Source organism: Bufo bufo, chromosome 2 (assembly GCF_905171765.1).
Source record: "Bufo bufo chromosome 2, aBufBuf1.1, whole genome shotgun sequence".
Taxonomy (NCBI): Eukaryota; Metazoa; Chordata; class Amphibia; order Anura; family Bufonidae; genus Bufo; species Bufo bufo.
Window position 1 is genome coordinate 515,176,766 of NC_053390.1, and position 144,179 is coordinate 515,320,944.

Genomic DNA, 144,179 nt, shown 5'->3' on the forward strand with positions numbered 1-144,179 from the left:
CTCAGTTAACTTGCTGTAAATCTTCATCTTAGATGTCAGTCCTATACCCCCAACATTCATGTAATTAGTGTAAATTTCCTCCTGCACTGGGGAGTAGGAAAGTCTTCAGCAATAAAAATCCAATGTAGTAGTCTACATGGAATGTAGAATTATTAATGACCGGTAATTGTGAAATTCTGTGCAGTGTAATTAAAAACTTAAAGGTGTTCTCCAGGCTTAGGCTACATGCACACGACCGTATGTATTTTGCAGTCCGCAAATTGCAGATCCGTAAAAAGAAAAAGGATGACATCGGTATGCAATCCGTTCTTTTTGCGGATCCATTGTAACAATGCCTAAAACGGACAAGAATAGGACATGTTCTATTTTTTTTGCGTGGCTACAGAACATACATACAGATGCGGACAGCATACAGTGTACTGTCTCCATTTTTTGCGGACCCATTGAAATTAATTGGTCCGCATCCTATCCTCAAAAAAAACGGAACGGACATGGAAACCAACAACATTCGTATGAAGCCTTAACCTTTTTTTTGCTATTACATGCTAACCTGGGGAGGAAAGTTTACACCGCGCAATAATGATTTTGCTACTGAGAGAAAAACATGTGATTTTATTTATTTATTTCATGCAGTTATATAGCGCCACTATATTCCGCAGCACTTTACAGACACCAGCAACCAACTGTCCCCAATGGGGCTCACAATCTAAGGTCCCTATCAGTATGTCTTTGGAGTGTGGGAGGAAACCGGAGTACCTGGAGGAAAACCCACGCAAACACGGGGAGAACATACAAACTCCATGCAGATGTTGTCCTTGGTCGTATTCGAACCTAGGACCCCAGTGCTGCAAGGCACCAGTGCTAACCACTGAGCCACCATGCTGCCCCTACTAAAATTTGTGTGCTGATTCCAAATATAAACTCGGAATTTGCCTGACACATCTAGATTTTAAATTATACATGCAAAGCCTATTCAGTTATAAAATGAATACACTATATTGGAAATATTCCAATGGACATGTCCAGACCTGTCCGGACGCACTCAGGCTGATGTCAGCAGTAAGTATATAAGGCAAGCTGGACAGATTTTGATAAAGTGATCTGTTATACTGCTATCAGTTTTGAAACTTAAGATGGATAAACGCAAATGTGTTAACGAAACAGACAATTTCTGCTACATATGTGGCAAATAAACTACTTATGATCAGCGCAAGAATCTGACAAAGCGAGTGGGTCTTGCTTACAAGTATTACTTTGACTGTAAAATTGGAGATCAAGATAAAAGCTGGGCACTGTGTGTTACTCTGGGCTAACGCAGTGGTTGAATGGTAAAAAGAAAGGAATGGCTTTTGCAGTGCCTATGGTTTGGAGTAAGCAGAAAAATCACCAGACTGTTACTTTTGCATGACTAAAATTGTGGGATATTTAAAGAGAAACAAGTCACAAATTATGTATCCTGTGAGTCTACTCTTAAACCAGTATCAAACGATGTCGAGAATCCATCAGGCACGCCAATTGAAACAGACGGTTCTGATCCTGATGAAGAAGAGGTTGATTGTCACAATGTATTTCCTGATCCAGAACAACTGGAGGGTCAGCCGCACTTGCTGAGCCAATCATATTTAGATGATCTGGTAAGAGATCTGTCAATATCTAAAGAAAAGTCAGAACTGCTAGCTTCTAGACTTCAGGAATGGAATTTGCTACAACGAGGCACCACAACTTCACACTTTTGTCACCGACACACCAAGTTAGCTTCAAACTATGCAATGGAAAGCGATGTCTGTTTCTTGTACTGATGTAAATGGTCTTATGATGGAGTTAGATGATACACATGTTCCCGACGAATGGAGGCTATTCATAGACTCTAGCAAAACAAGTTTGAAAGTTGCCTTGTTGCACAATGCTAACGAAAAACCATCTGTTCCACTGGCTCATGCGGTTGGAATGAAAGAGACCCATGCTTCTATGGAGTTAATTTTGAAAATGATTAAATACTCAGAACATAAATGTAAAATTAGTGCTGACCTGAAAGTGGTAGCACTGCTGCTTGGCCTACATTTAGGGTACACAAAGCATATGTGTTTCTTGTGCCTATGGAACAGTCGTGATGACAACAATCATTACAAAATGAGACAGTGGCCTCTCAGAGTCGAGCACACAGTTGGTCAGTACAATGTACAACACAAATCACTGGTCGATCCACTTCAAGTTTTTTCTTCCAGCACTTCCCATTAAACTTGGTTTAAATGAAAAATATTGTAATTGCACTTGATCATGTCGGAAATGGTTTCCAGTATTTGAAGGAGAAGTTTAGCACACTGAAAACTGATGCTAAAATAAAGGCCGGAATTTTTATTGGTCTCGAAATCCACAAACTAATGCATAATGACACATTAAGAACAAAACTCAACCCTCTGGAACTTGCAGCCTGGGATGCATTTGTGTTAGTAGTGCAGAACTTCCTTGGGAACAGATGAGCTGCAAACTATGCTGAATTAGTAGACAGCATGCTTACAGCATATGAACAAATTGCCTGCCGAATGTCATTGAAAGTGCATTTCTTACATTCCCATCTTGACTTTTTCTCATCCAATTTGGGACACGTAAGTGACGAACATGGAGAGCGGTTCCATAAAGATATTTCTAATGGATAACAGGTATCAAGGCCGCTGGAATCCCAACATGATGGTTTTGCAATGGGAAAATTTGACCGTTCACAAATGCAAAAGCAGATGCCTGAAGCACTGTACTGGACCTTGCTTAAAGGGAATCTGTCACCTGCTTTTACCATTTTAAGCTGGCATCATCGCTATGTTGACTAAAGTACCTTATTTCCAGCAGTCTTCTTTTTACTTTATTTTGTTTTGTAGTTTTAATATAAAAGCTTTTTCTGTTATGCTAATTAGGGTCCAAGGTGCCCAGAGGGGCGTTTTTTTCCTCTCCGGAGCCCAGTGACGCCCCCCTGCAGTGCCCAGCCCGCCTTAATTTGAATTCCAAGAACGCCTCCTGATCATCAAATAACCTCCCACAGCCCCGGCAAACGGTTCCGCCCCCTCCCCACGTCAGTCTACCTTATAGAAATGCCCTATCCTTCTTCCTGTCTGCGGCCAGAAAACTTTGCAGGCGCAGTACTGCCAGCGGCCTGCGCCTGCGCGATCATCAACCTCCTGAGGGCAACAGCCTCAAAAGTCTCACTGGGCATGCGCCGAGCCCAGTGATGTGACCTGAGCGCTGTTGCCCTCAGGACGTTGATGATCGTGCAGGCGTAGGCCGCTGGCAGTACTGCGCCTGCAAAAGTTTTCTGGCCGCAGACAGGAAGAAGGATAGGGCATTTCTATAAGGTAGACTGACGTGGGGAGGGGGCGGAACCGTTTGCCGGGGCTGTGGGAGGTTATTTGATGATCAGGAGGCGTTCTTGGAATTCAAATTAAGGCCCTACATGAGACAATCGCCCAAAAAAAAAAAATATTATGGCTCTATGGAGACACTAAAACATGTTTTTTTTTTTTATAAAATGCTTTTATTGTGTTTAACCACCTCCGGACCGCTGTACGCACAGACGCGTCCTGGAGGTGGTTGTTTAATACCTCCTGGACGCACCGGCGCGTCCTCTCGCGAGACGCGAGATTTCGGTCACAGCCGGCCCGCGCATGCGCATCGCGGGCCGGCAAAAGTTAAAGGACTATTGCATCAGCAACCTGCCAGCCAATGATCGTCGCTGGCAGGTTGCTGATTTTTTAAAAATCGAATCACAAGCCAGATAACAGATCATATTAGTAAATATGATCTGTTATATGGCTTCTCTGCTCCTCTGCTGGTCCTTTTCGTCGGTTGGATCCAGCAGAGAAGCAGACATCACTGTGAGTACACACCAAACACTGCCCTTAGCCCCTGATCACCATCCATCACCCCCATCATCCAAATTAACCCCTTGATCGCCCCCTGTCAATCACTTAGTGAAAGACAAAAAGTGATCAGTGTAAACTGACACTTTTTTTTTTTCACTAGTATTGGCTGTTAGGTTTTAGGGATAGTTTAGGCCCCTTGGTTAGGTAGTTAGCGTCAGTTAGCGCCCACCCCACCGCACCGCAGTCACTTTTATTCGCTGTTTAGCGTATCGCTAATCAGCATTTGTACTTTTATAGTATCTGTAAGTGATCAAAACTGATCACGGTCAGATCTATAATAGTATTAGTGTCACCTTAGCTCGCCCTCCACCCAAAACGCAGTGTTTGCCCGATCAGGCCTGATCGGTCGCCCACACGTGCGTTTACCCACGCCCGCCCCACCGCAGTGACAAAAAATTATTATTTTTTGATCACTGCACATTCACTTTACACGCTCTGCGGCGATAAAAAAATCAGTTTTGATATTTTTTATCAACCGCAGCGGCCTCCGGTACTTCGCTAGCCTCCCCTTTGTAAGACAGGCTTGCTTTTTTTCTTAGGTAGTCTCAGGGAATACCCCTAAATTTAGTAGTCCAAAATGTCAAACAGGGGGTATTCTTCTGAAGAGGCCTACAGGATTCTGACCCAGTCGGATGAGGAGTGGGAACCCTCATCTGACGAATCTAGCGGGTCAGAATATGAACCTGTAGAAAGCAGTGGCTCTCTGACCCAAAGTTCGGACAAGGAGGTTGAGGTCCCTGGCAGCACCAGGCGTACCCGGCCCCGTGTCGCTAGACCACAGGTTATGCAGGATCCGCTTCAAGAGCAGCAGAGTGGGGCTGTCGCTGCCGGATCACGTGGTGAGGCATACACCAGCAGCGCAGCCCTTCCTGGACCTAGTACCAGCACTGCCGTACAACATGGTGAAGTAGCGAGCACCAGAAGGGCAGTTGAAGCTGGTACGGTGGCACGTGCACTAGTTACCCCGTCGCAGCCACCGCACAGACAGGCCCGTAGAGCCCCTAGAATCCCTGAGGTGCTGGCAAACCCTGATTGGCAGTCACCAACTTCAGCCGCACCAGTAGTTCCCCCTTTCACCGCCCAGTCTGGAGTTCGGGTTGAGACGGCTCAGATCAGTACGGCCCTGGGATTTTTTGAGCTGTTCTTGACTGCGGAGCTCTTGGACTTAGTCGTGGCAGAGACCAACCAATATGCCACACAATTTATAACCGCAAACCCGGGAAGCTTTTATGCCCAGCCTTTCCGGTGGAAACCAGTCCAAGTTTCCGAACTTAAAATTTTTCTGGGCCTTCTCCTCAACATGGGTCTAACCAAAAAGCATGAATTGCGGTCATATTGGTCCACGAACCCGATTCATCACATGCCCATGTTCTCTGCTGCTATGTCCAGGACACGATTTGAGGCCATCCTGCGTTTCCTGCACTTTAGCGACAACACCACCTCCCGTCCCAGAGGCCACCCAGCTTTTGACCGGCTCCACAAAATTCGGCCCCTCATAGACCATTTCAACCAGAAATTTGCAGATTTGTATACCCCTGAGCAAAACATCTGCGTAGACGAGTCCCTTATACATTTTACCGGGCGCCTTGGCTTCAAACAATACATCCCAAGCAAGCGTGCCCGGTATGGGGTCAAATTGTATAAGCTCTGTGAAAGGGCCACAGGCTATACCCACAAATTTCGGATCTATGAGGGAAAAGATCAGACCCTGGAGCCGGTCGGTTGCCCTGACTACCTGGGGAGCAGTGGGAAGACAGTCTGGGACTTGGTGTCACCCTTATTCGGCAAGGGGTACCATCTTTATGTGGACAATTTTTACACAAGTGTGGCCCTCTTTAGGCATTTGTTTCTAGAACGGATTTGCGCCTGTGGCACGGCGCAAACTAGTCGCGTGGGCTTCCCCCAACGGCTTGTAATCACCCGTCTTGCAAGGGGGGAGAGGGCTGCCTTGTGTAACGAAGAACTGCTCGCGGTGAAATGGAGAGACAAGCCTGACATTTACATGCTCTCCTCCATTCACGCAGACACAACAATACAAATTCAAAGGGCAACCCGTGTCATTGAAAAGCCCCTCTCAGTCCACGACTATAATTTGCTCATGGGAGGGGTGGACTTCAATGACCAGATGTTGGCTCCCTATTTAGTTTCCCGCAGAACCAGACGCTGGTATAAGAAGGTGTCTGTATATTTAATTCAATTGGCGCTCTACAATAGTTTTGTTCTCTACAGTAAGGCTGGGGGGGAACACGAACCTTCCTCAAATTCCAGGAAGAGATCATCGAGAACCTCCTTTACCCAGGAGGTTCCGTGGCCCCATCCACCAGTGTAGTTAGCCGTCTACACGAGCGACATTTCCCCAGTGTCGTTGCTGGTACCTCAACCCAACCGCCACCCCGAAAAAAATGTTGTGTCTGTAGCAGGAGTGGAATAAGGCGTGACACCCGCTATTTCTGTCCTGACTGTCCGGACCACCCTGCCCTATGCTTAGGAGAGTGTTTCCGGAAGTACCACACACAGGTACACCTAGCATAGGGATCACATCTCACCAGGACAGGCACACAGGGCTATTAGGGCCATTTCTCTCACAGCTGCTGCAAACCTCTCCTTTCACCTGGGATAAAGTGCATAACGTACTTCGCCACATCTTTGGGCGATTTGCGCTTTGCACATTGTCCCATGGGGAAGGAGAGGTTTGTTCTATAAAGGTAAAAAAAACTAAACAAAAAAAAAATTACCGGTAAGTAAAAAAGTTAAAAAAGTTAAAAAAGTTAATATGTTCTGTTCTAAAGTTAATAAAGTTATTGCTTTGCGGCCTGGTTTTTTCTTTTTTGTTTTGTTTTTTTTACCTTCCAGGTGGACCAACCGATCGACCAGCTGCAGCACTGATGTGCATTCGGACAGAAGCATTGCGCTGCTGTCAGATTACACGCAAGTCGGTGTATGCGGCGCTGCAAGACGAGATTTCTCCTCTGCAGTAAAAGATATGTTTGCCGAGGCATATGAGCTGAGGAGGTGGCGGTGTTCATATACTTTGGCAAACACTTTGTATATATATAAAAAAAAAAATCCCCGCAATGATTTATTCATCCACATCGATTGATGTGAATGGAGAAATCTGGTTTGCCAGGGCATACGAGCTGAAGTGGGTATGGATGTTGGGCGGAGCTCCTATGTCCTGGCAGACGCCTTTCCCCTCCTTTTTCTTTTTTTGGCAGAGATTTTTTCATCCACATTGATCGATGCGAATGAAGAAATCTGTGCCGTTCATTTTTTTCTTTCAGCCCAGAGGCTGAACGGAAAAAAAAAAATCTCATTACCCGTATGCTCAATATAAGGAGAATAGCAGAAACTCCTAATGCTGGCCATACATGTAATGATTGCGGAGACCCTCAAAGGCCAGGGCAGTACAAACACCCCACAAATAACACCATTTTGGAAAGAAGACACCCCAAGGTATTCGCTGAGGGGCATATTGAGTCCATGAAAGATTGAAATTTTTGTCCCAAGTTAGCGGAAAGGGAGACTTTGTGAGAACAAAATCAAAAAAATCAATTTCCGCTAACTTGTGCCAAATTTTTTTTTTCCAATGAACTCGCCATGCCCCTCATTGAATACCTTGGCGTTTCTTCTTTCCAAAATGGGGTCACATGTGGGGTATTTATACTGCCCTGGCATTTTAGGGGCCCCAAAGCGTGAGAAGAAGTCTGGTATCCAAATGTCTAAAAATGCCCTCCTAAAAGGAATTTGGGCCCCTTTGCCCACCTAGGCTGCAAAAAAGTGTCACACATCTGGTATCTCCGAATGTGTTTTGGGGTGTCTTTTTACATATACCCATGCTGGGTGAGATAAATATCTTGGTCAAATGCCAACTTTGTATAAAAAAATGGGAAAAGTTGTCTTTTGCCAAGATATTTCTCTCACCCAGCATGGGTATATGTAAAATGACACCACAAAACACATTCCCCACCTTCTCCTGAGTACGGAGATACCAGATGTGTGACACTTTTTTGCAGCCTAGGTGGGCAAAGGGGCCCACATTCCAAAGAGCACCTTTCGGATTTCACAGGTCATTTACCTACTTACCACACATTAGGGCCCCTGGAAAATGCCAGGGCAGTATAACTACCCCACAAGTGACCCCATTTTGGAAAAAAAGACACCCCAAGGTATTCCGTGAGGGGCATGGCAAGTTCCTAGAATTTTTTATTTTTTGTCACAAGTTAGTGGAAAATGATGATTTTTGTTTTTTTTTTTTCATACAAAGTCTCATATTCCAGTATCTCCGTACTCAGGAGAAGGTGGGGAATGTGTTTTGGGGTGTCATTTTACATATACCCATGCTGGGTGAGAGAAATATCTTGGCAAAAGACAACTTTTCCCATTTTTTTATACAAAGTTGGCATTTGACCAAGATATTTATCTCACCCAGCATGGGTATATGTAAAAAGACACCCCAAACACATTCCTCAACTTCTCCTGAGTACGGAGATACCAGATGTGTGACACTTTTTTGCAGCCTAGGTGGGCAAAGGGGCCCACATTCCAAAGAGCACCTTTCGGATTTCACAGGTCATTTTTTACTGAATTTGATTTCAAACTCCTTACCACACATTTGGGCCCCTAGAATGCCAGGGCAGTATAACTACCCCACAAGTGACCCCATTTTGGAAAGAAGAGACCCCAAGGTATTCGCTGATGGGCATAGTGAGTTCATGGAAGTTTTTATTTTTTGTCACAAGTTAGTGGAATATGAGACTTTGTATGAAAAAAAAAAAAAAAAAAAAAAAATCATCATTTTCCACTAACTTGTGACAAAAAATAAAAAATTCTAGGAACTCGCCATGCCCCTCACGGAATACCTTGGGGTGTCTTCTTTCCAAAATGGGGTCACTTGTGGGGTAGTTATACTGCCCTGGCATTCTAGGGGCCCAAATGTGTGGTAAGGAGTTTGAAATCAAATTCTGTAAAAAATGACCTGTGAAATCCGAAAGGTGCTCTTTGTAATATGGGCCCCTTTGCCCACCTAGGCTGCAAAAAAGTGTCACACATCTGGTATCTCTGTATTCAGGAGAAGTTGAGGAATGTGTTTTGGGGTGTCTTTTTACATATACCCATGCTGGGTGAGATAAATATCTTGGTCAAATGCCAACTTTGTATAAAAAAAATGGGAAAAGTTGTCTTTTGCCAAGATATTTCTCTCATCCAGCATGGGTATATATAAAATGACACCCCAAAACACATTCCCCACCTTCTCCTGAGTATGGAGATACCAGATGTGTGACACTTTTTTGCAGCCTAGGTGGGCAAAGGGGCCCATATTCCAAAGAGCACCTTTCGGATTTCACAGGTCATTTTTTACAGAATTTATTTCAAACTCCTTACCACACATTTGGGCCCCTAGAATGCCAGGGCAGTATAACTACCGCACAAGTGACCCCATTTTGGAAAGAAGAGACCCCAAGGTATTCGCTGATGGGCATAGTGAGTTCATAGAACTTTTTATTTTTTGTCACAAGTTAGTGGAATATGAGACTTTGTAAGAAAAAAAAAAAATCATAATTTTCCGCTAACTTGTGACAAAAAATAAAAAGTTCTATGAACTCACTATGCCCATCAGCGAATACCTTAGGGTGTGTACTTTCCGAAATGGGGTCATTTGTGGGGTGTTTATACTGTCTGGGCATTGTAGAACCTCAGGAAACATGACAGGTGCTCAGAAAGTCAGAGCTGCTTCAAAAAGCGGAAATTCACATTTTTGTACCATAGTTTGTAAACGCTATAACTTTTACCCAAACCATTTTTTTTTTACCCAAACATTTTTTTTTTATCAGAGACATGTAGAACAATAAATTTAGAGCAAAATTTATATATGGATGTCGTTTTTTTTGCAAAATTTTACAACTGAAAGTGAAAAATGACATTTTTTTTGCAAAAAAAATCGTTAAATTTCGATTAATAACAAAAAAAGTAAAAATGTCAGCAGCAATGAAATACCACCAAATGAAAGCTCTATTAGTAAGAAGAAAAGGAGGTAAAATTCATTTGGGTGGTAAGTTGCATGACCGAGCAATAAACGGTGAAAGTAGTGTAGTGCAGAAGTGTAAAAAGTGGCCTGGTCTTTCAGGGTGCTTAAGCACTGGGGGCTGAGGTGGTTAAAGTAAAATAAATTAAAAAAAAAGTATACATATTAGGTATTGCCACGTCCGTAAGTACCTGCTCTATAAAAATATCACATGACTTAACCCTTCAGGTCAACACCGTAAAAAAAAAGTGTAAAAACATAGGCATTTTTGTCACCTTACATCACAAAAAGTGTAATACCAAGCTATCAAAAAGGTGTATGCCCTTCAAAATCATACCAATCAAACAACCATCTTAAAAATGAGACCCTACCTAAGACAATCGGTCAAAAAATAAAAAAGCTATCACTCAGACAATGGAGACACTAAAATATGTTTTTGCCATTATTGTGCTAAAGTAAAAAAAAAAAAGTTGACATATTAGGTATCGCCGCATCCGTAAGAACCTGCTCTATAAAAATATCACATGACATAACCCCTCAGGTGAACACCATAAAAAAAAAACTGTGCCAAAAAAGCCATTTTTTTTGTCACCTTGCATCACAAAAAGTCTAATACCAAGCGATCAAATAGTCATATGCACCCCAAAATAGTGCCAAACCGTCATCTCATACCAACAAAAAATTCATTAGGTTAGTACAATAAAAAGGTATCCCTGCTTACCGCAATACTCTCGTATTTTGTAATCTTATTTATATACAGTACACTGATTTCTTTTTTTTCAGTAGTATGATTAAGTGGTGAAAATTATTAATGCCCCCCCCCCCCATTTTTGACTGTGGTATCTTATGTGCCCCCCCTATATATTACTTATAAGGGACCCAATCTGGGAAGGGTTAATTTATTACTTAAACACTACTGCCTATACGGCTGCTAACCACTCTTGTCCCAGACTAATAAAACATAACTTTTACTTATTCATGTTAAAACACGAGTGAAATGATAAATTGTGAGCTACCTATAGGGTTAAAAACACTGTACCCCATGAGACTTGCTGTGTATTAAGGGTCACTGAGGTGTATGGATTGGCGGGAGTGCACTAACACCACTCAACCACACACCAGCATGCCTGCTGTATAAACAGATTTGAACTGATATCTACTTGGCCCCGTGTCTGGGGTATAAACACCAAGATTCAGCAGGCCTAATGGCAGCATGTGTTGATATATCAGGCACACAGATCACTGCAAAGACTCAATGTGGTCAGCAGATTAAAAACCTAAATTCCGCCCCCCAACATGTTTCGCCAGCTATTCTGGCTTAATCAGGGGTATTGGGTAGCTCACTATTTATTATTTCACTTGTGTTTTAACATGAATAAGTAAAAGTTATGTTTTATTAGTCTGGGACAAGAGTGGTTAGCAGCCGTATAGGCAGTAGTGTTTAAGCCCCCTATATATTGTTCATAGAGTCGCCACTGCACAGGGGGCACTGGATGGCACAAGGGGGCAATGGTTGGCACAATAGGGGAACTGGATGGCACAAGGGGGTAATGAATGGCACAATAGGGGCAATAGATGGCACAAGTGGGTCAATTGATGGCACAAGTGGGTCAATTGATGGCACAAGTGGGGCACTGGATGGCACAAGGGGGGCACTGGATGGCACAAGGGGGTAATGGTTGGCACAATAAGGGAACTGGAGGGCACAAGGGGGTCAATTGATGGCACAAGTGGGGCACTGGATGGCACAAGGGGGTAATGAATAGCACAATGGATGGCACGTGGGGGCAATGGATGGCACATGGGGCACTGGCATGGGGCACTGTGGATGTCACTGTTATGGGGGCACTGTGGACATCACTGTTATGGGGCACTTTGGACGTCACTGTTATGGGGGGCACTGTGGATGTCACTGTTATGGACGCACTGTGGATGTCACTGTTATAGGGGCACTGTGGACGTCACTGTTATGGGCGCTGAGTATAAGTGATAGGGCTCGTGCACAGAACCGTATCTGTTTTGCGGTCTGCAAGTCGTGGATCCACTAAAAAAGGTTACTGTCCATGTGCGATTCACATTTTTTTGCAGTCCCATTGAGTTCTATTGGTTTTAGATCTGCATTATGTGGACCAGACTATGACATGTTCTATCTTTCGCAAAACTGACATACGGATGTGGAAAGCACAGGGACGTCATCAGTGTGTTGTTTTTTTACATCCGTATGTCAGTTCTAGTAAAGACAGAACATGTCCTATTCTGGTCTTCATAATGAGGACCTCAAATCCATAGAACTCAATGGGACTGCCAAAAGGTATAAGGGTTTAGATACACAGCTCAGCAGGCAGGATCATACAAGCTAGGCTTGGATACACCACTCAGCAGGCTGTGTCATACAAAATGGGATTAGATACACAGCTCAGCAGGCAGTATCATACAAAATGGGATTAGATACACATTTTAGCACGCTGTATCAAAGAAGATGGGATTAGATACACACTTCAGCAGGCAGTATCATAGAAGATGGGATTAGATATACACTTCAGCAGGCAGTATCGCACACAACAGGATGTATATCAGGCACACATACAGGATAGGATTAGATACAGATGTGATTGGATACGCTTGCTGATTCAAGCTGTTTTTCACACTCTGGAGATGGTGAGGGAAGAGCCTGCAGATGATCAGTGATGGGATTAGATACACAGCTCAGCAGGCTGTATCGCACAGGATAGGATTAGATACACATGTGAGGGCAGAGGCTGTGGACAGTCAGTAATGAGATTTAGACACTGGGGGAGAAGTAGATTCATGTCTGGGTGTAGAAAGACACAGGAGTTGTCTGACTACTGCAGACAGAGCAGAGTGGGGGGCGTGGCCAGCCTGTGACTCATCACTGTGCAGTGCAGCCAGGCTTCTGCAATGTGCAGGACACTGGGCCATTGGGGCTGCTATGCAGTGGGTCAGATTTAGGTGTAAATAAGTTTGTGACGCCAGTTGCAGCTTGCGTAGGTACTGTAGAAGGGCCCTTTAAGATGGTATGAGCACACATACTAGGTGAGGAATGCCAGAGGGGGATATTGTCTCTGTATTGTGTCAACGGTGTCTCCTACCTTCGTACAGCTGGACTCCTGTATCCTAGCTCACATGCAACAAATTAAGTGTTGTAAATAGGAGTAATGGAGGAATGATGGAATTCCACACAGAGAATAGGGTCCAACTTGTCTTTACTTGAGGTTATCTTATGCAGCTCTAGATCCATACAATGTTACAGCAATAGTCTAGGGTCCCAGCAGGTATTGGCAATATGTGGCAGGAATTATATATATCTTCTGCATCTAGTACATACACCTTTAAGAATCTGGCAGGTATCTGTCTTCTGCTCTGTCTATCTTCTGCTTTGTTTGGGCCTGACTAGCTATGGAGGTACTTATCTTCTCCTTGTATTTGGAATCTGTACTTACAGGACTGCTCGCAGGGAATGGTGGTTTCTTCCTGGAGATCTAGTAGTTCTGAAGTTGCTGCTTTCTTTGTCATCCACCTGAGGTAAGAAACTCAGGCTGGGAAGGTTACTTTGGGCCTCAGCAAAGGCCTGAATTCTTGGTTGGGATCCCTGTTTTCTGGGAGCTCCTATTCACACAGCCTACCCCAACAGGGGGTAGCTGGAACACTGCCTAGAACTTTCTGTCCTCCCTCTGAAGTAGGATCTGGGAACATTCCACTTCTCCTCAGATAGAAGGAAGCTAGCCTGGAATAGTCTTTTCCAGTCTAGATATACTAACTGGCTTTATTCTGTCTACATATTGCTGCCACCTGCTGGTGTACATTTGGAATTACAGCAAATACATTCAATACAGGCATAGAAATGGCATACAATATAAATGCAATGTCAGGTTACATAGGGTGACAACACAACTACACTTTAACATCATGAAGCTGGGTGACAGAGTTTTAGTGACATACTCTGGGATGTTACACTTCTGTATCAATAAAGTTATGCATTCAACAAAACAAGAAAGGGAGAAAGTAAACAGATCTGCCAGGATAATGTGATGTCTTCCGGGGGGGGGGGAAGGAAAGCTCAGACATGAAAAACAGGCATTGGGGGCATATGTATGCATGGTGAGGCATGTTAGGAGCACAGAAAAAATGTTTGATTTTGGGACAGGACAACCTCTTTAACACTTTCTATGATTTCTATTTAATTGCAGAACACACAAAATGTCTATTGAGCATATTCTGCAGCATGAACAAGTTAAGCTATGATTTCTAGAGTGCAACAAGTTATATATTCTTACTACCATCCTAGAAACTATAACTAGACAAACTGGACATAATTATATCCCCCCTTCCCCCCTCATCTCTACACACAGACAAAGGCATTTGGATGTAGGACGTTTTCTTTGCATATCAGATAAAATGACGATATGGGAGAAGTTGCTCTTTACTCTAAACGATAGTGACATCTGGTGGCACAAATAGATATAACTAAAACAAACCTTATTAAAAAGTAATCAATTGTATGGCATCTCTGGAAAAAGTAGACAAACTTGCCAAGAAAGTGGTTTCTGGTTGAGTTACAGTACAGACCAAAAGTTTGGACACACCTTCTTCTCATTCAAAGAGTTTTCTTTATTTTCATGACTATGAAGGCATCAAAACTATAAATTAACACATATGGAATTATATACATAACAAACAAGTGTGAAACAACTGAAAATATGTCATATTCTAGGTTCTTCAAAGTAGCCACCTTTTGCTTTGATTACTGCTTTGCACACTTTTGGCATTCTCTTGAGGAGCTTCAAGAGGTAGTCCCCTGAAATGGTTTTCACTTCACAGGTGTGCCCTGTCAGGTTTAATAAGTGGGATTTCTTGCCTTATAAATGGGGTTGGGACCATCAGTTGCGTTGAGGAGAAGTCAGGTGGATACACAGCTGATAGTCCTACTGAATAGACTGTTAGAATTGGTATTATGGCAAGAAAAAAGCAGCTAAGTAAATAAAAACGAGTGGCCATCATTACTTTAAGAAATGAAGGTCAGTCAGTCAGCCGAAAAATTGGGAAAACTTTGAAAGTAAGGGCTATTTGACCATGAAGGAGAGTGATGGGGTGCTACGCCAGATGACCTGGCCTCCACAGTCACCGGACCTGAACCCAATCGAGATGGTTTGGGGTGAGCTGGACCGCAGAGTGAATGCAAAAGGGCCAACAAGTGCTAAGCATCTCTGGGAACTCCTTCAAGACTGTTGGAAGACCATTTCAGGGGACTACCTCTTGAAGCTCATCAAGAGAATGCCAAGAGTGTGCAAAGCAGTAATCAAAGCAAAAGGTGGCTACTTTGAAGAACCTAGAATATGACATATTTTCAGTTGTTTCACACTTGTTTGTTATGTATATAATTCCACATGTGTTAATTCATAGTTTTGATGCCTTCATAGTCATGAAAATAAAGAAAACTCTTTGAATGAGAAGGTGTGTCCAAACTTTTGGTCTGTACTGTATTTTATAAAAAAAATGGGCAGTGAGGTAAAATAACAAAGAATCATCATTTAACTCACCGATCCCCTGCCATTGAAATCTGGCAGCTGCTCCAGTCCCCTCCCTCTCTTCTCCATCTTCTGGTTTTGGCTTGGCATGCAAGAAATGGCACTTAGCCAATTCACTGGCTGAGGTGGGTCATCGCAGAGACTAGTGATCAGCTGAACCAACAGTCCCAACAGAGCTAAGAGAAAATCCCATTGGATTACTATTCTGATTTTTAGCAACTTTAGATGACTGTTGGCTTGACCTGTAGGATACCATCCTGACTCTGAATCGAGGTACCTCTAGAATCTTGTAGCCTGGGATCTCTGAAGCCTTGAGGCACACAGAGTGAATTGGTATCAGACTTCTCAACCTATAGTTTCTCTGTCCTCTCTTAAGAAGATATCCTTACTCTGTAGTTGTGGGAAATAAAGTCACAGACTGAACATAACCCTGTTCAAGGGAGTATAGTATAATTAGGTCAATTAGTAAACAGATATCACAGGAATACCATTAATTCTAAAATATAGCCTTTAATAATCACTATTAAAAGAATGGACCCTTTAAATATAAACAAAAAGTTAAAGAGAAATGAAATCAAAAAACTATGTATCGATTGTCTCCTTGGTAGCGAGCGGGTCAGCCAGGTACATTTTTGATAGGCTAGATGGGGCAATATCCCTGATGCTTACCCTATTGTGGTAGCCCTGCCTATAAACGGAATAGCCGCCCTGGTAAGGGCGATCCCGTATCTCGTGCCTCCTGATGATCCCTGGAGAGCCCTAGGACAGATGACAATAAAGACTGTTCCTAACTGAAGGTCCAGACTAATCTATACATGTACAAAAATCAAAAAAGCTAGTGAAACACACCCTCCGTGTGGTGATAACTAGACCACCCATTAATGAATTAGTGCAAGATTGAAGTAGAATAGAGAGTAGCTAGAGTGTCATATTGACAATTCTAGACTATCTGTCCCAACGCGTTTCGCCCGGTTGATATGGGGCTCTTCAGGGGACAAAAAACCAACAAACAGCAGAGTATCCTACACAAAGGAAGGGGGGGGGGAGAGAGACAGTTATCTCTTTCCCTCCTAGTATAGTGGTCACTACATATAGAGCCACATATAGATAATTGATATACAGTTCAATCGCTATAGATCGACTAAAGGGACTTGATATAAAACCACAATTATGATAATGTTACTAGCAACACCTTCATCAAAAACAACTGCTAAATAGCAGGACAAGCATAAATTGTTCAATTCAATTTCAGTTTAACAGATATTATCTTGGTTCATAGAGATGTCAAAGCCCAAGACAAAAAGAAAGGCAGCCTATATGGTGCAGTAAAATACAAGATGATATAGTATTGTTGCAAAGGCTAGCATCAAGAAATACACCACCAGTACCCCAATAGGTGGAGGGACCAGCAGTACTTGCGTGACCAGTGAGGAGCCCCTAAGGGTCAGTTCAGCAGCGATCTAGAGGGAGATGATGCAGTCAGGAGGAAGATGCCTATGTAGACATGCGGTGTCCCGGCGTGCCTGCTATCTGGATAGAGACAAGGCAGCCAGTTGTGGGGGCAAGTTTACTTACCTACAGATTAAACATTTCTCCATTCCTGATGATTCTCAATGAAAAGCGAGACTATCAAAACTTTATTTAATTTCTATCTACAAAGTCAGAAAACAGACTGTCTTAGATACTTTCTATTAGCATACAGGAAATACTAGATGCAACACTATATTAACCTGTGACAGTTACAAAATTATAGCATAGATGGTATTCCATAGGATATACATAACATCTTGAAAACAATCTAAGATGTCACCTGTAGCATGTTATATCTGCTCAAAATGTTCAGTCTCTAAGCCTGATACTTAGTACAGTGCCTTGAAAAAGTATTCATACCCCTTGAACATACCCCTTGATTTTTTACGCTACACCCACAAACTTAAATGTATTTTATTGGGATTTTATATGATAGACCAACACAAAGTAGAAAGTATGTGTTTATTAAAAAGAATATGATACATGATTTTCAATTTTTTTAATAAATAAAAATCTGAAAAGTGCTATGTGCATTCATATTCAGCCCCCTGTACTTCGATACCCTAAATAAAATTCAGCGTGACCAATTGCCTACAGAAGTCAGCTCATTAGTAAATACAGTCCACCTACAGTTGCAAGAAAAAGTATGTGAACCCTTTGGAATGATATGGATTTCTGCACAAATTGGTCATAAAATGTGATCTGATCTTCATCTAAGTCACAACAATAGACAATCACAGTCTGTTTAAACTAATAACACACAAAGAATTAAATGTTACCATGTTTTTATTGAACAGACCATGTAAACATTCACAGTGCAGGTGGAAAAAGTATGTGAACTGTAAGGGATCGCCTCTTATTCGGGGGTCATTCTCACAAGGATCTTCATAACCACTGGGTTTTTAGGTCCAAACAGTGCAATTTATTTTACACTCATCATAGACAACATGGCATAAAACAAAAGCCTGCCCGTCTGGGCTCTACCTAAACATAATAAACATTGTATCCCTAACTCAGCTATACGATAGCGTTCACACATGGAACCAGGTGCGGCTTACCCCAGACATACAGTCCACCAGCCCTCAGGCTGTAACAAATGCCGTACCTTTGGAGGGGGTTGTGGTCTAGCAGTCCTCCTGACTCTGACCTTTCAATGCTTGTTCCTGGGTGTCGCTAAGTCCCCCAAAGTCCAGGCTATTGCATAGCCTCGTGGCCCCTCAGCCTTGCCTAGCTGAGACCACACTGACAGAGCCTCACCAGGCCTCTGTCTGCACACTCTCCAGAGTGAGACACACCCAGGATCCAGTAGCAGGATTAAATAGGATCCCTGGACATGAGCATGTCTCAAGTCCCGGACTGGAACCTGGGGAAACAACACCTCAATGTTCACATTGCCACAGAACCCTTAGATTTATTAACTGGTGGAACCTCCTTTGGCAGCAATAACTTCAACAAAACGTTTCCTGTAGTTGCAGATCAGACGTGCACAACGGTCAGGAGTAATTCTTGACCATTCCTCTTTACAGAACTGTTTCAGTTCAGCAATATTCTTGGGATGTCTGGTGTGAATTGCTTTCTTGAGGTCACACCACAGCATCTCAATCGGGTTGAGGTCAGGACTCTGACTGGGCCACTCCAGAAGGTGTATTTTCTTCTGTTTAAGCCATTCTGTTGTTGATTTACTTCTATGCTTTGAGTCGTTGTCCTGTTACAACACCCATCTGTTGTTGAGCTTCAGTTGGTGGACAGGGGGCCTTAAGTTCTCTTGCAAAATGTCTTGATAAATTTGGGAATTCATTTTTCCTTCGATGATAGCAATCCGTCCAGGCCCTGACGCAGCAAAGCATCCCCAAACTTCACAGTTGGGATGAGGTTTTGATGTTGGTGTGCTGTGCCTCTTTTTCTCCACACATAATGTTGTGTGTTTCTTCCAAACAACTCAACTTTGGTTTCATCTGTCCACAGAATATATTGCCAGTAGTACTGTGGAACATCCAGGTGCTCTTGTGCAAACTGTAAACGTGCATTAATGTTTTTTTTGGACAGCAGTGGCTTCCTCTGTGGTATCCTCCCATGAAATCCATTCTTGTTTAGTGTTTTACGTATCGTATATTTGCTAACAGGGATGTTAGCATATGCCAGAGACTTTTTTAAGTCTTTAGGTGACACTCTAGGATTCTTCTTCACCTCATTGAGCAGTCTGCGCTGTGCTCTTGCAGTCATCTTTACAGGACAGCCACTCCTAGGGAGAGTAGCAGCAGTGCTGAACTTTCTCCATTTATAGACAATTTGTCTTACCGTGGACTGATGAACAGCAAGCTTTTTGGAGATACTTTTATAACCCTTTCCAGCTTTATGCAAGTCAACAATTCTTAATCGTAGGTCTTCTGAGAGCTCTTTTGTGCGAGGCATCATTCACATCAGGCAATGCTTCTTGTGAAAAGCAAACCCAGAACTAGTGTGTGTGTGTGTGTTTTTATAGGGCAGGGCAGCTGTAACCAACACCTCCAATCTCATCTCATTGATTGGACTCCAGTTGGCTGACACCTCACTCCAATTAGCTCTTGGAGATGTCATTAGTCTAGGGGTTCACATACTTTTTCCACCTGCACTGTGAATGTTTACATGATGTGTTCAATAAAAACATGGTAACATTTAATTCTTTGTGTTATTAGTTTAAGCAGACTGTGATTGTCTATTGTTGTGACTTAGATGACCAATTTGTGCAGAAATCCATATCATTCCAAATGGTTCACATACTTTTTCTTGCAACTGTATGTGTAATTTATTCTCAGTATAACTACGGCTGTTCTGTGAAGGCCTCAGAGGTTTGTTAATGAACATTAGTGATCAAACAGCATCATGAAAACTAAGGAACACACTAGACAGGTCAAGGATAAGGTTGTGGAGAAGCATAAAGCAGGGTTAGGTTAAAAAAAAAATATCCAAAACTCTGAATATCTCCCATGACCGCCTATCTAAACCAAGAGCCCAGGAAAAGAGAGCACTAATTATAGAAGCAACCAAAAGGCCCATGGTCACTCTAGAGGAGCTGCAGAACTCTTCAGTTCAGGTGGGAGAATCTGTTCACAGGACAACTCTTGGTCATGTATTCCACAAATCTGGCCTTAATAAAAAAGAGTGGCAAGAATGCTATTTTTGAAAGCAAGCCATAAGAAGTCCAGTTTGCAGTTTACCACAAGCAATATAGGGGACACTGCAAATATGTGGAATATGGCACGCTCGTCAAATGAGTCCAAAGTTTAACTTTTTGACCTAAATGCAAAATGTTAGTTGTGGCGGAAAATGAACACTGCACATCACCTTGAACACACCATCCCCACAGTGAAACATAGTGGTGGCAGCATCATTTACCATTTTCTACATCTGTTTCAGATGTAGAAAATGGTCTTACATTTAGAAGCGGCGGTGGATCTGGGAAAAAAACTTATGTAGAGGACGGCACCTCTACATAACTTTGGTGATCCACCGCCAGAGCAGGGCCTTATTAAGAAGAGCTTCTAAAACGCCGGTCTTAATAAATGTGCCCCATAGTGCATTGGAGTGTATAAGAGAGGCAATCTAATGATTACTTGTTATAATTCCCTATGGAAACTATAAAAAAAAAGTGTAAAAAAAATAAATAAATAATACAATATATAAAAATTCAAATCCCCCTTTCCCCAAAATAAAAATATGTAAACAAAAAATACAATCATGGGCATTGCCACATGTGAAAATGCTTGTGCTATTAAAATATAAAAATATTTATCCCATAAGGCAAATGGCGAAATGGAAAAAAGTCAAAATGACGGATTTGCAATTTTTTGGTCACTTCACCTCCCACAAAAAATTAAACAAGTGATCAAAAAGTTATACACACCCCAAAATGATATCAACGAAAAGTACAGATCACCCCACAAAAAATGAGCCCTCAAACAGCTCCATACACAGAACTGCAAAAAAAGTTATAGGGGTCAGAATATGTTGATTAAAATAAAAATAAAATTTCAAGGTTTTTTTTCCCCCCAGTATTAAAATGCAAGAAAAAAACTATACATATGTGTTATCACCGTAGTCGTATTGACCTGGAGAATGAAAGTAACAGGTCAGTTTTACCATATATGGAACAACGTAAAAACAAAACCCATTGTTGCGCAATTGAGTTGTTTTTTTTCCAATTTAACCCCATTTGGATTTTTTTTCACTGCTTGGCTCTGTCAATCAAAGTACAGAGGACAGGCAGTTGCAGAGAGAGCTCAGCTCCTAGTTGTAATGACAAAGCCCCTATTTCCCCTAGAGGTTAATTTGTATATTGTGGTAATGTGAACAGTGCTGGAAGGTGTGTTGTCCCACTTCAGGTACCTCAGATGGGTGAGACAGATAAAATCCAGAGAGTGGCAGTAGTCTCAGCAAAACATAGTTTGCGGAGACATTTTTGTATACATTTTCTGGGCTGGATTTTACTTGGACTGGTGGCTAGGCTTGGTAGAGGGAGTTGCCAGTCCACACCCTTCCAGTACGGGTTTTCCTTTCTACCTGAGGTAATCGCAGGTGAGGCCTGCTTCAATCAGGCTGGCATAAAGCGCCTCAGAGTAGGTCAGTCTGAGGAGGGAGAGCGAGACTGTTTGTGAAGCAGAGGCTCTGTGTGTGGTCTCAGTCAGGAGGACTGAGGGGCCACAAGGCTTTGAATAGCCTGAGGTTTGGAGGACCTAGCAACACCTAGAGAACGAGGGTTGTACGCCCAGCGTCTGGAGGACTACTGGGCCACACTCCCCCAAAAGGTACTGGAGTTGCCACAGCCTGGAGGCTGCAGTATTGATGTTGGCTGAGGAAAGCCGCATATAATGTCCATGTGTGAACTGTGCTCTATGAGTGAGGTAGGGACGTATTTTGTTTAGGTAGCGCCTAGACGGGCAGGAGTTTATTTGTGTTTTAAGTGTTGTCGGTGTGGGAACCTCACCCTACCCAGTGATGTATAACTGGACTATCCTTTATAAGAAGACTGTCAAAATAAATGCACAGTTTGGACATGAAAATCCGTTGTCTGATGAGATATCTGTGAGTGTGACCCCCTGAAAAGAGACTATCCCTTACAATATATCTTAAACATAATTTTCCCTGGAATGCGGGCATATATGAACATGGGACCAACACAGATGTCTTCAGCTGCCAAGCGAACATGTAACAGGTCAGCCTGTTTCATAGGTACAAATCTGCTGACAGATGCCCTTTAGGCCTCTTTCACATGAATGATACGGATTGGCTAAGGATGCGTTCAGTGAAACTCGCACTATTTCACAAGCTAGTTCAGTCAGTGTCTGCGATTGTGTTCAGTGTTTTAGTTTTTTTCCACACGAGTGCAATCAGTTTTAATGTTTTAAAACTTGCTTAGCACAGTTAGATATTGCTGCCCATCAGATTTACAGTGCTATATATATTTTTTTATTCATAACTCGGACAACCCCTTTAAGGCTTAAATAGGGGGTGAGGATGTGATGATGTGAGCGTAGCGTTGCGCTCTCCCTCCTCCCTCTCCGGCTTACCTTTGTGATGTCGGCTGTCTCCGAGATGGCTGTGGATCCTGGCGACGCTGGTGCTGACACCCTGTTCGTATTTCCCGCTATGTGACTGCAGCGGGACTGGAGGATTGCTACTCCGTTCCCCTGCCCGGGAGGTGAAAGCGCTCCCATCTCCTCTATTGCTGGTGCCTGCCGCGTCTGCCCTCCTGCAGCCCTGTAGTGATTTCGCTGCGACCCGTTTCCTTCCACACCTGCAGAGACGCCAAAGTTCCTTTGGACTCCTTATGCTGCTTTTTGATTTGGGTCGTCGGTGATCGTTCTCTTTCCCCTCTGATCTCCCTCTCTACTTCTTGTCTGCCTGTGGGACTCTCCTGGAGTTTTGCGGAGGGTGAAACCAGACTGGAAGACCCTGAGAAGATGCTTGACGGGTGGGATCCATCCCGGCTGTCCCCCCCCTGCTCGGGACCCCTTGTTTGCCTCGTTTCCCTCCTCTCCTCGTGTTTTTTCTCGGTCTTATCCTGAACTACCTGACTTCATCTAACCCTATGTGACAGTCTTATTGTTTAACCCTCATTCCCCAGTATTGTCAATTATTTACTAACCTCCTGTATTGAAGTGGGGGCGAGAAAAAAAAAAAAAGAGAAACGAAAGCTTTACTGGGTTAGGGGGAAAAAGAAAAAAAAAGAAAGGGGGTGCTGAGGAGATTTTGAGGAGAAAAGAAAAAAAAAGGGGGGAGGGGCAGAAGAGGAGAGGATAAGAAGGAGAGAAGAAATAAATAAATAAATAAATGGCCCCTAAACAGAACAGACGCTCAACAGACTTAAATGCGGTTAAGGTGGGACAGAAACAAACAGAGTCCTTTAAAATTTATAAATTTTTGAGATCTCCAAATTTTAGTACCAGGTCAGGACTAAAGGGGAAGCTAGATACTAATATAAGAAAAAATCCTTCAGAGGTCAGGATGGAGGAGACACTTGAAGTAGACTCTCATATTGGAGATGGGGAGACACCTACAGACAACTCCTCCCCATTAGAGGAAATTCTATCCATCGTTAAAAACAATGGGAAAGCGATACAAAATATTGCCGTTCAAATGGGGTCAGTACAGACGGATCTCCTTATTATAAAAGATGATTTGACAAAGATCCGGGATAGAACTAAAGAATTAGAAAACACAGTGGCCAACCTGGAGCAAGAACTGAAAGCATTAAAAGCGGAGAATAATACAGTAAAAATAGATTATAATTATCTGGAAATAAAAAACGGTGGATCTAGAAGATCGCTCAAGAAGATGTAACTTCCGAATTATAGGTTTAACAGAATCCTCTGATGAAAAAAACCTAGCTGGAATAATACAATCCATTATTTTTGATAATTACGGGAAGGAACATTTTTCATCTTTGTTTCTAATTGAAAGGGCCCATCGAATACCTCGTGGTAAACTGATTCCTGGACGGTGGCCAAGGACGGTAATAGTTAAGATGCTAGCCGCTTTTGATAGAGTTATGATTTTGAGGCGAGCACGGGATTCCCCCCCCCTCCCCCCCGATTACGTATAATGGATGTAAACTTTCCTTTTTCCCTGATTTTTCAAAAGAGGTTCAAGATAAGAGACGTACATTTTTGGATGTTAAAAAACGCCTTAAGAGCAAAAACATTAAGTACTCCTTTATATATCCGGCCAAGTTAAGGATTGTATTTAATGATAATGTCCTTTTTTTTGACTCTCCAGAAGTGCCACTGACTGGCTAGATCGGAGCAATGTTTAAAATCTGTTTTTCTTCTTTTTGGAGGTCAGGTTGAGGGGGTGGGGGAGGGATGGTCCTAGTTAAGAGGTCTGTCACCTTAGTGATGGAGCAAGGGGGAGATGTTTTTTTTTGGTTGGGGGGTGGGGCGGGACTCAGCGGGGGGGGGGGTTATGATGTGTCTCTAATGTGGAGGAGAGCGGAGCGAAGTCTGGGGAGTTTATCAATTGGATACTCTAAGATTAAATAATGGCGACTAAAATACTTACGTGGAATGTTCGGGGCCCTGGGGAGAAGATAAAAAGGCAGGCGGTCTTAGAATTGATACGAAGACATCTACCAGCTATTGTTTGCCTGATAGAAACCCATTTTTCACAGGATACGATTATTCGACTTGGGGGAGGTGGGCTACACAGGTGTATAATTCTACATATACCACTTACTCTAGAGGAATCACAGTTTTAATTCATAATCGGATTAATTTTGTATGTTTGGCATCATCTATTGATAGACAGGGGAGATATGTTTTTCTCCATGGTAGGCTAGATGGGAAGTTATGTATTCTGGCCTTCATCTATATCCCTCCACCTTTTTCCATACAAATACTGACCTGTCAGATGGCATTTGTGGATCAATGGTCAGAATGTCTGGTTATAGTCAAGGGGGATTTTAACTGTGTGTTTAATCCAGAGAGGGATAGGATTACCATGGGAGGGAATATTTATCCCCCGACCCAGGGGTCCCCCTTGGCGTGGTTCTGCCAGGAGGTTGGCCTTGTGGATGTTTGGGAATATCTATTCAAAGAAAAAAGGGCTTATTCATGCATAAGTAAATCTGGAAGATCTATGTCTATGATCGATCTGGCCTTGATAAACAAAGGGTATTTAAACTGTATCAAACTGATGAAATATGAGACCAGATCCATCTCAGACCATGTTGCTTTTGTAATTGAGTTGTTTATGCTTAGGAATAATCTTAGATATAGAGCACCATTTAGATTGAATCCCCACTGGCTATTAATAATTGATAATCATAACCAGATAGAAAATGAGATCACTTCCTTTTGGGAAAAAAATACCGCTTCAGCCAAACCCCAATTTGTTTGGGACGCTTTTAAAGCGGTTATGAGAGGAATCTTTATTAGTACAATTGCCAATGTCACTAAACGATATGCTAGGAAAGAAAAAGAATTAGAGGAAGCAGCTGCGGCTGGAATGGCTGGCTATGCCACGTTAAAGACTGAGGAAGTGAGAGAGAATATGCAGAGGACGGGTCAGGCTTTCTCCGATTTTCTTTTGGAAAAAGCCCAACAGAGGTTGTTCTTTAGAGGACAAAAATATTTTTCTGAGGCAGGGCGTCCAGGGAAGATATTGGCCAGGGTAATAGCTAGCCAGGACCCAAAGAAAGAGATTTGTAGCATTCGTGTCATGGACGGGACCATTATTGAAGATCAGGAGGGAATTCTGGAGACATTTATAAAGTATTTTGTTAAAGGATAACTGTCACATTTAGACCCTAATTTCAACTTTCATATATGTAGTTAGTAATAACATGATATTCCAGAATCGGTTACTATTAGACTGACTTACCCCATATTAAATAAGATTTAGCCCTTAGCAACCAGTCTGCATAAAACTGCAATTTCACTATTCAGTTAAGATGGCCGCCACTGCCCTCACCCTGAGGCTAATCCCGCCTGCCCTCACTAGCCAGTAACAATAGCCCCCCAAAAGTGTCAGTAACCACAGCCGTCCTCCCTAAAGGGTTAATCTCCTGCAGCACAAAGGGGTCCTCTTACCACATGTTGCTTTCATTTATACACTGAGCAGATGGCAGATCTCCCTTCCCTGTTGTGCGCTGCTTCAACTCTGCATTCTCCAAGTCTGCTGAGTGAGGGAGCATCTGCCAAGCGCAGGGACAGGGAGAAGTGCACACAGTCCTGGCACTGTTATCAGCGGCTTACAGTCCCTGGCTGTACCAAATACAGTCCCTTACAGTCCCTGTCAGTAATGTGAGCCTGCACGCAGCGTGCTCCGTCCTTCAACAGATAGACGGACCATGCCTAGCAACCCTATTTTAAGCACAGGTAAAAATAGGCTGTACAGGGAACAAAAATGTGGAATTAAGGGGTAATTGAATACACAGTGAAAAGTTGAAATAGGGCCATCAAGGTGATATTAATCCCCACAATCCAATACTCAAAATAAAAAAATAAAAAACGACAGTTATCCTTTAAACTATATGAATCAGAGAGTTCTTCCAGATGATGTAATTGACTTGTACTTGGATTCTATTTTTCTTCCAGTTCTTACAGAGAGTCAAAAAGAATATTTTGAGATGGACCTAGGCCTTCAAGAGATAGATGATGCAATTAAAGGCAGTTCAGGGAATTCCTCTCCTGGATCGGATGGACTCCCATATGGGTTTTATCATAAATATAGGGAGATTGTTCTTCCTCATCTGTGGAGAACACTCACTGATTCAATAGAGGAGGAATACCTTCCAGAAACAATGACAGAGTGTCACGGATGGTGATGCAGAAAGCTGGAACTTATAAATAAACATCCGACTGGCTTGATCACAAACTAAGGAGCATATGGGTGAGCCCTATAAAACCCCTAGAGCTCTCCCTGACTGCTATGCCCATGCAAAGGTCTTTATGGTAGACGATTGCATGCCCACGTACCTTATACTGTGTGACACCTGAAAACCCTATAATAGTGAGGGGACACGACCACCGGCTCCCTGCGCTTAATACGGACAGAGTCAGGGTCACCTAGAATCAAGCCAGTAAGGAAACACAAATAAAGGAAAAGGACGTATCTGAGGAATCAGCAGTAGGAGCCTCCAGCAGTGAACAACTCATCCAGGAATAAGTATGAACCGCAAAGTGAGGCAGTATGGGAGGGAATATAAAGGGAGACAATTAGTGTAAATAGGTGACAGCTGGGAGAAGGAAAGGAGATGACAAAGTTAAACCAAAACAAAGAAGAGATAAATATCTTGGTCAAATGCCAACTTTGTATAAAAAAAATGGGAAAAGTTGTCTTTTGCCGAGATATTTCTCTCACCCAGCATGGGTATATGTAAAATAAGAGAGAGAGAGAGAGAGAGAAAGTATGAGGGTCAAACGGATCTCTTGGAATGGCTTTCCACTAGATCTGAAAGACTTGAGGCGCCTCGGGTGGATAGGAGCGGGGTGGAAAAAAAGTTGGCTGATAGATGCTAGAGGCTGCTCCGGGTTTGGTCAGGTCGACAAGGAAGTCTGCCTGTATAGGATGAGGTAGTGAGCCAAAAAAAGGGGAACTGGTGGGTGGGGATACCCTCCAAATCTCGCCTCTTTTTTAATAAACCCTTGTGGGCGCCAATAGTGGTGGATGTTGGGAATGGTGGATTTGTGTTGGGCTGCTAGAGTGTGTGATAGCTTGTCGTTAGCGTTATGTTATAATAATATGTAAAGGGATATCAAATGTATAGGAAAAAATTGTACATACATGTATGTAAAAAAATATATGTTAACAAGCGAAATAAACAAAATCTGCATACAAAGAGCGAGTGATAGTATACACATATAAAATCTGCTGAGAGAATAAAAGGATAAAAAAATAAAAAATAGATTGTACATAAAAGTGGGATCACTGCATAAAGTCTCTATTGCCTAAGAGGCCGTGTTCTGCAGCGTCGTACACAGTATGATGTGGTACAGTAGGATAGAACAATGGATAAAAGGTTTTTTTTTTGTGTTTAAAAATACTGACATATATATTATAATATTGTGGTATCATAAGTAAGTTTACTCACTTCACGAGGGGGGCGGTTTACCAGGATAAGCATAATACACCTGTAAACCGAGTACCCCCCCCAGCCTGGATCGCTTCTAGAGTTATAACGGATGAAGGCAGCCAAACAACACGGGTGCTTCTCTTCAAAGGTCTTTATTTGCATGTAAAAAAATCTGGGACGTCCCTTCATTAGGAGCAATAATGTCTCTATGTATGGTCACAGGTATTTATACCCTAATAATCCTATTAAGATCTTTGTTAAAATGGCCACTAATTGGCTAAAAGGCGCCAAAAAATGGAGAAAACGCGCCAAAAATGCATTGGGGACCGCCCCTGTGTGGTAAAGGGCGTTTTTTTGCCTTTCAGTGATGTCAGCCGGAAGGGGGAGTGTCCGGCTGCGCTTTTCGAATAACCGGAAGTTGTTTGCGTTCCACGCTGGAACGCATTGTGGTCGCCTGGTGAAGCGGCACTGAAGATATATATGGGGCTATGTTTGGGGACCGCCCTAGTAGGAGGGAGGGTATTGAGGGGCAAAAGATATAAGTGGGCCGCCGTTGGGAGGCGTTTGGCCAGCAGATCTCTGAAGCCGGCTGGGAGGGGGAGTGTCCGGATGTGTTGTGACGTCTGTGCGTTCCAGGTTGGAACGCAACACGTCATCCGGTCTGTTCACCTTGTTAGCTCCTAGGGGCGGTGTGTTATTTCCGGAAGTAAGACGCTGCGCTCCAAGCTGGAACGCATGCGATACTTCCGGTTTGTCGATATTCCTTTCGACTGTGTGAGCTGTGTGGTCTGCCTACAAGTTTAAGGGGAAGTGGTGTCACGTGCAGTGAGATCTTCTGTGGGGTGTATGGGCTGGGTTTTTTTGCATAGTGAGGATAGATATATTGGAGAATCTTCCCCATGGCACAAGTATAGTTTGTCATAGAAGGGATATACATAGAATATGGTAATATGGAATATATAAAAAATATGATGTAATAATATGAATTAGTGGCCATTTTAACAAAGATCTTAATAGGATTATTAGGGTATAAATACCTGTGACCATACATAGAGACATTATTGCTCCTGATGAAGGGACGTGCCTGTCCTGAAACGCGTTGAGCCGGATTTTTTTACATGCAAATAAAGACCTTTGAAGAGAAGCACCCGTGTTGTTTGGCTGCCTTCATCCGTTATAACTCTAGAAGCGATCCAGGCTGGGGGGGAACTCTGTTTACAGGTGTATTATGCTTATCCTGGTAAACCGCCCCCCTCGTGAAGTGAGTGAACTTACTTATGATACCACAATATTATAATATATATGTTGGTATTTTTAAACACAAAAAAAAAACCTTTTATCCATTGTTCTATCCTACTGTACCACATCATACTGTGTACGACGCTGCAGAACACGGCCTCTTAGGCAATAGAGACTGTATGCAGTGATCCCACTTTTATGTACAATCTATTTTTTATTTTTTTATCCTTTTATTCTCTCAGCAGATTTTATATGTGTATACTATAACTCGCTCTTTGTATGCAGATTTTGTTTATTTCGCTTGTTAACATATATTTTTTTACATACATGTATGTACAATTTTTTGCTATACATTTGATATCCCTTTACATATTATTATAACATAACGCTAACGACAAGCTATCACACACTCTATATGTAAAATGACACCCCAAAACACATTGCCCAACTTCTCCTGAGTAGGCGATACCAGATGTGTGACACTTTTGTGCAGCCTAGGTGGGCAAAGGGGTCCACATTCCAAAGAGCACCTTTAGGATTTCACAGGTCATTTTTTACACATTTTGATTTCAAACTACTTACCACACATTAGGGCCCCTAAATTGCCAGGGCAGTATAACTACCCCACAAGTGACCCCATTTTGGAAAGAAGACACCCCAAGGTATTCCGTGAGGGGCATGGCGAGTTCCTAGAATTTTTTATTTTTTGTCACAAGTTAGCGGAAAATGATGATTTTTTTTTTTCTTACAAAGTCTCATATTCCACTAACTTGTGACAAAAAATAAAAACTTACATGAACTCACTATGCCCATCACGAAATACCTTGGGGTGTCTTCTTTCCAAAATGGGGTCACTTGTGGGGTAGTTATACTGCCCTGGCATTCTAGGTGCCCTAATGTGTGGTAAGTAGTTTGAAATCAAAATGTGTAAAAAAATGACCTGTGAAATCCTAAAGGTGCTCTTTGGAATGTGGGCCCCTTTGCCCACCTAGGCTGCAAAAAAGTGTCACACATCTGGTATCGCCGTACTCAGGAGAAGTTGGGGAATGTGTTTTGGGGTGTCATTTTACATATACCCATGCTGGGTGAGATAAATATCTTGGTCAAATGCCAACTTTGTATAAAAAAATGGGAAAAATTGTCTTTTGCTAAGATATTTCTCTCACCCAGCATGGGTATATGTAAAATGACACCCCAAAACACATTGCCCAACGTCTCCTGAGTACGGCGATACCAGATGTGTGACACTTTTTTGCAGCCTAGGTGGGCAAAGGGGCCCACATTCCAAAGAGCACCTTTAGGATTTCACAGGTCATTTTTTACACATTTTGATTTCAAACTACTTCCCACACATTAGGGCCCCTAAATTTCCAGGGCAGTATAACTACCCCACAAGTGACCCCATTTTGGAAAGAAGACACCCCAAGGTATTTCGTGATGGGCATAGTGAGTTCATGGAAGTTTTTATTTTTTGTCACAAGTTAGTGGAATATGAGACTTTGTAAGGAAAAAATAAATAAAAAAAAATCATCATTTTCCGCTAACTTGTGACAAAAAATAAAAAGTTCTATGAACTCACTATGCCCATCAGCGAATACCTTAGGGTGTCTACTTTCCGAAATGGGGTCATTTGTGGGGTTTTTCTACTGTCTGGCATTGTAGAACCTCAGGAAACATGACAGGTGCTCAGAAAGTCAGAGCTCCTTCAAAAAGCGGAAATTCACATTTTTGTACCATAGTTTGTAAACGCTATAACTTTTACCCAAACCATTTTTTTTTTACCCAAACATTTTTTTTTATCAAAGACATGTAGAACAATAAATTTTGAGAAAAATTTATATATGGATGTCGATTTTTTTGAAAAATTTTACAACTGAAAGTGAAAAATGTCATTTTTTTGCAAAAATTTCGTTAAATTTCGATTAATAACAAAAAAAGTAAAAATATCAGCAGCAATAAAATACCACCAAATGAAAGCTCTATTAGTCAGAAGAAAAGGAGGTAAAATTCATTTGGGTGGAAAGTTGCATGACCGAGCAATAAATGGTGAAAGTAGTGTAGTGCAGAAGTGTAAAAAGTGGCCTGGTCATTAAGGGTGTTTAAGCTAGAGGGGCTGAGGTGGTTAACCACTCAAGAAACATTTTTGCCATAACTTTTTATTTTTTTCTGTTCACAGTCATATAAGGGCTTATTTATTGTGGGACACATTGTCTTTGTAACAGTGTCATATTTTGTATTGAAATTGGGGGGGGGGAAAGCAAACCAACTATACCTTTTGGGGTTTTGTTTTTACAGGCCGGCGTTCATTGTGCTCTAAAAATGAAATTTTTCTGTGGATCAGTACAATTACAGAAATACCAAATTTATATACAGTAGTTTTTTTTATGTTATTCTACTTTTTAAGAAAAAAAATCTTTGGGGGAAAAAAATTAGCCATATTCCGAGACCCATAACTATTTTAAATTTCTAGCTACAGAGCTAGGTGAGGGATGTTTTTTTTTTTGTAGGACAATCTGTAGCTTTTATTGGAACCCTTTTAGGGTATATATCACATTTTGGTTACAAAACAAATGGCGCACTTTTTATTTTTTATTTTTTATACATTACGGCAGCTTATGATATATTTTATTCATCCTCTGGTATTAATGCTGAAAAGCACATGCAGTGGGGGTTGCTGCCGGATCTAAGGTGTTATACATTTCCATGGGGCTTCAGTGAAAAAACCTAGGAAACATCTTGTTACCAGTGCTAAAGCCAGGTTATTTAATTGCCAGTTGCTACTTTCTCTTTGGCTACATTTAGGCCCCTTGCAGACGAGCGTGTCCGGATAAGGTCCGGATGCGTTGCGGCAAACCCGCGCGAGTAGGTACGCAATTGCAGTCAGTTTTGACTGCGATTGCGTTCCGTTTTTATCGCGCGGGTGCAATGTGTTTTGCTCGCGCGTGATAAAAAACTGAATGTGGTACCCAGACCCGAACTTTTTCACAGAAGTTCAAGTTTGGGTTCAAGGTCTTGTAGATTGTATTATTTCCCCTTATAACATGGTTATAAGGGAAAATAATAGCATTCTGAATACAGAATGCATTGTACAATAGGGCTGGAGGGGTTAAAAAAATAATAATATTTAACTCACCTTAATCCACTTGTTCACGCAGCCGGCATCTCTTCTGTCTTCTTCTTTGAGGAATAGGACCTTTGATGACGTCACTGCGCTCATCACATGGTCCATCACATGATCTTTTTACCATGCTGATTGATCAAGTGACGGACCATGTGATGAGCACAGTGACGTCATCAAAGGTCCTTTTCCTGTGCACAGCAAAGAAGAAGACAGAAGAGTGGATTAAGGTAAGTTATATTATTTTTTATTTATTTTTTTAACCCCTCCAGCCCTATTGTACTATGCATTCTGTATTAAGAATGCTATTATTTTCCCTTATAACCATGTTACAAGGGAAAATAATAATGATCGGGTCCCCATCCCGATCGTCTCCTAGCAACCGTGCATAAAAATCACACCGCATCCGCACTTGTTTGTGGATGCTTGCGATTTTCACGCAGCCCCATTCAATTCTATGGGGCCTGCGTTGCGTGAAAACGCAGAATATAGAGCATGCTGCGATTTTCACACAACGCACAAGTGATGCGTGAAAATCACCGCTCATGTGCACAGCCCCATAGAAATGAATGGGTCCGGATTCAGTGCAGGTGCAATGCGTTCACGTCACGCATTGCACCCGCGCGGAAAACTCGCTCGTGTAAAAGGGACCTTACACAAGCGTTGTTTTGGTTCACATCCGAGCCGCATTTTTTGAGGCTCAGATGCAGACCCATTTAACTTCAATGGGGCCGAAAAACATGCAGACAGCACTCAGTATCCTGTCCGCATCTCTTGCTCCGTTCCCGTAGCCCCGCAAAAAGAATACGACATGTTCTATTCTTGTCCGTTTTGCGGACAAGAATAGGCATTTCTATGATGGGCCGTCCGTTCCGTAAATTGCAGAACGCAAACAGGCAGCATTTGTGTTTTGCGTATCCGCAATTTGCTGACCGCAAAACACGGCACGGTGTGAATGTAGCCTTAGGCTGAGTTTAGGCCTTATTCACACAACCGTATTTTTTGGTCCACATACGATCCGCATTTTGTGCGGGTCGGATGTGGACCCATTCACTTCAATGGCGCAGCAAAAAAGGCGTATGTCCGTTTATAGAACATGTCCTATTTTTGTCCATTTTACGGACAAGTATAGGACTGTTCTATAAAGAAAAGGACATTCCGTTCCACAAAATGCTAAACACACACAGCAGGTATCCGCGTTATGAGAATCCACAATTTGCAGACCGCAAAACAGGCTATGGTCGTGTGCATGAGCCCTCAATTGGATTACCAGCAGAGTTAGATTACACAGGAGATGTATATCCCATGGCAGACTTCTTGGCTAATGTGACACAACCCCTTTAAGGCCTAGTACTGTCAGGGTCAGCATTACACAATAAGGTATATGATACAGAATCACTCAGCATATTCATAAAAATCACACAACAGATAAAATAGACAATATCACACCATAAGGCATGGTAGGACATAAAAATACACAACTTTTGCATAAAATCATATAAAGATATTAGAGACTATGAGGTAGGCCTCTATTATCACCACTCTAACTCCATCCAATGCATATCTTTACACGCCCAATACCACCCAGTCCCACTAGTGCCCGTATATCTACGTTGTGCCCCCTTCTCAGTAGTTATGCCTACTTTGTGCTCCCTCACAGTAATTATGTCCACATTGTGGTAAAACAATAACAGAAAAAATTGAATTCACTCACCACTCTTGTCATAGACTTTTTGAGAATTCCTGAACCGGAGACACTGAATTGACAAAAGACTAAGGCCTCTTTCACACGGGCATCATGTTTTTGGCCCAGATAAGATGCGGGTGCGTCGCAGGAAAATGCACGATTTTTCAGCGCGAGTGCAAAACATTGTAATGTGTTTTGCACGCGCGTGAGAAAAATCTGCTTGTTTGGTACCCAGACCCGAACCCAGACTTCTACACATAAGGGTCCATTCACACGTCCGTTGTTTCTTTCCTGATCTGTTCCGTTTTTCGCAAAAAACGGAACAGATCAGGAAAGAAACAACGGACGTGTGAATGGACCCTAAATTTGGGTTTGGGTTAGATTTTCACGCATCACTTGTGCGTTGCGTGAAAATCGCAGCATGTTCTATATTCTGCGTTTTTCACGCAACGCAGGCCCCATAGAATTGAATGGGGCTGCGTGAAAATCGCAAGCATCCACAAACCAGTGCGGATGCGGTGCGATTTTCACGCACGGTTGCTAGGAGACGATCGGGATGGGGACCCGATCATTATTATTTTCCCTTATAACATGGTTATGAGGGAAAATAATAGCATTCCTAATACAGAATGCTTAGTACAATAGGACTGGAGGGGTTAAAAAAAATAAAATAATAATTTAACTCACCTTAATCCACTTGTTCGCGCAGCCCGGCTTCTCTTCTGTCTTCTTCTTTGAGGAATAGGACCTTTGATGATGTCACTGCGCTCATCACATGGTCCATCACATGATCTTTTTTACCATGCTGATTGATCAAGTGACGGACCATGTGATGAGCACAGTGACGTCACCACAGGTCCTTTTCCTGTGCACAGCAAAGATGAAGACAGAAGAGATGCCGGGCTGCGCGAACAAGTGGATTAAGGTGAGTTAAATTATTTTTATTTTTTTTAACCCCTCCATCCCTATTTTACTAAGCAGTCTGTATTAAGAATGCTATTATTTTCCCTTATAACCATGTTATAAGGGAAAATAATAATCATCGGGTCTCCATCCCAATCGTCTCCTAGCAACCGTGCGTGAAAATCGCACCGCCTCCGCACTTGCTTGCGGATGCTTGCGATTTTCACGCAGCCCCATTCACTTCTATGAGGCCTGCGTTGCGTGGAAAACGCACAAAAAGGAGCATGCTGCGATTTTCACGCAACGCACAAGTGATGCGTGACAATCACCGCTCATCTACACAGTCCCATAGAAATGAATGGGTCCGGATTCAGTGTGGGTGCAATGCGTTCACCTCACGCATTGCACCCGTGCGGTAATCTCACCCGTGTGAAAGGGGCCTAAGGGGATCATTTATCAAACTGGTGTAAAGTAGAAATGGCTTACTTGCCCATAGCAACCAATCAGATTCCACCTTTCATTTTTCACAGCTCCTTTGTAAAATGAAAGGTGGAATCTGATTGGTTGCGGGGGACTAGAGATGAGCGAATCGAATCAGACGAAGTGGAATTCGATCCGAATTTCAGGAAAAATTTGTGGCAACGAATCGCCATTTTTCCTAAAATGGCAGCTACTCTGGGAACTCTGGGAAGGCAGGCTGTCCCATAATGCCATGCATGCAGCCAATCAGCAGCCAGCCAGCCCTGTGATGTCACATCCCTATAAATACATGATTATAAAAAGGAAAATGGCTGCACACCATTATACATACAAACAATAGAGCTAAGAAATGAGGGTCATTCTAAATAAAAGTGGTACAATACTGACTATAAGTGAGTCAATAGAAGCAGATGGGTCCCTAACACTAATTTACCGCCTCTCTTTGGACTTACCTAAGCATACAATATTCAGGGCAGTGTAGGAACCAGCTACATACGTACTCTGCTCAGAAGCCCCAGGTAGATGGGCATGTTCAGTCTAAAAGAGGCGCTACCCTCAATTATTCTACCAAAAATTTAGACTAGAACCTTCAGAAATCACAGGTGCATATCCATGAAGCAAACATAATTATAAAAAAGAAAATGGCTGCACACCATTATACATACAAACAATAGAGCTGTCTGTGTAGCAGCTGTAAGGCCTGTATGGTCCCATCAGAATTGGCTGATGATTTGGTAGCCAAAAGCAGGAGTGGGTACAAAACACAGAAGACATGCAAATATTTCATTCACGTGTCATCTCTGTTTTAGATCCACTCCTGTTTTTTGGCATTAGCAATACTGATGGATTATTGAGCAAATGCCGACCCAGTGAAGACAGGATCCGTTTTTTGTGGGTTATTGTTCTGGCGGATCAGAGGAAGGGCAAATTAATCAGTGACGTCAATACAAACTTACTGTTGACACCCTCTGCACTCTGTCAGGGGGGCTCTACTTGTATAAGTGTTTAACCCCTTAAGGACATAGGACGTACCGGTACGTCCTGACTTAAAATCGGCATTCCGGCGCCGCGGGGGTTAATCGGAACGGGATGCCGGCTGAAATCATTCAGCCGGCATCCCGTAACAATGCAGGGGGGGGGTCATTTGACCCCCCCGTATCGACGATCGCAGAAAACCGCAGGTCAATTCAGACCTGCGGTTTTCTGCGTTTCCGGTCCATTCGGGTGTCCTGTGACCCGATGAACCGGAAAAATACTGCGATCGGTGGCGTAATTATACACCACCTATCGCAGTCCGAGGATTTGGAGAGGCGGTGCTGGCCCTGGTGCTGAACGCCGCTGTCCAGGGTGCTGATTGGAGCAGGGGAGAGAGGCGCGAGATTCAAACTTCCTGCGCTCCTCTCTCCCCTCCTCTTCCTGTCCAGCACCCTGACCGTGCAGCACCGTTCGGCACCAGCTCCTGCGTCCCCCTAATCGCCATCCATCACCCTCCTGCACCCATCGCCACCCAGGTAGGTTAGGGTCAGTGAGGGAGAGGCACCGTTAGGCAGGGAAAGAAGGGAAAAGTTAGAAAAAAAAAAAAGTTCTTTTATTTCAAAACTTTTTTTGATCCATCCATCAGACCCCAGACCCCCCCCTGCCACTTGCCTGAGACCCCCCCCTTGAGCCTGAGATTCCGGATTTTGCTGGCAATCCTGGAATCCAGATTCCCACAGTGGGGTTTACTGAAATTGACTATTTTAGTTTTTTTTTCAGTAACCCACTGGTGAATCTGATGGTGGAGCAGACGAATCTGTACGCCCAACAGTTCGTCGCTCAAAACCCAGGCTCATTTTTGGCTAGACCCGGTGGCTGGACGCCGGTCAGTGCAGCCGAGATGAGGACATTTTGGGGCCTCGTGCTGCATATGGGTCTAGTCCAAAAACCCAGTGTCAGGCAATACTGGAGTGGGGACGTCCTATACCAGACCCCACTGTACAGTATGGTCATGACACGCTCCCGGTTTGAGGCCGTCCGGAAATGTCTGCATTATTCCGATAATGCAGCATGTCCCCCCCGAGGTGATCCTGCCTATGACCGGCTGTATAAGATACGGCCGGTCATCGATCACTTTGGGGCCAAATTCATGGAGGCCTACGTACCTGGAAGGGAGGTCGCGGTTGATGAGTCTCTCGTTGCGTTCAAGGGGAGACTCAGTTTCCGCCAATACATTCCCACAAAGCGTGCGAGGTATGGCGTGAAGCTATACAAAATTTGTGAGAGTACCTCAGGGTACACTTACAAATTTCGTGTGTACGAGGGGCGAGATTCCCGTATTCAACCCCCAGAATGTCCCCCCACTCTGGGTGTTACCGGGAAACTCGTGTGGGACCTTATGTACCCACTGCTGGATAACGGTTACCACTTGTACGTGGACAACTTTTATACCAGTATCCCCTTGTTCAGGTCCCTTGCCGCCAGATCCACGTTCGCTTGTGGGACCGTGCGGAAAAATCAACGTGGCCTCCCTGCCTACCCCCTCCAGGTACCTATCCCCAGGGGTGAGACCTGTGCCCTTACCAGTGGAAACCTGTTGCTGGTCAGGTATAAGGACAAGAGGGATGTCCTTATGCTGTCCACAATCCACAGTAACAGCACCACCCCAGTCCCTGTGCGAGGTACCGCGGCAACGGTCCTCAAGCCCGATTGTATTGTCGACTACAATCGGTATATGGGAGGAGTTGATCTCTCTGATCAAGTCCTCAAGCCATATAACGCCATGCGCAAAACCCGGGCATGGTACAAAAAAGTTGCGGTCTACTTGGTGCAGGTTGCCATGTACAACTCTTTTGTACTATCCCGAAGCGCTGGCAGCACAGGGACATTCCTTCAATTCTATGAGGCAGTCCTCAAGGCCCTGATCTTTTCGGACCGGGAAAGAGCAGGCCGGAGTACCTCGGGAATTGGAGGCGCCCGGATCGTCCCTGGCCAACATTTTCCAGGTGTGGTCCTCCATACTGGAAAGAAGGGACGAACCCAAAAAAAGTGCAGAGTGTGTCACAAGAGGGGGATACGGAAGGACACCACCACTCAGTGTGACACGTGCCCCGATCATCCGGGCCTCTGCATTATCGATTGCTTCAGGGAGTATCACACTTCCATGGAGTACTAAATTTTTATAATCCCCAACAGTCCACTAGAGAACATAAAAAACTATGGCTCTCAGACTTTGGAGACACGGAAACATTTTTTTTTTCCCCAAAAAATATTAGTTTTAGTGCAGGCATCCTCAAACTGCGGCCCTCCAGATGTTGTAAAACTATAACTCCCAGCATGCCCAGACAACCTACAGCCATCAGCAGGGCATGGTGGGAATTGTAGTTTTACAACATCTGGAGGGCCGCAGTTTTTAGGATGCCTGCTTAGTGTCTCCAAAGTCTGAGAGCCATACATATTGGGCATCGTCGCGTGCGTAAAAGTCGTCGCTATAAAAATAACTTTTGCCCAAACGCCTCGGATGAACGGTGTTAAAAATATAAAATAAAAACTGTGCCAAAACACCCATTTTTGGGCAAAATTTCCATTTGAATCCTTTTTGCCGGTAATAAAGCAAGGGTTAACAGCCAAACAAAACTCAATATTTATGGCCCTGATTCTGTAGTTTGCAGAAACACCCCATATGTGGTCGTAAATGGCTATATAGCCGCACGGCAGGGCATAGAACGAAGGGAACTCCATATGGTTTCTGGAAGGCAGATTTTGATGGACAGTTTTTTTTTTGACACCATGTCCCATTAGAAGCCCCCCCTGATGTAGCCTAGACTAGAAACTCCAAAAAAGTGACCCCATCTAAGAAACTACACCCCTCAAGGTATTCTAAAGTTACTTTACAAACTATGTTAACCCTTTAGGTGTTCCACAAAACTAAATAGCGAATGTAGAAACAATTTTAGAATTTAATTTTTTTGTTACATTGCCTCAAAAAGAGTAATATAGAGCAACCAAAAATCTAATTTACCCCTAAAATAGTCCCAAAACAACAACCACCTTATCCCGTAGTTTCCTAGATGGGGTCACTTTTATGGAGTTTCTACTCTAGGGGTGCATCAGGGGGCTTGAAAGGGTACATGGTGTCAATAAACCAGTCCAGCAAAATCTGCCTTCCAAAAACCATATGACATTCCCCTTCTTCTATGTCCTGCCGTTTAGCCAAACAGTAGTTTACGACCACATATGGGGTGTTTTTGCAAACTACAGAATCAGGGCAACCCATTTTGAGTGTTGTTTGGCAGTTAACCCTTGTTTTACTCCTGGAAAAAATTGATTATATTGGAAAATTTTCCAAAAAATAGAAATTTCAAAATTGTTTCTCCATCTGCCATTAACTCTTGTGGAACACCTAAAGGGTTAACAAAGTTTGTAAACCCAGTTTTGAATACCTTGAGGGGTGTACTTTCTTAGATGGAGTCACTTTTTTGAAATTTCTATTCTAGGGGTGCAACAGGGGGCTTCAAATGGGACATGGTATAAACAAAACCAGTCCTGCCAAATCTGCCTTCCAAAACCCATATGGTGTTCCCCTCCTTCTATGTGCTACCGTTCGGCCAAACAGTAGTTTACGACCACATATGGGGTGTTTTTGCAAACTACAGAATCAGGGCAACCCATTTTGAGTGTTGTTTGGCAGTTAACCCTTGTTTTACTCCTGGAAAAAATTGATTATATTGGAAAATTTTCCAAAAAATAGAAATTTCAAAATTGTTTCTCCATCTGCCATTAACTCTTGTGGAAGACCTAAAGGGTTAATAAAGTTTGAAAAAACAGTTTTGAATACCTTGAGGGGTGTAGTTTCTAGAATGGGGTCATTTTTGGGAGGTTTCTATTATCTAAGCCTCACAAAGTGACTTCAAACCTGAACTGGTCCATAAAAAGTGGGATTTTGAAGATTTCTGAAAATTTCAAAATTTGCTTCTAAACTTCTAAGCCTTGTAACATCCCCAAAAAATAAAATATCATTCCCAAAATGCTACAAACATGAAGTAGACATATGGGGAATGTAAAATCATCACAATTTTTGGGGGTATTACTATGTATTACAGAAGTAGAGAAACTGAAAGTTTGAAATTTGCTAATTTTTCAAAAATTTTGGTAAAAATTGTATTTTTTTATGCAAAAAAATTAACTTTTTTGACCCAATTTTAGCAGTGACATGAAGTACAATATGTGACGAAAAAACAATCTCAGAACGGCCTGGGTAAGTCAAAGCGTTTTAAAGTTATGAGCACTTAAAGTGACACTGGTCAGATTTCCAAAAAATGGCCTGGTCCTTAAGGTGAAAATGAGCCCGGTCCTTAAGGGGTTAATAGAACTGGTTCTGTATACATGTATGTGGAATGGACTGATGTGAAGAAGATTTGTTATTTGAAATGCCTTAGACATGTTGGTCATATACTGTATAATGTGAATAGGTGCCTATGAATACCAGGGCAGCTCCGAAGTAAGAACTGACCAAGAGGAAACCATTATGGCATGAGTAAGGACAAGTCTTACTGTCTGAAACATTCACGTAGGTTTGTGTGTTTTTTTTATCCTTTTGTACAATAAGGGCATCTTTTTTTTAAGAAGTGCTTGAAAAATTGTTTTCTTTATTCTACATTGAAATGCCCACTTTGTGCCCCCACAGTAGTTATGCCTCCCTTTCAGTAATGCCACCTCCGTTTAAAATTAAAAAAAAAAAAACATTAAACACATCCTGTGCTCTCCAGCAGGCATGATGCGGTTACGCACACATTGCGCTTGCTGTGTAGGAGGAGTGCACAGGCTGAATCCTGGGCCTGTACGCTCCTCCTAGACAGCCCGGCAGCGAGATGTGTGTGTGACCACATTGTTCCTGCTGGGGAGCGTCGGCAGTTGAGTTGAATGGTAAAGCATTGATAATACTCCATCTACATCAGGTTTAGGTTTATGAAGAAAGTGCAAAACATTCATACAAAGGCAAGAGGACTATCTCGGGGAATAGAAATGGCAGAGTGTGTGGTAATAAATAAATAAAAACATGAAATATAACTTTTATTAGGCAAAATTTACAGTTATTGTTAACATGTATGTTAGGGCAATTCAAAGGCCTCCTTTTTTCACATGGTGACCCCAATATATAAAACAAAAACCTCCTGAAATGGCACCTAAATTGAATCATGCCTGCTGGAGAGCACAGGATGTGTTTAATGTTTTTTATTTTTTTTTATTTTAAACGGAGGTGGCATTACTGAAAGGGAGGCATAACTACTGTGGGGGCACAAAGTGGGCATTTCAATGTAGAATTAATCAGTATGTGAAGTGAGACTGCTGCCCCTTTATAAAATTTGTTTTTGCCTTTTTATGTGCATGCTTGAGGGTTGGAAATCGGCTTTCTACATCTTACAGTGATAACAGTATCCTTTACAGGAACTGTTTCTATAGGTTATCGTTTGACTCTTGCAGTGGCAATATCATCTAGTTTAACTGTAAGCAGGGCCGTAACTACCATAGCGGCAGATCATGCGACTGCTGTGGGGCCCAGTGCAAGAGGGGGCCCAGTTGGGATCATCTCCTCTTCTACTGGGGGTGAAAAATTGGTCGGGACTCTACCCTCTAAAGCAGGGGTGCACAACCTGCAGCCCGGGGGCCACATGTGGCCTTCAATACCATTCTGTGCGGCCCCCAACCATCTGATAACAGACATGCATGTCTATATCTTGTGGCTGTTCACATGTATCTTTCATGCATTCTCACATTAGATGGGAGTCCTGGTAGTGTAACTAGACATCTATGGTATATACAGTATGTTCAATATGCCAAACATATAGTATTTCAGTTGGTAATACCCCTTTAAAGGGGTTGTCCGGGTTCAGAGTTGAACCCGGACATACCCATAATTTCACCCAGGCAGCCCTCCTGATGTTAGCATCGGAGCATATCATGCTCCGATGCGTTCCCTTGCCCTGCGCTGGATCGCAGAAGGGCTGCCTGGGTTAAAATGAGGATATGTACGGGTTCAGCTCTGAACCCGGACAATCCCTTTAAGTTTTATTTTCAGCTCTTGAAATTGATTCAGTCTGACAATGTGGCCCCCAACCAGAAAAGGTTGTGCACCCCTGCTCTAAAAGGAACAACTTAGTCAGTGGAAATTTTTTTAAAGGGTTTAGGCAGAAACCCTTCTGTCCTGTGGGGAGGGGGGCCTGGTTTGATCCTTGCTATGGGGCCCTTACTTTTCTGCGTACGCCACTGACTGTAAGCATTGTTATATCATTATTTCCTGATGCTTAATTTTATTACTCTATAGCTCGCAGCACTTACAACCAAACAGACACAGAGAGACAGCGAGAGGGTCATTTTCTTTTTTTTACACTGATGAGAACTTCCAGTGAGATCCAAGTGCTGAAGTCAAGATATTAATAACCTTTCCTGTGGATGATTGATGGTTCTCCTCCTAAACTCTGTGTCGGAAGATAGCTGCCAATCAATGTTGGGGGAGGTGATCTGAGAGTGTATGAATATCAGGACTCCCGATCTTGTACACTGTTTTGGGTGGACTTCAGCACTTGGCTCTGGCTGGAGCTGCTCAATAGGTAAAACAAATGGGTCAAGAAAAAGTAAGGGAGTTTCACAAAGTCTCTGTCTCCAGATCATCCTGCCCTCAAATAGATCAGCATAAAACTGGAGACAGATTTAATACACTAAGTTTCACAGCAAATATCTATTTTAGGAAATGGGGTCTTTAAAACTGATGTTTGCTGCAATTATTTTGCACTGTAATGTTAGACTGTGACCACTAGATGGCTCTATAACGAAGAGATACAAGTTGCTAGGATGAGGAAGTGAAGGCACCTTCTAAGCTTTAGGTTCCCTGGTGACCAGGAAAGGTGTTTTATAGTGAAGCGCTATTGCAATTTACCTGTGTTATTTCCTCTCTGTGTTCCTGAACTGCTCCAAGATCCATCCTGCCTGTGGGCTGCTACATTTTAAAGTCCAAGTTCAGTTTAGTCTGTGTTTAAAGGGCTTCTGTCACCCCCCAAAAGTCATTTGTCATTTTTCATTTATAGGCTAATTAAAATCCTTATAGTGCGATTATTTAATATATAAAGAAACTAAGCCACAGAAAAAGGTAAGAGCCTTATATATTGAATAATCGCACTATAAGGATTTTAATTAGCCCAAAAATGAAAAATGACTTTTGGGGGGTGACAGAAGCCCTTTAAGGTAAATCAGTCTATCTTCTCTGTCTCATCTCCAGTCAACCAACTTTTAGCACTGGATTCCTGCTCCTTCTTGCCCCAGCTGCTCCTGTGCACTCCCAGGATGTAAACTATTTGACACCACTGCAGCCAATTACCCAGCCATTGGCTGCAGCAGCATCAAATTGGAAGTTCCATTTTGAGAGCGCAGCAGAGCAGCTGAGGCTGGGGAGAGAGGGAGTAGGGAGCCAGCACCAAAATCAGGTAAGTATGCTTCCCTTTGCAGGTCTGCCCAAGGAGAGGAGGGGAGGGGGGCACATCCCAAAAGGTGGATAAACCCTTTAAAACCCCAACCCCATAAAGCAAGCCACCCATGATCAAGCTCACAATAAGTGTTCAGAAAGCCTGCGTGATCTGATCCTGCAGTCATGCGTTACTGTTAATTCCTATTATCTAACAAAATTAAAATAAATTGAAAATATCTGTCTACCAGTCTCATAAGGCATTAGACTGACTGTACACATTTTCATAGGGAAAAATCTATTGAGAGATACTTCTGGCACAGCAGCTCATCTCCAAAAAGGAGAGTTGGTCAATCCTGCCAAAATCAGTGAGTTAAGCTGACTTTTGTATTTTTCATCAAAACGTACCAGTAAATACTGTAAAATTAATCAGCAACTTTACATAACTGGCAAGTCATGAGTTTTCAGTAATAAAAGGAAACTTAAGATCTAAAATAGTCTAAAATCTGTCCCTGATGTTCATCACTTGCATTCTAATGTCCAGTGATACATATTTCTTGTGATATCCTTACCATGAAGTCAAACTGACCGTATGAATGAGTCCGCATCTGTTCTGCAATTTCACAGAATGGCTGCGGACCCATTCATTTCAATGGGGCCACAAAAGATGCAGACAGCAAACCGTGTGCTGTCCGCATCCGTAGTTCCGTTCCTCGGCCCCCCAAAAAAGATAGAGCATGTCCTATTCTTGTCTGCAATTGCAGACAAGAATAGGTGTTTTCTATCATAGTGCCTGCCATGTGCGGTCTGAAAAATGCAGAACGCAAACGGGGCGGTATCCCTGTCTTGCGGATACGCAATTTGGGGACCACAAAACAATACAGTCTTCTGAATGTATCCTTAATTGTGACTAGTCCCAACAAAGACAATTATGCACATAAGGCAATATATATATTCTTATAGTGTAACAGTTGGAAGAGGTGGGTGAATAGGAGTTGTCTGCATTCCTCACACTCTGAATAGCAAAAATAGAAAAACAAGCAGAAGGCTTGAAAAAGGCTTTACTAGCAGAAACGTAGCCTCTGGAAATAAATCTTCACTTGAGGACGTGCTGTCTCCATCAGATTTTTCTATTTTTGACGATCATCTGATCCCTGCGGTGGAACTTACCACTCTCCCGGAGACGTGCACCCACTGCTCACCAAACTAGGCGTGCTGTCCTGCCTCCTTTTTTACTCTGAATAGCAAGTCTGCCTGCAGTGCCATGGGTAGGAGGAAGTATTACTTTAATCAGACAAAACATTGACACAAGAGGACAACCCAATAACCTCTATTTAAGCATGGGCCAGACTACAGTCAAGTCACAGATACAACCAACAACCGAAAGATTTCATATTGCTCAGAATTACTTAAGATGCACTTTAGTTATACAACTTTCTTATTCGCTAAAAGTAGTAGCAGTAAAGACTACTTAGCACAGACTTCACAGAAGATTTTTATTTAATTCATAGGAAAATGCCCTTGGATTATTAAGAAGCTGCTTTCTTCAGCAAATGGCATTTATCATGTAGAGAAAGTTAATACAAGGCACTTACTAATGTATTGTGAATGTCTATATTGCTTCCTTTGAATGCTGGATTACTTTTACCATCACATTATACATTGCTCATTTCCATGGTTACAGACCACCCTGCAATCTATCAGCAGTGCACACTACAGAAAATAGCACTGGCCTATGTGTGCTCCCACGGTCCCAGCCACCAGAAAGGCCAGCACTTTTTCCTATAGTGTGCAAGCACGACCACCGCCAATGGATTGCAGGTTGGTCGTAACTAGAGATGAGCGAATTTCTCAAACATTCGATACGGTCGGTTCGCATTTTCTGAAAAGATTTGATCCGAATTTATTTGTGGCGAATTGAGTTATAAAACAGCTATTTCCTGTCTGCAGAGAGCCTGTATAGTGGTGTAGAACACTGTGCTTTCTAGTAACACGCATAGGGAGTCTGCTGTGGTAGTGAAACAATACTGCGAGTCAGTATGACACACACATTACAGGCGTCGCTCTTAGAATCACTGCACACTTTTTTTTGGGCAGTCACACGTGAGATGACACGTGAATAGAATATTTTCATGTCTTCTGTGTTTTATACCCACTCCTGTTTTTGGCTACCAAATCATAAGCCAATTCTGATGGGACCATGCAGGCCTTACAACTGCTACATAGACAGGATCCATTGTGCATCTAATTTTTCCTTCCTTCTGACAGATCAGAAGACGGGTCAAATAAATGATGATGTCAACCAGGCCGAAAAGGCAAAATTGTGGCCCAGTCATGAAGTGGGGAGGGTGGGAACAGCATGATAAGTCCACAGAGAGGCCCATTGACATCGTGGTGAGGTGGCAGCAGCATGAGGAGACCACAGAGTGGCCCAGTGACATAGTGGTGATGTTGCAGCAGCATAAGGAATTTTTGGACCTGTAGCAAGGGTCTAACATGGTGGAGAGCCAGTAGTCATCCCTCTGGCAAATGGTGATAATTCGGCTGTCACTACGCAAGCAAGTGAGCATGCATCGTGCCATTTGCGTAAGTGACTCAGAGGGACTCCCTGCCTCATCTCCACTGCATACTGCCATGGTGTGTCTGGGTCCTCTGCCTCGTCTTCCTCATTGCCCTTTAACTCCTCTGGCTGCTCCTGGTCCTCCTCTCCTGTCACCTGTGTAGAAAAACCACCCATTGCTTGTGCTTGAATGTCCTCCTCCCCTTTAGTTCAGCCCCCAAAGGGCTCATGTGGCCGTGAGATCTAGTCGCCACGTCTCCTGGCCAGCCAGATTTAGCAGCATCTGTTCCAGGACATGAATCGGTTGAATGATGTTGTTCATCCCGTAGTCCTGGTGACTGACAAAGTGGCTCCTCAAAGGGTCAGAGCAAATGGCAAGTGTCATGCATGAGCTACTGGCTAACATCAAATTTACAGAAGGAAGTACCTCTGTCCGCCTATATCATCAAGAAATCGTTTATGGCCTTTCTCTGTTCATATAGTCAGTCCAACATATGGAGGGTGGAATTCCAATGGGTGGAAACGTTGCATATCAGCCTATGTTGGGGGATGCCGTTCTGCCGCTGCAGCTTAAGAAGGGTGTGCTTTGCGGTGTACGAGTGGCTGAAGTGCATGCAAAGTTTCCTCCCCATTTTCAGTATGTCTTGCTGATGTGAAGAAGATTTCAGGAACCACTTTACAACCAGATTGAACACATATGCCATGCAAGGTGCATGGCTCAGCCCTCCTTGACGCAGCGCCGACACCATGTTCTTCCCGTTGTCGGTCACCACATTTCCGATTTTGAGTTGTAGAGGAGAAGGGCAGGATTCAATTTCTTGATGAAGAATGCTGAGCAGTTCCTCTCCTGTGTGACTCTGTGCAGAACAGCATAACACCGCTGTGCCCTGCACATGTGGTATACTGGTGGGGCACTGTGAATTGGCAGAGGCGGACATTGTAGCTAGACCAACGGCGTGACAACGTGGAGGCAGAAGCGGCGTCACCTGGACAAATTGCTGGTGTGTCTGGGCAGGAACCACATTTACCCAGTAGGCCGTAAAGGACATATATTGTCCTTGACCGTAGTTACAGCTCCAAACATCGGCGCTGCCATGCACTTTGGCAGACACAGACAGGCTCAAGGACTGGCCCACCTTCTGTCCTACATATGTCTGCAGGGCTGGTACTGCCCTTTTGGCAAATAAATGACGGCTTGGGACTCTCCACCTCGTCTCGGCACAAGCCATCAGTTCTCTGAAAGGTGCAAAGTCCACCACTTAGAAAGGGAGGGACTGCAGCACCAGCAACTTGGCCAGGAGCACGTTCAGCTTCTGCATAGTTGGATGAGTGCACGCATACTTTTGTCTCTTGGCAATCGCTTTGGTGACTGATTGCTGATGGAATGACTGACAGGGAGGAGGAGCAGGAGCAGCATGACCAGCAGATGATGGGAAGGACAGGCAGCTCCCTTTGGATGAGGTGGTGGAGCCTTGACTGCATGAAATTGGGTGCATGCCACTGGGTGATGCAGCGGTTGCTGCGGCAGGCTGGACCACCACATCGGAGCCAAAGTTTTCCCAAGCCACTTTATGGTGACGCTGCATGTGTTGATGCAGTGCAGTGGCCATGCTTCACCTTCTGCCCACAAATCCGGCAAATGGCCATATTCACCTCCTCCGGCAGCCTACCAAAAAATTTCCACACTGCCGAGTATGGCATTTTCCCTGCAATACTCCGTGCTGACTGCCTGCTACCGCTATCTCCGTGAATCCCTGCACCGCTACTTTCCGGGCCTGTAGGCTCATGCGAAGTGGGTGGTCTACCCCGGGCACGTTTGGCTCCTGACCTCCCACTGCTGCCACCCTGCTGACTCACAGCCATGCTGCCACTCTGCTGTCTCAGCTGCTGCCTCACACGCAAGCTGCCACCCTCTTCTCCTGATGATGAAGCCCCTTCTTCACCTTGCTCCCAAGTGCAATCAGCTACATCATCATCATCAGCTACTGTCTGCACGTCACTGATGTCCCCCTCAACGGTCTCAGGGCCAGGAGCCTGACCGCTCGCAACACCTAGTCCCACGCAACTCTCATCATCACTACTTGCCCGCCTACCAGAGGAAGCGGCAGATGTCTCCTCCAGATCTTGGCTGGATAGTAGCTGCTGACTGTCCTCTAGTAGCTCGTCCTCGCTTAAAGGTGGAGCCGAGCCTATGGAATATAATACTTCTCATGCTGAGGGAACTGAAAATGACAGAGGAAGGTTCAGGACAGGTGCGGGCACAGGGCCTGCTCCCGGGCCATGCCAACTAAGCGTTGTGTCAGAGGAACCCACCAACTCTTGGCTGGGGGTGTCTGATGTCACTTGCGATGAATTTCAAGACTGAGTCAACCATTCAAGCACCTCTGGGTTGCAAGACATGACCGCTAGATGAAAATGGGAGCTCAGGCGTCTCTCTGCGACTCCTGCTGCAGCCCCCCCCCCCCCCCCTTCTGCTGCCTACAGCAGAAACATTTTGGCCACTGCCCGTTCCATTTGAAAGGCATGTCACCTGTCTGTGTGACATACTGTTTGATAAAAGAATTAAATAAAAATTAAAATAATACCCCCAAAAAAAGGCAGTAGTACAATGTTACTTCACAGCTGAATGGCAATTAAGACATATATATATACACACATACAGGGTGGGCCATTTATATGGATACACCTTAATAAAATGGGAATGGTTGGTGATATTAACTTCCTGTTTGTGGCACATTAGTATATGTGAGGGGGGAAACTCTTCAAGGTGGGTGGTGACCATGGTGGCCATTTTGAAGTCGGTCATTTTGAATCTAACTTTTTGTTTTTTCAATAGGAAGAGGGTCATGTGACACATCAAACTTATTAAAAACAATGGTGTGCTTGGTTTTAACGTAACTTTATTCTTTCATGAGTTATTTACAAGTTTCTGACCACTTATAAAATGTGTTCAATGTGCTGCCCATTTTGTTGGATTGTCAATGCAACCCTCTTCTCTTACTCTTCACACACTGATAGCAACACCGCAGGAGAAATGCTAGCACAGGCTTCCAGTATCCGTAGTTTCAGGTGCTGCACATCTCGTATCTTCACAGCATAGACAATTGCCTTCAGATGACCCCAAAGATAAAAGTCTAAGGGGGTCAGATCGGGAGATCTTGGGGACCATTCAACTGGCCCACGGTGACCAATCCACTTTCCAGGAAACTGTTCATCTAGGAATGCTCGGACCTGACACCCATAATGTGGTGGTGCACCATCTTGCTGGAAAAACTCAGGGAACGTGCCAGCTTCAGTGCATAAAGAGGGAAACACATCATCATGTAGCAATTTTGCATATCCAGTGGCCTTGAGGTTTCCATTGATGAAGAATGGCCCCACTATCTTTGTACCCCATATACCACACCATACCATCATTTTTTTTGTTCCAACAGTCTTGGAGGGATCTATCCAATGTGGGTTAGTGTCAGACCAATAGCGGTGGTTTTGTTTGTTAACTTCACCATTCACATAAAAGTTTGCCTCATCACTGAACAAAATCTTCTGCGTAAACTAAGGGTCCTGTTCCAATTTTTGTTTTGCCCATTCTGCAAATTCAGTGCGCCGATCTGGGTCATCCTCGTTGAGATGCTGCAGTAGCTGGAGTTTGTAAGGGTGCCATTCGTGAGTAGCTAATATCCGCCGAAGGGATGTTCGACTAATGCCACTCTCCAGTGACATGCGGCGAGTGCTACACTGTGGGCCCTTGCTGAATGAAGCTAGGACAGCCACTGATGTTTCTTCATTAGAGACAGATTTCATGCGTCCACATTTTGGCAAATCCAACACTCAACCAGTTTCACGAAACTTAGCAAGCAGTTTGCTAACTGTAGCAATGGGTGGTCTCGTAGGGTGTCTTGCATTGAAATCTGCTGCAATGACCCGGTTACTGCGTTCACCAGACATCAACACAATTTCTATCCGCTCCTCACGTGTTAACCTCGGCGACATGTCAATGGCTGTAAACAAAGAGAAACTTGTAAATAACTCATGAAAGAATAAAGTTACGTTAAAACCAAGCACACCATTGTTTTTCGCGTGAAATTCCCAATAAAGTTTGATGTGTCACATGACCCTCTTCCTATTGAAAAAACAAAAGTTGGATTCAAAATGGACGACTTCAAAATGGCCGCCATGGTCACCACCCATCTTGAAAAGTTTCCCCCCTCACATATACTAATGTGCCACAAACAGGAAGTATTGGGGGTGTCTTGCTAATTGCCTATAATTTCCACCTGTTGTCTATCCCATTTGCACAACAGCATGTGAAATTGATTGTCACTCAGTGTTGCTTCCTAAGTGGACAGTTTGATTTCACAGAAGTGTGATTGACTTGGAGTTACATTGTGTTGTTTAAGTGTTCCCTTTATTTATTTGAGCAGTGTGTATATATATATATATATATATATATATATATATATAATTTTATTTAATTTTTTCTGATTAATTAACCCCCCCAACCCCCCCCCCAAAAAAAATAAAAAATTATCACAATTCACTGCAGAACAGTTCTTTTTCCTATACCCCAAAAAAGAAATATAACAATCACAATTTACCTCAGAACGGGTGATGGGACGTACGTATATTTTCTTTTTCTACACCCCGTAAATGGCTGTAGTACAGTTTTTTTTCCTATTAATACACCCCCCCAAAAAAAGTAAAACAATGTTAAATAAACGCAAGGCTAATAGGACGTATGTATCTTTCCTATCAATATAAGTTCGTAAATGGCTGTATCACAGAACTTGCACCCCAATCACAAGCAAGGTTTGCTGGAATTAGTGATGTATCATATAGTGCAAACAACCTAAAAGCTATTTGGATCCCCAATAAGTGCAGCAAGGTGTAATAGAATTGCTCCTATCGCACCCTGTTCTTTTATAGCGTAGATAATGTCTCCCTATCCTTTCTCTATACCTTGACTAATCTTTCCCTGAACATGTAAATCATCTTTTTAGCACAATGAAGTCTTTCCTACCACTGTCCCTAGCGCCTGCTGACATCTCTCCCTGCACTAAGCACACTGTAAAATGGCTGAATCCAAAATGGCTGAGGCTATTTATAGGTCTGTGACATTACGTGACATTACGGGGCTGGCTGTTGATTGGTTGCATGCATGGCATTGTGGGTGATCCCTCGTTCCCAGAGTTCTTTGCTCCATGTCCTAACATGTCCTGCAGCTATTTTAGGAAAAAATGTGATTCGTTATCACGAAGCGTGAGGAAATTCGGATTCGGGGCAAATTAAATTTTTTTCAACTTTGATTCGCTCATCTCTAGTCGTAACCATGGAAACGAGCAGTGTATAATGCGATGTAAAAATGAATCCAGCTAGAAACAGAAACAATATGGGTAATAACAATACATTAATAAATGACTTCTATTACCTTTTATCTACTTAAAGTAGAACCTTTTATGGTTTTGTATTAATTTCGATAAATACCTTTACTTGGGGCGTAGCGCCCTCTGATGCTACCACCCTGCCTGATTTTTTTAAATATTGCTCCTACACACTTCTGTACTCCCCCCTCCCCCGTAGTTTTCGCACTCCGTATGCTAATACTGATCATCGGTACAGGGAGGAGGAGACGGCAGGGTTTTTCAATGGGCGTCTCCTTCTCCCTGGCTGTGCCGCGATCCAATCACAGTGAGAGCGTCACAGCCAGGGAGAAAAAAAAACACTCAACTTCTCTATTGGCTGTGACACTCTCCGCTGTGATTAGTTCGTGGCACAGCCGGGGAAAAGGAGATGCCCATTGAGAAACCCTGGCGTCTCCTCCTCCCTGTACCGATGCTCAGTATTAGCATACTGAGTGCAAAAACTACAGGGGGACACAGCGGGGCACAGGCAGCAGGTGGTACTCCCAAGTAAAGGTATTTATCGCAATTAATACAAAACCATGAAAGGTCCTCTTTAAATGCCACTTCCGGAAGTGACACAGACCCTTTAAATATAAACTTGACATTTTAGAACTGACAAAGCTCTTGTCTGGAGGTATCATTGCATTAGGAGTACAAGTCTCTAACCCAAAAGTATAAAACAAAAATGCTGCCCAAGTACAATGTAAAAGTATTGTAACATTTTACAGTGATGGTTTGTTAGGATAGGCCATCAATACGTGCTCTCCACAGCCCCTACATTGCAGTACTAGCACAGCAACATTCCCATCCAAGAAGCTACTGTATGTCAATTACTACAGCTCAGTTGGATGCACCAACTACATATTAATGGATAGTCTATACTACTGTAAAGATAGCTTATCCCTGTAAAACTCTTAAAGTTAGCACAAGATATATTGTTAATATTTTAATTAAAGGATCAGATGGTTAAAGAGCAGAACAAAGATCCATAGTACTTAATAAAAGGGTTGTCCAGCCACACTTCATCTCGCTTCTTGCTCCCTCTTGATATGCAGTATGTGCTTGCTTAGCCAATCAGTGACACTTCCTGCATGTAGGTAGGGATTTGTGAGGCAAGTATTGACTTTAAATGTTTTTAAACTACTAGGACCCATTTTTTTAAATAAGATAAATTATACAACTGGAAATCTTTTTTATAAATTTTATACAAAAGTGCAAAACATTACAAAAAAAATACAAGATACAAAACATTACAAAAACCTAACTGGCCCAGCCACATGCATGCTTCACTTATACAAAAATGAAGAACTGAACCTAACTTAACTTAACAAAACTTTACTTCCGTGTCCGGCTGTAAAACCAAATATACAAAGAGTATACAATATAGTAACTATTTAACTGAAAATAGACAAACCTTGTCATACAAAAATCATTATAATATATATTTCTATTTTTTTTTAAATAAGAAACATAGCAAAATAAACCACACACTTTACCTAACTTAACCTAACTTAAACTAACTAAACCACCACCCAGGGGCTGACCTCCGCCTCATGTCCATGTCATGTCCGCATAGTCCAAGGCCAGCCCCGCTTAAACACCCCCTCCCTGCTTGCATCCATCCCCTCGCCCAATGTCCGCATAGTCCAGGGCTGGATGCAAGGGTGATATCCGTGCGGTGTACGCAAATCCTTCACTTGCCCTCCTGTTCCTGGAAGAAAGACCGAAACCACCCCCTGCAGGAGGCTACCCACAGAGGAGCCCTCTCTGCCCAGAGGTTTGCTAGGTTGATCTTAACAAAGGTGTTCACAAGGAACACCACGGGGTTGACCATACCCTACCCCCCTAGTCTCCTCGTACCATATGTCACCTCTCTCTTGACTAGGTTCAGCCTATTCCCCCATAACAGTTGGAAGAACAAGCTGTAGACCCGAGTCCAGAGAGGTTCTGGCAAGACACTGCCCAAATACATAAGCAAAGGAAGCAGGTAGGTATTGATCAGGATCACCCTTTCCCTGAGGGTCAAAGACCAACCCTTCCACTGGTCAACCTTCTGAGCGGCAATCTTAAGCCTACTATCCCAATTTTAGGTGGGATAATCCCCATGGCCGAATTGCAAGCCTAGGACTTTGGCTGATGACTGGGGCCCTGGAAGGGTGTCTGGGAAATCGAAAGATGGATCACCCCCTACAGCCAGAGACACTCACACTTATCCCGGTTGATCAAGGACCCAGAGACTTCCGAGTAGCGTTCCACTTCTGACATCATGTACTCCGCCTCCCCTCCCGAGGACACGAAAACTGTGATGTCATCGGCATACGCCACCACCCTCAGAGTGGCTTTTGGCTCCACCGGATCCATCCTGACTCCCGCCAATGGTCCACAATCAATCCTCCTAAGAAAAGGAGGAATCGCGAACACGTATAAGAGCGGGCTCAACTGACAACCCTGGAGGACTCCAGACCCGACCTCAAAAGGGCTGCCAGACCAACTGTTCACCAGCGGTAAACTCTCTGCCTCTGCATACAAGATCTTTAACCAATCGACAAACCCCCCCAGCAGGCCATATCTCAGAATGACCGACCAGAGGTACTCGTGGTTAACCCAATCAAATGCCTTTGCTTGATCTAAGGACATTATGTAACCCTTTCAGTTACCCGCTCTACTCTGCTCCTCTACCTCTCGGACAGCGAGTACAGCACTAAAAGTGCTACGGCCTGTAACTGAGCAATGTTGGGTCCCCGAAAGGAGCCGGCATGCAAAATTCACCAGCTGATTAAACAGTATCTTGGTCAGAATCTTCCTGTCCGTATTGAGGAGCACTATGGGATGCCAATTCTTAACACGGCTCAGATCTCTACCCTTTAATAAAAGTATCAGTGCTGACCTCCTCATTGACTTTGGCAGAGCACCAGAGGATAAGCACTCATTGAATACCTCAGTCAAGAGGGGAACTAAGGAGTCTTTAAAGGTCTTGTAAAGCTGGGATGTTAAGCCATCCGGGCCCGGCGACTTCCTGAGGGCAAGCCCTTCGATTGCCAGGCTGACTTCCTCTTCTCTGATCTCTTCCACCAAAACGCCAAGAGAGGTCTACTCCTGACTCCTGACTGGTTTCAGTCAGGAAAGCAGACATCCTGTCTCAATTCAGATCCTTCCTCCCCAAAAGGCAGGAGTAAAAGGATCTGACGATTTCCAGGATCCCTGATCTGGACCTGTCCAGAGATCCTGTACTATCGACCAGTCCTGTCACCAGCTTGCCACTAACTGACATCTTACAATTTCTGTAAGGGTAGGGCGAGCGGTATCACCTCTTGAGCAAAGATTTCACTCTGGAGATATCCTCGCGGCTACCAGTCGAGACCAGATGCTCGAGTTTCCTCCTCAGACCCTGGTACAGGCGGTACCTGTCCAGGGACCTGAGGCTCGAGAGCTTTCGGAAGAATTTTGCTACCCGATCTTTGAATATCTCAGACAGTGTCACAGAGATCCAGCAACAATACCCGACTCTGAAGGAAGTCCTCAAAGGATTGTCTCACCTCTGCTTCCTCCAGGAAGGCCGAATTCAGCTTCCAATATCCTCGTCCCATTTGTGGAGACTCTGCAATATTCAAAAGCAAACATAATTAAACAGTGATCGGAGACTTCTACCTCCACAACCTTTAAAGGCAAAAAAGTAGTCTCCTCTTTCAAATAAAACCTATCTATTCTAGACCTGGTCTGATTACCTCTATAATAAGTGAACCCTGCATGGCCTGGGGTGTACCTAATGTGGACATCCACCAGGCGAGCCTCACTAGCTATGCTATTCAATGCTACACTATCATAAGCCAGCCGGTCTCTGGCGCCTCCTCTGTCTTGGGACCTCGTGATTGTATTGAAGTCCCCACCAAAGACCACCTGCCGGCTCGTAAAAAGGAAAGGCTTAATCCTCGTAAAGGTCCCACTTAGTTTGGGGACCATAGATGTTAATTAAGCGAAGCTCTTGTCCCTTCATGAGGACATCTAGGATCAAACACCTCCCCATTTCCAACTCAATCACCCATCAGCATTCTACCGGTGCGGTAAAAAGGACCGCCACTCCGCTATACGGCTCAGCCACAAGAGACCAATAAGATGGACCACATCTCCACTCTTTTTTTGCTTTATGTACGACTGCCAAAGCTGGCAGCCTTGTCTCTTGCAAGAATAAAATGTCAGCTTCAACTGAGAAAATCAAAGGCTGTAAACCTAGCCGCATCCGATTTAATACTAGCGACATTAATGGTCGCCAGGGTCAACGGAGTGGTTGCTGCCATACGGGGTGATTAAGTTAGATGGCCTTCCCTTACCACTCTTTTTCCCTCTCCCGGGGCTGTCCTTCAGGGTGGTGTGGCTTCTCTTGAGAGAGACTGGTGTTAATTTCATTGGTCACCACTACCTCTCCCCTCGCACCACCCATGTCATTCTCGGTCTCAGGGTCCGGACCTGCCTCTCCTCCTGAGGACCTTGCATCCCTACTGGAGAGAGGCGCGAGGCTCTCCCTCCTTCACCCCTGGCCCCTCACCTTCAACCTCCTCTCCAGAAGAACAGGAGGCGGAGATCTCATCCAAAGTGAGGTACTGGTTGGAGAGCTCCAGGAGGGAGTTGGTTTCACCTTCCACGGCCACTCTGGTCAGACTAGATTTTTTCTTTGTCAGGCATTTCCTTCTGATCTTTGACTCTATCCTGCTACCCTCTGATGCACTTTCGTAGCATGAGGACAGAGTCACCTCGGTACGGTCTAGCCTCCTGATTTCCTCATTCAGCTCCGCTCTAGGAGAGGCATTCTCCTGGGAAGGCACAGACATCGCCTCAGGATGGGGTTCCTCCTGCCCCCTCTCCATTTGACGCCTTTCCCTCCACCTCTGCTGGGACGGGCCATCTTTTCTCTTCACTCACCCCTTAGCCCTGCCGCCTTCGCCAGTACTCGCCTTGGCGGCGGGAGCCTCCCGGATCGCCTCTGCGCATGCACAAGCCACGTTAGCAACTGAACGGGTGCCTTAGTTCAACACACAGGTTGCATCTAATCTGCTCACAGGATGCGGTCAGGTGACCTTCACCCCCGCACAACGCGCATTTCTGCACTTGGCAGCTGGAGCTGTAGTGTGAAGGGCTGCCGCACTTGTGTCAGAGCTTAGGCTGCCCCCTGTAGAAGACCACAATCCTTTCCCACCCGAGGAAAGTAGACGATGGAAACGCTTCAGTTTGATCAGAAACATCCAGGCACCCGACCAGATGCCGAATTTGTCTAGGTTCTTACTAAGAAGACCCTGGACGTCCCTGTACCTGCTTAGCCAAGATGTCAATGCTAGAAAGTGACTCATTACGGGTCAAAATGGTCACTTTCTTAACCTCACTCTGGCGGGTTATCGCTTCCACGAAAAACCCCTGCCAGTCCAGTTGGTCTTTCGCCAGTTCATATCCTGACCAGAAGAGCTCAAGACCCTCTGGCCGGGCAAAACTGACGTCAAACTCCCTGGTGCCATACAAATGTATTAGGGCAAAGATGTCACATGCTCTGATGCCCATCTGAAAGAGAAGCTCCTCCACCCTCTTTCTGGTGGGGCATGCTTCCTTGCCTCTCCATTTCAGACAGACTACATTCTGTCTGGCAGTCCCGGGGCTGGTTGTGGGTAGAGACCATGTGGTCTCGCCCATGAGGTCTCGCCCATGCCTTGCTCTCGGTAGACACCCCGGCCGTGCCTGTCTATCCAGAAGGATAGATCCACCCCCCTACTGTTATGGAGCTCTCCCCCTTTTTGAAGGCCTCCAGGAGTCGCCGCTGTAAGTCACCATCGCCAGACCCTGACAGTGAGAAGGACAATGAGGGCCGCCCCTCCCTCCCTGCGACGAAGACAACACTGGCATAACTTCTGCCAGGCATAACCAACGAAGAAGGGGCAGCCGGACCGGACTCTCCCCCCCCCCAGACCTATCCACTACAGAAGGCGCAGTGGCCACCTTAGACCCCACGAGGAGGCTACACGAGGCCCACCAGCCACTTTAACAGCAGCCGGCCCCCCACTTTCACCCCCCCTGGCAGGGCCCACAACACCTTTTTGCGCCACTTCTCCAGTGGCCACTACTACCACACTCTCAGTATCCATACATACTGCTGGACCAAACGGGGCTATTTTCTTTTTTATAGCCTCTGCAGAATTTTTCCCAGCTGAGTCATTGGATTTTTGCTTTTTTTTTGCTTTTAATATTACTATAAACTTGAGCCTCAGCCACTACCCGCTCCGCCTCCCCCTCACTGAAGGAGGAGGACAGAGCAGATGTAGCCGAGGCTTTAGTCTGATTTATTTGACTTTACTCACTTTCACTTGACTCACAGATGTCTTGCCCTATGCTTTTTCTGGCTGGCAGGCTGTAGAACTACAGCTCCCAGCCATGCCGGCCTTATGTGAGTAGCACTGTGCACACCAGTCCCGCCCCCTCCCAGAGACACGCCTCCAGGAACTCCCAGAGGCACACCCACAGAGACGTCCAAGGCCCCAGCAGCAACCCCCCTCCCCCCGCCACCTTACTGGCATATGTGGAGCAGCAGGCAGGAAGGAGTCAGCAGGGACGACGATGGAGGCAACCTGGGTATTAGGAGGGGTGGGACCAACAGCTGCACCACACTGCTGCAGGCCACTTTTGCAGCGATACAGAGGCCACGACGGTGGGTGGAGCCACCCGACCCGCTGACACCCCCCTCCTTCGCCACTCGATCCTTCCTGTCTGGCTTAGCTGGTCCTTCCTCTCTGCCCTCCCCGCTACCACAAACTGGGACAGCGTCCTGCGCCATTTTGTTTTGATCTTGATCAATCTCCCCACTCCTACGCTCCAGTCCTACATCAGAGACTAGGGAGGATAGCGAGGTTTGCTCCCTGGGCTGACTTTGCAGCCCACCCTGAGTGCAGTTGATAGGATACGTAAACTTTGCTTTGCTTTGCTTTCTTTATTATTTTTTTTTTCCTAAGCTCGTCATCTCCTTCTGGGAGTTCATCACCGAAAAGGAGATTTTCTGCACAGATTCTCAGGAACTAAGTGCCTGATTTGCTCGAGCAGCTGCCCATCCACTCCAGTACTCTCACCATAAAAATCCTCATCTGAGCTCGTGGGGGGTAGGCAGACCTGCTCTGGTCGAATCCCCGAGCTTACGAAAAAGGCAGGTTTACCTTCTGAGTTTTGCAACTCTTCTTCCAAATCTTCCTCCTTATCAGAGGCTTCTGTGCCTTCAGTTTCCTGTTGCTGCTGTCATTTCTTTGAAGCGGTCCTCATTCTCAAGTTTCTCTCTAAAAGGCCCACTACCACTATTGCAAAGGATTGCCGCCCTTCTTTCTTCCAATTCTTTATTTCTTCTTTCATTCTTTTGATGTTAATGGAGATTTCTGGACAGTTCCTTCTGGATGCCCTGTCCGCTCTTATTCTTTATGCTTTTTGATCTTCACGGAGTTGTCTCAGAGTCTTTCCACTCTCTTCATACTCCTGGAGGTACGCCAGTATACAGGAGCCAAAGGTGGTAACTGACTCCTGGGGCCTCATAGTACCCCACAGGACTATTGCCGGGCCTGGCTTCCCTCCAGGATTATACAGCTGGATAATCCCTTAAAGCGGCTCTGTCACCAGATCACCCCTATTAAACTAGGGACATAGCCTAGTAGGGGTGATCTGCAGTTTAAAATAATACCTTTCTCCTCACTGTCTACACCACGGTTGTTAATAAATTTATACTTCTATTTCTTTGCTGTCAGGCAACATCGAGCACCAGAGCTTTTTCAGTATGAGCACTGCAATGCGATCCCTACCGACGTCTAAACACCCTCCCCATGATTGACAGCAATAATTGAAGTCAAAGTCTTAGTCTCAGTTCAGACCTGAGCGTACCGAAGGAGCGCTCTGTATGCGCGATTGTATCGCGCGTTTACAGACGCGGCTCCGGCAACAAGCAACGCCCATAGTCGCGCGTTCCCGGAAGTCTATGTACGGAAACGCGCGACACTATGCCCCAAAGAAGCTCCTGAAATTCTTGGGGCGTCGGGCGTTTTACAGCGCGATCGAACGCGCTGTAAAACGCCCAGGTGAGAACCATGCTGATAGGGAAGCATTGGTTTCTCCTTGTTGAGCGTTTTACAGCGCGTAGGAACGCGCTGTAAAACGCTCAGGTCTGAACCGGCTGTTACTCTAGCTCTGACAATCAAGGGGGGGGGGAGTGTTTAGGCATCGGTAGGGGTTGCATAGCGGTACTGAAAAAGCCTGCCTTCTGGTGCTCAAAATTGTCTGCAAGCAAAGGAATAAATGTAAGATTTTATCAACAACTGTGGCGCCGACAATGAGGAGGAAAATATCATTTTAAACTGCAGGATCACCCCTTACAGGCTATGTGACTGATTTAATAGAGTTGATTCTGGTGACAGAGTCACTTTAAAAACATATCAGCACACAAAGACAGAATATTTAAACTTATCAGCATTAGCTTGATTTCATACTCTACATCAAGACCACCACAGTTACACCTAGAGGTTCTGCTCTCTCTGCAACTGCCACATCCTTTCCATTTTGATTGATTGTCAGGGTTAGGCAGTGGTCACGCCTGCCTGGCCTGCACAAAGTGCAGGGGGCACAGTTGCAGAGAAAACAGAGCTTTTTGGGGTAATGGAAACAGCCCACTTGGTCCTAGAGGCTCATTTTCATATATAAAGAAATTTTTATCAGCAATGCGGGCACATATTAACATGGGACCAACAACGATGCCTTCAGGTGCCAAGCTCACATGCAACAGGTCAGACAGTTGAGTCATAAAAACAGATGCTCCAGAATTGTTATTACATGGAAAATACAAGTAGTTACTAAAACACACGTCAGGAGAGGTGACAGGTCCTCTTTAACCTAATGTTTGAAAACAAGATTCCAAAATTCTTGAGATGTAAAATTCCTATTCCTGTCGACAAGAAGTCTGAGTGCTTTAGCTTCTTTTTTGGACTGTTCAAAGCTTGGTTTCCACAGTACCCTCATGCTGTTCTTAGATGACCGTTCTGGAAGGAATGAAAATGGTTTTGGGGCTGGACAAGACAAATGTTTTGAATCAGCTTTCCACTGCTTGATTTGCAAACCCTGTAAAATACAGCAAATTATCCATTAGCAAAGACTAACCAATGCCAAGATATTGAATATATTGCTTTCTACTCCTTTAAAAATGGATTACCACACTGATTTAACAAGCTTTTTGGGGCTGTGAGATAGAGGTTTCTTCTGACATTGCTTCCTTTTTAACTTGCATTTACAAAATGTTGCAGAATAAAATATACCACATTAACAATGCATTGGATTTTTTTCTTAACAAGCTTTTACAAATGCACAAAAGAAATAGAGTGTGATAGGAGCCATAATAGAGATGATGTCACTATTATTTCCAGACAGTTGCTTAGTAAACTGAATTATTGTCAGGAGCAGGCTGGAAATCAAAAATAAGAAGCAATGACTTAACACAGTTGTAGTGAGGTTAATGAAACTCTGTTTGAACTTTGAGTGCACAAGAACATCCAATTTATCACACTGTGGATCACAGACATGATGCTGTAAACGAGCAAGTGGATAAAAGCATTCATAAGTTATAGAGAAAGTGGAATGAATTAATGCATCCCTTTGACCAAATATTAAAACTTGCCTGTGACTGTCACACAAGTATGCATTAGCTACATACGTTAACAAAATTGTTGGTACCCCTCCGTTAAAGAAAGAAAAACCCACAATGGTAATAGAAATTTACTGTAAATCAGCTAATGAAAATCTGACATTGCTTTTGAATTGTAGTTCAATAGAATAATACTAATGAAACTGGCCTGGACAAAAATGATGGTATCCTTAGAAAATATTGAAAGTTATTTGACCATAGGGACACAAACTAAGATGTGTCTGGTAATTAGCATCACAGGTGTCTTCAAACTTGTATTCAGTTAGTTTGCCTACTTAAAGGGTGAAAAGTAGTCACTGCTGTTTTTTATCATGGTGGGTACCACACTGAACATGGGCCAAAGAAAGGTAAGGAGAGAGCTGTCTCTGAGATTAGAAAGAAGTAGAACATTAAAGACAAACATGTGAAAAGTAATGATGTTCCTGTTATTACATGTGCACATATTATTGAGAAGTTTAAGGTCTATGGGATTGTAGCCTACCTCCCTGGAAGTGGCTACAAGAGGAACATTTATGACATATTGATGAGGCAGATAATACAAATGGTAACCAAAGAGCCCAGAACAACTTCCAAAGATATTAGAGGTGAACTCCAAGGTCAAGGTACATCAGGTGTCAGATCTAACCATCTGTCGCTGTCTTGGCCAAAGTGGACTTTACGGAAGACGACAGAGGAGGAAACCACTGTTGAAAGCAAATTATAAAAAAAAAAGCAAGACTGGAATTTGCCAAAATGCATATTGACAAGCCACAAAGCTTCTGGGATAATGTCCTTTTGACAGATGAGACAAAACTGGAGCTTTTTGGTAGTCATATCAGCTCTATGCTCACAGACACAAAAATGAAGCATACAAAGAAAACATTATACCTATTGTGAAACATGGGGAAGTTTTGGGTCTGCTTTTCAGCATCTGGCACAGAGTCTTGAATCTGTGCAGAGTACAATGAAATCTCAAGACCTATCGAGGCATTCTGGAGCGAAATGTGCTGTCCAATGTCAGAAAACTTGGTCTCAGTCGCAGGTCATGAGTTCTCCAACAGAATAATGACCCATAAACACGCATCTAAAAACACCCTAGAGCAAAGCATTGGACTATTTTGAAGTGGCCTTCTAGGAGCCCCGATCTAAATCTTATTGAACATCTGTGGAAGGAAGCATGCAGTCTGGGGAAGGCAGCCTTCAAACCTGAGACAGTTGGAGAAGTTTGCTCATGAGGAGTGGGCCAAAATACGTGGACAGGAGCAGAAGTCTCATTGAGTTACAGAAATCGAATGATTGCCTCACAAGGTTGTGCTACAAAATATTAAGTTAAGGATAGCATAATTTTTGTTCAGGCAAGTTTCATTAGTTTAAATCAGAAATTATTCTGTTAAAACCACAATTCAAAAACAATGTCTGATTTTCAGTAAGTTTTTATTATTTTGTCAGTAATAAGTTATTTCAGGGGACCATTGTGAGTTTTTCTCTCTTTGAGCAAGCTCATTTACATAAGTAATTGTGAGCCAGAACAGGTACAAATCTTTCCATCATACTTTATCACTGTATAGCCACCATTCCTGGTTGTGGCTCACAATCACTGATTGAAACCATTGATCAAACACTGTGTGAAAGTCAGTTTTTAATGCCAGTATTTTTACGGATGCCTTTCTGAAAAGCTGACATTAAAAGTGGCTCCCTTCAGTTAAATGGGGGCTCTCAGGCTATGAACATGGATGTAATAAGACATGTCCTGTTTTTCCCGATGCCCATTATTTATGGCCAGTTAAAAAAAACGCCAATAGAACCATAGATATGAAAGGTTCTGAAAATATGAATATAGCCTAAATGTTTATTTGTCAGGGATCAATCAGGCAAACCAGTGCCTTGACCTTAAAGCCATGTATACCTTGTCAACAACATTGTATTGCTGCACAACATCTGAAATAAAATAAAATCTGGACAGCTTTCCTAAATAACCTTACTGAAGAATCAGACTACAAACTGTTCGTAGACTGTTACCATGGAGAGGCATAAGTGTGCATAGCAGCTGTAGACAAAAGAATATGGTATTGAAAATTTGTTAGACACCTATAAATCAATTCAGTAGTGACTATGGGGAATATTTATCAAAAGTGGTGCCCATAGCAGCCAATCAGATTGATCATTTCAAAGGAGTTCTGAATAATGAAAGGTGGTGCTTCAGATGCTTCGATTCACTCAACACTAGTGGTGACCTATCCTGAGAATAGGCCATCAATATAAAAACTCCTGGATAAGCCCTTCAATGTTAATATAATGCATTATTTTTATGTTAATTTAATTGTTCCATCTTCCATGTGTTAGTTACCTTTCTTTGTAGTCGTATGTTGTCCCACACTCTTCTGCATATCATGCACTCAAAAGCATCAATATAATTGTCCTGGGTTACATCTTGCACACCCCACATTCTATCCTTGATCGCATGGATCAATTGAATGTTGCTGATATGGCCTTGCAATTTCCAGTCTAAGTACTCCAGATACAAGCTGTCATTTCTGTCCAGCTGTTTAATGTAGTGTGCAAGTTCTCGTGGATGAGAAAATTTGTCCACAATTATAACACTTTTATTGCTGGGGAGCCAGTCTTCAATATTAGTGGCACCATAATATATGGGGACGCATCCCAGCTTTAAAGGCCTCCAGAGTTTCTCAGTTATATAATCTTCACAAACTGCATTTTCAAATGCAAGGATAAACTTATACTGAGCAAGTATACGATAAAATTGTTTGTCGTCCATAAAAGAGGAGTTATTGACTTGTGGAGGCAAGTCTCGGTTATGAAGGCATTCTCCATAGGAATCTACAGGGACATATTTCATTAGTTCTTGTAGATAAGTGTCTCGATCTGATGGAGGATCACAGTCTGACTGCACATACACTACTGGAGCAAGTTTCCTTCTAAGAACATTCTTTTTTTGAACAGACACAAAGTACTCAAGTGACGTAAGGGTCTGGAGATCCTCCAAATACTGGCTTGTCAAAGGCAAGTGGGAATGTCGGCTAAATGTAGCTGTGTGGTTGAACAAAGTTATGGTTGGTGGATGAAACAGTTTGTAGTTGTTCTTTGGAGATTCTTCATGAAACAAAGCCCATTCATGGTATGGCTTTCGTGGCAGTGGCAAGCTGTCTGTGTTGAAATCTGTGCCTATAGGTAAAAAAAAAAGAAAAGAAAGAAAAACATACCGTAATTTGAGTTTGCTTGCTTCTGCAATTCACTACTGTAAAATACATACATAGAAATATGGTAACTATACGTACAATAAATTCCTTTTCTGTAAAAGTGATATTCCACTTTCAACAAGGTTTGATATCTTAGTGGATAATTATCATGAAGGACATTGGGTGCCCCTTGTCTAGACTACTTTAGTCTTGAATGAAGCAGAACTTGGCACTAAATGAGCACTAGAAAGCAATGCTGAAAATTAGTCATTCCAGATGAAGACTGATTATTACTGCAATCCCACTGTTGTTCTGATATGCTATAACAGTAAAGGCGCATTTACTCTCGCCGGCCCAGCAGGCAATTATCAGGAAGGGAGCACTCCTTCCTGATAACTGCCTGCTCACCCCTGGAGGTAAGAGCAATTTTTACCTGCAGCCATCACCTCTTCTGTATGGGAACCAGAGATGGCTACTGCCATCACCTATCCTCATACAGTCCCTGACAAAAGTCTTGTCGCTTGTGTACAAATTGACCTGAAGTGCCGCTAAAATATATTTCTAATCAAGATTTTGTTACAAGAAATGGGTCATTTTAATCCCAACAGCTTTTGTAATAATGTTTCAGTGAAAAACGAAACTGACAAAAAGTATTCTAATTTTCACAGCTTGGTAAAGCCAAGACATAAGTGTTGTCGCCTTGTCATATGAGCTTCACCTGTGACTAATAATGGATCAATTAGGCCTCAGGTGTGTATAAAAAGAACCCCAGTACACTAGACCTTCACATCAACTGCAACTAGACCTTTGCAAACATGCCTAAGATTCACCCGGAGACTAAAGTATTGATTATCAAGAGTCTGAAGACCAGATCCACTGCTGATGTGGCAGACACCTTCAATGTGTCTCAGCGTCAAGTTCAGAGGATAAAAAAAAGATTTGAAGAGACTGGAGACGTTTTGGACAAGGCCAGGTCAGGCCGACCCCGCAAGACAACTGTTCGAGAGGATCGTTTGTTGGCTCGAAAATCCAAGGCCAGCCCATTTTCCACTGCAGCAGAGCTCCACGAGACCTGGTCACCTGAAGTCCCTGTGTCAACCATAACAGTTTGTCGGATTCTGTCTCGAAATGGCCTCCATGGTCGAATCAGTGCCCATAAGCCAGCACTAAACAAAAGACAATTGAAAAACCGTGTGGCATTTGCCAAGGGCCACAGCCTGTTAAAAGGATGGACGCTGGAAAAGTGGCAGAAGGTGGATTTTTCAGATGAATCTTCTGTTGAATTACACCACAGTCGCCGCAAATATTGCAGGAGACCTACTGGAACCCGCATGGAGCCGAGATTTAGCCAGAAAACAGTGAAGTTTGGTGGAGGCAAAATCATGGTCTGGGGGTACATCCAGTATGGGGGTGTGCGAGGGATCTGCAGGGTGGAAGGCAACATCAATAGTCTAAAATACCAAGAAATCTTAGCTACCTCTTATATTCCCAACCAAAGGCCAAATTCTGCAGCAGGATGGTGCTCCATCGCATACTTCCATCTCCATGTCAAAGTTCCTTAAGGCGAAGAAGATCAAGATGCTCCAGGATTGGCCAGATCAGTCACCAGACATGAACATCATTGAGCATATGTGGTGTAGGATGAAAGAGGAAGCATGGAAGATGAAACCAAAGAATATTGATGAACTCTGGGAGGCATGCAAGACTGTTTTCTTTGCTATTCCTGATGACTTCATCAATGAATTGTATGAATCCTTGCCAAACCGCATGGATGCTGTCCTTCAAGCTCATGGAAGTCATACAAGATATTAAATTTGGATCTCACAACACCACTAACATAATTTGCTGACATATTTTTGGATTTGCAGTAAAGTTGTTCAATTTCTGTATTGGCGACGAAACTTTTGTCTTGCCAAAATTTGACCTTTTCTGTCTTGATTAAATGATAAATCTTTTTTTCAGTGAAGCTAATTTATTTCAGTGCATTAAACATAATTTGGGAGGGCTTTAGCTTTTCATATGAGCTATTTCTAACACCAATTGATTAATTAAAAGTCAGGTTAATAGCAGGAGTTTCTACAAAATAGAGAAGCGACAAGACTTGTCAGGGACTGTACAGATTCATTTTTTCTGGGCAGAAGACTGCAGATTTAGGTGTCCACATGGACAAAGCTCTGTTCACATTACACTGTATAGGAATGCTGTCCTATACACTAATAAAAAAAAAGTTGCAAAATGGTCCAGCATATGCCAAAAGGATACACTTTTACAATACATTGGGCGAATGTGGGCTTATTAAATGCTTAGGTTTGTGCACATACAGTATGCTAATGGCTAAGGTAAAAACAGACCCTCCCTTTCTCATGCTTGGTACATATTATTTCAAGACCAGGTATATAATAAGCATAGTTTGGTATATAAAAATGTGATGGCACACTCTCATGTGGTGAAACAATGGGATAGATGGGATCTTTGGTTGTAATAAAATTATATTTTTTATTTGCACAAGTAAAAGTAAAAATGGGAAAGATCTTCTATATTGATAAGAATTGAGATGTCTTAAGGATATTCAGTGTAATATATTGTATAATTTTAGATGGATAATATGAGTATGTAATCCTCTGGTGGGATATAACGGTATTCACAATGCTAGATTTGTGAAGTGCTATTATAGATTGAACGATGAGTGTTCTGTATAAGCCGAGTACATAGGGTATCCCGTATAAGCTGGATATACAAAGTATTACGTGCGAGCTCAGTATATAGGAAGTACTATGTGCAAGCTTGGTACATAAGGTGCTATGTGCAAGCTAAATACATATATCTACTGTTAATCAGATTGATATACTGATTCTGCGTAATGTATAAAGTACTATGTGCAAGCTGAATACATGAAGTGCTGTATGCAAGCTGGTTACATATAACTGATCTGTATAGGTAAGCCAGGTACACAGGGGTAAATGTTTTTAGCACCTGAATTATCACACTATGGCTGAATACATGAAGTGCTATGTGCAAGCTGAGTATACAGTATATATATTTTGAGTTGCACTGGTAAGCTGAGTACACAAGGGTTGATATTTCTATCATCCAATTATCACAATATGGCTGAATACATAAGGTACTGTGTGCAAGCTGAATACATATAAAGTAATCTGTGCAAGTAGGTCAAGTGTGCTATTAGCAATGCGCCGCACAGACCTGTCACTAACCAGTAGGAGGAGCGCCCGGCCGGTCACAGACATCGCAGGTAAGTATAATGCTTCTATTGCTAAGTAACCATAGCAGCCAGGACTGCAGTAGCGTCTTGGCTGCCATGGTAACCGATCGGAGCCCCAGCGATTAAACTGGGACTCCGATCGGAACTCTCCGCTGCCACCAATGATGGGGGAAGGTGATTTTATTTAGGGGGGGGGAGAGGGGAGGCCGCACTGGCCACCAATGATGGGAGAAGGTGATTTTAATTAGGGGGGGGGGGAGAGGGGAGGCCGCACTGGCCACCAATGAATATAATACTGGGGAGGGAGGGAGGGAGGGGGGGGCCGCACTGGCCACCAATAAGTTAAATACAGGGGAGGGGGGCCGCACTGGCCACCAATGAATTTAAAACTGGGGAGGGAGGGGGTCTGCCCCCTCCTGCCTGACAGCACCTGATCTCTTACAGGGGGCTATGATACGCACAATTAACCTCTCAAGGGGTTAATTGTGTGGATCACAGCGCCCTGTAAGAGATCGGGTGCTGCCAGGCAGCAGGGGGAAGTTATTACACAGTTCTCAGTATATTCTAACTTGAAGCGTCTTCATCACTATGGGAACGCCTCTGTGTTAGAATATACTGTCGGATCTGAGTTTCACGATCTAACTCAAATCCGATGGTATATTCTAACATAGAGGCGTTCCCATGGTGATGGGGACGCTTCAAGTTAAAATATACCATCGGGTTGGAGAAAACTCCGATCCGATGGTATAATAGGGACTCCTGACTTTACATTGAAAGTCAATGGGGGACGGATCCGTTTACAATTGCACCATATTGTGTCAACGTCAAACGGATCCGTCCCCATTGACTTGCATTGTAAGTCAGGACGGATCCAATTGGCTCCGCACGGCCAGGCGGACACCAAAATGACTTTTTCCTTCATGTCCGTGGATCCTCCAAAAATCAAGGAAGACCCACGGAAGAAAAAACAGTCACGGATCACGGAACAACGGAAATCCGTTTTGCGGACCGCACAAAAAAACGGTCGTGTGCATGAGGCCTAAGGCTGAATAGATAAAGTGCTGCGTGCATACTGGGTTCATATAAAAGAGCTCTGTAGGTTGACTGAGTTCATATGGTACATAAAATATACCAGGGTTAGTCCTTGAGGAACCAAAAAGTATAGTCCAAGTAAAAAAAAATGGGATCCATTAAAAATTGGGTAGGTAAAACAGGTGGTTTACATAGTATTGGGATATAAGCACTTATAGTGTATAGAGTGTGCTTATTTTGTCCGTACTGGGAGATTTTGTTATGTTTGCAGATTGTTCCTCTCTCAGCTTTCACTTTGTAATATAGTTTACCCCTTATATTGTATTCAGGGTTCTTCAAGAATGTCTTCCGTACAATATTAACCTATATAATAAAGTTAGTGTACGTTACCACTACCTGCTGCTTTGGTTAGAAGGGTGAAAATGGGGATCTGTCCGGATTCAGCTCTGAACCCGGACAACCTCTTTAATTAAAAATTTAAAATTTTCCACAAATCTCATGAAAGACATACATTTGACTATAGGGCCCTATGAGATCTGTGTACACCCCTGGCCTGTTTGTTTTCAGTTAATTAGGAACATTTGTGTTAGGGTCCATTCACACGTCCGTGTGTGTTTTGCGGATCCACGGATCTGCAAAACACGGACTCCGGCAATGTGCGTTCCGCATTTTGCGGACCGCACATCGCCAGCACCAATAGAATATGCCTATTCTTGTCCGCAATTGCGGACAAGAATAGGGCATGTTCTATTTTTTTCGGGAACGGAAATGCGGACCGGGAAGTGCGCATCCGCATTTCCGGATCGGGGCCCCACATCGTGCCGCCCTATAGAAATGAATGGGTCCGCAATTCCGTTCCGCGAAATGCGGAACAGAATTGCGGACATGTGAATGAACCCTTAATATCATGAAGTTGGAAGCCTGTCCTGGTCATACTGTATGTTGCTGACAAAGGTGCAAGCCCCACACTTATGGCAACAAAACATGAAGGGGATAGGTTTTCAGATGGTCCACAGTATACAATTTGTTATCTTTTCATAAAAAAATTAACCATACCATAAAACAGAAAAACTTTTGTCATGGGATTCTGAAGGTATGTTCTGTTTATAGTGAAAAGGCAGGTCTCTTCTCCACATCGACCCAGCTTTCCAGTCTCACCAGTCAAAGGTGACCACCAGAGCATAATGGGATAGCTGCCTAATCCATTTTCTAATTTTCTGGATAAGATGGATTCATGTAATCCTTTCAGCAATGGATTGGATTTTTTCTGTTGGCCAGCATCTTTTACTAGCAAGCTTACTTTCTGTTTCTCAAAATTACCCAGTTCAACTATCACCTGTGGAAAAATAAATGTGAATATAATTATAAACTGTATACAGTATGTACCTTTACTTTCATTCAGTACCACATCTGAGACCCCTGCCCATATTGGTTAAGTTCTGTTAGACTGAGCTCACACCATCTTTTTGGCAAACAGTTAAGGTATAATTTCTTTTTCAGTAAAAAAGATACACTCATTGATACACAAAAAGTATGTGCGAAGTGAAAAGCAAATGATACATGGTTTTCAAATTTAAAAAAATTAAAAGCTTGTTTGCAGTCTGCATTTTCAGATTTTCCATGGACTTTCAGCTAACATCTGGAGCTGGTGTTTTTACTACAAAAAAACTCCACTAAGACCTCAAAAGTGCACAAAAATGTCATTAAAAACGCATTTGCTAACCCATTCTTAAGGTCACTTTACATGGTACGATGATCTAGCAGATTGTTGGGAAGGAAGCTAGTGGAGGTGACTGGTGCCCCAATCTCCTCCAGAGTATAGGGAGGAGAGACCGCTAATCCATAGCTCTTCCCCATACCGTCTTGTTGTTTCCCGGCAGCGAAATGTGTTTGCACAGCACGATCTGCAACTGGGAAACAATGATCTTTTGTGCTGCACAAAAGATCCAACTACCCGATGGACGACTGTTTCGGCGGTGCATTTACACCGCCAGATCATCGCTAAAGAGTGTTACTAGTAACACTGGTTAGCAATGATCTGTTCAATTGGCGGCCCGTGTAAAGGACCCTTAAGACCTCTGAAGTCTACACCATCCTTGCAGAAGGATAACAAGATTTTCCACATTAATGTATGTTTTGGTCCTAAATTACCAGAATTTTTTGGAGCAATTTTGTAAATGTAGTGGTTGTCCGCTATTTTACATTGATGACCTATCCTCAGAAAAGGTCATCAATATCAGATCTGTAGAGGTCTGACTCCGAGCACCCCACGCCGATCAGCTGTTTGAAAAGAAAGCAGCATTTGTATAAACGGTGCCTTCTCTTCACTTTTTACACAGGTCACGCCTGCTGTTGCGATGGCGACCAGCGTAATTACAACTTCAACGTCCCCATTCAATTCAATTCTCTTGAATAGGAAAGAGCTGTCCCATTGAAGTGAATAGGGACAGAGGAGCTTGATCAGTGCTTGGGGACACCCCAGTGTATTTAAATCAAATTTTTGCCAGGATTCAAACCCCCAAGCTTGTACATTAGAGGCAAGGACCTTAGCCACTCAGCTATAAAGCTGAATGCTAAACTGTCAGAAAAAGCTCATAGTAGTTTCGGATTTAGTAAGTATTCCTATTCAGCAGAAGACTTATTTTATATTTCTGTGCAGGCTAACATGTAGCTATATAGTGTAGTGGTTAATGTCCTTGCCTCTAATGTACAAGCTTGGGAGTTTGAATTCTGGCAGAAACATTTCAGAAATGGACATTATATATATATATATATATATATATATATATAACCTTTTGCATTAGAGGGAAGAATCTTAACCACTGGGATATACAACTCAATCATAAACTATGCTGGAAAAAACTCATAGTAGTTTCTAAAGTAGTAAGTTTTCCTATACAGAAGGAATACTTACTAATACAGAAATTACTATGAGGTTTTTCCAGCACAGTTTATCATTGGGTTGTATAGCCCAGTGGTTAAGATGCTTGCCTCTAATGCAGAAGCTTGTGAGTTCAAATCCTGGCAGAAACTTTTCTGAAATACAGACTAAATTATTTTAAATACACTGGATGTCCCAGCTATAGCTATATATGGAGTCAGACTCACATTGGGGGATCCCCCCACTGTACAGATATCTTCTTCATAGACATATAGGCTAAATTAGATTTAAATACACTGACTCGAGCACACGCGGTGTTTGGCCAAACACCGCGATGTGTTGAGCGAGCATGCTTGGCCGAACACCAGTCATCAATATAAAAAAAAGTGGACAACCTAAACTTACATTTTGTATTATTTGTATAGCTACACACCTAATTTAAGTCAAAGAGGTCAGTTGCAGTGTCCTGCACAGCTTGTGGTGAGGAACAGTGCTGTGGCTCCTTCTTAGGATTGTAGCATCCCAGCAAAATACCATCACTTTGTATGTGCTGAGTAGAACCCTTTAATTAAAAGCAACATGCATACTGTATGTGACCACCACCATAAAATTCTGGGATATAAAAGTAAAAAGCATCTCGATAACATTACAGGCTAACTACTTCATTCGATTTCTGAATTAGATACAGATTTTGTAAAATAATTACTGCTTTTTTTTTCTTACCTGGAGTGTCACCAAGAGAAAAAAAAATGCTATAATTAGGCATGAGACCCAAAACTTGACTCCCCAGATTTTAATCATTTTTCACTGTTCATCATGGTCAAGGAATAGCCTTCAAAAAGATGTACATGAGGATGTGTGGTTATATATTGTTGACTGTACATTGTACTGCGTTGAAAAGCCTAATGCAGGGATTAGAAGACAAACATTAAAATTACATATTGGTACAATTGTGATGCATTGTTGTCACAAATAGCTGGATTTCTGATGCATGAATGTAGCCATAATTTCCTGAAATTACCAACTTGCATATAATACTAAAACCCTGTGTAAATACAATGGAATTAAAATGTTGATAGGCTTTCCTCATTTATAGTAGACAGTAGTGTTGGGCAAGCATGCTCAGCCGAACACAAGTTTGGATCGAGCATCGCTATGCTCGGTACATCGTGGTGTTCTGGCGAATATCGCATGTGCTAGAGCACGATGCTCGAGTCAGTGTATTTAAATCTAATTTAGCCTCTATTTCTGAAATGTTTCTGGCGGGATTCAAACTCACAACCTTCGATATTACAGCCAAGAATTTTAACCACTACATGGCCAGTTACTTTAAATAAATAAATAAACTAACTAAATATATATTAGACTTCTGCAGTATAGGAATACTTACTCATATTTTATGTTTTTTTTTGTAACTGGACAAAAAATTGGGTTAAGCAGCACTCCAGGTCCCAATCTGGGGACAGTTGCCAGTAGAAAAATAGATTAGATGGTGCCCGCGGATGGGGATCCTGGCTGGGGGTCCCATAAGGTTACAAATAAATAGAAAATCCACAGGACTCCTCAGTTCTGGTGAAAAAGACGGTTACTTTATTGGTAACAGCAGCATACAGAAAGCAATGTTTCAACCATCTCTGGTTTTTCTCAAGCTCTAGCTAAGCGCAAGCCTTTCATTTAAGGGGATGTCACCAACTGCATGGTGTAAACTAACAGATTACGCAATACTTACCAGTTCAATGTCCCATCGCTCCAGTGACACTGTTAAGGTTAGTCTCTGCAGCTTGAGGCCTAGGCCTACGGCACGGAGCACATGGATTTTAGCCCCTCTCCCTAACTAAACTCTATTACCAGATTAGACTGAGCTAGGGGTGGAGCAGTCCACACCTCCGCCTCCTTAGGTGCCATGCCAAGGTTGGTTAACTCCATCACTTAAAGAAAAATCTATAAAATGAAGTGGCTTAAATGGGAGGAAATGCTCAAAAACCCCAAACACTCCCACTCCATGAGTCATCTCACTATGGAGGTATGTGGGAGCTTGGCTGTTAGTTAGATCTTAGCACCATTCAGACCTAGTCCACACACCATAGGTAGTCTAGTGGTAGGACTCATGCCACACTGAGATACCTTGACAGTGGTGCAAAAGGGCTCCGTTGTGTTCCTGACTAGAATACATTGGCTAAAGTCACAGTTTTTAACATCAGTCTGAGGAATTAGCCAGTATTATCAGTTGCATATAACTGTGGTGCACCTTTTGCAGTGATTAACTCCATCACTCCCACACTTTACCATACAGAGGATGTAAAGCATAAAAATGACATAACAAATGAATAGAACCCCTGCTCTGGGGTACTGCAATTGGCTACGGTGGTCACATGCTACATACAGCTACGTCACAGCCAATAAATACACTGGTGAATGTATGTTATTTTATTATTTTTAACACGTTTAGGGTCGATTGGGAGGTTTTCCAAGTTGCACAACCCCTTTAAGCAGGAACAGATGCCTTTCAATTTCCTATTTGGAAGCTTATTTCTTCTTACTGAGTTTCCTAACCCCAAAGAGGGATTCTGAATCTGTATTTTACATTATCATTAGGGCTAAATGATACATTAGCCTTCAGAACTAAAGTGCATACCAGTTGTGTAGCAGGCAAACCCGGTAGACAGCCTCAGGGTCCCCTGATCTCTTTGTCTATATAAAGGGATTACCACTAACTGCATCACAGGGACTATCTCCCACTAACTATCTGTATTATATATATGAGCTAACTAACTATCTAATGTAATTGACTCAGCAATGTAAATGACTCAGCAAAGCACAGAGTACAGCAATGTCACTGCTCTCTCTCTCTCTCTCTCTCAGAACTGCAAAAAACAGCAGAAAATTGCTGCTGGGGAGTTTCTTATATTGTTATAGGGATGTTGCTAAGCTCAGACAAAGATATTGCAGCCTTCTCATTGGCCCACAAGCAAGAAGCAGTGAGGGTATTGATGAAAAAATATCTAGAATATTCGTGATTACGAACATATAGCACTAAATTCTCCATTTTCGCGAATTCTCGAAGTGACGATATTCGGCATAGATATTCACGATTAGAATATTGTAACGGTGGGGAGTGGGGGGAAGTTCCCACCGAACACCGATGGGGAATGGGAATGAAACTAGGCCTTGACACTTGGGACAGGGAGCAGGTCACCTCCTAATGCCACCCTAATCCTAGCCCTAACCGTATGAGCGGACCCAGATGATAGGAGGGCTCATACACAGGAGCCTCTGGCCCTACTAACCCTAAAGATCCCTGGAAAAGAGTCAGCAACAGAGACAACCTGTTCCTCCAAAACATGAACGAACAGGAGTCTCCACAGGCTTAGCAGCAAGAAGAGAAGATGGCAGTGTACAGCAACAGAATCAGCAGGTAAGAACCCAGTGATACAACAACACACAAGAACAACAAGCACTTACCTGCCGCAGCAACAACATCAGTAACTGCCTGGACCCCCATGCGAACCGGATACATGACAGCACCAGGCAGAGCTGCTCAGTGACTTGCAGTGCCCCCTCCGGGGAACCCAGGAGCCCTCTCACCAAAGGCACAGACAGACAGAGGAATGTCTAGCATCCATGCAGGACAATACACAACAACAACAGTTCAGATATGGAACAACAACTAAACATACAACAGACCCTGAACATAACCCACACCAAACATATACTAGGGAAGGTAGGGTAGAATACAAAGAAACATAGGGAAGACATTAGTGTCAAACTAGGTGGCCCTCACACTGGACATATGGAATATCCAGGAAAGGAGCAAGGCTCCAACACCAACCAAGGGTGGAATACAACTGACCTCAACCTCACAGCAACAGTATAAGTAGAGCCATGAGACCACTCCCAGATCCACACCTTAACCTCATAACCACCAGACTGAGGAGAGGCCAGGAAACAGGAGCAGTGCACACACAAAGAAACAACACATTGCCCCAGGCAACTGCATGCATGACAGACGTGTCATGGCAAACTACACCACAACCGAGACACAGCCATGACAACTATTCGCGATCAACACTACTCAGGACCTGTAAAAAGGGAGGTAATGCATAAAAACTCCACTTAAAATGCACCAAAACTACAATAAATAGTGCAGTATTATGTGCAGTTTTCAGACAGATAATTTTCACATACTGTAAATCTGTACAGTGTATTGCCAGCCTGACACTTTCAGCTTGGGCTGAATGTTGACATGCTGCTGACCATTTCTGCACTTCTTCCAAGACTTTAATGCTGATGAGCTCTCCTCTCAATAAGACACCAGTATCTGACCTGTGAAGGTCCGACACCCGGGACCCCTGCCAATCAGCTGTTTGAGAAGGCACCGGCATTCCTGTGAGCGCCATGGCCTTTCTCTGTACTTACCAAACACAGCTCCGTACAATGTATACCGTCTGTGCTTTGTATGGGACTGAGCTGCGCTTAGGTCAAATGACCGATGAACTTGTCATCACATGACCTAGGAAAAGCTACTGCAAGCACTGCTGCCTTCTCAAACTGTTGATTGGCAGAGGTCCCGGGTATCAGTTGAACACCCTTCGGGATTTCTAAATGACGATGTGAACATACCTTTAGGTCAGTTGTACATGAGCATGTCTGGTTCCGGAAACATACCATGTGACGGCTGCATTCCCCAGACTTAACATTGCTCTTCTGACCTAAACTCACAGCATCATAATGATTTAGGATGTTATGAATCCTTGCCCAACCTCGGGTCTGGTCACCATACTTACCAACATTTCAGTTGGTAAAATCAGAGCATCTAAGCACCACCCAGGAATGTCCACTTATGGGCAGGATTTACCTAGCCCCAACTATTTTTGGCCCAGGACCCTAAAATCAGGGATAGTCTAGGCAAGTTTAGGAGAGTGGGCAACTATGCATAATGATGTGACTATAGAGCAGTATAGATCGGTGGTCAAGAAAAAGGAAGACAAAGCATCATAAACCATTATGAAGTTGCGAGTTCATGTCAGAGTGAGTACTTCACACTCCAGTAAATGTTACCATCACACGGAGCATGTTTCCCGGACCAAACATGCTGGTGTGAAACTGACTTTATAGAAAATTTGTGTCAGGAAAAGGTAGCACAGATTAATATAGCTTCAACTTCACTGTCGTTCTTTACAACGAAGTTTCACCGGTAGTATGAAAGGGGAGGGTGCCTGGTCCACAGTAAAAAGGTCAGAAATTGATGGAAACGCAACTTTTACAGACAATAATACGCACAAAACCAAAGATAAAATAGATTTTAGATGAAAAATTGTTAGGAAACATTCTTTCCTGTATATTTACTTGCATATAAAGTGCAAGTGCTACCAAAAATTACAAGGGCGAGGCACTCCGATACAACCAGTATATCACATAAACTAGGGCCTCATTCACATTGTGGTACAATTGTTCATATAGTAGGACTCCTGCACTCATAAAGCCTATGCACTAAGTGAAAGGGCTGCCAAAAATTACAAGGAATCGGCACTACAATACACCCTTTGTTACACATAAAGGAGGGCATCATACACAGCCTTGAAAAATTATGATTGATGGCCTGCTGGTGACCCTTAAAAACATTTGGAGCAAGGGCCTGCTGATCTGACAATCTAAAGCATTATGGGTGAGGGCCTGCTGCCGCTTTGGCGACTCTATAAAACCTGGGGCCAATCGCACATCCCAGTGACGGCGACGTTCCATTCGGATGTCTGGCCTATCAACTTTCGATACAGGAAATTGGGGTTCGATTCCTGAGAAAAAGCTACGGCTACCACATCCAAGCAAGGCAGCATGCGCACAAATTACCTATTAGGTATAATTAGGTGAGGGCCTGCTGGTGAGCTGACCCTGTAAAACATTATATGCGAAGGGCATATATGTGAGGGCATTATATGTGACGAATAAGTATGTGTTGATATGATGGAAGAGGAGAAGGAGGATGAGAAAAAGGAAGATTCAACCATATACCCTTGTTTGTGGTGGAAGGGGTGCATGGGAATACAGAGTATTCTGCACATTATAAACAACACATTTAAAGTGCCTTTATGTTCATCCGCTTTCCGCAATTTTATAAGAGTCAACCTGTCAGCATTTTCAGTTGACAGGCGGATACGCTTATCTGTTATAATGCCACCAGCAGCACTAAATACCCGCTCAGACAAAACGCTGGCAGCAAGGCAGGCCAGCACCTCCAAGGTGTAGAGAGCCAGTTTGTGCCACCTGTTCAGCTTGGACACCCAGTAGTTGTAAGGCACTGAGGGATCATCGAGGACGCTAGGCACTCCTTCACCATCTTCCAAAAATTTTCCCTCCTTGTGATACTAGGCCGCGCATCAGGGTGAGGCTGCTGGTTGGGTGTCATGAAACTGTCCCAGGCTTTGGAGAGTGTTGCCCTGCCTCTGTTGGAACTGATGTGTGTTCCCCTTGTCTCCCCTCATCGGTTGGCCAAGGAACTACGGACTTTGCTGCAAGTGTTGTCAGATGGAAAGTTTTGGAGCAATTTTTCAACAAGGATCTTCTGGTATTGCACCATTTTGCTCTTCCTCTCCACCAGAGGAATTAGAGATGAGCGGGGGTCGAGAAGGGTGAACAACCAGTAATCCGTGTTATCTAAAATGCGTATCACGCGTGGGTCGCGGGAAAGGCAGCATAACATGAAGTCAGGAATGTGTGCCAGAGCACCAACAGGCAAGACTTCGCTGTCGTCATCAGGAGGATCACTCTCAATCTCCTCATCCTCTTCCTCCTCTTATGCCCACCCATGCTGAATAGATTGATATAAACTTCAATGGGTACTACCCTCTGTAGTGGAGGCAACCGTCTCCTGCTCCTCCTCCTCTTCATCATCGTCCAATTTGCGCTGAGAATACGAACTAAGGGTGGTCTGGCTATCACCCTGTGTAATGTCTTCCCCCATTTCCACATGCAAAGTGTCACAGCAAGCGTTTGAGTAGACACAGAAGTGGGATGGTTACGCTGATAATCGCTCACCATTTGTGTTGATTCCTCAAAATTTCTTAAAACCTCACAGAGGTCAGACATCCATGCCCACTCCTCGCTTGTGAATAGCGGAAGCTGACTGGAAAGTCGACCACTATGTTGCAGCAGGTATTCCACTACTGCCCTCTGCTGCTCACACAGCCTGGCCAACATGTGGAACGTAGAGTTCCAGCACGTGCTCGCGTCACACAACAGCTGGTGAGCTGGCAATTTCAAGCGCTGCTGCAGCGTTGACCGACCGGATGAAGCTGTTGATGACTTGCAGAAATGTGCAAACACGTGGCGCACCTTCCCCAGTAGCTCAGGCAAATTGGGGTAGGTTTTGAGAAACCGCTGAACCACAAAGTTAAACAAGTGGGCTAAGCATGGGATGTGTCTGAGCTTGCCGAGCTCCAAAGCTGCCACCAAGTTACGGCCATTATCAGACACAACCATGCCTGGTTCGAGGTTGAGTGGCGAAAGCCACAGCTCAGTCTGGTCTCATATCCCCTGCCACAGCTTTGCGACGGTGTGCTGTTTGTCCCGTAAGCATATCAGCTTCAGCGCGGCCTGTTGCCGCTTCCCCACTGCAGTGCTACACTGCTTCCAGCTACTGACTGATGACAGACTGCAGCTGCACGCAGATAAATTGGAGGTAGAACTGGAGGAGGAGATGGAGGAGGAGAAGTGGGGTTTGGAGCCAATATCGTAGGTGCTGGTGGAAACCTTGATCGACGTAGGGCCCGCAATCCTTGGTGTAGGTAGCACCTGTGCCATCCCAGGGTACGACCCGCTCCTGGCCTCCACAATATTCACCCAGTGTACAGTCAGGGAAATGTAGCGTCCCTGGCTGAATGCACTTGTCCATGTGTCCGTGATTAAGTGGACCTTCCCAATAACTGTGTTGGTCAGGGCACGGGTGATGTTACGGTACACATGTTGGTGTAAGGCGGGCACGGCACACCTTGAAAAATAGTGGCGGCTGGGGACTGCTTAACGCAGGACGGCCGCCAACATCAGGCTGCGGAAGACCTCAGTGTCCACAAGCCTAAATGGCAACATTTCCAGGCCCAGTAATTTGGAAAACTGTGCATTTAGTGCTATGGCCTGTGGGTTGGTGGCTGGGTATTTTTGCTTGCATTCAAAGGCCTGGGGTAAGGACATTTGGACGTTGCGCCGGGACATGGAAGTGGAGGTGGTCGCTGATAGTGCTTGCGAAGGTCAAGTTGCAGGGCGGGAGGCATCCGGGCCTGCGCCTTCGACAGGGGATTAGCCAGCACGTAACATAAGGGAAGAGGAGGCAGTGGTGTGACCCGCAGACACAGGTTGTTGACCCAGGCATTCGTCCCACTTATTAAGGTGCTTGGATTCCATGTGAGGGATCATGCTGGTGGTGGTGAGGTTGCTAGTGTTCACGCCCGGCTCATTTTCCTATGGTTGCAAACTACTATTCTTTTGTCGTCCGCACTTTCCTCAAAAGAGTGCCACACTGCGGAACATTTACCCCTTGGCAAGGGTGATTTCTGCAAGGTGGTGCTCCGTTGAACAAATGTGGGCCTGTTTGGTGTGGCCCGCCTTTTCTCTTTTGCCACCCCACTGCCTCTTCCAGCCTGTTGCGGTGCTGCAGATCCCTCCCCCTCTGTACTGCTGTCCTCGCTCTGCTTTCCACCTTCCCAGGTTGGGTCAGTGACCTCATTGTCCACTACCTCCTCTTCCATTTCCTCACTCTGATCATACTCTTGATTTGTTGACCTAACCACAACCTCAGTGATTGACAGCTGTGTATCATCCTCTTCATCAACCTCTTTAGACAGTAATTGCGGTGTCTCATCATCATCCACCTCATTAAACACTAATTGCCATTCCCCACCGTCATGTTCTTGTGACTGTGGATGCTCAAGAGGTTGGGAATCATGGCACAAGATCTCATGTCCCTCTTCAAGCGTGCTTGGTGGGGCGGGCCAAATCAAGTAATGACGATGAAAAGAGTTCCTCGGAATATCCGAGTGTGGGATCACTTGTTTAGCCAGACTGTACATGGTAGGAGGAAGGAGGATCTGGGTGAGGATTGTGTTGACCATACTCCTGGCTAATGAGACTGGACTTGGTGGAAGACAGGGTGGTGCTTAACCGACTGGAAGCATCATCTGCTGCAATCCAACCGACCACCTGGTCACACTGGTCTGACTTCAAGAGTGGTGTCCTGTGCCACCCTGCAAACTGGGACATGAAGTTAGGTATTGTGGATGATTGTTTTTCTTGTGCTCTGGCAGCAGGCATAGTTTCTCCATGTCCAGGGCCACGGCCTCTGTGTGCACCATCAGCATCACAGCCACTTCCCTGTCCCTTACTGCTCGCCTTCTTCATTTTAAATGTGATATATGATTGAAATTTACAAAGGTATTTTTGATAAGGAAACGTCATACAGGACAGGTACCACAGGTAATGTCACTGTTTGCAGTGTCTACGGAAAAAGGTACACTGGATGTCACTGATATTTTAGGGATGCTCACACTTTAAACAGGAGATGTGGAGCGGATAATTTAACTGTCTGCAGCGGCCTATAACATGGTATTGAGTGCAGGATGCGCTAAAAATATATATTGCTGCTGTCACACACAATAGTCCTTAAAAGGACTTTGGGGTCTCTGAAAAGTTTTTTGTATAAAAATCTTCCTATTACACTCCCTACACTGTCTGTCCCTTCCTATGCACAGCTCTCCCTAACACTGAGCATTTTAACGCAGGTTGCACTACAAACATATATTGCTGCTGTCACACACAATAGTCCTTACAAGGACTTTTGGGTCTCTGAAACGTTTTTGTACAAAAAAAAAATTCAATTACACTCTCTACACTCTGTCCCTTCCTATGCTCAGCTCTCCCTGACTACGAATGAGCCGAACATGCGTCATCGGGTGCTATATAGCACCCGATGCCGCGTTCCGGCCAGACAATTACTGTAATGCCAGTAGCCAACATGGCTACTGGCATTACAGTGAGGACATTACTTACCTGGAAGTTTATTGGCTGCATAGCAGCCAAGAAAAGTGCGGGGAGGAGATTCGAGCATGGCGCTCAAGCACATGCGGTGCTCGGCCAAGTACCGCCATGTGCCGAGCATCGAGATGCTCGAGCCAAACAGGTGTTCAGCCTGTTGAGCCTTTTCATAGGTAAATGCACTGATATCCAATTATTCTAGTAAAGATGGATGTTCATTACCTTTAAGAGCCATGCTCGACTATAGTTACAATTTTGTATGTCTTGAGTAGGCCAAAGTAAGGTCGCACAAAGGTTTCTGCTCTTTAATGTTATTCTTCTCATTAATGTACTGGTCTGAGAAGAGACCTCCTTGTCTACTTAAAAATTTATGACGGCAGATAAAGATAAGCTCTATGCAGCTGGTGATAATTACCTATACAATTAGGTATTTATTAATGAAGCAAAATATATAATATGTATGTATTCATTTATTGAGCCTTAGTTAGTCCTTAGCATAAGACAAATAGTAGGACATATATATTTCTTTATATTATATAGTTGTATGTTATGAAGACAAAATGCATCCAGTATATTATATATATTTCTCATTAGGAGAATATTCGTCTCTAAAAGAGTGTCTGTAAAGATGCGTGTTTTGAAACAATCACATCTTTGGTATGACAGAGGAGGTATTGATATCTTTGTGAGAAAACAAGGCCATTCATATCATTACGGTCCATAGATCAACAGTGTGAGAAACATTCAGAGAGACGCCTAGAGGTCTGTCTCTAATTGCTACAAGTGTCAGAATTAATCCCTATAGCTTTGAATTAAAGCTTCAAAGCTCAAATGTATAGAATACGTTTTATTCAGACTTACATAAGTTAACCCTTTATACTATGATGAAAATAGCAGTGCCACCTAGGTATGAGTAAGTGATATTACAACAGTAGCAAAAGTGCATTCTGGGTAATGTTATGATGTCACATTTATTATCAGTGGTCACGCCCATTCGACAATGATTGGAAAGTTTCAAACTAGGAAGGTGTGTCTAACTCATAAGTTTGAGAGAGACAAGTGGAGCTCTCTAGAGGGGTCTTTCAAGATGAAAGCCATGGTAAGATGCGCTATGATGGATCACACAGCTTTCCTGGGAGCACGAGCGAGATTCCTACTAGGATTTGGTAAGAGACACAGAGAATGATAATTCATTTTATTAAGACTAATTAGATAGTGTGGGTGAAATTATACCATCTAGATTGGCGAATAAATAAATATATTAATTAATTGACCATCTCCATATTGAGATTTAGTTTTAGGCTATTGTGAGGCTTCATTCTACCTGCAGAAGAATCATGACTCATAATTTATTAGAGCATTTAAATGATTGCATATATACACTCACCTAAAGAATTATTAGGAACACCTGTTCTATTTCTCATTAATGCAATTATCTAGTCAACCAATCACATGGCAGTTGCTTCAATGCATTTAGGGGTGTGGTCCTGGTCAACACAATCTCCTGAACTCAAAACTGAATGTCAGAATGGGAAAGAAAGGTGATTTAAGCAATTTTGAGCGTGGCATGGTTGTTGGTGCCAGACGGGCCGGTCTGAGTATTTCACAATCTGCTCAGTTACTGGGATTTTCACGTACAACCATTTCTAGGGTTTACAAAGAATGGTGTGAAAAGGGAAAAACATCCAGTATGCGGCAGTCCTGTGGGCAAAAATGCCTTGTGGATGCTAGAGGTCAGAGGAGAATGGGCCGAATGATTCAAGCTGATAGCAGAGCAACGTTGACTGAAATAACCACTCGTTACAACCGAGGTATGCAGCAAAGCATTTGTGAAGCTACAACACGCACAACCTTGAGGCGGATGGGCTACAACAGCAGAAGACCCCATCGGGTACCACTCATCTCCACTACAAATAGGAAAAAGAGGCTACAATTTGCACGGGCTCACCAAAATTGGACTGTTGAAGACTGGAAAAATGTTGCCTGGTCTGATGAGTCTCGATTTCTGTTGAGACATTTAAATGGTAGAGTCCGAATTTGGCGTAAACAGAATGAGAACATGTATCCATCCTCTGATGGCTACTTCCAGCAGGATAATGCACCATGTCACAAAGCTCGAATCATTTCAAATTGGTTTCTTGAACATGACAATGAGTTCACTGTACTAAAATGGCCACCACAGTCACCAGATCTCAACCCAATAGAGCATCTTTGGGATGTGGTGGAACGGGAGCTTCGTGCCCTGGATGTGCTTCCCTCAAATCTCCATCAACTGCAAGATTATATCCTATCAATATGGGCCAACATTTCTAAAGAATGCTATCAGCACCTTGTTAAATCAATGCCACGTAGAATTAAGGCAGTTCTGAAGGCAAAAGGGGGTCCAACACCGTATTAGCTTGGTTTTCCTAATAATTCTTTAGGTGAGTGTATATACAGTACAGACCAAAAGTTTGGACACACCTTCTCATTCAAAGAGTTTTCTTTATTTTCATGACTATGAAGGCATCAAAACTATGAATTAACACATGTGGAATTATATACATAACAAACAAGTGTGAAACAACTGAAAATATGTCATATTCTAGGTTCTTCAAAGTAGCCACCTTTTGCTTTGAATACTGCTTTGCACGCTCTTGGCATTCTCTTGATGAGCTTCAAGAGGTAGTCCCCTGAAATGGTCTTCCAACAGTCTTGAAGGAGTTCCCAGAGATGCTTAGCACTTGTTGGCCCTTTTGCCTTCACTCTGCGGTCCAGCTCACCCCAAACCATCTCGATTGGGTTCAGGTCCGGTGACTGTGGAGGCCAGGTCATCTGGCGCAGCACCCCATCACTCTCCTTCATGGTCAAATAGCCCTTACTTTCAAAGTTTTCCCAATTTTTCGGCTGACTGACTGACCTTCATTTCTTAAAGTAATGATGGCCACTCGTTTTTCTTTACTTAGCTGCTTTTTTCTTGCCATAATACAAATTCTAACAGTCTATTCAGTAGGACTATCAGCTGTGTATCCACCTGACTTCTCCTCAACGCAACTGATGGTCCCAACCCCATTTATAAGGCAAGAAATCCCACTTATTAAACCTGACAGGGCACACCTGTGAAGTGAAAACCATTTCAGGGGACTACCTCTTGAAGCTCATCAAGAGAATGCCAAGAGTGTGCAAAGCAGTAATCAAAGCAAAAGGTGGCTACTTTGAAGAACCTAGAATATGACATATTTTCAGTTGTTTCACACTTGTTTGTTATGTATATAATTCCACATGTGTTATTTCATAGTTTTGATGCCTTCAGTGTGAATCTACAATTTTCATAGTCATGAAAATAAAGAAAACTCTTTGAATGAGAAGGTATGTCCAAACTTTTGGTCTGTACTGTATATTTATATATATATATATATATATATATATATATATATATACACAGTACAGACCAAAAGTTTGGACACACCTTCTCATTTAAAAGAGTTTTCTTTATTTTCATGACTATGAAAATTGTAGATTCACACTGAAGGCATCAAAACTATGAATTAACACATGTGGAATTCTATTCATTACAAACAACTGTGAAACAACTGAAAATATGTCATATTCTATGTTCTTCAAAGTAGCCACCTTTTGCTTTGATTACTGCTTTGCACACTCTTGGCATTCTCTTGATGAGCTTTAAGAGGTAGTCCCCTGAAATGGTTTTCACAGGTGTGCCCTGTCAGGTTTAATAAGTGGGATTTCTTGCCTTATAAATGGGGTTGGGACCATCAGTTGCGTTAAGGAGAAGTCAAATGGATAAACAGCTCATAGTCCTACTGAATAGACTGTTAGAATTTGTATTATGGCAAGAAAAAAGCAGCTAAGTAAAGAAAAACGAGTGGCCATCATTACTTTAAGAAATGAAGGTCAGTCAGTCAGCCGAAAAATTGGGAAAACTTAGAAAGTAAGGGCTATTTGACCATGAAGGAGAGTGATGGGGTGCTGCGCCAGATGACCTGGCCTCCACAGTCACCGGACCTGAACCCAATCAAGATGGTTTGGGGTGAGCTGGACCGCAGAGTGAAGGCAAAAGGGCCAACAAGTGCTAAGCATCTCTGGGAACTCCTTCAAGACTGTTGGAAGACCATTTCAGGGGACTACCTCTTGAAGCTCATCAAGAGAATGCCAAGAGTGTGCAAAGCAGTAATCAAAGCAAAAAGGTGGCTACTTTGAAGAACCTAGAATATGACATATTTTCAGTTGTTTCACACTTGTTTGTTGTTATGTATATAATTCCACATGTGTTAATTCATAGTTTTGATGCCTTCATAGTCATGAAAATAAAGAAAACTCTTTGAATGAGAAGGTGTGTCCAAACTTTTGCTCTGTACTGTATATAAACAGTTGCAAGAAAAAGTATGTGAACCCTTTGGAATGATATGGATTTCTTCACAAATTGGTCATAAAATGTGATCTGATCTTCATCTAAGTCACAACAATAGACAATCACAGTCTGTATAAACACACAAAGAATTAAATGTTACCATGTTTTTATCGAACACACCATGTAAACATTCACAGTGCAGGTGGAAAAAGTATGTGAACCCTTGGATTTAATAACTGGTTGAACCTCCTTTGGCAGCAATAACTTCAACCAAACGTTTCCTGTAGTTGCAGATCAGACGTGCACAACGGTCAGGAGAAATTCTTGACCATTCCTCTTTGCAGAACTGTTTGAGTTCAGCAATATTCTTGGGATGTCTGGTGGTGTGAATCGCTTTCTTGAGGTCATGCCACAGCATCTCAATCGGGTTGAGGTCAGGACTCTGACTGGGCCACTCCAGAAGGCATATTTTTTTCTGTTTAAACCATTCTGTTGTTGATTTACTTCTATTCTTTGGGTCGTTGTCCTGCTGCAACACCCATCTTCTGTTGACCTTCAGCTGGTGGACAGATGGCCTTAAGTTCTCCTGCAAAATATCTTGATAAACTTGGGAATTAATTTTTCCTTCGATGATGGCAATCCGTCCAGGCCCTGAAGCAGCAAAGCAGCCCCAAACCATGATGCCCCCACCACCATACTTCACAGTTGGGATGAGGTTTTGATGTTGGTGTGCTGTGCCTCTTTCTCTACACATAGTGTTGTGTGTTTCTTCCAAACAACTAAACTTTGGTTTCATCTGTCCACAGAATATTTTGCCAGAACTGCTGTGGAACATCCAGGTGCTTTTGTGCAAACTACAGTATAAACGTGCAGCAATGTTTTTTTTGGACAGCAGTGGCTACCTCTGTGGTATCCTCCCATGAAATCCATTCTTGTTTAGTGTTTTACGTATCGTAGATTCGCTAACAGCGATGTTAGCATATGCCAGAGACTTTTGTAAGTCTTTAGCTGACACTCTAGGATTCTTCTTCACCTCATTGAGCAGTCTGCGCTGTGCTCTTGCAGTCTCCTTTACAGGACGGACACTCCTAGGGAGAGTAGCAGCAGTGCTGAACTTTCTCCATTTATAGACAATTTGTCTTACCGTGGACTGATGAATAGCAAGGCTTTTGGAGATATTTTTATAACCCTTTCCAGCTTTATGTAAGTCAACAATTCTTATTCGTAGGTTTTCTGAGAGCTCTTTTGTGTGAGGCATCATTCACATCAAGCAATGCTTCTTGTGAAAAGCAAACCCAGAACTGGTGTGTGTTTTTTATAGGGCAGGGCAGCTGTAACCAACACCTGCAATCTCATCTCATTGATTAGACTCCAGTTAGCTGACACCTCACTCCAATTAGCTCTTGGAGATGTCATTAGTCTAGGGGTTCACATACTTTTTCCACCTGCACTGTGAATGTTTACATGGTGTGTTCAATAAAAACATGGTAACATTTAATTATTTGTGTGTTATTAGTTTAAGCAGACTGTGATTGTCTATTGTTGTAACTTAGATGAAGATCAGATCACATTTTATGACCAATTTGTGCAGAAATCCATATCATTCTAAAGGGTTCACATACTTTTTATTGCAACTGTGTGTATATATATATATATATATATATATATATATATATGTATATATATACATACATACATACATACACACACACACACACACACACACACACACACACACACACACTGCTCAAAAAAATAAAGGGAACACAAAAATAACACATCCTAGATCTGAATTAATTAAATATTCTTCTGAAATACTTTGTTCTTTACATAGTTGAATGTGCTGACAACAAAAATCACACAAAAATAAAAAAATGGAAATCAAATTTTTCAACCTATGGAGGTCTGGATTTGGAGTCACACTCAAAATTAAAGTGGAAAAACACACTACAGGCTGATCCAACTTTGATGTAATGTCCTTAAAACAAGTCAAAATGAGGCTCAGTAGTGTGTGTGGCCTCCACGTGCCTGTATGACCTCCCTACAACGCCTGTGCATGCTCCTGATGAGGTGGCGACGGTCTCCTGAGGGATCTCCTCCCAGACCTGGACTAAAGCATCTGCCAACTCCTGGACAGTCTGTGGTGCAATGTGACGTTGGTGGATAGAGCGAGACATGATGTCCCAGATGTGCTCAATTGGATTCAGGTCTGGGGAACGGGCGGGCCAGTCCATAGCATCAATGCATTCGTCTTGCAGGAACTGCTGACACACTCCAGCTACATGAGGTCTAGCATTGTCTTGCATTAGGAGGAACCCAGGGCCAACCGCACCAGCATATGGTCTCACAAGGGGTCTGAGGATCTCATCTCGGTACCTAATGGCAGTCAGGCTACCTCTGGCGAGCACATGGAGGGCTGTGCGGCCCTCCAAAGAAATGCCACCCCACACCATTACTGACCCAATGCCAAACCGGTCATGCTGGAGGATGTTGCAGGCAGCAGAACGTTCTCCACGGCGTCTCCAGACTCTGTCATATGTGCTCAGTGTGAACCTGCTTTCATCTGTGAAGAGCACAGGGCGCCAGTGGCGAATTTGCCAATCTTGGCTGTAAGCGCAACCCCCACCTGTGGACGTCGGGCCCTCATATCACCCTCATGGAGTCTGTTTCTGACCGTTTGAGCAGACACATGCACATTTGTGGCCTGCTGGAGGTCATTTTGCAGGACTCTGGCAGTGATCCTCCTGTTCCTCCTTGCACAAAGGCGGAGATAGCGGTCCTGCTGCTGGGTTGTTGCCCTCCTACGGCCTCCTCCATGTCTAATGATGTACTGGCCTGTCTCCTGGTAGCGCCTCCATGCTCTGGACACTACGCTAACAGACACAGCAAACCTTCTTTCCACAGCTCGCATTGATGTGCCATCCTGGATAAGCTGCACTACCTGAGCCAATTGTGTGGGTTGTAGACTCCGTCTCATGCTACCACTAGAGTGAAAGCACCGCAAGCATTTAAAAGTGACCAAAACATCAGCCAGGAAGCATAGGAACTGAGAAGTGGTCTGTGGTCACCACCTGCAGAACCACTCCTTTATTGGGGGTGTCTTGCTAATTGCCTATAATTTCCACCTGTTGTCTATCCCATTTGCACAACAGCATGTGAAATTGATTGTCACTCTGTGTTGCTTCCTAAGTGGACCGTTTGATTTCACAGAAGTGTGATTGACTTGGAGTTACATTGTGTTGTTTAAGTGTTCCCTCTATTTTTTTGAGCAGTGTGTATATATATATATATATATATATATAATCATTCTTCGCCAAGCTAAGTGATGATTTCCACAGGAAAGACTTGTTTCAAGTCCTTCCCATTTAAGATATGGTCTAGCAAAGATCCTAGATCCCTGATATTTGTCTTAATAGTCTTACCAAAGTTATATGTGTGAAAATAGTCCAGGATGGGGCAGAAGGATACAGTTATCTCTTCTAAGTTATATCCTTGAATGGATTTGCCCATTCTGGAAGTCATGTGATGTGTAGTTGGTTAGAAGAGGGCGGAATGTATTTAACATTCCATATTGATGTCTAGACATGTCCATTTTGATATCATGAGGTTTTCTCTGAACAGAAGTAATATATATAACTTATGTTCCTATATTGATATCCTAACCTAATAATAGCCTGGTTATAATGTAACAAGTTATTTCCACTCACAGGTATTGTTAGCTTGCAATACTTTATACTAAGGGTACTTTCACACTAGCTTTTTTCTTTTCCGGCATAGAGTTCCGTCACAGGGGCTCTATACCGGAAAATAACTGATCAGGCATATCCCCAAGGATTCTGAATGGAGAGTAATCTGTTCAGGATGCATCAGGATGTCTTCAGTTTAGTCGTTTTGCTACGGTTTTATCTCCGGCGAAAAAAACTGAAGACTTGCCTGAATGCCAGATCCGACGTTTTTCCCCATAGGAATGTATAAGTGCCGGATCCGGCATTCAAAATATCGGAATGCCGGATCCATCCTTCCGGCCTGCGCAGACCGGTAAAAATGTGAAAAAAAAAATACAAGACGGATACATCTGTCCGCATGACAAGCGGAGAGACGGATCCATTCTTGCAATGCATTTGTGAGACGGATCTGCATCCGGATCAGTCTCACAAATGCTTTCAGTCACATCCAAATTGGCGGATCCGACGGGCCGTTCCAACGACAGACCTGTCCGCCAGATCACACTGCCGCAAGTGCGAAAGTAGCCTAACGCTATATATATTCATTTGCATGTATCATTGTGTTTATTTACATATGTATGTTTATAACCTTGTAACCAATAAATCTGCATATTTTTATAATACCTGTGTATCATTGTATAATGCAGAACTACATGTTTATCATTAACATCTCACGTCAAAAATAACTTATTATCTGAGGAAATAGTCAGACTCAGATGTGAATTGTATCAATTAGGTTGTCTACAATTCACCAGGTCATGATTTTAAGAATTCGACAAATTTTATACATTTTTTTATGGTTAATTATTTTTAGAACCATAATTAATAATTCTTGATTGAATTATTACTGCCCGACAAGCCGAGCATGCTCGATCACTATTCACCGGTGAACTGACATTCGGATGTAGCAGGGTTAACACACAAACTCTTAACTCATCGCGTTATCTTGAAACAAAAGCCATTGAAGAGCAATTGAAGGTGTTTGTTTAACGCATTTAGTTTAGATAACACCTCTCATGAAGCATGTGTGTTAACTCTACTACATCTGTAGTGGCATTGATGAACATACCATGTAGGATTTTACATAACTAAAGTCATCAAATTAGAAACAGCAAAAACATTTAAAAGCAACAGGGATTTGACTACACTGTGGTCAGAGATTATGCATGGTAGCTGCGTGAAGGAGATCTGACATTGTCTACTCTGCAGCACTGACACTGAGCAACATCATCATTTAGAAACTTTACCTGGTGACGTAAACGTGAAGCAAAGCACATCTAAACCCCAAATATCAGACATCAGCAATACATCACAAGTCCAAACTCTGCACAGGGTCCTACATTGGAGTGGCTGTAGATACACAAAAGGAGAGTGAAGGGGGTGACAAGAGCAGGCATGCTTCCATTGCTAACCAGCCTTCCTACCGCATCTACTTCCTCTATGGCTCAGCACAGCTAGCTGTAATCTCTGGCTGGAAGCCTTCCCATCCACGCTGAGGACTGGGACTGTTTATAACCTCAGCCCCATTCACTCACAGGAATCCAGCTCATAGTTTTCTAGATGATGTCACAGCATCTGGTGTAGCAATGAGACAGCAGGATCTAGGAAAACCTGCGGTGGCTGTAGCTGCAGCTCTTCAATTAATCCCTTACATTCCTGGCTCCTATTACACTGGATTGTTATCCAAAGTTTTCAGATCACTCCATTTACTCGGAAAACCTATGGTTTGGAAAGACAGCAGCTGAGAAAGACACTACTCCCGGTGTTTCTGATGGGGAAAGAGGGACACATAGGCTTTTATTGTTCAAAACATCCTCTTACAATTATACATAGTCATCAATTATCAAGACTAACATATACTAGTACTAGTTATTGGGAGCCAAACACTTTTTTGAAAAGATAGATCCAGTGATACTTCATATAAAAACTTGTTCACATGTAAGTTTTGGTCTTTTTCCTTAAATGAAGGCAATTTGTAATACCATGCCATCCCATACCCAAAAACTAAGTATTGTCCTCAGGGTATGCATACATATGCAGTTTTTCATACAATGGAGTGGATTCCAAAAAGAGAACATTTGTCCTCAAAGGAGCTATTGAAAGAGCCCCATCCCCCAGAGACTTGGGTTGCTAAGGCAGTGGCATAGCGTGGTTTGCCAGCATCCGAGGCAAGCCAAGTATTGTGCCCCCCCTCCCCCCCACATGTGACCACGCCCCTTTTTACAGATAATGTAGTAGATATCACTTGCAGTCATACGTAACACCAGAGATAACACAGTGATAACTCTCTTAGTACAGACAATGTGGTAGATGGGTGTGAGCCCCCAGAACTCAGAACACGCACAGTGTGACCTGAAGTCTGGGGCCAGGCTGCTACAGTGTGGGCCAAATTCTATATCCGCCCTCCCATCACTGCAGAACATACAGGGTAATACAGCGCCCCATACCTCTTACATCCAGGGACGTCTCCTTTAATGTAGATGTTCTCTTTCCTCATCTTCTCCTTTCAGACCTTCAGACAAGACCACCATTTTTTAGCTATTTCCTGTCTCTGCAGTTTGACAAAAAAAAATCTTAGTTTACTACTTTTCCATCATCCTCCCATCTTCTGTACAAATCATCCTACCACCCCCAATACTGTGCCACTCCCAAAATAACTTCGCCCAGCAAATAGTGCCCCTGACACTAATAGTGTAAACATAACATCCCCCAAAAATAATTGTGGTAAGCTGATACTGTGCCAAGGTGACCCCACAGTAATAGTTCTCCCAAAAGTCCCACCAACAATAATAATTCTCTGCTAATGCACACATAGTAGTAATAGTGCTCCTACAGTGCCCCAACATGTCCCCACTGTGCCCCAGAAGTAATAATGCTCCCATAGTGCCTATACTAGTAATCATGTTCCCCATAGACCCCCAGTAGTAATAAAGCCCACCATAATGCCCCCCAGTAGTAATAATTCTCCTTATAATGTGACAGTACAAAAAATACTTCCTTATAATGTGTGCTAGTGCAAGAAATACCCCCTTTTAATGCCCCCAGTTGAGCTAATGTCCCCATAGTGCCCCCCAAAATGCACCAGTATAAAATGCCCCATATATAGTGCCCCAGTAGATGCCCTCAGTGTCCCCCATAATTTGCAACTATAAAATACACCTTCTTAGTGCCCCCTGTAGATGACTCCATAGTACTCCTCTCCCCCTTCCCCATAGTACCCACCATAATGTGTCCCAGTATAAAATGCCCCTATACAGAGCACCCCATATAAAATTCCCCTTCTTTGTGGCCTCAGTAGAAGCCCCCATAGTGTTCCTCTCCCCCCTTCCCCCATAGTGCCCCCCATAAAAATACCCCTTCTTTGTGGCCTCAGTAGATGCCCCCATAGTGCCACCTAATGTGCCAGTAAGAAGTGCCCCCATAGTGCCATCCAATAATGTGCCAGTGAAAAGTGCCCCCGTAGTGCCCCTCAATAATGTGCTAGTAAGAAGTGCCCCCATAGATGCCCCCACAGTGACCCCTAATAATGTGCCAATAAGAAGTGCCCCCATAGATGCTCCCCAATAATGTGCCAGTAAGAAGTGTCCCCATAGATGCCCCCCAATAATGTGCCAGTAAGAAGAGCCCCCCATAGATGCCCCCCCAAAAATGTGCCAGTAACAAGTGCCCCCCCCCCCCAATCATGCGCTCCTCTCCATACTGTACCATATAAAAAAAAATATAAACACTTATACTTACCTCCATCAGGCTGGCAGCGATGCGATGCATGCCTCTTCCGGCCTGTGTCCTGCGCTGTACGGCTCAGGCAACGCAATGACTTCATCGTGCCACCTGCAACGGCCTCTGATAGGCTGCAGGGTTAGTGCCTGCAGCCTATCAGAGGAACGGGAAAGGGAGACGCATCTCCCTCCCCTGCCCTGCCGCGCCGCAGCACATCCATCTGTATCGCTGTCCTGAGGACGGCGATACAGATTTCTATGGAGATGAGCGCTCATCTTCCTGTGCCCTGCTGCTGCCCCCCACTTGTCACCAGGGCCGCGCCGCCTGGGGCGATCGCCTCACCTCGCCTAATTGCCGGTGCAGGCCTGCTGGCGCCCTGTGCAATTTTGTGCCCGGGGCAGCTCCCAGCCCCCCCCCCCCCCCCCCACCATTGGGCTAAGGTGCTGTGATATGGTTTGACCACGGAGTTTCCTAAATAGCACAACTTTTATTTGGATACATGGAAACACAACAGAATTATGAGAAGTATAACTTCTTCCTAGTAAGGGCGCTAATCTCCAATGGAGGGTTCTTGAGGTCTGATGGCTGGTCTGCAAGGAATCAAGGGTTTAGCTGCTGTACTAAGCAGTAAGATGGCATAGGAGGTTTTTTTTTTTTCCACATTACATGCATGGAGAATGAGGCTGAAATATCTAGGGCCTCTAAAAACATCTCCTTAAACATATTTGGTTTTCGTTACCTACAGGAAAGGCATCTAAGTCAGATAACTCAGGTTCACCTTCCTCTTTCACTATAGTCTGTAATTCAGATTTGTGCAGGTAGACTTCCAGAGATCTTGCTGTGCTATTTCTACTCTACCCTGAAGTACTCTTGAATAGGGTTGAGCGAACGCGAACTGTAAAGTTCCGGTTCATACCCAACTTTAGGTTTTTGGACCCTGGACCCGAACCCGAACTTTTCAGTAAAAGTTCGGGTTCGAGTTCGGTGTTCGGTGAGTTAATAGCAATTTTTTAAAGGCTGCAGAGCAGCCAATCAACAAGTGTTTAACTCGTGTGCCCTTAGAAGCCATCACAGCCATGCCTACTAATGGCATGGCTGTGATTGGCCAGTGCAGCATGTGACCCAGCCTCTATATAAGCTGGAGTCATGTAGTGCTGCATGTCACTCTGCTCTTACTAGTGTAGGGATTGGATGCTGCTGCTGCGAGGGAGAGAATAGGTAAGAATCTGTTATCAGAAGTGCTTGTTAACTCAGCGATCTACAGCAATTTCGTTTTGTAGGTGGAGTGCACCATTTTTTTACCCTGCCCTATGCCCAGTGACACAGAAAAATAACTTTTATCCATCTATTAGTTAGGTGGGCGTCGGCGGCCATTTTGTGCAAGTTCAGTGCACCAGCACAGCATATGTGCATTTGTGACAGTCAAATACAAGGTTTAAATACTGCAGTTATATTCTGGGTTTAAAAAAACACCCATTTTTTGCAAGACCCTACATCTGGGGCCTTTTCTGCATTTGTCACAGTGAAATACAAGCTTTAACTACTGCAATTATATTCTGGGTTTAAAAAAACACCCTTTTTTTTGCAATATCCTACATCTGGGGCCTTTGCTGCATTTGTCACAGTGAAATACAAGCTTTAAATACTGCAATTATATACTGGGTTAAAAAACACCCAATTTTGGGGGGGGGAGAGCTAGAGCCTGTGCTGAATGGCTGCGTCTGGCTGAAGCTCCTGCTTTCAACCTGCCGTGTGGACGTCATTTATGAGCTGACGGTTCACAGAATGGTCAAGTACGGTGGACCCAAGCACGGGGAACCTGCCCCTCAAGCCAAAGTGACCCCTGCTGTGATGGACATGACTAAATATCTGAAAAAACAACATGCAGCCGGATCAACCAAAGATCCCAAGATGGCCGCCACTCTCAACAGCACCGCGGGCTCCCGCTCTTGGGGCAATCTGACTGCGAAGATGACTGCGGGGAGGCCGGTGAGTCACAAAACTTCCTGATATCCCGCCACTTTATTAAATAAGCCCTGGAAGAGGCTTTAAGCCCTGTATACTCCAAGCTACAGGAGTTGGCCCACGACGTCCAGCAGATAGGCCACAGGGTGGACTCGCTGGAAGCTGCACAAGCCGCTACCATAGACCTGTCACTACCAGAGCTTTGGGACGTTCTCACAGCTCTGTTTCTCCACCCCTGTGATGATGTCACTACTAGAGCTGGGAGGAGTTCTCACTACTCTGTTTACTTTTGGTTTCTTTCACCACAGCTGTTCTTCATGTGTTTGATTTCCCTCCCTTTATATCACCCCTCCTCCTATGATAGGATGTGGATTATAGTTCTCACTTCAGTTGTAGCTCTTGCTTTAGTTTCTTCACTTGTAGCTATCAGTTCACTAGACCTGTGTTCTGCTGCAGCTAGCACTCCGGACATTGCCAGCCTGTCCTTGGATCCGTCTTCTCTGTGGCTGCAACACCTTCAGCTAAGTCTGCAGACATTGTTGTGTTCCTGTTTGTTTTCTGACTGGATCTGAGGTGGCCACGGTTCCCTCCATATACTGAGTAGGGCACTGGTGGCCGTGCCCCTTCCACTATTGTAGGGGTTACAGTGGTCATTAGTCTTAGGCACGTGGGCATGCCTCGTTCCGCCATTGGGATCCGGGCATGTGCTTTAGCAGAATAGGGAGAGCGTTGAGGGTCGGACAGGGGTCACCCATTATCCTCCCTAGTTCTGGGTCCAGTCAGTTGCTCTGTACTGTGTATTACTATTGTTGCTCACATACAGCCGTGACAAGACCATAGTGCAGCGGTCACGCAATCCCTTTCACTTCCAGGACAAGGAGGCAATAATTAAAGCAGCTAGATCAGCGCCATCCATCCTTTGGACGAAGCCCCTATCCAGATCTTCCAGGACTTATCTCCGTCCACTCTTGTAAAGAGAAGAGCCCTGCGACCCCTTACTTCCCTCCTCAAGGAGAGACAGATTCCTCTGTTACCCCAAAGAAACAAAAGACCAAGAAAAGCAAGGACTGGGGCCCCTAAGAAGCTGCCTGCTTCACAGGATGGCTCCTGGCTTTTCTTCGTCCAAACCACTGTTTAAACCCTTCAGGGGTCTCTGATTCGATTCTACCTCAGCTTGCCTCTTTTCACTATTTGTGTTGGGTAACTAATTGACTGTCTACCTGTCTTACCTTACATACTCTGTCTATCCCGGTCCTCCCCTCCTCTCCTTCTTTCTGTCCCCTCAACACTTCTCTCCACTTATGTCCACTTTTTGATTCTTCTTACTCACCTTTCATCCTTTAACCCCCACTCTGATCTGTTGTCTCTTGCGCTTTCAATCCCCCAACTGCACGTTTCATGTGAACTACCATTTCCCCCCCCCCCCCCCTCCTCCTAATCTTCCACTGCTCCTTGTACAACTACTTATTATGGTACTGTACCTTTCATCATGGTTATCAGTTTCAGTTGATTTTTTCTTAGTTAACGTGTTGGGCTTTCTATATTTGCCATGATACATGTACTCAGCATTGGTTAATACCTTTGATTAGATGAGAAATGACTGATTTAAATGTCGTTTCTTACAACGTAAAGGGTTTGAGGTCTCTCTCTAAATGATGTCAAATATTCTCCCTACTGTGGAGGAAAAAAGTTTGGTGGGAGACCCACTATAAACATAACAACTACCCCAACCTCTCCTTTTCTACATTTCCAACATGGTATCATTGCGGTGCAAATGGCGCAGCTTCGCGGGGAGTCAGTATTGGGTTTCGTAGGGGTATTCTCTTCACATATTTGAACCATATTCAAGATCCGGATGGTCATTATATTCGACTGAAAGGCCGCGTAGGCCAGAAGCTTTACACCTTTGTCAATGCCTATGCACCCAATACTGATCAACCCCGGTGGATAGCTGACCTTCTTTCCTTGGTGGAGACACACAATGAAGGTATTCTTATTTTAGCAGGTGATTTGAATTTAGCTTTTAATTCTCTGATTGACACCTCCTCGAAGAAGTCTGCTATATCTTTTAGGGCGACCCGAGCTACTCTGGCTGGATTGTTCAGTCTTGGGTTAACTGATGTATGGAGATGTTTGAATCCAAATGTCATTGACTATTCTTTTTACCCCCCAGCTAATAACTCTTACAGCAGAATTGACTATATATTTGTGTCGAAAGAGCATCTGCAACTCTGTACCTCAGCTAGAATCGGGGTGATGATGCTTTCCGACCATGCACCTGTCTTTTGCACCCTTTGTCCTCCTCCTGGACTGGGTAGGTTGTCCTGCTGGAGGCTCAACGAGTCCATTCTGGGTAAGGATCATCACAAAAATCAGTTATCTTCCCTCTTGAAAGAATACTTCACCCTTAACCAGTCCCCCTCTGTTTCCCCTAATGTACTTTGGGACACTCACAAAGTTTATATCAGGGGTCAAATTATCAGTCTCTGCTCCTTTTTAAAGAGACAGTCTGAAAAAAAATTAACCTCCCTACTCTCACGGATTAACTCTTTAGAAAAAGCCCACAAAGTTTCTCTGCTTCAGCTCCATTTGTCTGAACAGATGTTCCTTAAATCAGAACTGAAGAACCTTCTTATTGAACATTCTGCTAGGTTCTATCTAACCTCCCAACAAAAGTTTTTCGCTCATGGCGATAAGGCCACAAAATTTCAAATGCAGAGAATTAAGTGTAGAAGGCTTGCGAACTATGTCCAAAGCATCACGGCTCCTTCGGGCACCTCCTTATTTAGATCAGAAGATATTGCAGAGCAATTAAGCTCTACTATGAATTCCTCTACAATCTACCTCCTCCCCCCCCACCTGACCCTCGTCACGATAAAGAACACAACCTTTCTTCCTTTCTCAAAACATTAAACCTCCCGGCTCTTTTGCCGGTCCAACAAGCCGCGCTTGCAGCCCCATTTACCTTGTCAGACTTGGCAGCTGCACTCAAATCCTCCCCTACAGGGAAATGTCCAGGACCGGATGGTCTACCACTGTCTTATTATCTCTCCTTCTCAGACATACTCTTACCTCATTTCCTCCCCGTCTGTAACCTTGCTTTGCAAAACAATCCTGCTTTAGCTGACATGACTAGAGCCACCATAACGATCATTCTTAAACCCTGGAAGGACCCAACGTCCTGTTCAAACTACCGTCCCATTTCTTTACTAAAAACTGACCTCAAGCTGCTGGCCAAAATATTGGCTAATAGGCTGCAATGGCTACTCCCTTCTTTAATCCACCCAGACCAGGTGGGATTCGTGAGGGAAAGAGAGGGGAAAGACAATGTGATGAAAATTTTAAATGCCCTCAATTTTTCATCCCACAGGGCGATCCCATTGGTCATGCTTGGCACAGACGCCGAGAAAGCTTTTGACAGAATTGACTGGACATATATTAGGCTTACTCTAGCCAAGTTTAATATCCCAGTGCAGTTCTCGAAAGTGGTTTTGGCTATGTATCATTCTTCCTCAGTGTCTTTGTCAGTAAATGGCATCTTATCTCCCTGCTTCCGTATTAGGAACGGCACTAGACAGGGCTGTCCCCTCTCTCCCCTTATTTTCGGATTGGTCCTGGAGACGTTGTTGCAAGCCTTAAGACAACAAAAAGAAATTGTAGGTCTTTGTGTTGGGGATCGAGAGATTAAACTGGCGGCCTTTGCCGATAACCTCCTGATCCTCACGACAAACCCGAAAAAGTCCCTGCCTGCTATCCTTTCCCTTTTGGACCTCTTTGGTTCAATCTCTAATTTTAAAGTCAATCCTGCTAAATCCCAACTCCTTCATAATGGTTGCCCCGTTGCTGCCCTTAGGTCCCTCCAAACTCAATCCCTGTTTAACTGGACCACCCAACAGCTAACATACTTAGGCGTGAAGCTCTCCCTTAACACTGCAGACTTATATAAACTTAACTACTTGCCACTCTTACACTCTATTGTGGCCCAGATGGACTCGTTGGACCTCCCGTACCTCTCCTGGCTCGGCAGAAAAAATATGGTATCTACGCTGGTACTGACCAGATTGACCTACCTAATGCAATCTCTGCCAATTAAGATTCCAAAATCCTTTTTCATTTTTTTCAATAGACTTATCCGTAAATTTATTTAGAGTGGAAGACGTTCTAGGATCTCCTTCGACACTTTGACCAAGCCTAAACTAATGGGGGGAATTGGCCTACCCAACCCAGAAATGTACATGAGAGCCATACATCTAGCCAGAGTGGTGGATTGGATCAGATCCCCACCTCACAAGGCATGGGTTCACATGGAGAATACTTTTCTTCCTTCCTCACCTCGTGCTCTCCTTCTATCCGGTAAGACCCTCCCACTATCACAGAAGGTCCCGAACCCTTTGATAAAGAGCACGCTATCAGTCTGGGATTGGTTCTCCTCACGCTGTAAGCAGTTGACAACACCCTCGCCCCTTCTCAATCTAAGAGATATTATGGATTTAGCCCCTGGTGCCCTAAAGAAGAGCTGCCCTCTCTCAATTAGACTCTCGTCTACGCCCTTATCAGAGTTATTAGATAACAAAGGATGTGTTAGATCCCTGTTGGATTTCAGTGACGGTTCAGGAAACCCCATAACTCTCACTTTTCTACAGGGTTTCGTTAAATCAAAAATCCTCTCCCTCCTTAAGTCATCCTCTTTGCAGCCCCTGTCCTCCTGGTTTGACAAAACACTTGGTGCAAAACACCCTGCCAAAAGAGTCATCTCAGCTCTACAAAGCCACTTGAAAACTCCTGTATCTCCCATCAAACCAGCAATAATTGGAGTTTGGGAGCTGGACTTGGGTCGTTCTTTGACTCCCACAGAGATCACTACCGCCTTTTCGACCCTCACAAAATATCTAGATGTGTACGTATCCAAGAGAATGGCTACAAAGTTTTGACGAGATGGTACAAGACTCCTGAGTCAATCTCGATCTACTTTCCAAATAGCTCTAATTTATGTTGCAGATGTCAGACTTCTTTAGGCTCCTTTTTTCATATTTGGTGGAAGTGTCAATCCATTAATGACTGGTGGCGCACAATAGTGAAAACCTGCAACCACATATGCCAGACAACCCTTACCTGTACCCCAGACCTAACTCTCCTCAGCCTGGGACTCAGGGGTTTGAATAAATGGCGGAGATCTCTCTTCCTTATCCTTCTAGCTGCAGCCAGACTTCTGATAGCATCCTCTTGGCTCTCCCCTGAAGTCCCAGATGTGGCGAAGTGGGTCCAAAAAGTGGACCAGATCTACAGGTTAGAAGAACTCTCCCATTGGGAACTCCCTTCCCGGTCCTCTTTTCTGGCCATTTGGTCCCCTTGGAAACAATATAGAGGGTTCCACTGACCCTTTCCTGTATCTATGCTTATCATCATGTCTCAGACTGACTGCATAATCTATTATTCAATGCAGGGTGGACATGCCTAAGGCTCAAGAAAATAGCGCACAATAGGGTAGTACGTCCTAATTCTTAGATAGGACAGAATGAATTACTCACCTTTTCAAGTTTAGAGGCTCACCTTTTCAAGTTGTGCTAAGATAGGCACAACTCTACTGTAGTCGTATAAGATGAAGAAATAGTTGCCTTCGGGTGTGCGACCGCAGGAAATGGTTCCAGAGTAGAAGGATGTCCTCTTCACTGGCCGCAGCATAAATAATAGAAGAAATTCAGCTTTTTGGCGCTCCAAAACCCGGTCAAGACAAAATTGAGTTCCAAACTTCTTTTTATTCCAATAAAATAGGCTTGCAATAAAAACAACGCGTTTCGGGGAATTAAGATCCCCTTCTTTAGGTTAAAAAAATGAGTATACACATAGAGTACATAGGGTCATATATATATATATATAGTCAAAAAGAAACACATCTGGGGGTGGCATTAGCATTCAGGATCCGCCCACAGTTTTTTTCATCATGGACAATGCATGCAAATTTGAAATACACTCTCTTGATTAAAAGCATTTTTATACATACCGATGACAAGGTTTTATTAAAATCAATCCAAATAAACTTCTTCTCATGTTTTTATATACTGAAATATTGATTTTCGGGGCTTTTATTGTATAGGACCTTTGTAGTAGGCAAAGGACCTTAATCATGTGATCGCATCATCGGGTCACGTGTATTATGTTGGGACACGTGACCGTTGTTATGCAAAGGATGGGAGGTAATTCAGCCAGGAGAATGGTAGAATAATTGGGATGGGCTTATGGAAGGCCCGTGATGTAGGAGAACTCCTGTCCTATCATGGTGTTGTCATGTGATGTTTCTAATTTAATGAGAAGGGGAAGGGGGTATGGGAGGAGCTATGGTGGAGTGTCTAAGCTCAGGTTGTATTACCATGGCAACTATAGACTCTGATGTATTGATGAGTAGACTTGGATAACCAGACTATTTGCTATTTGTGACCTGATATGTGCATTTATGAGCATATGAGCATAAATTAATTTGTAGACCGCATATAAGGGACGTGGCCCCGGTCGTGGTGCTGCTGGTGGAGCTCCTGTTGCAGGGAGAGGATGTTTTCGATCTGTACCAGCTACATGCACAAGTGAAACACCTTCCTAAGGTGCGAGTAGGCGACAAAACCTTCAGCGTTATTTGGTAGGGCCGAATGCGGCTCTACGAATGGTGAGGCCAGAACAAGTACAGGCAATAGTAGTGACTGACAGTGCCTCCAGTTCCTTCACATTGTCTCCCACCCAGTCTCCTGCTGAAAGATCAGAGTTGGCACCTGCAGCCCATGTCCATCAGTCTTTCACCTCACCCCCTTGGAAATCAGCCAAGCAGTCTGAGCCCCAAGTCATGCAGCAGTCTCTTCTGCTTTTTGATGACTCTGCTAGCAGGGTTTCCCATGGCCATCCACATATCCCTGGCCCAGAAGTGGAAGAGATTGAGTGCACTGATGCCCAACCACTTATGTTTCAGGATGAGTACATGGGAGGACCACCGCAGCACGTCTTCGATGATGACGAAATACAGGTGACAACTGCTGTGGCTTTCTGCAGTGTGCAGACCGACAAGGCGGGCAGGGGTGAAGACTGGATGGAAGATGATGTGGAGGACAATGAGGTACTAGACCCCACATGGAATCAAGGTCATGCGAGTGACCTGTCTAGTTCGGAGGAAGAGGCGGTGGTCGCACAGAGGCACCAACACAGCAAAAGAGGGAGCAGGGTGCAAAAGCGTCTGTTACATTATTGGGTGACATTTTACAATTTTTGCCATGAATAAACCCCTGCTCTGCATAGGTGACAGGAACCTAAAATTCCAAAAATCCTCTGTTACATTGTCAGGTGACATTTTACCAATTTTGCCGTATACAAACCCCTGCTCTGCATAGGGGAGAGGGACCTAATTTTTGTAAAATCCTCTGTTTAATTGGTGGGTGACATGAACACAGTTTTGCCGTGAATAAAACCCTGCTCTGCATAGTTGACAGGGACCGAAATTTAAAAAAATTGTCTGTTCAATTGGTGGGTGACATGAACACAGTTTTGCCAGTGAAAAACCCCTGCTCTGCATAGGTGACAGGGACTTAAATTTCTAAAATTCGTCTTTAATTGACGCACGCCACCTCCTTTCATTCGATCCTTTCGCTTTAACAACTTGTCCCACATTTACGCTCGATCACATTTCAGTCATTGACCTCCCTTGGATGTGGTATCCCTTTCTCACGCTCCATCTCCGGGCGTGGAACCCTGATTCGCCGCTAACCGCGATTAACATGGTAGGCGCAGAAAAGAACATCGAAAGTTGATAGAGAAGATATTCAATTGGTTCGTGGACGTGCGATCAGGCAGAAGTTATCTAGAGTCAACAAAGCGGCAGCAGGGCCTCTCCTGTCTAACGTTTCCAAATCCAAAATACCCCAGTGAAATTCCCTTTAATTTTGTATCAATCATTCCAATTTAAAGGGCATCTTAAGAGTCCTGTATTGTTATTTATCGTCACTACCTCCCCGAGTCGGGAGTGGATAATTGCTGCGCGCCCCCTCCTTTACTTGGAAGCTTCTGCTTCAATAATGTGTCCCACATTTCCGCTCGATCACATTTAATTTCATACATTGACCTTCCTTCGATGTGGTATCCCTTTCTCACGCTCACTCTCCAGCGTGGAACCCTGATTCGCTGCTAACCGTGATCAACATGGTAGGTGCAGAAAGGAACAATCAAAAGTTGATAGAGAAGATATCCAATTGGATTGTGGGCATCATGGGGACGTGCGACATGGTGGAGCAGTATAGGTGCGCACGCCTACACGTACTGACTGATGGGTCTTCCCCCTTCAACTTCTGGGTCTCCAAATTGGGCATATGGCCTGAGCTTGCCCTTTACGCCTTGGAGGTGCTGGCCTGCCCTGCAGCCAGTATATTGTCTGAACGTTTGTTTAGCGCGGCTGGAGGGGGTTATCACAGGTTATATTTCCCAAATTTAAACAAAAAAAATAAATAAAAAATAAGTGTTGGCTACCTCCTCCTCCTCCACCGCCGCTTCGACCTACACTGCCACATCTACCGCCTCCTCAACCTCCTACTCCATATGGACCTCGTCCTCCTAGATCAAGATTATTATTTAAAATTTGTATGTATTTTATGTTATTTTAAGTAATTTCCCTATGCCATGCTCTTAACCACATTTTGCTGCCATTTGCAGCCCTCTAGCCCTTTCCATGACTTTTTAGAGCCATTTTAGTGCTCAAAAGTTCGGGGCAAGTTCAGGTACCGAACTCAAACTTTTTTGTGAAGTTCGGCCGAACCCGTCGAACCCGAACAGCCAGGTGTCTGCTCAACTCTACTCTTGAATACTATTATGGAAAGTTACTCCAGATACTTTATCTAGTAACTGACAGCGGAGGGGTATGAGATTACAGTGGTCTATTACTACAGACTGGCACTGGGCATAATCAGAGCAACACTAGAGGGCAAATGAAGAAAAACCGAGGGCTGGGCCCACAGATACAGAGGGTACATGATGCCACACAGACACAAACAACGGTTCGCTCCCAGTAGTTACGTTTACTGAACAAACTTAATGAACAACTAGCTGAGCATATATAAAACAGATTGAAAACAGAGCATAAATACACAGTAAAGATAATGCTTCCTAACACTAAACCAGCTATTGTAAAATGTCCCCCCAAAGTCCATAAAGCAGCATAGCTGTGCCTGAATGTTGCTGAGCGATCTTCTCTTTGGGGTGCACCCTAATTATTGCACAATACTATTTGTAATCCAAAGGAAAGTAGAGTATTTATCTTATAGCTTTCTGGTATAACCAAAATGTCACTGGTAACGTGTGTGGTGCGATGTGACGTGGCAAAACCGCATTTACAGTTCTTGCCAGTCTCTCTGTGCTTTTTCCTGATCCACTGGTCCACTCCAGAACCGGACCGTACAGCCACGTGTTTCCCGGATCCTTGGCGATGAATCTTCCTTAGCTGCCGTTGCCAGGCCCCACTGTGAGCCATAAATCCTCTTCCAGGCTCCCTAGAGGTTCTCTCCTGACATCCTCAGACACTGCTGTCTCTCTCAAAACTCCATAAAACTACAGAAAATGGCTGCTGGGGAGGTTCTTACATAGTAAGAGGTAGGCAACTTTCCTATTGGTTGCTAGGGATGTTGCTAAGCTCAGACAAAGACATTTCAGCCTTCTCATTGGCCCACAAGCAAGAAGGGAGGTTACTGATGGAAAAAAAATCTAGAATATTCGAGAATACAAATATATAGCACTATATTCTAAATGTGGCGATATTTGCGATTAAAATTTGCGATTCGAATATTCACGCCCAACACTAGTTAGCTGCAGCTTTGTCCCCTGTTATGAAGGACATTAAAACTGAAATGAGGCAGATAGGACACAGAGTTGAGGCCCTTGAGACCAATCAAGCTAATCGTAACTCACATTGAGGCTCAGGAGAATAGAAGCCGCCAAACGAATGTCTTTATCAAGGGATTGCCTAAGACAGTAGCGCATGAAGCCTTACCAGATGTGACGTCACAGCTCTGGTGTCATATTGGGGGTGGAAAGGGCGAGAACCATTGTTATTGAACGCATTCATCCAGGTGTAGCGGTCAGAGGAGGAAAAGACTACAAGGCAGGATTCAAATACAGTACAGCAGACAAGGAGGCTGAAACGTACACCGGCTTTATTAAAGCACAAACAGGAACTGCCGGAAAATTGGATTAACAGTACAGTACCACCGCACCAGAGGCACAATGGGTTAATGACAGAAATGGTATAAACAGGTGTACATAAATCAGCAACAATGGTAATGGAATTTTGCATGGAAAAACGGAATGAGCTAAACAGCAAACAGATAGCTTACAAGTTACTCTCACTAATAATTTACTATCTAGCCCTGCTACCCAGGGGATGCTTCTACAGCGCGCTGACTAAATTCCCTTACTTTATAACCTATCGCATATTAGCTCCAATGCCACTCACAGTTCTGCAGATTCTCCTTGGTCCGGTACGTGACGGAAGGTGCAGTCTGGCTCCATATCTGGTCTCTTGCTTGTCCCAGCGTGGTCTTTCTTTTTCTCTGATAGGATTACAGCAGGTGCAGGTCTTCACCTAGTTTCAGCTCTGGCAGGAAGAATCCGGCTTGCCACTGGTCTCTGAATGACACGATCTCACTCCTCTGAAAAACACTTCGCAGTCTCTGTATTCTGCTCCACAGCTGTCAGGAAGAAATCACCTCTTATAGTCTCTTGCTGTTATATCTCCCAACAGGGATAAGGAAAAATAAAGAAAAAAAGAGTGTTAGTCTGAGAAACCCCCTGGTTGTGACTCCTGGGGGATCTGGGAATAACCACAGGGCGCCAAAGATTGGGCAAAAAAAAAAAAAAAAAAAAAGAAAGAAAAGAAGAAAATAGCAAATATGAGATCAGAAAAGGCTGCCAGGTGTGGTCACATAGGTACGGGTAACCGTTCCATAAATAGATATAAGCAGAGAAAAATGTAGGTGTACCACAGGTGAGGCGCCAATTCCCATGCAGAGTAGTAATCGGTGCACCCCGATTAAAAATACATTAACAGATATAGGGGGCTGAGTAAAAGTGACTAAATGCACATGTATTCTTGTCAGAATCTGTAAGGATAAAAACTGTTGAAAATACAAACAGTATGAAAAGTTACTCACTTCACCAGGGAGGTGTTTTGTGGGATAAATCCATGACCCCACAGAAACAAACCTCCCTCGCATGGGTCGTTTGTAGAGTGTTAGGAAGAAACAGCAGCTTCCACACCAGGGTGTTTTCTTGTTAATTCCTTTAATGGCAAAAGCAGGCAATAGTCTCAACGCGTTTCGGTGTCTTAATGGTACCCCTTCATCAGGAGCATTCAATGAAATGGCATAAACATGTAAAGAAAGACATGGTATATATAGGGAGGGAGCGGGAATACGCCCCCTCGGTATCACTTTACATCATTTCCGGTTTCTGGTATACAGGAAGTGATGCGTTCCACTGTGGAATGCACTCAAGTGTGTTTGCATTTCATATATTCATTACATGTATAGAAGGTGCTGGAGAGAAGATATAGGAAATATATATAAAAACTGTGGACTTATAAGAGATGTTTCATTAAGGAAAGGCGACCAGGATGAAAAAACCTCGTCTCCATATACCAGTACATCACTTCCGGTATCTGATACAGGAAGTGGTGCGTTCCACTGTGGAACGCACTCGAATTTCATTATACTTCAAACATAGCGGTACATATTGAGCAAAGACTGTAGAAAATACATATATGTGTGTAAACGTGAGTTGTCCGCTATCTTTATACGAAGGGGACTACTATCAAGGGATAAAATACTATGGCTATAGCTGACGGCAGGACTAGAGTAGCAGCGAGGGCGGAAGTGATGTCACTTCTAGTTGAGTTTAGTGGAACGCAGCATTGAGCGCAACAACGTTCCCTTGTTAACCACCCCAGGACCGCCGTACGCAGGATTGCGTCTTTGCGGCGGTCCTGTTGTTCTGGGTGGACGCGCCGGTGCGTCCTCTCGCGAGACGCGAGATTTCCTGTGAACGCGCGCACACAGGCGCGCGCGTTCACAGGATCGGAAGGTAAAGGAGTGGATCTCCAGCCTGCCAGCGGCGATCGTTCGCTGGCAGGTTGGAGATGTGATTTTTTTAACCCCTAACAGGTATATTAGACGCTGTTTTGATAACAGCGTCTAATATACCTGCTACCTGGTCCTCTGGTGGTCCCCTTTGTTTGGATCGACCACCAGAGGACACAGGTAGCTCAGTAATATGTTGCACCAAGCACCACTACACTACACCCCCCCCTGTCACTTATTAACCCCTTATTCACCCTTGATCACCCCTGATCACCCCATATAGACTCCCTGATCACCCCCCTGTCATTGATTACCCCCCTGTCATTGATCACCCCCCTGTAAAGCTCCATTCAGATGTCCGCATGATTTTTACGGATCCACTGATAGACTGATCGGATCCGTAAAAATCATACGGACGTCTGAATGCAGCCTTACAGGGGAGTGATCAATGACTGTGGTGATCACCCCATATAGACTCCCTGATCACCCCCCTGTCATTGATTACCCCCCTGTCATTGATTACCCCCCTGTAAAGCTCCATTCAGATGTCCGCATGATTTTTACGGATGCACTGATAGATGGATCCGATCCGCAAAACGCATACGGACGTCTGAATGAAGCCTTACAGGGGCATGATCAATGACTCTGGTGATCACCCCCCTGTCATTGATTACCCCCCTGTAAAGCTCCATTCAGATGTCCGCATGATTTTTACGGATGCACTGATAGATGGATCGGATCCGCAAAACGCATCCGGACGTCTGAATGAAGCCTTACAGGGGCATGATCAATGACTGTGGTTATCACCCCATATAGACTCCCTGATCACCCCCCTGTCATTGATTACACCCCTGTCATTGATCAACCCCCTGTAAAGCTCCATTCAGATGTCCGCATGATTTTTACCGATGCACTGATAGATGGATCCGATCCGCAAAACGCATCCGGACGTCTGAATGAAGCCTTACAGGGGCATGATCAATGACTGTGGTTATCACCCCATATAGACTCCCTGATCACCCCCCTGTCATTGATTACACCCCTGTCATTGATCAACCCCCTGTAAAGCTCCATTCAGATGTCCGCATGATTTTTACGGATGCACTGATAGATGGATCCGATCCGCAAAACGCATCCGGACGTCTGAATGAAGCCTTACAGGGGCGTGATCAATGACTGTGGTGATCACCCCATATAGACTCCCTGATCACCCCCCTGTCATTGATTACACCCCTGTCATTGATCAACCCCCTGTAAAGCTCCATTCAGATGTCCGCATGATTTTTACGGATGCACTGATAGATGGATCCGATCCGCAAAACGCATCCGGACGTCTGAATGAAGCCTTACAGGGGCATGATCAATGACTGTGGTTATCACCCCATATAGACTCCCTGATCACCCCCCTGTCATTGATTACACCCCTGTCATTGATCAACCCCCTGTAAAGCTCCATTCAGATGTCCGCATGATTTTTACGGATGCACTGATAGATGGATCCGATCCGCAAAACGCATCCGGACGTCTGAATGAAGCCTTACAGGGGCGTGATCAATGACTGTGGTTATCACCCCATATAGACTCCCTGATCACCCCCCTGTCATTGATTACACCCCTGTCATTGATCAACCCCCTGTAAAGCTCCATTCAGATGTCCGCATGATTTTTACGGATGCACTGATAGATGGATCCGATCCGCAAAACGCATCCGGACGTCTGAATGAAGCCTTACAGGGGCATGATCAATGACTGTGGTGATCACCCCATATAGACTCCCTGATCACCCCCCCTGTCATTGATCACCCCCCCTGTCATTGATCACCCCCCCTGTCATTGATCACCCCCCCCTGTCATTGATCACCCTCTGTAAGGCTCCATTCAGACATTTTTTTGGCCAAAGTTAGCGGAATTATTATTATTTTTTTCTTACAAAGTCTCATATTCCACTAACTTGTGTCAAAAAATAAAATCTCACATGAACTCGCCATACCCCTCACGGAAACCAAATGCGTAAAATTTTTTAGACATTTATATTCCAGACTTCTTCTCACGCTTTAGGGCCCCTAGAATGCCAGGGCAGTATAAATACCCCACATGTGACCCCATTTCGGAAAGAAGACACCCCCAGGTATTCCGTGAGGGGCATATTGAGTCCATGAAAGATTGAAATTTTTGTCCTAAGTTAGCGGAACGGGAGACTTTGTGAGAAAAAAATTAAAAATATCAATTTCCGCTAACTTGTGCCAAAAAAAAAAAAATTCTATGAACTCGCCATGCCTCTCATTGAATACCTTGGGGTGTCTTCTTTCCAAAATGGGGTCACATGTGGGGTATTTATACTGCCCTGGCATTCTAGGGGCCCCAAAGCGTGAGAAGAAGTCTGGTATCCAAATGTCTAAAAATGCCCTCCTAAAAGGAATTTGGGCACCTTTGCGCATCTAGGCTGCAAAAAAGTGTCACACATCTGGTATCTCTGTATTCAGGAGAAGTTGGGGAATGTGTTTTGGGGTGTCATTTTACATATACTCATGCTGGGTGAGAGAAATATCTTGGTCAAATGCCAACTTTGTATAAAAAAATGGGAAAAGTTGTCTTTTGCCAAGATATTTCTCTCACCCAGCATGGGTATATGTAAAATGACACCCCAAAACACATTCCCCAACTTCTCCTGAATACGGCGATACCACATGTGTGACACTTTTTTACAGCCTAGGTGGGCAAAGGGGCCCATATTCCAAAGAGCACCTTTAGGATTTCACAGGTCATTTACCTACTTACCACACATTAGGGCCCCTGGAAAATGCCAGGGCAGTATAACTACCCCACAAGTGACCCCATTTTGGAAAGAAGACACCCCAAGGTATTCCGTGAGGGGCATGGCGAGTACCTAGAATTTTTTATTTTTTGTCACAAGTTAGTGGAAAATGATGATTTTTTTTTTAATTTTTTTTTCTTACAAAGTCTCATATTCCACTAACTTGTGACAAAAAATAAAAACTTCCATGAACTCACTATGCCCATCAGCGAATACCTTGGGGTCTCTTCTTTCCAAAATGGGGTCACTTGTGGGGTAGTTATACTGCCCTGGCATTCTAGGGGCCCAAATGTGTGGTAAGGAGTTTGAAATCAAATTCTGTAAAAAATGACCTGTGAAATCCGAAAGGTGCTCTTTGGAATATGGGCCCCTTTGCCCACCTAGGCTGCAAAAAAGTGTCACACATCTGGTATCTCCGTACTCAGGAGAAGGTGGGGAATGTGTTTTGGGGTGTCATTTTACATATACCCCTGCTGGGTGAGAGAAATATCTTGGCAAAAGACAACTTTTCCCATTTTTTTATACAAAGTTGGCATTTGACCAAGATATTTATCTCACCCAGCATGGGTATATGTAAAATGACACCCCAAAACACATTCCCCAACTTCTCCTGAGTACGGAGATACCAGATGTGTGACACTTTTTTGCAGCCTAGGTGGGCAAAGGGGCCCATATTCCAAAAAGCACCTTTCGGATTTCACATGTCATTTTTTACAGAATTTGATTTCAAACTCCTTACCACACATTTGGGCCCCTAGAATGCCAGGGCAGTATAACTACCCCACAAGTGACCCCATTTTGGAAAGAAGAGACCCCAAGGTATTCGCTGATGGGCATAGTGAGTTCATGGAAGTTTTTATTTTTTGTCACAAGTTAGTGAAATATGAGACTTTGTATGAAAAAAAAAAAAAAATCATCATTTCTTACTAACTTGTGACAAAAAATTAAAAATTCTAGGAACTTGCCATGCCCCTCATGGAGTACCTTGGGGTGTCTTCTTTCCAAAATGGGGTCACTTGTGGGGTAGTTATACTGCCCTGGCATTCTAGGGGCCCAAATGTGTGGTAAGGAGTTTGAAATCAAATTCTGTAAAAAATGACCTGTGAAATCCGAAAGGTGCTCTTTGGAATATGGGCCCCTTTGCCCACCTAGGCTGCAAAAAAGTGTCACACATCTGGTATCTCCGTACTCAGGAGAAGGTGGGGAATGTGTTTTGGGGTGTCATTTTACTCAACCCATGCTGGGTGAGAGAAATATCTTGGCAAAAGACAACTTTTCCCATTTTTTTATACAAAGTTGGCATTTGACCAAGATATTTATCTCACCCAGCATGGGTATATGTAAAATGACACCCCAAAACACATTCCCCAACTTCTCCTGAGTACGGAGATACCAGATGTGTGAAACTTTTTTGCAGCCTAGGTGGGCAAAGGGGCCCATATTCCAAAGAGCACCTTTCGGATTTCACATGTCATTTTTTACAGAATTTGATTTCAAACTCCTTACCACACATTTGGGCCCCTAGAATGCCAGGGCAGTATAACTACCCCACAAGTGACCCCATTTTGGAAAGAAGAGACCCCAAGGTATTCGCTGATGGGCATAGTGAGTTCATGGAAGTTTTTATTTTTTGTCACAAGTTAGTGAAATATGAGACTTTGTATGAAAAAAAAAAAAAAAAAAAAATCATCATTTCCCACTAACTTGTGACACAAAATAAAAAATTCTAGGAACTTGCCATGCCCCTCACGGAATACCTTGGGGTGTCTTCTTTTCAAAATGGGGTCACTTGTGGGGTAGTTATACTGCCCTGGCATTCTAGGGTCCCAAATGTGTGGTAAGGAGTTTGAAATCAAATTCTGTAAAAAATGACCTGTGAAATCCGAAAGGTGCTCTTTGGAATATGGGCCCCTTTGACCACCTAGGCTGCAAAAAAGTGTCACACATCTGGTATTGCCGTACTCAGGAGAAGGTGGGGAATGTGTTTTGGGGTGTCATTTTACATATACCCATGCTGGGTGAGAGAAATATCTTGGCAAAAGACAACTTTTCCCATTTTTTTATACAAAGTTGGCATTTGACCAAGATATTTATCTCACCCAGCATGGGTATATGTAAAAAGACACCCCAAAACACATTCCCCACCTTCTCCTGAGTACGGAGATACCAGATGTGTGACACTTTTTTGCAGCCAAGGTGGTCAAAGGGGCCCATATTCCAAAGAGCACCTTTCGGATTTCACAGGTCATTTTTTACAGAATTTGATTTCAAACTCCTTACCACACATTTGGGCCCCTAGAATGCCAGGGCAGTATAACTACCCCACAAGTGACCCCATTTTGGAAAGAAGAGAGCCCAAGGTATTTCGTGATGGGCATAGTCAGTTCATAGAAGTTTTTATTTTTTGTCACAAGTTAGTGGAATATGAGACTTTGTAAGAAAAAAAAAAAAAAAAAAAAAATCATCATTTTCCACTAACTTGTGACAAAAAATAAAAAGTTCTATGAACTCACTATGCCCATCAGCGAATACCTTAGGGTGTGTACTTTCCGAAATGGGGTCATTTGTGGGGTGTTTGTACTGTCTGGCCATTGTAGAACCTCAGGAAACATGACAGGTGCTCAGAAAGTCAGAGCTGCTTCAAAAAGCGGAAATTCACATTTTTGTACCATAGTTTGTAAACGCTATAACTTTTACCCAAACATTTTTTTTTTACCCAAACATTTTTTTTTTTATCAAAGACATGTAGAACAATAAATTTAGAGCAAAATTTATATATGGATGTCGTTTTTTTTGCAAAATTTTACAACTGAAAGTAAAAAATGTCATTTTTTTTGCAAAAAAATCGTTAAATTTCGATTAATAACAAAAAAAGTAAAAATGTCAGCAGCAATGAAATACCACCAAATGAAATCTCTATTAGTGAGAAGAAAAGGAGGTAAAATTCATTTGGGTGGTAAGTTGCATGACCGAGCAATAAACGGTGAAAGTAGTGTAGGTCAGAAGTGTAAAAAGTGGCCTGGTCTTTCAGGGTGTTTAAGCACTGGGGGCTGAGGTGGTTAAGGTTCGCAGGCAAATATATTAAAAAGATTAAAAAAAGGGTGTGGGGGATGTCTTTTATAGAAGCAGGAACCTAATAATATAAAATCAAATATAAAATAGTGTTGCAACTTCCTATCGATGTTCAGTGGAGCGCATTTTGGAACGCAAGTTCCAATATGTAGGCCCTTTGAAGGATTATATTGCTGATTTGCCTGTAAAGTCAATACGATAGCCAGTATGTACTGTAAGTCACGAAGGTAGCAGGTAAATGAATGCTTGTGGCCATATGTTCAATTGTATGTGGCATCTTCAACGATACCAATGATTAATCAGAACACACAGTGAAGAGTGAATATGCCAATCAGTGCAAAAATAAAAATAAAATAAGAAAAATTAAAAGTAAAAAATTTATGAAAAAATAAAAAATAAACAGATAGAAATAAATAAATAAATAAATGAATATATATATAAGTTTGTGGGACTATCCTCTATAAATAGCTGAAGGGATAGGGATAAAAGCCCTCTAATAAATATGGGAGCCCCTCTTTAAAACATGTGGACCTAAATACATTACCCACAGGATAATTAGTAAGTCATACAGTAATGGTAAGACTCATCAACATATATGGTGGATAAATTAGTTTAAAACAAAAGGGATAAAATGTATAAAAGGTGTGTAAAAAAAATATATATATACATAGATGAGTATATATCGGAGGTGGTTGATTAATGGTGGTCTCACGTCTCAAATGACTGTGTGGATTATATTGATGAATGTACTTATTCTGATATAAAGTGAGAGGAGGCACATTCTGAACCAAATAACTCGTGATGGGTATATGTAGGTTATAGGGTGCGCAGTTGTTTCTGATCTTGGGATCATAATCAACGAAAAAGAAAAAGAAAAAAGAAAAAAAAGAAAATAGAAAATGAGACTAATAATTCACATATTCCAGAATTTCATTCAGTCCAAAAGGAGATAGAGTATTCAGTTGATAAATCCAGTACATTTCTTTTCTAGAGAGTTGTTGGTAAGAAGATGGAACCCATTCTAAGGGAGTGACTGAAAGGAGAGAGGAATTACTTTCATGGTGTTCCAAAAAATGTTTTGGAATACTATGTGTCAAGATTTTACGATTGATGTTTGACCAATGTTTATTCATCCTCTCCCTGACAGTTTGAGTGGTCCTTCCCACATATTGTAGTTTGCAGGGGCATTCTAATAGATATATAACATTTTTGGTTCCGCAGGTCATTGCGTGTTTAAGTACATATCTTTCATTGGAGCCTGAGATGCTTATGTCTTTTTGGTTATCAGTGATCATAACACAACATTTGCATCTTTTGATATTACATCTAAAGGCCCCTTTCTTGTCCTGATTAGCATTTTGCAAGGGGGAACGTGGAGTCTTGTTTCTGAATTTGGGACAGGAAGGTGCAATAATGTTTTTTAGGGTTTGAGCCCTCCTGAAAGTGATCTGTGGGCAGGAGGTAGTATGTGTTTAGGAATGGGGTCTTTAAGCAGGACTCCCCAGTGTTTAGTGAGTACCTGTCTAATCATAATGTAGTTGGTACTGCATCGCGTGATCATATTGGGTAAAGTGTCTTTTATAGTATCTGTTGAAATTGGTTTAGGTTTTAATGCCTCCTTTGGTCTATTTTTAAGGTTCTTTTCATAGACTCACTAATGAGTGTTTTAGGGTACCCTTTTTCTTTAAAACGATCTTGGAGAATGTGAAGTTGTTTTTTCATGGTATGGTTGTCAGAGCAGTTTCTCCTTATTCTTTTCATTTGACTGAAAGGGATGTTTTTCTTCCGAATGATTGGGGTTTAACATTTAGCTTCGATTACAATCCCAATGAAGCTATCTTTTTAGACATCCACCTCACCTCAACACTCGATAAAATAACCACGAAAACGCACTTCAAGAAAGTGGATGCAGCAAATGCCGTAAAATTATGATTTTGCCCTAAATTGGTGTTTTTTTAATAACAGAATATGACAGCAGTATATAACGCTTGCATTTCACACTGACAGATGCAGCAAGGGCTTTAAAATTTTGTATTTTGCCCAAAAAGGGTGTTTTTTAAAACCCAGAAAATTATTGCTGTATTTCAAGCCTAACTTGCACACTGACAAATGCGGCATAGGCCCAGATGGAGGGTATTGCAAAAAATTGATGTTTTTTTAAAACCCAGAAAATTATTGCAGTATTTCAAGCTGAAATTGCACACAGACAAATGCTGTAAAGGCCACATGTAGGGTCTTGCCAAAAATGGGCGATTTTTTTTAAACCCAGAATTCTAATTGCAGTATTTCAAGCATCTATTTGACTGTCACAAATGCACATATGCTGTGCTAGTGCACAGAACTTGCATAAAATGGCCGCCGCCGCCGCCCACCTGACTAACAGATGGATAAAAGTTTTTTTTCTGGGTCACTGGGCTCAGAGCAGGTTAAAAGGTTAAAAAATTGTGCAATGCACCCACAAAACAAAATCTAGGTAGATCGCTGAGTTACAGTCAGGTCCATAAATATTGGGACATCAACATAATTGTAACATTTTTGCCTCTATACACCACCACAATGGATTTGAAATGAAACTAACAAGATGTGCTTTAACTGCAGACTGTCAGCTTTAATTTGAGGGTATTTACATCCAAATCAGGTGAACGGTGTAGGAATTACAACAGTTTGCATATGTACCTCCCACTTTTTAAGGAACCAAAAGTAAAGGGACAATTGGCTTCTCAGCTGTTCCATGGCCACATGTGTGTTATTCCCTCAACTGTTTGGAACATTCTTAAAAATAAGGAACGCATCGGTGAGCTCAGCAACACCGAAAGACCCGGAAGACCACGGAAAACAACTGTAGTGGATGACCGAAGAATTCTTTCCCTGATGAAGAAAAACACCCTTCACAACAGTTGGCCAGATCAAAAACACTCTCCAGGAGGTAGGTGTATGTGTGTCAAAGTCAACAATCAAGAGAAGACTTCACCAGAGTGAATACAGAGGGTTCACCACAAGATCTAAACCATTGGTGAACCTCAAAAACAGGAAGGCCAGATTAGAGTTTGCCAAACGACATCTAAAAAGCCTTCACAGTTCTGGAACAACATCCTATGGACAGATGAGACCAAGATCAACTTGTACAAGAGTGATGGGAAGAGAAAAGTATGGAGAAGGAAAGGAACTGCTCATGATCCTAAGCATACCACCTCATCAGTGAAGCATGGTGGTGGTAGTGTCATGGCGTGGGCATGTATGGCTGCCAATGGAACTTGTTCTCTTGTATTTATTGATGATGTGACTGCTGACAAAAGCAGCAGGATGAGTTCTGAAGTGTTTCGGGCAATATTATCTGCTCATATTCAGCCAAATACTTCAGAACTCATTGGACGGCGCTTTACAGTGCAGATGGACAATGACCCAAAGCATACTGCAAAAGCAACCAAAGAGTTTTTTAAGGGAAAGAAGTGGAATGTTATGCAATGGCCAAGTCAATTACCTGACCTGAATCCGATTGAGCATGCATTTCACTTGCTGAAGACAAAACTGAAGGGAAAATGCCCCAAGAACAAGCAGGAACTGAAGACAGTTGCAGTAGAGGCCTGGCAGAACATCACCAGGGATGAAACCCAGTGTCTGGTGATGTCTATGCGTTCCAGACTTCAGGCTGTAATTGACTGCAAAGGATTTGCAACCAAGTATTAAAAAGTGAAAGTTTGATTTTTGATTATTATTCTGTCCCGTTACTTTTAGTTCCTTAACAAGTGGGAGGCTCATATGCAAACTGTTGTAATTCCTACACCGTTCACCTGATTTGGATGTAAATACCCTCAAATTAAAGCTCACAGTCTGCAGTTAAAGCACATCTTGTTCATTTCATTTTAAATCCATTATGGTGGTGTATAGAGCCAAAATTTTTACAATTGCGTCGATGTCCCAACATTTATGGACCTGACTGTAACAACCACGTCAGATTAAAAATTCTGTCCTATTCTCTTCCTCACAGCAGCAGCAACCTCTCCCTACACTAATCAGAGCAGAGTGACGTGCAGCGCTACGTGACTCCAGCTGATATAGAGGTTGGGTCACATGCTGCACTGGCCAATCACAGCCATGCCATTAGTAGGCATGGCTGTGTTGGCTTCTAAGGGCACACAAGTTAAATGCTTGTTGATTGGCTGCTCTGCAGCCCTTCAAAAAGCGCCATTATCTCGCCGAACACCGAGCCCAAACTTTTACTCAAAAATGCGGGTTCGGGTCCGGGGTCCAAAAGTCCTAAAGTTCAGTACGAACCCGAACTTTACAGTTCGGGTTCGCTCAACCCTAGTTGCCACCTTTTCTTCAAGCCAAACCAGAACACTTTAGCACCTTGCAGCAATTTTTTGGTAAAGTAGACACTATGCACATATTTTGTAATTAAATAATATTGTAGGTAATCGCAAGGTATCACAATACATATGGAGTACCTTCCTGACCAATCAGGAGGCCGGGAAGTGAGTCATGACATACTGCCTAGCTTGCTGATTGGTTAGGACGCCAGGCTGCCTATCAACCAGTGAAGCAGGCTTCCTAGCCAATCAGGAAGCCAGGAGGCGGATGTATGCTCCCTTGGCGCTCCCAGTCAGAGGGACATCTCCCTCCGACCGGAAGTTCCAATATCGGGGAAGGTATCGGACCATTTGGGCGAGTACAAGTACTCGCCCAAATACTCTGTATCAGCAGCAATATTAGTATCGGTAGTTCGGTACATCTATAGTGCAAATCCATTTTATTGATAGTTGTCATTGAAACGACAAGCGCATTTCTGGGCCTGATGAAGGGGACCAAAAAAAAAGGATTTTGCACTAACATGAAATTTGGATGTCTGTATTGGACGATATGTATTATTGCACATAAAAGATGCCCCACAAAACATGTCACTAGTTACCTGTGGCATTTTTTTATGGGGGCATGTTTTATGTGCAATACTAACAAGTGCCGTGCCCCCCCTTCCAATAAATATTTTTTATTAAACACTTCAAATGTTTTAAATACCTTTTTTTTGAAGTTCAGAGGTCCAGGTGTGTGGAGAAGGATGGCAGTCATGGAGTTGGTCGCAGAGGTCGACTCCTAGACGAAAAGAAGATGAAACTGCTCCACACGCAGGCTGCCGGAGAATGATTTCTCCCACGCTCCCTCTCTCTCTCTCTGATGTCACTTCCTCTCACTATCAAAGAGAAGGAGGGAAGGAGTGTCTGAAGACAGCGCCGCCCTGCGCTAGCATCACTCACAGCTGATATCCGCGCTGGCAGTGACAGCTGATCGTCCGCTGCTGACACCGTCATCATCGCCCGCCGCCGCTGACTGATACCTCATCGCTGGCCACTCACGGTCACCACTCGCCACCGCCAGCTGTCAGATGAGCAGGTCTGCAGTTTGAAATGAATCCTGTTCCCGTATCTGAGAAAGGTTACACACCCGGACTGTCCGGGTCATTCCCGTATGGTGGTAACCCTAAATGTACCTTTAGCCACAGAATCCAAAGTTCTTTGCTGTCAGGTGAATGCCTATTGGCTAATTTTTGGGGCCTGTACTGGCCGACAGTTTCATATTTATCCTGTGACCGCCTAATGTACCTCCAGCCACAGAATCCAAAGTTCTTTGCTGTCAGGTGAATGCCTATTTGTCACGGATGGTGTACAGGAAACAAGACAATGCAATATAATTAATGACTCACTGGATCCACAACTAAGGAACAAAAGGGAGACCCCTGCATGAGACCTGCCACTCTCCCTGACTGCTCAGCCTATGCGAACACCCCAAAGGTGGATGGGCGCATATCCACGTACCTCGGCTATCTAATACCTGAAGACCCTACAATAGTGAGGGGACACGACCACCGGCTCCCTACACTAGACACGGAGGGAGTCAGGGTCACCTGAAAATCCAGCAGACAGAAAATCACAAATAAAGGAACAGCACTTATCTTGCAGAGGACTGGGAAAAAGGAACAGCATGCACACACACTCCAGGAAGTTGTATAAGCCGCACACTACTGCATTATGGGGAGGAACTTAAAGGGAAGCAATCAATCCATCTGCATGACAGCTGAGATAGACTAACGAGATGAGGAACTGAAACCAAAACAAAGAAACTCAAGGAGGAGGATCTGGAAGGCTCCTGTCAGAGCTTCTCAGCTGTCTGGTTGTGACACTATTGCCTAATTTTTGGGGCTTCTACTGGCTGACAGTTAAATTTTTTATCTCTAGCCACAAAATCACACCCCTGTCCTACTCCTCTGCCTCTCATTATGGTAGCGTATGAACCGCATTTACCATAAGGACCTTCTAATGTCACAGGGTTATGTGACTGTGGCCCCCCTCGTACTGCGCCCCTCACCCCGTACTGTGCCCCCTTATACTGTGCATTGTGCCCTCTTACCACACCCTGTACTGTGCCCTCTTATACCCTTTTATTCGGTCATGGTATGGCGGTGTTATCCGGTCATTGTACAGATGTGTATCCAATAACTGGATGGCCATAACTGTATCCCTTTCCCTGCCCACGCCATCCTTTTTTAGACCTGGCATTAGCGGGAAAAATATGCAGATTGCAGTGCTAAGGACCTTTGCGCCACAATCTGTGTCAGAAATACGCCTAACATAGATGTATTTCTATATAATAAATGACCACCTAATTGTATTATTATTCGGTGGTAAGGATAATATCCTGATACAGATTCTAGTGTATTATCCTTTGCCCTGTATTTCCCAGTAGAAAGTTATCCTTGGGAAACACAGTCCTGATCCCTGACCACCAGGACCAGGTAGCGCTCTGTCAGTACATGGCGGCTTCCCCTCCCTGCCACGCTGCTCCGCTGTGTACTGGTGCTTATTATGACACTAAGGCTGGGTTCACATCCTATTTTTGCCATCCATTTAATGCATACCAAAAATGTATGCGTTGATAGATGCCTCTGACTGATGCCGTACAGTGGCGTCCGTTCACCATACAGTTCCATGGTAAAAAAAAAAATTACGTTAACGTATGCATTTTTTAATGGACTCTGCAGGATACAAAAACGTGGAGTGCTGCACATTTGTGTACTGTAGGAGAGTCCCTGGAATAATAATGGACGGACGATACGTGCCACCAGAGGTCCTGGCCTCGGTGGAGTAAGAACCGAATCATTGCGGTTACAGCGGCGAATGCTGCTGGCGCAGCGTGTCCGGGACGGTTTTTACTGGGAACAGGTAAAGAGCTGGGGTGGTGCCTGCTCCCCACGGCCAGCCCAGGTTTTTGGTGGAGCTGGGCCTTTAAAGAACCCAGCCTGCTGATGATGGGGGTGGGGTGTGTCTTGCTGTGCTGGAGATTTCCACAGACCGAGTCAGTGCTGGTGAAGGAGAGTCTGGGCGCAACACACATTGAAGGATAGTCCTGGGACCTGTGGTGCTACGAGCCGAAGGGGCTCTGGCCTGAGGGAGACAAAGGCAGGTAGCTTACAAGCCTGCAGAACTGCTGTGGTCTGTCCAAAACAAGGTGACTCAAACCTGCTGTTTATTTTCTATGGAAGGACTTTTGTTTTATGCACTATGTGGATATGCACCTGTGTGGTCTGCACATTGCCTGTTATGCCTTTGGTGTAAATAAAGTTACGGTGTACCACAAAGACTGTCTGTGATTGCCTCAATACTGCCGCCGCTACCGTAGCCTACCACGAGCACATCCCCACAATACATTAAACCCATCGGAAATAATTTTTCTAGGCTCCAGCAGGGCACATTTTTGAGAGTTTCCCTTTAAGACGCATAAAAATGTCCTCTGATTAAAATACTTTTTTTTTTTTTGTGGGAATTTTTGCCAATGATCCCCCTCTGGTATATCACTGTCCATGTTGTGGGACTATTTCTGTACTTCTAGTAAGTGTTTGCTGGCTGCAAATATGACCTGAAGGTTTTTCAGGTTCGCCTGCCATTAAAGTTAATGGGGCCCGCCGCGAACGCACGGTTTGCAAACATTCGTGAACATTTGATTGCGAACGCGTGAACGCGTTCACATATTGTCCCGGCGGATGTTCGTCCATCACTACATAATATGTTTAATTTTCTTTTTTTCTCAATTTTTATTTAACTTTATATTGGGTAAAGGACGCTTTATTTTTCTAATTGAAAATTTAATTTTTTTATGGGAAACTTTAATTTTTTAACAGTTTATTTTTTCAGTTTATTTTTTGTCTCCCTTTGGGACTTCAACTTTTGGGGGTCTGATCCTCTTTTACAATGCATTACAATACTTCTGTATTGTAATGCATTGGCTGTACGTGTATTACCAGTGTAATACAGGGGATTGGATCTTACAGGCCCTCCCGGAAGGCAGCCATGATGCCTAAGGAAAGCATCGGGCTACCTTCCCTGCCATCTGGTCCCCGTCACAGCAGCGCAGGAACCCAATGAACACCCCGCACATATTTGAAGCTCGCACTTGCCTCGGTCAGCGCTGACCGTGGCCGTGCAGGGGTTAATGCGCTGGCATCTGTGATTTCACCGATGCCGGCGCATACAGCAGTGGTACGGCTATCACTGACTGCCGGACACCTGCCCCCGATCGGGCGGGCGCAGCTCCTGCAGCCGCCTGATCACCATGCAGTACATTTACGTCACTGGGATTTAAATCATGCCCAGTTCTGACGTACATGTAGGTCATCGGGCGTTAAGGAGTTAAGTGTGTAATGTATCTAATCAGGGGCGTACACAAAAATAATTGGGACCCATAGCAAGAATCAGAATTGGGCCCCCTAACTTCGCCCATTACCCACCCCTGGCTCCTCCCCTGCCACACCCATTTGCTAATAAGTAAAGAAATACAATATATAAATAACCTTTTGAAACTGTTACGGATAAATCATTTTTTTTTTTAATAGAGGGAACCGCATTCCTCTGCCTTCACTCACAGGTGCCGCGATCCTCATTGATCGTGGCACCTAAGGGGTTAAATGATGGGGGCGGTGCACTGTCCAGAGACATTTACATCCTATGTGACTGATATCAGTCGCTCCTCTTATAACGCTCCAGCACTGATATAACTTCCAGAGACATTACATCCTATGTGACTGATATCAGCCGCTTCTCTTATAACGCTCCAGTCCTGATATAACCTCCAGAGACAATACATCATACATAGGGGGATGAGGGCTGGGAAAATTTTAAATGCTAATGATGGGGGAGTCACTGGGAGACATAACTTCTTGTTCTGCATGAAGTATAGGTGAGATAGTCAGTGGGCAGAGGTCTGTGAGGGGCTGGAACAACAGGGACACAAGATGTGCAGGGGCAGCAGTTTCAGGACTCTAACTTCCCTCCCACAGTAACTTACCCCATTACTGCTGTGTAGGAGGAACAGTGAGGGACTGAACTTTATACTGGAGGCACAGTGACACAGGAGGTCAGAAGGTGCAGAGTCTCCATATCTCCTGCTGCTGCCTCGGCTCCTCTGGCTCCACACATGATGGAATATCACACTGCAGAGAGGAGGGGGGCTGTCCGCTCATGTCGGGTCGGTGAAGTTTACTTTGGAGAAAGGAACAAGTGCTGCAAGGTATTGTGCTGTCCCTTTCACCAAAGTAAAACTAAATGCAGTCCAGCAGCAGAGAAGAGAGGGTGGTGATAGCTGGGAGCCGGCCCTTGCTTCCATGCACTCCAGCCCCCCCCCCCCTCCCACGGGGCCCATAGCAGCTGCGTAGTTTGCCTATATTGGCAGTATGCCACTGTATCTAATGTAATGATGTACGGGGCCTTTTACTGGAATACAGAAAGATGATTGCAGTTTATGTTTTTATATATATATATATATATATATATATATATATATATATTTGTGGTCGGATAGGCTATCAGAAAGGTGAACCTAACCTATCTAACCCCTATCTACAACAAGCAGTAGAATTATGCCATGACTGCCGTGGTAGGGCAGCCTAAAGGGGGCCACCCTAATGTGAAGTGAAGTGTAAGAAGGGGGGGGGGTGGGTGGGTGAAATCAGCTGAATCATCGTCAGCCTGCGCCCACAGGTGCCTATAAATAGCCTAGTAATCAGCCAGCCTGGGCCCACAGGTGAGTATAATCAGCTTAGTAATCAGCCAGCCTGGGCCCACAGGTGCGTGTAATTAGCCTTGTAATCAGCCTCCCCTCCCACAAATGCAGCAATATATTTGCTTAATACTTGTGGTCGGATAGGCTATCAGAAAGGTGAACCTAACCTATCTAACCCCTATCTACAACAAGCAGTAGAATTATGCCATGACAGCCGTGGTAGGGCAGCCTAAAGGGGCCAAAAAGAGCAGACCTTGTTTAGAGTAAATATATACATACCGTTACGACACCCGATTTTGAACGGTAAAGACCCTTCACGATGGAGGTGCAGAATATACCGTATATATCACAGTGACTTCCATCTACCTTACCTCTTTGTCATGTGTACCGCCACATCGTTCTTGGAGATGGTTAATGCTGATGCAATTGAAAGAGTGTCTGGTAACCAGGAACGATTTACTCCTATGTTGACTAACCTATGACCATATAACGAGAAGGTCTGAATCCTGAGAGCTGCAGACTGAAACAAACAATGGTGAATCTGTTGGAAGTGCCTAGATCAGGCATCCCAAACTGCGGCCCCCCAGCTGCTGCAAAACCACAACCCCCACAACGCCCTGCTGTAGGCTGATACCTGTAGGCTGTCCGGGCACCGTGGGAGCTGCAGCCCCGCAACAGCCGGAGGGCCGCAGCCCGAGACCCCCGGCCCAGATGAACCCCAACCATCCGCCAAGGGCCCTGATCGGGCACCAACTGTTCCTGGTGGCAAAATACTTTACCTCTACTTATTCCCCAGGCCACACTTCCTATTAAGGGCCCAAAAGTCAGAACATGGTGTCTGCCGTCTTACTGTAGTAGTAAATTAAGTGAAATGTGTAAACCCACCAGGCCTGGGGAACCATCCACAGGAATACATGGCTATTTCGATTAACGAGCTAATGTTGCCTGTAATAAGGACAGAACGTACACAATACCTGCAGTTGTGACAGAAAATGCTTAAGGTCGTGATAAACTATGTATGCTGCGCCTGTAGTCGTGATAGGACTTGTCGTGTCAGAAGACATGACAGACTTCGTAAACTGCGCCTTATTACTGTACCTCCTACTGGAAGATGGACCGATACCCAGGACTTAGGCCGGACACCAGCACCCTCAGCCCGAGTTTGTAGATGAAGTAAGCATGCCTGGGAGAAGATGATGTCCGCAAAGGCAGGCTTGGGATGACTGCTTATAAAGCAAACAATGAAAACCCAACAACCTAGAAAATAAAAGTCAGGGAAAACAATAACGTGAGTGAGACTCTAATGGCACAAAAGTCACACGTGCGAGCCACCACAAGAAAATTGTATTGCGAGCCACAGATGACCGAGCCATGCGAGCGGGTCTGAAGGCAGAAAAAGACATAGAACTTACTTGTTGTGGGACCACGCAGCCGGCCTCGACTGGCGTTGTTGTGTGTAAAATTTAAATGGAGAAGCCATACGTGAGAGACTCTAATGGCGGAGCCATGCGTGAAAGACTCTAATGGCAGAGACATGTGTAACACTAAAAGGGAGAAGCCATGCGTGAGAGACTAATGGCGGAGTCATATGTGTAAAACTAAAACGGAGAAGCCATGCGAGAGAGACTAATGGCGGAGTCATATGTGTAAAACTAAAATGGAGAAGCCATGCGAGAGAGACTAATGGCGGAGTCATATGTAACACTAAAAGGGGTAAGCCATACGTGAGAGACTCTAATGGCGGAGCCATGCGTGAGAGACTCTAATGGCGGATTCATATGTGTAACACTAAAAGGGGAGAAGCCGTGCGTGAGAGACTAATGGCGGAGTCATATGTGTAACACTAAAAGGGAGAAGCCATACGTGAGAGACTCTAATGGCTAAGCCATACGTGAGAGACTCTAATGGCTAAGCCATGCGTGAGAGACTCTAATGGCGGATTCATATGTGTAACACTAAAAGGGGAGAAGCCGTGCGTGAGAGACTAATGGCGGAGTCATATGTGCAACACTAAAACGGAGAAGCCATACGTGAGAGACTCTAATGGCGGAGCCATACGTGAGAGACTCTAATGGCGGAGCCATACGTGAGAGACTCTAATGGCGGAGGCATACGTGAGAGACTCTAATGGCGGAGCCATACGTGAGAGACTCTAATGGCGGAGCCATACGTGAGAGACTCTAATGGCGGAGCCATACGTGAGAGACTCTAATGGCGGAGCCATACGTGAGAGACTCTAATGGCGGAGCCATACGTGAGAGACTCTAATGGCGGAGCCATACGTGAGAGACTCTAATGGCGGAGCCATACGTGAGAGACTCTAATGGCGGAGCCATACGTGAGAGACTCTAATGGCGGAGCCATACGTGAGAGACTCTAATGGCGGAGCCATACGTGAGAGACTCTAATGGCGGAGCCATACGTGAGAGACTCTAATGGCGGAGTAATATGTGACTCTAATGGCAAAGCCATACGTGAGAGACTCTAATGGCGGAGTCATATGTGACACTAAAAGGGAGAAGCCACACATGAGAGACTCTAATGGCGGAGCCACACGTGAGAGACTCTAATGGCGGAGCCATACGTGAGAGACTCTAATGGCAGAGCCATACGTAACACTAAAAGGGAGAAGCCATACGTGAGAGACTCTAATGGCTAAGACATGCGTGAGAGACTAATGGCGGAGTCATATGTGACACTAAAAGGGAGAAGCCATACGTGAGAGACTCTAATGGCGGAGCCATGCGTGAGAGACTCTAATGGCGGAGCCATACGTGAGAGACTCTAATGGCGGAGCCATACGTGAGAGACTCTAATGGCGGAGTCATATGTGACTCTAATGGCAAAGCCATACGTGAGAGACTCTAATGGCGGAGTCATATGTGACACTAAAAGGGAGAAGCCACACGTGAGAGACTCTAATGGCGGAGCCACACGTGAGAGACTCTAATGGCGGAGCCACACGTGAGAGACTCTAATGGCGGAGCCACACGTGAGAGACTCTAATGGCGGAGCCACACGTGAGAGACTCTAATGGCGGAGCCACACGTGAGAGACTCTAATGGCGGAGCCACACGTGAGAGACTCTAATGGCGGAGCCACACGTGAGAGACTCTAATGGCGGAGCCACACGTGAGAGACTCTAATGGCGGAGCCACACGTGAGAGACTCCAATGGCGGAGCCACACGTGAGAGACTCTAATGGCGGAGCCACACGTGAGAGACTCTAATGGCGGAGCCACACGTGAGAGACTCTAATGGCGGAGCCACACGTGAGAGACTCTAATGGCGGAGTCATGTGTGTAAAACTAAAACGGAGAAGCCATGCGTGAGAGACTAATGCCGGAGTCATATGTGTAAACCTAAAAACGGAGAAGCCATGCGTGAGAGACTCTAATGGCGGAGCCATGCGTGAGAGGCTCTAATGGCGGAGTCATGTGTGTGAAACTAAAACGGAGAAGCCATGCGTGAGAGACTCTAAGGGCGGATTTTTTATTTTTATTTTTTAATTTATTTATAAACCACTTATGCAGCACCAGTATGACTTGGGGACTCGCATAACCATGACCCTCTCCGACAATAAACCTAGGACGCTAACCAGCTTACAACCATATTGTACCCCTAACGAACAAAATGAAGAACGGTCATCGGGCCCCCGAAGCCATGAGGCCCCCTGAAGCCAAGAGATTGACCTGGATGACCTTACAGTGACGATAAGTAATTAAAACGTGAGCCAGACCTAATGGCAAATGCATAGACATTAGTGATCCGAACCACTTGCATGAATGAAACATTAACCAACCGCGAAATTGAAACAGATGGGAGAAAAACAAGAGCCAGAGGCATTGCAGTTCGCTAAGAAAAGACCCTTATCGTGACAAACGAATGAACAACTGTGAAAACATAGTAGGAACTTACTCCTATTGGCCCACTGTCCGCTAGGGAGCTATTTGGTTAACTGGGGCGGGAGATCAATCTGCGTGAATGCGGACCAGAAGTAAAAGGAGACCAGTCTGAGTGAATGCAAACCAGGATTAAAGAACACCACCCATTTTTTATTTTTTTTCCCCCCTCTCTCTTTCCCCCAAGTAAACAGAAAAAGGTAGGCCTAAGGAATGTAACAAACCACCAAGGAAAGAAACGTAAGCCTGAAAAGAAAGCAGCTATGTTTATCGGAAGAGCAGTATCAGAGCGGTGTGCTGATAGCCCTAGTAAGAATACTGAGTAACCATTATGTAGCAATGAAAAGAAATGCAGCTTTAAGTGGAAACAGAGTATAACACATGATGTAAGACCAAGTGGGTAAATGCAGCTCTGGATGTGAGTGGTGCCTAAAACATGGTATGGGCACAGCTTTGAGTATGAGCATGAGGAGCATGGTATAAAGCAGCCGTATGAATGCAATCTGAAAGTGAGCAGAGTATTAATGTAATGCAACAGCGAACGCTGCTCTAGTAGTGAATGGCGTATAGGACAAAATGTGAATGCAGACACACGGACGTAGCTTTGAAGGTAACAATCCTAACCACGATCATTTGACCATGGAGCCCAACCCCCTTCGCCCCAGAGCGCTACAAGTCACGGACCATGTAACCAAGTCCGATCCTACCGTGAATGCCAGCACTCGCCTGGCACCTTCTGCCATTGGCCAGGCGCAACCGAACCTCCACATGATGCTGCAGCACGCGTAGCTTGAGCCAACTGCAGACACGCGTCCCGCATGTAAACCAGGTATCAGAAAACATACCACCATGCCCACTCTAAGCACATGCTACCCCAATAACTGTATGCAATGGCCCCACCAGGCCTCTGAATAGCCAGACAAACAATACAAATAACCATGGTTCGACCATTAGTGCCCAAACTCTGCTTCATCCCAGAGAGCTACATGTCGTGGACCGCAGCGTGGGTCCCGTACAAACAACTCCGATCCTACCATGAATACCAGCGCCCTCTTGAGACATTCTGCCGTCGCCCAGCCGTAAGGAGCCTCCCCACCATGCTGCTCTATCCTAGAGCTGAGCCAGAGGTAGTGAAATCAGCTGAATCATCGTCAGCCTGGGCCCACAGGTGCCTATAAATAGCCTAGTAATCAGCCAGCCAGGGCCCACAGGTGCGTATAATCAGCTTAGTAATCAGCCAGCCTGGGCCCACAGGTGCGTGTAATTAGCCTTGTAATCAGCCTCCCCTCCCACAAATGCAGCAATATATTTGCTTAATACATATATATATTTCTGTGTGTAAAATGCATGAAATCAGCCAGTTACATCATACATAACTCGCTGTGTGTATATATATATATATATATATATTACACTCATGGCAAGGTAGAGATGTACAGTATGTATGATGTAACCGGCTGATTTGCTGCATGTCACACCAGTTAATAAGTAATCATTTGTGAAGGGATGAAATACTTAACTGTATATAGACATTACAGAGTGTTGGAGAGAGATACAAAAGTAATGTAAGCATTGTACCTGGGCATTTTCTGTCACGGATCTCTTTGATCCGATCCAAGTTTCGACGCTTCAAATCTGAATATTTTTTCAATAGGGACATCTTAGGGTGATTGCCCTTAAACTTTCTCTTGAGCTCGGAAAGGATCTCACTCACAATGGCCTGCTTCTCTGCGTGGACCCGGGTGCGGTCGTAGCCCCGCTCCAACATGAGCTGCAGGATAAAGATGCAAGCATATAATCCCATTTTTTTTAAATATAAGTATTGTAAAAAATGTCCTCAACAAAACATCAAAAAGTATTTTGTCTTTGAGGGGAAATATTAGATTTAATGTTACCGTTATAAGATCGGATTGTATTGCGATTGTATGTGTGTAGTGTCTGAGCAAAATTGGCCAGCTGAGCAGAGGTGTACCTGTCTAGTGAAGGGACGGTACGGTATGGGGAGTAAAGCTGGTTCGCCTCCCCGTGGTGCACCCTGGGTAACTCTAAATGAACCAGCAAATACTGGCGGTCGGACAAAGAAAGCTTTTCCTGAGTCCTGGCCAACAGGACACAAACTCTAATCTACAGACTGTTTGTGTATGTGTGTGGTATATAGTGTGCGGCAGGAAAATGGATGTGCAGTGTGCATATGAGAGATATTTCTATGCTGTCCATACATACACGCTACAGACATAGTGCTGTGATGCCACAACAATACTTAGTGCACCAATCAGTTATATCTACTTAGACCTGATAAAAAGTGAAGTTATATGTATCGCAAAAGAAATATTCGGATCATAAGTGGCGATTTTCGCAATTACAAATATTTTATAACAGTCTATCTGCATATAAAGCGATTGTTCTGACATGCATGTGAAATGTCATCAAATATCTTACAGTGATCATTAGTTCTTTCTCACTGTCCCGAAAATTGCGTCCCACCATCTTTTCCAATCTTCTCAAACTTCGGGTAGTTTGAAAACAGTTCCAGAATTAGGCCACGCCTCTTGCGCATGTGCATTAAGCGAATTTTAGTGTACAAAGATATCGAATTCGCGAATATATGATGAATATTCTACCAAATATTCATGAAATATCCCAAAACTGAATATTTCCCCTGCCACTCAACACTATGAATGAATTGCTATTAGCCTTCAGTAAGGGGACAGAGGGGTGGTAACCAGTTGGGATGTGTACCTGCACAGTCTGACACCAGCAGCACTGATTGGATAGTGAGTCTGTGCAATTAAACCCCCCCAACTTGTTAGCACCTATCTGTACCCTTACTGAAGGCTAATAGCAAATCATTCATAACTTCTAGTTGAAATAATAAAGGAATGACACAACATATAACCATAAGAATAGAGTCTCCAGAATTGTTATTACACGGGGAATACATAAAGTTACTAAAACAGGCATGTCAGGGGCGGTGAAAGGTCCTCTTTAAATCCAATAAAATAAAATCCTCACACAGAGTTCTCACTAACATTTTATATACTATGCTAGATTGATGGTAGAACATATGTTGGTACAGTTTTTGCCACCCCCTCAAAAATAAATAAATAAATAAGGATCTCTTTAAAAATGGGGGGGATCTGCCTTTCAGGTAGCTAGCTGCTTTTGAGGTTTGCAGCAGCTGCAGTTCGGCTAGGAGGTACAGCAGCCACAGCCCCTCTCTTCTCACTCCCTGGCTAACAGCTTCCCTGCCTCCCTATTCTACAAACAAAATTCTCTTAATTCTTGCCTTTCACTTCACTATCCCTGGCAGGAGAATACAAGCTTGATTGATAGTGGCGGCCATGCAGGATCTGGAGCGGTGTGGATGCCGGGGAGCAGGTAAGTATAATGTATATGTGGGGCCCGGGCATTGGAGGGGATCTTTTAGAATTTGCATAACTCATTTAATAACTATGGAGCGTGGTCGAACCATGTGGTGAAACTAATCATTCTCTGTAACAGCCATTTATCCACTATTATCTGGTCTATTCCAGAGTAAACCCTTGGTTTATCGCTTTGGCAGATTGCTAGATGCCTAGGCCAAGATATCAGTACTGTTCAGCATTGCGTGTCTCAGTGATTGGGAAAACAACGACCAACTGAAATGACATCAAGTAGCACACAGAAGTGAACTATTGAATAGATGGATTAGAAAAATAGTGTGTAGTGACCCATTCTGTACTGGGGTAAAATTGACATGCCTAGGGCCACAAACCATCAGAAGGCGTTTGCACAACAATGGGCTACAGGTGTTCAGTTGACCTCATGCCACCACTCTCAAAGACTATCACAGCAAGATGTCAAAGGAGGCTGGAATGGAGTGATGAGTCCGACTTCTGTCTCGGATGCAATGATAGCCAGCGACTGGTCTGGGGACCACGCGGGCAATGCCATGATGGGACCTTCACAAGGGAATGTCACACTGGATCTACTCCTGGAATTATAGACTGGGATGGCAAAATGTACAGTAGCCAGGCCTCTCTAGTCTTCATTTCAGATAGGCTAACAGCTCAGCATTACATTGATTTGGTCATGGAACCTGTGATACAGCCATTTCTCCAAGTGTCCCAGGAGCAGTTTTTAAGCAGGACAATGCCAGGCCACAAGTTGCTCATGTGAGCTGCCTGCATGGCTTATATGTGCTACCATGGCTTGCAGTGTCTCTGGACTTCTCGAATATTGCCATTGTCGCCTACTGTGTTGCTCAGTTGTAGTTGGTGGGAAGATATCCAGCAGGAAATTTGCCACTTTATGCACAAAAGAAACTGATCCGCCGTGTGGCTTCTCTCGTCCAAGTTCATCAGTTATAAAACAGCATAGCACTACTTTAGCTTACACAGATGGAAGCATGTAGAGGAATTGGAAGAAATATTCTGGCCTGTTTCTGTTCAGGAGTGGAAGATGTTCATTGAGGTGGACAGGGAGGAGGTGGATAAACGCCTTGTGTGGAACCAGAACTGCATAACTATGAAAGCATCAAGAGCACCTGACCTTGCTGCAGTGGTACATGATCACTACTGTTGCACAAAACAGTGGCACAGTGGCCTGCAAAAGACATGTACTGTCCCTAGCTGTAATTGCTCCTCCACGTGTTGATGGTGGCAATTCCAATAAATTGGCCACATTCTGCTGTATATAGCTGTATATCATTGCTATGAGCGAATTAATGAAAAGTTTGATTCGGCTGCTTCGCCGAATTTTACTAAACAATTTGTTTTGTGACAAATTAGTTAGTCATGAAGCGCATCTCGTTGTAATTAGTGGGTGCAATAACAGGAAACGATGATCGCGCCACTCCCTGTCATTGTACCCCTCAAATGCCACATTCATACATGATCGCAGTATATGATATAATTAAAAGAGGGTAAAAAATACAAATAAAAATCATAGTTACCTGATCCATTTGCTCGCCACGTGCAAGCTGCCAGCATCTTTCTTGAGATCTTCAAGCAAGATGGTGACAGATCAGGTAAGTATAATTTTTTTTTTTTTTACACTATTTCTGGTTAAATTGATTTGCTACCACGAATCACGAGGAAATTCGGCTTTGCGGGCAATTTAATTTATCTTGAAATTCGGATTCAAGTCCACTTAGTGGACTTCGATTAGCTAAACACTAACTGCTATTATTAAACCTTTTATTCACTTAGCCAATGTTTAAGCCTTTTTATTCCTATATCCTAGAATCCACAGAAAACATAGTCTTATTAAATTTAAAGGGAGCTTGTCACCAATTGTTTGTTTTTGTTCAGCTGTTTTCTTAACCTGTTTAGGACATAGGGCGTACATAGGACATAGGCGTACCTGTATGTCCTATGTATTTCCGATCACCGCCGCACGGCGGGCGGTGATCGGAAATGGGTGCCTGCTCAAATTATTGAGCAGGCACCCGGGGTCAATGCGCGCTGGGGTCCCATGACCCCCCCGTGTCGGCGATCGCCGCAAACCGCAGGTCAATTCAGACCTGCGGTTTGAGGCTTTTACATGTTGCGGCGGTGCCATCGGGTGCCCGTGGGGCTGTAGCCTGTAGTGGGGACCCAATGGCATGGAAGGCAGCGCAATGCCTTCCTGAGGCATCGGCGCTGCCTTCCCGTGACGAGCCTGTGAGATCCAGCCGCCTGGATCTCACAGGCCGGAAGCTGTATGAGTAATACACACTGTATTACTCATACAGCCAATGCATTCCAATACAGAAGTATTGGAATGCATTGTAAAGGATTAGACCCCCAAAAGTTGAAGTCCCAAAGTGGGACAACAAATGAAGTGAAAAGAAAAGTTGGAAAAATAAAGTTTTCCCCGAAAAAAATAAAGTTTCAAGTAAAAAAAAACAAAAAAACTTAATTTCCCCTAAATAAAGTAAAAAAAAAAATTGGTAAAAATTAGGAAAAAAATATAAATGTAGACATATTAGGTGTCGCAGCGTCTGTATAGACTGGCTCTATAAGCATATCACATGACATAACCCCTCAGATGAACATCGTAAAAAATAATAAATAAAAACTGTGCAAAATAAACCATTTTTTTTGTCACCTTACATCACAAAAAGTATAACAGTAAGTGATCAAAAATGCGTAAGCCCACCAAAATAGTACCAATCTAACCGTCACCTCATTCCGCAAAAAAGGAGCCTCTACCTAAGACAATCGCCAAAAAAATAAAAAAACTATGGCTCAGAATATGGAGACACTAAAACATAATTTTTTTGTTTTAAAAAAGCTGTTATTGTGTAAAACTTAAGTAAATAAAAAAAGTATACAAATTTGGTATCGCCGCATCCGTAATAACATGCTCTATAAAAATATCACATGACCTAACCCCTCAGGTAAAAATAAAGAATAAAAGTGTAAAAAAAGCAATTTTTTGTCACCTTACATCACAAATTTTTTTATAGCAAGCGATCAAAAAGTCATACACACCCCAAAATAGTGCCAATCAAACCGTCATCTCATCCCGCAAAAATCATAACCTAACCAAGATAATCGCCCAAAAAATGAAAAAACTATGTCTCTCAGACTATGGAAACACTAAAACATGATTTTTTTTTTGGTTTCAAAAATGAAATCATTGTGTAAAACTTACATAAATAAAAAAAAGTATACATATTAGGTATCACCGCATCCGTGACAACCTGCTATAAAAAAATACCACATGATCTAACCTGTCAGATGAATGTTGTAAATAGCAAAAAAAAACGGTGCCAAAACAGCAATTTCTTGTTACCTTGCCTCACAAAAAGTGTAATATAGAGCATCCAAAAATCACATGTACCTTAAACTAGTACCAACAAATCTGCCACCCTATCCCGTAGTTTCCAAAATGGGGTCAATTTCTTGGAGTTTCTACTCTAGGGGTGCATCTGGGGGGCTTTAAATGGGACATGGTATCAAAAAACCAGTCCAGCAAAATCTGCCTTCCAAAAACGGTATGGCATTTCTTCCCTTCTGCGCCTTGCTGTGTGCCCGTACTGCAGTTTACGACCACATATGGGGTGTTTCTGTAAACTAAAGAATCAGGGCAATAAATATTGAGTTTTGTTTGGCTGTTAACCCTTGCTTTGTAACTGGAAAAAAAATATTAAAATGGAAAATCTGCCAAAAAAGTGAAATTTTAAAATTGTATCTCTATTTTCCATTAATTTTTGTGGAATACCTAAAGGGTTAACAAAGTTTGTAAAATCAGTTTTGAATACCTTGAGGGGTGTAGTTTCTAGAATAGGGTCACTTTTTTGAGTTTCTACTCTAGGAGTGCATCAGGGGGGCTTCCAATGGGACATGGTATCAAAAAACCAGTCCAGCAAAATCTGCCTTCCAAAAACCATATGGCATTCCTTTCCTTCTGCGCCCTGCCGTGTGCCCGTACAGCAGTTTACGACCACATATGGGGTGTTTCTGTAAACTACAGAATCAGGGCCATAAATATTGAGTTTTATTTGGCTGTTAACCCTTGCTTTGTAACTGGAAAAAAAATATTAAAATGGAAAATCTGCCAAAAAAGTGAAATTTTGAAATTGTAGCTCTATTTTCCATTAATTCTTGTTGGACACCTAAAGGGATAACAAAGTTTGTAAAATCAGTTTTGAATACCTTGAGGGGTGTAGTTTCTAGAATGGGGTAATTTTTGGGTGGTTTCTCTTATGTAAGCCTCACAAAGTGACTTCAGACCTGAACTGATCCTTAAAAAGTGGGTTTTTGAAAATTTCGGAAAAATTTCAAGATTTGCTTTTAAACTTCTAAGGCTACTTTCACACTTGCGTTCGGAGCGGATCCGTCTGGTGTCTGCACAGACGGATCCGCTCCTATAATGCAAACGCTTGCATCCATTCAGAACGGATCCGTCTGCATAACTTTTTCATATCAGATTTTTCACTTCGTGAAAACTCAGATCCGACAGTATATTCTAACACAGAGGCGTTCCCATAGTGATGGGGACGCTTCAAGTTAGACTATACTAAAAGAACTGTGTACATGACTGCCCCCTGCTGCCTGGCAGCACCCGATCTCTTACAGGGGGCTGCGATCAGCACAATTAACCCCACACCTGAGGGGTTAATTGTGCGTATCATAGCCCCCTGTAAGAGATAAGGTGCTGCCAGGCAGCAGGGGCCCCCTCCCTCCCCAGTTTTAAATTCATTTGTGGCTAGTGCGGCCCCCCCTCCCTCCCCAGTATTATATTCATTGGTGACCAGTGCGGCCCCCCTCCCTCCCCAGTATTATATTCATTGGGGGCCAGTGCGGCCCCCCTCCCTCCGTCGCCAGTATTATATTCATTGGTGGCCAGTGCGGCCCCCCTCCCTCCCCAGTATTATATTCATTGGTGGCCAGTGCGGCACCTGAGGGGTTAATTATGCGGATCACAGCCCCCTGTAAGAGATCAGGTGCTGCCAGGCAGCAGGGGGCAGTTATTACACAGTTCTCAGTATATTCTAACTTGAAGCGTCCCCATCACTATGGGAACACCTCTGTGTTAGAATATACTGTGGGATCTGAGTTTTCACGATCTAACTCAAATCCGATGGTATATTCTAACATATAGGTGTTCCCATAGTGATGGGGACGCTTCAAGTTAAAATATACCATTGGATTGGAGAAAACTCCGATCCGATGGTATATTAATAGGGACTCCTGACTTTACATTGAAAGTCAATGGGGGATGGATCCATTTGCACCATATTGTGTCAACGTCAAACGGATCCGTCCCCATTGACTTGCATTGTAAGTCAGGACGGATCCGTTTGGCTCAAGCTGCGTTCGGGTGTCCGCCTGCTGAGCGGAACGGAGGCCAAACGGTGCCATACTGATGCATTCTGAGCGGATCCGCATCCACTCAGAATGCATTGGGGCTGTACGGATCCGTTCGGGGCCGCTTGTGAGAGCCTTCAAACAGAACTCACAAGCGGAACCCCGAACGCAAGTGTGAAAGTAGCCTTAGCCTTGTAACATCCCCAAAAAATAAAATAGCATTCCCAAAATGATTCAGACATGAAGTAGACATATGGGCAATGTAAAGTAATAACTATTTTTGTAGGTATTTAGAGTTGAGTGAACACCTGGATGTTCGGGTTCGAGAAGTTCGGCCGAACTTCCCGTAAATGTTCGGGTTCGGGATCCGAACCCGAACCGAACTTCGTCCCGAACCCGAACCCCATTGAAGTCAATGGGGACCCGAACTTTTGGGCACTAAAAAGGCTGTAAAACAGCCCAGGAAAGAGCTAGAGGGCTGCAAAAGGCAGCAACATGTAGGTAAATCCCCTGCAAACAAATGTGGATAGGGAAATGAATTAAAATTAAAATTAAAAAAATAAAAATGAACCAATATCAATTGGACAGAGGTCCCATAGCAGAGAATCTGGCTTCACGTCAGCAGAGAATCAGTCTCTTCATGCCATAGCAAAGAATCTGGCTTCATGTCAGCAGAGAATCAGTCTCTTCATGCCATAGCGCAGAATCAGTCTTCATGTCATAGCAGAGAATCAGGCTTCACGTCACCCACCACTGGAACAGGCCACTGTCACACATATCAATTGGACAGAGGTCCCATAGCAGAGAATCTGGCTTCACGTCAGCAGAGAATCAGTCTCTTCATGCCATAGCGCAGAATCAGTCTTCATGTCATAGCAGAGAATCAGGCTTCACGTCACCCACCACTGGAACAGGCCACTGTCACACATTTAGGCCCCGGCACCCAGACAGAGGAGAGCAGTCCCGTAACAGAGAATCTGGCCTTATGTCAGCGCAGAATCTGTCTTCATGTCATAGCAGAGAATCAGGCTTCACGTCACCCACCACTGGAACAGGCCACTGTCACACATTTAGGCCCCGGCACCCAGACAGAGGAGAGCGGTCCTGTAACAGAGAATCTGGCCTTATGTCAGCGCAGAATCTGTCTTCATGTCATAGCAGAGAATCAGGCTTCACGTCACCCACCACTGGAACAGGCCACTGTCACACATTTAGGCCCAGGCACCCAGGCAGAGGAGAGAGGTCCCGTAACAGAGAATCTGGCCTTATGTCAGCGCAGAATCTATCTTCATGTCATAGCAGAGAATCAGGCTTCACGTCACCCACCACTGGAACAGGCCACTGTCACACATTTAGGCCCAGGCACCCAGGCAGAGGAGAGAGGTCCCGTAACAGAGAATCTGGCCTTATGTCAGCGCAGAATCTGTCTTCATGTCATAGCAGAGAATCAGGCTTCACGTCACCCACCACTGGAACAGGCCACTGTCACACATTTAGGCCCAGGCACCCAGGCAGAGGAGAGAGGTCCCGTAACAGAGAATCTGGCCTTATGTCAGTGCAGAATCTGTCTTCATGTCATAGCAGAGAATCAGGCTTCACGTCACCCACCACTGGAACAGGCCACTGTCACACATTTAGGCCCCGGCACCCAGACAGAGGAGAACGGTCCCGTAACAGAGAATCTGGCCTTATGTCAGCGCAGAATCTGTATTCATGTCATAGCAGAGAATCAGGCTTCACGTCACCCACCACTGGAACAGGCCACTGTCACACATTTAGGCCCAGGCACCCAGGCAGAGGAGAGAGGTCCCGTAACAGAGAATCTGGCCTTATGTCAGCGCAGAATCTGTATTCATGTCATAGCAGAGAATCAGGCTTCACGTCACCCACCACTGGAACAGGCCACTGTCACACATTTAGGCCCAGGCACCCAGGCAGAGGAGAGAGGTCCCGTAACAGAGAATCTGGCCTTATGTCAGCGCAGAATCTGTATTCATGTCATAGTAGAGAATCAGGCTTCACGTCACCCACCACTGGAACAGGCCACTGTCACACATTTAGGCCCCGGCACCCAGACAGAGGAGAGCGGTCCCGTAACAGAGAATCTGGCCTTATGTCAGCGCAGAATCTGTATTTATGTCATAGCAGAGAATCAGGCTTCACGTCACCCACCACTGGAACAGGCCACTGTCACACATTTAGGCCCAGGCACCCAGGCAGAGGAGAGAGGTCCCGTAACAGAGAATCTGGCCTTATGTCAGCGCAGAATCTGTATTCATGTCATAGCAGAGAATCAGGCTTCACGTCACCCACCACTGGAACAGGCCACTGTCACACATTTAGGCCCTGGCACCCAGACAGAGGAGAGCGGTCCCGTAACAGAGAATCTGGCCTTATGTCAGCGCAGAATCTGTCTTCATGTCATAGCAGAGAATCAGGCTTCACGTCAGCCACCACTGGAACAGGCCACTGTCACACATTTAGGCCCAGGCACCCAGGCAGAGGAGAGAGGTCCCGTAACAGAGAATCTGGCCTTATGTCAGTGCAGAATCTGTCTTCATGTCATAGCAGAGAATCAGGCTTCACGTCACCCACCACTGGAACAGGCCACTGTCACACATTTAGGCCCCGGCACCCAGACAGAGGAGAGCGGTCCCGTAACAGAGAATCTGGCCTTATGTCAGCGCAGAATCTGTATTCATGTCATAGCAGAGAATCAGGCTTCACGTCACCCACCACTGGAACAGGCCACTGTCACACATTTAGGCCCAGGCACCCAGGCAGAGGAGAGAGGTCCCGTAACAGAGAATCTGGCCTTATGTCAGCGCAGAATCTGTATTCATGTCATAGCAGAGAATCAGGCTTCACGTCACCCACCACTGGAACAGGCCACTGTCACACATTTAGGCCCAGGCACCCAGGCAGAGGAGAGAGGTCCCGTAACAGAGAATCTGGCCTTATGTCAGCGCAGAATCTGTATTCATGTCATAGTAGAGAATCAGGCTTCACGTCACCCACCACTGGAACAGGCCACTGTCACACATTTAGGCCCCGGCACCCAGACAGAGGAGAGCGGTCCCGTAACAGAGAATCTGGCCTTATGTCAGCGCAGAATCTGTATTTATGTCATAGCAGAGAATCAGGCTTCACGTCACCCACCACTGGAACAGGCCACTGTCACACATTTAGGCCCAGGCACCCAGGCAGAGGAGAGAGGTCCCGTAACAGAGAATCTGGCCTTATGTCAGCGCAGAATCTGTATTCATGTCATAGCAGAGAATCAGGCTTCACGTCACCCACCACTGGAACAGGCCACTGTCACACATTTAGGCCCTGGCACCCAGACAGAGGAGAGCGGTCCCGTAACAGAGAATCTGGCCTTATGTCAGCGCAGAATCTGTCTTCATGTCATAGCAGAGAATCAGGCTTCACGTCAGCCACCACTGGAACAGGCCACTGTCACACATTTAGGCCCAGGCACCCAGGCAGAGGAAAAGAGGTCCCGTAACAGAGAATCTGGCCTTATGTCAGCGCAGAATCTGTCTTCATGTCATAGCAGAGAATCAGGCTTCACGTCACCCACCACTGGAACAGGCCACTGTCACACATTTAGGCCCAGGCACCCAGGCAGAGGAGAGCGGTCCCGTAACAGAGAATCTGGCCTTATGTCAGCGCAGAATCTGTATTCATGTCATAGCAGAGAATCAGGCTTCACGTCACCCACCACTGGAACAGGCCACTGTCACACATTTAGGCCCCGGCACCCAGACAGAGGAGAGGTTCATTCAACTTTGGGTTGCCCCGCAATATAATGGTAAAATGAAATTAAAAATAGTATTGAATGAGGAAGTGCCCTGGAGTAGAATAATATATTGTTAAGGGGAGGTAGTTAATATCTAATCTGCACAAGGGATGGACAGGTCCTGTGGGATCTATGCCTGGTTCATTTTTATGAACGTCAGCTTGTCCACATTGGCTGTAGACAGGCGGCTGCGTTTGTCTGTAATGACGCCCCCTGCCGTGCTGAATACACGTTCAGACAAAACGCTGGCCGCCGGGCAGGCCAGCACCTCCAAGGCATAAAAGGCTAGCTCTGGCCACGTGGACAATTTGGAGACCCAGAAGTTGAATGGGGCCGAACCATCAGTCAGTACGTGGAGGGGTGTGCACAGGTACTGTTCCACCATGTTAGTGAAATGTTGCCTCCTGCTAACACGTTCCGTATCAGGTGGTGGTGCACTTAGCTGTGGCGTGTTGACAAAACTTTTCCACATCTCTGCCATGCTAACCCTGCCCTCAGAGGAGCTGGGCGTGACACAGCTGCGTTGGCGACCTCTTGCTCCTCCTCTGCATTCGCCTTGGGCTTCCACTGGTTCCCCTGTGACATTTGGGAATGCTCTCAGTAGCGCGTCTACCAACGTGCGCTTGTACTCGCGCATCTTCCTATCACGCTCCAGTGTAGGAAGTAAGGTGGGCACATTGTCTTTGTACCGGGGATTCAGCAGGGTGGCAACCCAGTAGTCTGCACACGTTAAAATGTGGGCAACTCTGCTGTCGTTGCGCAGGCACTGCAGCATGTAGTCGCTCATGTGTCCCAGGCTGCCCAGAGGTAAGGACAAGCTGTCCTGTGTGGGAGGCGTATCGTCATCGTCCTGTGTTTCCCCCCAGCCACGCACCAGTGATGGGCCCGAGCTGCTTTGGGTGCCACCCCGCTGTGAACATGCTTCATCCTCATCCTCCTCCACCTCCTCCTCATCCTCGTCCTCCTCGTCCTCCAGTAGTGGGCCCTGTCTGGCCACATTTGTACCTGGCCTCTGGTGTTGCAAAAAACCTCCCTCTGAGTCACTTCGAAGAGACTGGCCTGAAAGTGCTAAAAATGACCCCTCTTCCTCCTCTTCCTCCTGGGCCACCTCCTCTTCCATCATCGCCCTAAGTGTTTTCTCAAGGAGACATAGAAGTGGTATTGTAACGCTGATAACGGCGTCATCGCCACTGGCCATGTTGGTGGAGTACTCGAAACAGCGCAACAGGGCACACAGGTCTCGCATGGAGGCCCAGTCATTGGTGGTGAAGTGGGTCTGATCCGCAGTGCGACTGACCCGTGCGTGCTGCAGCTGAAACTCCACTATGGCCTGCTGCTGCTCGCACAGTCTGTCCAGCATATGCAAGGTGGAGTTCCACCTGGTGGGCACGTCGCATATGAGGCGGTGAGCGGGAAGGCCGAAGTTACGCTGTAGCACAGACAGGCGAGCAGCGGCAGGGTGTGAACGCCGGAAGCGCGAACAGACGGCCCGCACTTTATGCAGCAGCTCTGACATGTCGGGGTAGTTGCGAATGAACTTCTGCACCACCAAATTCAGCACATGCGCCAGGCAAGGGATGTGCGTCAAACCGGCTAGTCCCAGAGCTGCAACGAGATTTCGCCCATTATCGCACACCACCAGGCCGGGCTTGAGGCTCACCGGCAGCAACCACTCATCGGTCTGTTGTTCTATACCCCGCCACAACTCCTGTGCGGTGTGGGGCCTGTCCCCCAAACATATGAGTTTCAGAATGGCCTGCTGACGTTTACCCCGTGCTGTGCTGAAGTTGGTGGTGAAGGTGTGTGGCTGACTGGATGAGCAGGTGGAAGAAGAGGAGGAGGAAGCTGAGTAGGAGGAGGAGGAGACAGGAGGCAAAGAATGTTGCCCTGCGATCCTTGGCGGCGGAAGGACGTGCGCCAAATAGCTCTCCGCCTGGGGCCCAGCCGCCACTACATTTACCCAGTGTGCAGTTAGGGAGATATAGCGTCCCTGGCCGTGCTTACTGGTCCACGTATCTGTGGTTAGGTGGACCTTGCCACAGATGGCGTTGCGCAGTGCACACTTGATTTTATCGGACACTTGTTTGTGCAGGGAAGGCACGGCTCTCTTGGAGAAGTAGTGGCGGCTGGGAACAACATACTGTGGGACAGCAAGTGACATGAGCTGTTTGAAGCTGTGTGTGTCCACCAGCCTAAATGACAGCATTTCATAGGCCATTAGTTTAGAAATGCTGGCATTCAGGGCCAGGGATCGAGGGTGGCTAGGTGAGAATTTACGCTTTCTCTCAAATGTTGGAGAGCTGAACGCTGCCGTGTGACATGGTTGAGATGCTTGGTGACGCAGGTGGTGGTGTTGGTGGTACATCCCATGTTTGCTGGGCGGCAGGTGCCAACGTTCCTCCAGAGGCGGAGGAAGAGGCCGAGGCGGCGGCAGCAGCTGCAGAAGAGGCCGAGGCGGCAGCAGCAGAAGAGGTAGCAGGGGGAGCCTGAGTGACTTCCTCGTTTTTAAGGTGTTTACTCCACTGCAGTTCATGCTTTGCATGCAGGTGCCTGGTCATGCAGGTTGTGCTAAGGTTCAGAACGTTAATGCCTCGCTTCAGGCTCTGATGGCACAGCGTGCAAACCACTCGGGTCTTGTCGTCAGCACATTGTTTGAAGAAGTGCCATGCCAGGAAACTCCTTGAAGCTGCCTTTGGGGTGCTCGGTCCCAGATGGCGGCGGTCAGTAGCAGGCGGAGTCTCTTGGCGGCGGGTGTTCTGATTTTGCCCACTGCTCCCTCTTTTGCTACGCTGTTGGCTCGGTCTCACCACTGCCTCTTCCTCCGAACTGTGAAAGTCAGTGGCACGACCTTCATTCTATGTGGGGTCTAGGACCTCATCGTTCCCTGTATCGTCTTCCACCCAGTCTTGATCCCTGACCTCCTGTTCAGTCTGCACACTGCAGAAAGACGCAGCAGTTGGCACCTGTGTTTCGTCATCATCAGAGACGTGCTGAGGTGGTATTCCCATGTCCTCATCATCAGGAAAAATAAGTGGTTGTGCGTTAGTGCATTCTTTCTCTTCCACCCCTGGGGAAGGGCTAGGTGGATGCCCTTGGGAAACCCTGGCAGCAGAGTCTTCAAACAGCATAAGAGACTGCTGCATAACTTGAGGCTCAGACAGTTTCCCTGATATGCATGGGGGTGATGTGACAGACCGATGGGCTTGGTTTTCATGCGCCATCTGTGCGCTTTCTGCAGAAGACTGGGTGGGAGATAATGTGAACGTGCTGGATCCACTGTCGGCCACCCAATTGACTAATGCCTGTACCTGCTCAGGCCTTACCATCCTTAGAACGGCATTGGGCCCCACCAAATATCGCTGTAAATTCTGCTGGCTACTGGGACCTGAGGTAATTGGTTCACTAGGACGTGTGGCTGTGGCAGAACGGCCACGTCCTCTCCCAGCACCAGAGGGTCCACTAACACCACCACGACCATGTCCACGTCCGCGTCCCTTATTAGATGTTTTCCTCATTGTTCCCGTTCACCACAATTTTGAGAATGGCAAATTTGGGAATGCTTTTTCAACCCAGAACAAAAAGTCTGCTTTTACGGTCACTACAAATAACTTGACCAGCTAAAACTGTGCAGATTTGGTTGAATAGAGATGTGAGACCTGTTTTTTTTTGCGCTGTGTGACAGTTATAGGTTTAATCACAGAATGACACTTCTATCAGCACGCTAGCGTGTCTCTTAGGTTTTTCTGAATGACACTATCAATACCTTCAATGTAAGATTTTCTTTTTGGGATAGATTTCAAGTAGGCCTCAAATACCAGAAACTAGTTATTTTGAGAATGGCAAATTTGGGAATGCTTTTTGAACCCAGAACAAAAAGTCTGCTTTTACGGTCACTACAAATAACTTGACCAGCTAAAACTGTGCAGATTTGGTTGAATAGAGATGTGAGACCTGTTTTTTTTTTGCGCTGTGTGACAGTTATAGGTTTAATCACAGAATG

At 44.2% G+C, this 144,179-nt stretch overlaps 1 protein-coding gene across 4 annotated transcripts; it reads right to left on the reverse strand.

Annotated features, from left to right (window-relative positions):
* Positions 1–37,993: 37,993 nt before the first annotated feature.
* FUT10 (fucosyltransferase 10) lies at positions 37,994–91,400 on the reverse strand. 4 transcript variants are annotated; one of them, XR_005776290.1, is made up of 7 exons: positions 91,232–91,400; positions 72,612–72,790; positions 70,064–70,343; positions 63,906–64,741; positions 60,494–60,999; positions 52,493–52,500; positions 37,994–38,004 (listed from the first exon to the last, which is right to left on the reverse strand). XR_005776290.1 is itself a non-coding variant. In XM_040417894.1 (5 exons), exons 2-5 carry the CDS (start codon positions 72,687–72,689, stop codon positions 60,775–60,777), a joined length of 1,419 nt encoding a protein of 472 aa, XP_040273828.1. In that variant the 5' UTR covers positions 72,690–72,720; positions 91,232–91,400; the 3' UTR covers positions 60,076–60,774. The 4 variants fall into 4 exon arrangements, 3 of the variants coding, with proteins under 3 accessions (XP_040273828.1, XP_040273826.1, XP_040273827.1); XM_040417894.1 differs by lacking the exons at positions 37,994–38,004; positions 52,493–52,500 and having other exon boundaries at positions 60,076–60,999; positions 72,612–72,720; XM_040417892.1 differs by lacking the exons at positions 37,994–38,004; positions 52,493–52,500 and having other exon boundaries at positions 60,076–60,999.
* Positions 91,401–144,179: the final 52,779 nt, after the last annotated feature.

Coding starts and splice junctions, on each gene's coding strand:
- FUT10 (XM_040417894.1), bottom strand. CDS start 72,689: ATGATTAAAATCTGGGGAGTCAAGTTTTGGGTCTCATGCCTAATTATA. Junction 70,344..72,611: donor TTCTCTTGGTGACACTCCAG/GTAAGAAAAAAA, acceptor ATTTTTCCACAG/GTGATAGTTGAACTGGGTAA. Junction 64,742..70,063: donor AAAAGTTTTTCTGTTTTATG/GTATGGTTAATT, acceptor TTTTACCTATAG/GCACAGATTTCAACACAGAC.